This window comes from Sorex araneus, chromosome 3, assembly GCF_027595985.1.
Source record: "Sorex araneus isolate mSorAra2 chromosome 3, mSorAra2.pri, whole genome shotgun sequence".
NCBI lineage: Eukaryota > Metazoa > Chordata > Mammalia > Eulipotyphla > Soricidae > Sorex > Sorex araneus.
In genome coordinates, this window is record NC_073304.1 from 197,289,733 (window position 1) to 197,416,506 (window position 126,774).

General features: G+C 43.2%; 2 protein-coding genes across 2 annotated transcripts; one reads left to right on the forward strand and one right to left on the reverse strand.

Annotated features, from left to right (window-relative positions):
* Positions 1 to 4,344: 4,344 nt before the first annotated feature.
* On the forward strand, positions 4,345 to 74,121 carry SUZ12 (SUZ12 polycomb repressive complex 2 subunit). Its single transcript, XM_055131368.1, has 16 exons — positions 4,345 to 4,892; positions 7,063 to 7,109; positions 7,190 to 7,254; positions 14,376 to 14,444; positions 26,442 to 26,491; positions 33,607 to 33,692; positions 36,560 to 36,791; positions 40,037 to 40,130; positions 47,493 to 47,598; positions 53,606 to 53,783; positions 59,629 to 59,720; positions 59,988 to 60,131; positions 63,115 to 63,272; positions 64,764 to 64,962; positions 67,246 to 67,325; positions 71,830 to 74,121. Exons 1-16 carry the CDS (start codon positions 4,610 to 4,612, stop codon positions 72,173 to 72,175), a joined length of 2,229 nt encoding a protein of 742 aa, XP_054987343.1. The 5' UTR covers positions 4,345 to 4,609; the 3' UTR covers positions 72,176 to 74,121.
* Positions 74,122 to 77,127: 3,006 nt separating this feature from the next.
* Positions 77,128 to 118,566, reverse strand: CRLF3 (cytokine receptor like factor 3). Its single transcript, XM_055131369.1, has 8 exons — positions 118,358 to 118,566; positions 101,418 to 101,625; positions 97,299 to 97,386; positions 96,432 to 96,609; positions 92,575 to 92,797; positions 90,922 to 91,054; positions 79,863 to 79,975; positions 77,128 to 78,844 (listed from the first exon to the last, which is right to left on the reverse strand). The coding sequence occupies exons 1-8, from the start codon at positions 118,472 to 118,474 to the stop codon at positions 78,588 to 78,590; spliced, it is 1,317 nt and encodes a 438-aa protein (XP_054987344.1). The 5' UTR covers positions 118,475 to 118,566; the 3' UTR covers positions 77,128 to 78,587.
* Between the last annotated feature and the right edge of the window lie 8,208 nt (positions 118,567 to 126,774).

The following is a 126,774-nucleotide window of genomic DNA, read 5'->3' on the forward strand; positions in this document are numbered from 1 at the left end:
CTACATTTTATGAGGAAGGTTATTACTGTTTTTACTTTAAATGCCAGCCCTTATTTGTGTTCACGTTCTTAAATCCAATTTGATTATATTTTTCCCAAATATAAGAATAAGTGAATGTGGGACCAGAAAGATAGTACAGCATGTAAGGTACTAGGATGATGCAGACTCAATCCCCAGCACCTCATATGGTCCCTGAGCAATGCTGAGCAATGCCAGGAGTTATCCTTAAGCACAGAACCAGGAGTAAGCTCATGTGTGCCCTCCCCACCCCAAAGCTAAAATTACTGCATGGTATATAATAACCACTCAACCATTATCATTATTTAAATTTGTTCACAGATTTTTTTTTTTTTTTGCTTTTTGGGTCACACCCAGCAATGCACAGGGGTCACTCCTGGCTCATGCACTCAGGAATTACCCCTGGCGGTGCTCAGGGGACCATATGGGATGCTGGGATTTGAACCCGGGTCGGCAGCGTGCAAGGCAAACGCTCTACCCGCTGTGCTATTACTCCAGCCCCAATTTATTCACAGATTTTTTAACTTATTCATCAAAACTCACCAGATAAATATCTTCCTAGTTTTAGGTACAATTCTAGACATCTCAGTTATGAGCACAAATCACTCATATTCCCTGACCCCCAATGAAAAAATTGAAAAAAAAAAGATTTTGAGCTGGAACTCAGGAGTTGTTAACTTAAATCAGATTCAAGAAATTGGTGAACTTACATGAGAAAGAAAATTATACCTTTATGTTCATTTCTAACTGAAATTTAGTATTTTCCTTAAATACTAAACTACTAACAGACACGATAAGTCAAAGTAATGTTAGTGTCTACAACTTTGCTTCAAGAAACATTATGAATATTTACATATCCTTTATAGTTCTTGCAGTTATCTCAAGATTATTTGACATCAACACTGCTTGAAATTATATTTATCAAACTGCTGCTAGATCTCTTAGTACTATTATATATATTATTATATATGATAGGAATGATTACTTCATTTAAAATTTTTTAGATAATGATACTTACTAAAATTGTTTCCCTTTGTTATCCAATGAATTTTACAGCTATGAGTTTTGTTTTTTTTTTTGAGCTATATATGGGAGGTGCTTAGGGTTTACTCCTTGCTCTGTGCTTAAGGATCACTTTTAGAAGTGTTCAGGGGACCATACGTGGTGACAGAGATAGAACCCAGGCCATTTGCATGCAAGGCAAGCACCTTACCTACTATACTGTCTCTCTGGTCTCTTTGAGTTTTTACTTTTTATTTTGTGCCACACCCGGTGATCTCAGGATGGCCTTCTTGTTCTGTACTCAAGGCTCACTCCTGGTAGTGCTTGAGAGAGCCACAGATAGTTCCAGGAACTGAACCAGAGTCTGTAAGGGAAGTACCTTAAGCCCTGCACTCTCTTTGGCCCTTCATTTTAAGCTTTTAAAAGAAGGAATCCACAGGTTTTATCTGACTGCCAAAGGGCTCCCTGACACTCAGAAGGTTAAAAATCCCAGTACATAAGTCTGTGTAAGGTAAAGTGGGAGGGCATATTAAAAAACACAATAGGAAGGAATGCAAAATGATTTTTTTTGTAAGAGAAACTAGGTGGTCCTATTAAAAAATAGTTTGAGGGACTAAGGATAATTTCATTCTAATTATATAAGTACATCAGGATGAAATGTTTTAACTGGATCCAAGCCGTAGCACAGACACTAAATGAAGAAGTCACATAAATTCTCTGAACCTGTTTCCTCACCATAAAAAGAAAATAATAATGTTATAAATGAAAAAGTGAAATAATAGGAACAAAAGCATACTGACAATTGCAAAGGTTAATCTGATTTCTATTATTTCATTGTATCAAGTCCTGTTAGGAAATATAAAACAATGGACAATGCCTTGGCTTTTTAAGATTTTGCCCGTTCCACATATGGCATAAGGTAAATAACAAAATCTTTTTTTTTTTTTTTTTTTTTTGCTTTTTGGGTCACACCTGGCGATGCTCAGGGGTTACTCCTGGCTCTGCACTCAGGAATCACCCCTGGTGGTGCTCAGGGGACTGTATGGGATGCTGGTAATCGAACCCGGGTCGGCTGTGTGCAAGGCAAACATCCTACCCACTGTGCTATTGCTCCAGCCCGCGTAAATAACAAAATCTTAAAGAGCAATTCTAATTCGGGATAAGGTAGTAGATCACACATATATACAAGTCAGTGATAGATAATCAATACCAAGTTTCAAAAAGTTGCCACCCCAACTTACAAGTACATCTAGGACAGAGGTATCCACCCTCAGATGATACTTTAGTGTCCAAGATCTTATTAAAATGAAAACTGTAGTGTAACCAATATAACAACTCTTAATTCTCTCCTTGGAGGGGGCTAAGGAAGAGTAAGATTGTTTTCAGAGTTCAACATACATTATAAACAAAGGGGAATACACAAAGTAACAATATGGCCCTAAGCCTCTCCCACTCCCAAAAGTGGTTGACTGATTCTGGTGTCAAGTACTGGTCAACTACTGAACATTAAAGGCTTCTCAGAAAGCACTTCTCTGACAGTCTTAAAAAATAAGAATACACATTTTCTCTGCTATAAATGCAATTCTAGCCTTCAAAGACTGTAACTTGTGACTTAGTCTTGATTGCTTTCGGTCTTCTCTCACCCAACCAAAACAAAATAAAACAAAAACTTGTAGTGATGAAGAAAGGTCACTTTAGCAGTTACAATAAAGGTTAATTAATAAGTTAACCTGATTTCCAAGTCACTATTTTGTAATTTTCTTAGTGTGATTTAATTGTCTAGGTCCTGGTTGAATTGATGAAACTTCACTTTCCAATCCTAGAAAGCTGAAAACGAGCAGTTTCCCAAGATCTAAAATCCCACATGTCTCTGTGGGGTGGCATTACTCAGAGAAGGCTTATTTCAGTGGTTAAAAACATTTTTTTGCAAAAGGAATTTTAAGAAAAGTACAGAGTACTGACATCACATAACTAGACAGCACTGCAAACGTTTTGTCTGACTAAAAAAATTCTGTCTGCAGCCACAGGTTCATCTTATTTTTGATGTGTTCCCGCAATGCCCGATTTCTGACATGCAAACTGTGCAGACCTCACTTCCTAAAGTGGCAAAAGCTTTGATGAAACCACGACCTTTTTAGAAAAAAATAAAAAGAAACAAAACAAAACAAAAAACGATCCCAGATACTTGGAAACTTTTGTAAACAGTGTTTTTCAATTCACTTGGGGGGCGGGGGACCCAAAGCAGGCTTTTGGGAAAACTTGTTATCCAGCGTGTGAATGTGTATGGAGTGAGTTATTCAAAGATTATATTGCATTTTACGATCGCCGGGTTTGAATGGAAAAGGACATCCTTGTCGACCATCTCCCTGAAATTCAAATCTTTTATCAGCAGCACGCCAAACCAGTCTGGACCATCATCGGGCCTCTGCGTCCAGTTCAGCGACTCCCGCAAAACCCCGAATTCCTCTCAAGTTTCACAGCGCAAAAAGCCTCGGTTCGCGGGCAGCGTGCGCGGACTTGCGAGTATCCGGCGGGTCGTGGCCGCTTCGCGTGCGCGGGGCGCCTTGCGCCTCTCAGGCTCTCGCTTTTGATGCCACTGTGTTGAGAAGAGGCTCTATCCCTAATGCTCCTGGCATGCTGCCTCCCAGCACCCACAGCAGAGCTGAACTCCTGGACGTTCCTGTTAACCGACAAATCGCTCCCTTGAGGGAGCCCTGTCACACATGCCCGAGCCTCAGCCAAAACCTCTCGCTGCCCCCGGTCCTCCCCATGACTTTGCTGCGTGGGATCCGGTCCTGGGGTGGCTTTGCGGCACGTGGTGACGAGGGGACCAGGGGCGCGCGCGATCCCCGACCCACACCCCACACCAGCCCCTAGCCCCCGCAAACTGGCCGAGATCTCGGACGAGAGGCGCCCCTCAGGCCGGCCCCTGTCTGTGAAGTTAGGGACTCTAAAATCGCTCGTGAATCTCAAGTTCCCTCAGCGGGCCCCTCGCCCCCAGCTCCTCAGAGGCCCGCCTCTCTTCAGGGGTCCTGAACCCCCCTGGTGGCGATGACTGACGACGCTCAGTACGCGAGAAACGGCTCCCTAAGCCGCTCGCTGGGTCCCTCTCTCCCCACAATGCACCGGGGCCAGCAGGAAGGCCGCTCCGACCCCTAATTTTCCCGCGAATTCAGTTCAAAGAGGCGGCCGGGCCCGCGATCGGCAGCGCGCACGGGCCAACCAAGCCGCGCCTCCGCGAGAAGCGCCTCCGCGTGACTGACGGGAGAATCCGCGGACCAACGGGCTGGGCGGCCGGGCGGCGCGCGCTCCCGCCAGCCAATCAGCGCGCCGGGCGGGGGAAGGGGGCGGCGCGAGGCCAGGGTAGGGTGAGCAGCCTCCGGAGCGGAGCGGGGCTCTCAGGAGGAGACACTTTTTTTTCCTCCCTCCTTCCCTCCTCTCCTCCTCCCTTCCCTTCCCCTCTCCTCCCCTCTCTCCTCCTTCCCCCCGCGGTCGGCCCGAGGCTGCTGGGGCGAGCGTGCGGCGTCGCGGGCGCTCACTCTCCGGGGCCGCCCGGCGGGTAGCTGGCGGGGAGGAGGCAGGAACCGCGATGGCGCCTCAGAAGCACGGCGGTGGGGGAGGGGGCGGCTCGGGGCCCAGCGCGGGGTCCGGGGGAGGCGGCTTCGGGGGTTCGGCGGCAGTGGCGGCGGCGGCTGCGTCGGGCGGCAAATCGGGCGGCGGGGGCTGCGGCGGCGGCGGCGGCGGCGGCGGCGGCTACTCGGCCGCCTCCTCGTCGGCGGCGGCCGCGGCGGGGGCCGCCGTGCTGCCGGTGAAGAAGCCGAAAATGGAGCACGTCCAGGCTGACCACGAGCTCTTCCTCCAGGCCTTTGAGAGTGAGTACGCGGGGGGCGGAGAGTGCCGCACGCCCCCGCGCGCGCCGGGCGCGGGGGACGGGGCGCTCGCGGGGGCCCCCAGCTTCCCCGCCGCCGGGGGTCCGCCCGGTCCGGGCGCCGAGGGAGGACGTCGAGGGGGGCTCCGGGGCGGGTGGGCGGACGGGGTCCGTCATCTCTCGGGGGGCGGTCTGGTTGAGGGGACCCGACGCGGCGCCGCGCGCTCCCCCGCGCTCGGCGGGTCCCCACGTTCCTGTCGTCCTCGGAGGAGTTGGCCCGAGATGGCCGGCACCCCCTCCCTCCTTCGAACCCCCCCCCCCAGGTCTAGTGTTCGCTTTTCTCTCCTGCCTTCGCGGACTCCGGACGGCCGCGGGGTTCGGGGCCGGGTTGTGGGGCGCCGGGCGAGGAGTGCGGTGCCCGCCGCCCCGCTTGTCAGCCATCCCGAGGGCGCCCTGGCTCGCCGGCCCGATGCCTGCGGGCGCGGGCCCCCTCGGATGCCTCGCCCCGGTTGCCGAGCCGCAACCGTACCCATTTCCCGGAGCTGTACAACTGAGCCGGGAAGGTACGCGCGACGTCTCCGCACACCGCCCCCGGGAGGACGCTGCCCGTTCCCGGGGCCCGGCTTCCCCAAACCCCGTGTCCCGAGGGCTCGCGGTGGCGTTCAGGGCCCCGGGCAGGCCCCTCGAACTCCCGCTCACTTTGCAGAGGGGAGCAAGGTACCTGGAAACAAACAATAGAATTTATCCAAAACCTCCCGACTCGTCACCTCCACGGCTCCTGCAGGGACGTTCCTTCCTGGGGCTTTTCCTGTTGGGCTTTTGTGTGCCTGTTCCCATTCGGAGGGTCTTTGATGGCTCCGCATCTCGCAGCATCTTGAATCAAACCCGCTCTGCCATCCAATGTCTTTATTTACAATTTTACCGTGGCATATGTGAAGGGCATGGTATCAGCTGTGCTTGGAAAAATGTATTACATTGTTTGATGCCCGTCTTTCATCGACTCTCATTAATGCTTCGTGAAATTCTGGTTGAAATTCAATACGAGAAATTTTGATTTTTCTGGAAACAGATACTGAACCTGCTTGATGAAGATTCACAGCCATACTTTTGGCTAAATACACACTCAGAAGTGTGGAGAGGCATTAAATTGGAAATGCACTTGAAGAAAGGAAGGGTTCTGATGACAATAAACATACGTATATAATGAACCATACTAACATAGCTTTCATCTTTTAGTTTATTTGAAACGAAAACTCAGGGTTAACTGGAAATTTCAAAATACTTTTCTAAATGTCATGAGAAGACAAGACCTCCAAGAAAGTTATTTTGCTTTCTGATCAGTATACTCCAGAGAAGTGAAGTATTCAGAGTTGTATTTGATCTCAGTACAACTTGATCCTTCTCTAATACTGATCATAGTTTCTGAGATGTTTACATGTTTCAATATATTTACTAATACTTAGTTTATTTTTACACTGTCTTGTTTTAAGAACATGATTGTTTATCTCTGAAGGGTACAATGAAGTTTGTACGTAAAATATTTTTTATTCTATGACTTAATTCCTTTATAACAATTTAAAATCTTCCTAAGATTTTTGGGACTTCCTCTATTTAAAAAACATGGTTGTTTTAGCATGAAGTAATATTTAAGTTGTGCAAAATAAGTGAAAACTAAAAATTTTCTCTGTAAGTTGTGTCTCATTTCTTAAAATACTGATTGGCTTTCATCGTACCTCTTAGAAAACCTTGGAAACATTGTATTTTGGATGACTACTAGACAAGGTTTTTAAAACAAAAGTTAAAATTTTGTTTTACTAAATCCAGGTAACCTCATATCAGCCACTTTTGGTAGGAGATGGATTATAAGTAGTCTAAGTTATCTAAATTGAGTGATTGTAACCATTCTATATATACGCTAGTTTAAAAAATTGATGTAGAAATGCAAGGTCAAAGGACGAGTTGTCAGTAAATTTTAAGATAAATGTAAGATGAAGTTTGTCAATGTGAATCATGAGATTTGACCTCAGTCTTATTGTTAATGCTAATTTTGATGTATTTAGTACATAATTCCCATGAGTTATTGTTTTATATTTGTTATAGGGAAGGTTGGTATTTTAAAAACATAAATGATAGTATATTTCGATAATGTTTGGATTTTGTTTCCCATTATCTAGAACCAACACAGATCTATAGATTTCTTCGAACACGAAATCTTATAGCAGTAAGTAATCAATAAAATTCTGAAGACTTTTTCTTAGAATATCATTTATTTAATTGTAATACTTCTTAATTTTTTTATAGCCTATATTTTTGCACAGAACTCTTACGTACATGTCTCATCGAAATTCCAGAACAAACATCAAAAGGTACATTTTATTAATCTTTACTCATGTTAATGTTTTGTTTGAAAGTGTTATTTCAGATAAAAGATTAAATATGAAAGCCAGATGAAAGTGGTTGAATTGACTGCCATGTTTTTAATAGCATCTTTTTTGTAAATTCTAGTTTATAAGCATTATTTTTTTTTTTTTTTTTTTTTTTTGCTTTTTGGGTCACACCCGGCGATGCACAGGGGTTACTCCTGGCTCTGCACTCAGGAATTACCCCTGGCCGTGCTCAGGGGACCATATGGGATGCTGGGATTTGAACCCGGGTCGGCCGCGTGCAAGGCAAACGCCCTACCCGCTGTGCTATCTCTCCAGCCCCTATAAGCATTATTTTCTTAATGGAAGGTATTTAATAGTGAAGTGAATGAAGTGATTTTACTGACTTATGTTTTAATATACTGCTCCTAGTTATTATAAAATTTGGTTAACGTTGAGGAATATCTACCAAATCGTTTAGGAGAATTATTACTGCTACATATTTAATAGTTAAGTTTTGGTGTTATATGTTTAACAAATAATCTACCTAAGAAATGCTTATTTATTTACCTACTTCTTTTGGCTTTTGGGCCATGCCTGGCAATGCTCAGGGGTTACTCCTGGCTCTGTATTCAGGAATTATTCCTGACTGTTCTGGGAGACTATATGGGATGCCTGGGATTGAAGGGATTGAACAGGCATTGACTTGTTTGCAAGGCAAGCATCCCCCCATTGTACTATCACTCAAGCTCCAGAAATGCTTGTTTTATATCTGTGGTGGTAGTCTTATTAAAAGGGACATTTTATTAATGGGGTGGAAGATGTGGGTTTGGGCCACATCGGATCCAGGTCGGCTGCATGCAAGGCAAGCAGCCAATCCGCTGTGCTGTTTTGGCTTAAGGAACTGTTTTTCAGTGAGGGTGATGCTGGGGATCAAACCTAGCACATGCGAAATGCGCACTCTATCATTGCGTTCATCCCGTACTCTAAATGAAAGATTCTTGGAAGACAGTAGGATAACTGTTCTTACTCAGACATCTTAATCTAGTCTTAAAATGGAATCTGGTGGTGTTGGGCAGTGTTTATTTTTGCTTTATAACTTTTCATACTTCGTTTCATATAATCAAACCATGCTAGCTTTTTTTCTCCTGAGTGCAGGGTTATTTGAAAATATTAAGTGAACAGATTTTAATTGGTGTTGGTCGGGGTGGGGGTGTTGGGCCACACCTGACTCTGAGGGATCACCCCTGGCAGTGTTTTGGACTATATGGGGTGCTGGGAATTGAACTTGGGTCAGCTGCATGCAGGGCTAGTACATTCCCACTATATTATCCAGTGCCCAAAGTAAATAATTTTAAAGGAAATTTCTGTTTAAGTATTTGGTGGTATTATTACAGTCAGTGAAACTTATAAGGTGTTTGTTTTGTTTTGGTTTTGTTTTTTGGGCCAAACCTGAAGAACATACTTAAGGCCTTTTTCTGGCTTTTTACTTAGAGACCACTCCTAGCAGTTTTCGGGGACCATATGTGGTGCCACAGAATAAAACCGGGTTGGAAGCATGTAAGACGAGAGCCTTAAAACCTTGTACTATCTCTCTAGCCCAAAACCATTGTTATCTCAACAGACTCAGAGATACAAAGTATCACAGACAATTCTTTTGGACATTCCCACTGGTTATTAAGTAGGCATAGTGTTTTCTATAGCAAGATACAATTTAGTTTGGCTTTGTAGATATACCAAGGTGTATGGATTGGACAATGCAGTACAGTTTGTCTCCTCTTTGCCTCTCTACTCCCATTATGTGAAATGTGCCGAGATTTGGCAAACTTTTAATTTAGGACCAGATGGTGAATACTTAAGATTTTAAATATAAGTAGGAGGCAAAATTAAGGATTTTAGATAGGATGTGTATACGTCAGCAAAAAGAGGGGGAAAAAAGTTTACTTTTTCACAGTCTTTTTGTTCACAGATGTTTTAGTGATTAAATTCAAAATATAGTTTAGTTATGATGTTTTCTAATACAAACCTACTAGTGAGAAGTGTAGAATTCTTTTTTTTTTTTAAATAGGGGCCACCACAACTTGTACTTGGGCTACCATGACAACAGTGAAAAAGTGATGGGGTAGGTGTTATGCAGTGCCAGGGCCTAAGACATGCTGGGCGTATGCTTTATCACTTGCGCTATCTTCTGTTCCTAGAAAGTGTTTTATTTATGCAGAAGAGATAACATTTAATTTAATTGAGATTTAGAGTTATTGTTTATATTATAAAATTAGTAGTATATGTTTATCTGTAAAAGCCATTCTTGGTTGAGTTGTGGAAAAGTAGGCAGTAGACTGGATTTGGTCAATAATCCAGTTTGTTCATCCATTCATCCTCTATTTAGTCTACAAAACCAGGAGAATTTTAGCAGTGATTTTCTTTTTTTTCCCGTTTTTAAAATAATTTTATTTTTCCATGCGTCTCACTTGGCAGTGCTTGGTAACCTGGGGCCACTCCCAGCCACAGTCATGTGCTTGTGGAGTCATGAAGAGTGAACTGAATTGAACTCAGGGTTTTGCATATGTTGGGCATGTGATCTACCTCTTGTCCTGTCTGCCCAATCTTTTAGTTTTTTCTTTTTTTTTAATATGGGAGATTAGTTGAATTATCTAGTTGCTGCCTCATTATTTTCATTATTATTTTTTTGGTCACAGATCTGTGCTCAGGGTTCATTCCCATTGGTGCTTGTGGGGGAACCATATGGTACCGGGAATCAAACCCAGGCCTCCTTAATGCAAAGCATGCATTCCCACCCTTTGCACTCTCTTCCTGACCCATGGTACCTGATTTTAATTTAAGTGATTAACTGTTTTGTTTATTTTGGGGGCCACACCAGGTGGTGCTAAGAGCTTACTCTCCATTCTGTTTGCAGGGATCATTTCTGGTGGGGCCTGGGGACCATATATAGTGCTGGGGATTAAATCCAGGTTGTTCCACATATAAGACAAGTGCACTACTTGCTGTATTCTCCAGCAGCATGATTAAGTATTTTCAAAATAAATATGAATTATAACATAAGTGGATAAAAATTATATATGTTTAAGATATAAGTTCATTTTGTGTCATTTGGTTTTTAGACCTATTATGGGATATGTTGTTTTTGACAATAGGAGTCACTTAACTCTTATATGCCTGACCTATATAAGACATTAAAACTTATTTTGAACAAATCTTATCACAATTTATATCTTCAGATGAGTGCTGCCCTCTTCAAAGTAGTTGGTGACTTTGAAAAATGGAAGATGTAGGGGCCGGAGCGATAGCACAGCGGGTAGGGCATCTGCCTTGCATGCGGCCGACCAGGGTTCGATCCCCGGCATCCCGTATGGTCCCGCAAGCACTGCCAGGAGTAATTCCTGAGTGCAAAGCCAGGAGTAACCCCTGAGCATCGCTGGGTGTGACCCAAAAAGCAAAAAAAAAAAAAAAAACAAATGGAAGATGTAGCCCAGTAATTATGGTCTTTATTCAGTTGTTTTTTAGAATTCCTTTTTACTACTACAACAACTACTATTCATTGCTGGAATAAAAATAACTCCCTTTGAAGTCATGTATTTTGTTGTTATTTCTAGTATATTAGTTAAACTTTACTTGTACTTTAAGGAAAGTACTTTATAGAGGTTTAAAAATTCTGTAAGCTAACACTATACTGACACGGTGTAAATACTGGTCAGGAGGAGGGTATCTTTTGAATTCATTTTAATGGGTTTAATGTAAGCTGTTTCTAAAACCTCCCAGTAAAACTTCCTGAGTCTTCCTAAAATTTCTTGAATTTTAAAAGCTCTCTTTTTGATGACCTTTTGAATTTTTTTTTTTTTCTTTTTGGGTCACACCCGGCAGTGCACAGGGGTCACTCCTGGCTCTGCACTCAGGAATTACCCCTGGCACTGCTCAGGGGACCATATGGGATGCTGGGAATCGAACCCGGGTCGGCCGAGTGCAAGGCAAACGCCCTGCCCTACTCGCTGTGCTATCACTCCAGCCCCGACCTTTTGAAAATTTAACCTTGTTAGATACAAGCTACAGTAACAGTATTTTTTTTCTTTTTGTTTTTGTTTTCTTCATTTAAATACAGTGATTTACAAAGTTGTTATTTGTAACAACAATATAGTTGTTACTGGCATTCAATGTTCCAACACTAATTCCACTACCAGTGTGACCTTCCCTCCACCAATGTCCATAGTTGCCCCCCACCCCCAAGCTTGCCCCCTTAGCAGGCACAAAATAATTTGCTTTTTTGTGGGGGGGTGGAGTGTTTGAGTCACACTCCGCAATGCTCAGGGGTTACTCCTGACTGCACTCAGGAATTACTCCTGGCGGTGCTCAGGGGATCATGTGGGATGCCGGGGATCAACCCGGGTTGGCCATGTGCAAGGCAAACTCCCTACCTGCTGTGCTGTTGCTCCAGCTCCAGTAACAGTACCTTTTTAGAGAAATAGAAGTCCTTGGTTTAGTGGGGAGGAGCTGCTTTTGTATAGTTTCTTATGTGGTTCATTTTATTTTTCCTCATGAAGTCGGGGTTGCTGAGGATGTTTCAAATTTTTTTTTTTGTTTCAAATGGTTTTTAACATTGAATTCTCCTATATACTTCAGTGCCTGACTCCATAGTGTTGAAAGAGACTTGTCTTACCTTTTTCTTCCTACAGACAGGATTTTTTTCTCACTCATTACATAAAGGTAGCTATACCATTCTTCAAAGTTTCTTGTAACTTTCCAGTACTCCGTGGTAGAACATTTTAATCTTTATAGTGAAAAGTTCTTACTACCCTAAAAGAATCCAACGTTTTTCTTTCTTCTCTCTTATCTGTGAAGATTAAAAATGTACTACCATCCTGAAATACAATGCTTCTTACTATACTCTTTTTGATAAAACTTTTATTTCATTTTTTTATTTTTTATTTTTTTTTTGCTTTTTGGGTCACACCCAGCGATGCACAGGGGTTACTCCTGGCTTTTCACTCAGGAATTACTCCTGGTGCTTGGGGGACCATATGGGATGCCGGGGATCGAACCCGGGTCGGCCGCGTGCAAGGCAAACGCCCTACCCGCTGTGCTATCGCTCCGGCCCCTTGATAAAACTTTTAATATTAAAATATTTAATAATCTAAAGGAATGTAAAGAGTTTTTTTAAAGAAACATCTCTTTTAAATGGATGCTCTTTATTCACCTGAAGTACAGATTGTATTGACTCTTTGAGTGATACTTTATTACACTGTACTAATACTAACAGTTCTTTTTTTCCTCTTCTCTTTGTTGTACTGGGTATTGAACTCAAGGCCTCATGCAAGCAGATCATATGTGCTCTACCATTTAGCCACATTTCTGTCCAATTATATGAACATGTTTTGGTGCTGGTAGGGGTAGGAGTTGGACTACACCCAGATATGCTCAGAGTTTACTCCTGACTCTGCAAAGGGATTGAATGTGGGTTGGTCACATGCAGGGCAAGAGCCTTATATACTATACTATCTTTTTTGCTTCTACATGAATATTTGTTCACTGAAAAATTTCATAGTGGTTGGGTACAGTAGTTCCTTTTGAGGAATGAGTATGTCACTATTTCTGTTATCTGAATTTAAACTTTACATAGTAATGTAGAAATTGTTAAATTTTTCTTTTTCCTCCCCCCCTTTTTTTTTATTTTTTGGAGGGAGGGCCTCTTAAGCAGTGTTTCAGGGACCCAGAGGCCTAGAGGCCATTTCTAATAATACTTGGGCAGTGTGGCCAATGCCTTCTCATTTAGCCATTCAGTGAATCACTGAAGGAAGTATAATAGGAGAATGTGATACCACTGTGAAGGCCCTGCAATGCTAGGGACCTCCAGGGCCACACACTGCTGTAGTTGATGCAGGGGGTTCATGTGGGACTGGAAAGTAAATGCTTGCAAAACCCTGTGCTATCTCCCCAGCCCTTCAAGATTTTCAAGTTCTAAATTTGAAGACAGTGTACTAACATAAAGGGAAGTAATTTGTTATAATTAGTAAATTATATATGGGTCTAGATTAGTTTTATCTCAGTTAACATGTAGAGTAGAATATCTTAGGAATTACGATGAAGGCAGGAACAATAACTCAATGAGCTAGAGCTCATGGTTTTACATGTAGGAGACCCAAGTTTAATCCTAACACTGCATAGTCCAAATACTGTCATGGAGCAACCCCTGAATGTGGAAGCTGGATAATTTGGAATCTATTCTTTAATTGATTAAATGTGCTATTTAAATTTCTGTTTTGACTAAAGAAAATGTGAAGTTAAAAGCATACAAATTTGGGGCTGGAGCGATAGCACAGCGGGTAGGGCGTTTGCCTTGCACACAGCCGACCCGGGTTCGAATCCCAGTATCCCATATGGTCCCCTGAGCACCACCAGGGGTGATTCCTGAGTGCATGAGCCAGGAGTGACCCCTGTGCATCACCAGGTGTGACCCAAAAAGCAAAAAAAAAAAAAAAAAAAAAAAAAAGCATACAAATTTATTAGGATTTGAACTTCAGAATTGTATCACAATAGTGACAACCATCTCTTTACTAGTCACTTTAATTTAGCTATCATTCTAATGATGCTATAATAACTTTAGATATTATATACTTCAGTTTAATAGTGCTAATATTAAATATTATACTCAACTTTATAGAAATACAAATGTTTTAAAATACAGTTGGACAAATATCTGAACATTACCAAATATAAGGCATTGTGCCAAGCACTTTGCAACTTTTCTTGAGAAATAGCAATCTGCCCTGGAGGAGCTTATAATCTAGTAAAGGAAATAAAATATTTATATTTAATATTTGATGAAGGCTGTCAAAATAAATAGAAATTAAGAGCCGTAGTCAGTCTGGTTTGGGAATAGTTATAAGATCTTATGGAAAAGGTAGCATCCAAGTTCAGACTTAAAATCTTGTGTGTTGTTTTATAACATACACTTGCTTCAGTAGTATTTATTGTTATGGCTAATTTTCCATAGTTTATCTTTAAAAAATCATCAAAATCAAATTTTAGAATTGCCTATTATAGTGACAATAAAGTGTAATCTGTTTGTTTTTCCTAGTTGAGAAGTGATTATTTTGTTTATCTGTTTTTTCCAGGAAAACATTTAAAGTTGATGATATGTTGTCAAAAGTAGAGAAAATGAGAGGAGAGCAAGAATCTCATAGGTAAGATAACCTATCAGTTTATGTTAAGTGACACACTTTAAGAAAAGAGAAAAATTTACAGTGATCGTTTTCCTAGTGATTGCTACAGTATTATAAGAAATTTGAAGTGTTAGAAATTTCTTGGGTCCATGCTCATGCATAAATCAGTAATTACTTCTTCTTTTCCCTAGCAAAAAATCCTAAAGGATTGTGTTTAGTGTTTTCACTACTGGGAACTCAGTTTTGTAAAGCAGTGGTATTCATTATTATTTAAATATATTAGCAATTTGTTATATATGAGTAGAAGTTTTGTAGTTTCTGTGGTTGGTATTAGTCATGTATCTACCTCATCTAAAGAGTGATGGAGACACAGCTATTATACCCTAACTTTGTGGTAGTTGCTGTGCCAGATGTATCTTAGCATCAGAACTTTTAATTTTATTTTTATTTTTAAAATTTTTTTGCTTTTTGGTCACACCCAGCAATGCTTAAGGGTTACTCCTGGCTCTGCACTCAGGAATTACTCCTGGCGGTGCTTGGGGAACCATATGGGATGCTGGGGATCGAACCCAGGTCAGCAGCGTGCAAGGCAAACGCTGTACCCACTGTACTATTGCTCCAGCCTCAGCATCAGAAATTTTTTTTTTGCTTTTTGGGTCTCACCTGGCGATGCACAGGGGTTACTCCTGGCTCTGCACTCAGGAATTACTCCTGGCAGTGCTCAGGGGACCATATGGGATACTGGGGATCGAACCCGGGTCGGCTGCGTGCAAGGCAAACGCCCTACCCACTGTGCTATCGCTCCAGCCCCAGCATCAGAAATTTTTAAAGTAACCATCTTCAGACTTGAGAAGGGTTTCCCCCCATTTAAAATTTGTGTTGTTGACAAAATATTCCTAACTTTATATTTAAATTATGTTTAAATATATGTTTATCAAATTATATTAATATATTTAATTATATTAAATAAATATAAATATGTGTTTATCACAGGTAGTTTCAGAAAGTTGACCCTTGAGATTGTTTTCAGATTTGGTACTCAAAACTAATTCAAATTATTTTGTTTAGCCTAATATCTACATCTGGACTAGACAGTGTATGTGTGTTCTTAGATAGAATGCATTGATGTGGAAGCCAAAGGAAATTTGAATATTGTTTTAAAGATAAACATGAACTTGGGTGGTATTTGTTCTTCAGTTGACTACTTTTTGGGGGGCCACACTTGTGATGCTTGGGGGCTACTCCAGGTGCAGTGCTCAAAGACCATGTGATTGCTTTTTTTTTTGTGGGGTAGATGATGGGCCACACCTACTCGCTTTGGGGATTATTCCTGGTTCTATGGCCAGACATGATCCCTGGCCATGCTGGGGGACCATATGTGGTGCCTGGGATTGAACTGGATTCAGCAGGTAGCCCCTTTACAATCTGTTTGACCCCCTTGATTTGGGGGGTGAAGGGATGGATTTGGCGGGGGGTGGAGGGATGACCCAGCAGGTACAACTAGCAGTCATCAGGCTTTACTCCTGGCTTTGCTCAGCACTCTTCTGGGGACCATATGGGGTGCTGGGGATTGAATTGGTTTGGCTATGTGCATGGCAAGAGCCATATACCCTATCTTTTTCGCCCTGTGAATTTTTTTTCTTTTTTTTGGGTCACACCTGGCGATGCTCAGGGGTTATTCCTGGTTCTGCACTTAGGAATTACTCCTGGCAGTGCTCGGGGATATGGGATATGGGATATGGGATGCTGGGAATCAAACCTGGGTTGGCCGAGTGCAAGGCAAACACCCTACCCGCTGTGCTATCACTCCAGCCCCTGGCCCTGTGAATATTTTCAGTCTTTAAAATTTGATTAGGAACAATGACTTGGCCATTTCGTGATCTTATGAATATGTTATTGTTTCAAATTGGGAAATTGCTTCTTTATACATCTGCTCTTAAGACTCCATTATTATATTGCTTCAGTACATTTCTTTTCATTTGTATTCTTTGGCAACCCCACTCTAGTGCTTTCAGGCTGCTTCTAGCTCTCAGCTTGGTCATTCTTAACTGTGCCCAGGGTACCATGCCGGGTATTGAATCTAGGCCTCCTGCATGCACTCATCCTATAGAGATGTCTCTGTGGTCCCATCTATTTCTTAACACAATTTGGGCATAGTTTTTCTACTCTACTAAATTTGATATGTAAGATTGCTTGGAATCAGTTATAATGCTTATGATATAAACTTTGGTATCTTTGGTCTTTTGGGGCAGGAGGGACAACTGGTGATTCTCAGAGCTCTGTGCTCAGGATCACTCCTCGCAGGACTTGGGAAAACATATGGGTGTTGGGGATCGAACCAGTGTCAGCTTCATGCAAGACAAGCACCCTATCCATCGTAATACTACTCCAGACCCAGGTTAAATTTTCTTAGATGAGAACAACATCTTTGTTCCATGACATTAATTAGAAGTTAAAATATTAGGGCTAGACAAATAATATATCATGTAAGGCCTTGCATGCAGCTGTCCTGGGTTCTACTCCTGACAATGCATATGGTCTCTCAAGCCCTGCCCAGAAATAAGCCATGAGGACAATGAGTGGTCCAACACTCTGGCCCCACCCCCCCAAAAAAAAGTTAAGATCTTACATGTGAAAATAGTGTTGGGAGCTGGAAAGATAGTGTATGTGGATAATGCACTTGCCTTGAACCCTACTGACCTGGGTTCAGTCCTGGACACCCTATATAGTCTCTCGACCCTTGCTGGGAGTGATTCCTGAAAGCAGAGCCAGGAGTAAGTCCTGAGCCTAGTTTGGTGTAGCCCAAATACAAAACATTGTAAAAGATCTCTTTTCTGGCTGTATTGTTACTCTCTGCAATCTAAAACAGAGGTCTTTTTCAATTAAGAATTAAATATTTAAATTTTTTAAATTGAATTATAGTTTAGCTGTTTAGTCTGGAGTTTTTTCTTCAGTTTTTCAGCATATCCAAAGTTGTAATGTCTTTACTTCTGGACATATTGAGATACACAGAAACACCACAGTGGTTTGGAGCTATAATATAGCGAGTAGGGCGTTTACCTTGCATGCAGCTGATCTGGGTTCAGTTCCCAGGATCCCATATGGTCCCCTCAAGCACTGCCAGGAGTAATTCCTGAGCTCAAGAGCCAGGAATCACCTGAGCATCTATGGGCATGGTCCAAAAACTAAAAAACCAGTCACCACCCCCTAAACTACCATAGTGCTATAGCCCAAAAGTTTAAAATAATTCATTGCTTGACCTAGTTAAGATTTTATGTTCCTATATATATAATAATTATCAAATAAATATTGATTTCAAAGTAATGTTGAGGTTAAAGAACTATGAAGGGATGTGGAAATATCTGTAACTTCTCTTGAAAGTAGGCCTGCTAGCACTACTAGCCCTTCTAGCACTACTCTCACTCACTGTGTCAGTAGCTTTAGTATTTGAAGAAAATGCTAAATTTTACTTAGAAATTTATAGAAACAAAAATATAATTTTTTATACTCACTTAAGTTTACAGACTCTTTGAATCTGATTTAACAACCCCAGAGTTGTAGCTTCAGGTCTTTTTTTTTTTTATTAAGTGAAGCAAGGTAAGTTTGTATTGAGTGAAACTTATTTAGAAAGATGTGAATGGAGAGAAAGAGAAGAAACAGGTTCTCCAGAGTGGAAAAAACTAAGACACACACAAGCAAGTGAGACTCAGTGTGTTCAAAGGAGAATATTGGCTTGAAAATTTTTTGGTTTTGTTTTGGTATTTGAGCCACAGTTGGCTGTGTTTAGGGATAACTTCTGACTTTGCAATCCTGGCTTTGTACTCAGGAATCACTTGAAGGATCATATGGGGTGCTAGGGATCACCTTGTGTTAGCTGAGTCCAGGATAAGCCCCTACTCCCTGAACACTCTCCAGCCCTTGTCTTTGATTTTTTTTTTTTTTCTTTTTGGGTCACACCCAGCAATGCTCGCGTTACTCCTGGCTTTGCACTCAGGAATTGCTCCTGGCAGTGCTTGGGGGACCATATGGGATGCCGGGGATCGGACCGGTGTTGGCCGTGTGCGTGTGCAAGGCAAATGCCCTACCCGCTGTGCTATCGCTCGGGCCCCATTGTCTTTGATTTCTTAAAAAAGCTTTCTCTTTTGGGGGTAGGATTACAAGTGATTTGTGTAACTGAGGTTTCTATCATATGCCTGGTATACAATGGATGCTCATCTGATGGGTTTGATGAATAAATTTGGAAATCAGTGAGCAAATTTAAATAATAGTGAGTGAGTGGTTACAATTTGCCATGTAGTAATTTTAGCTTTTTGTTTGTTTGGTTTTTTTGGGCCATACCTGGCAGTGCTCAGACCTTACTCCTGGCTCTATGCTCAGGAATTACTCCTGCTGAGGCTTGGGAGACCATATGGGATGCTGGGGATGGGACCCAGGTTGGCCACATGCAAGGCAAGTGTCCTATCTGCTATACCATTACCCTTTTTTATTTTTCATTTATTTATTTAGAAGTTTGGGCCACATCTAGTGATGCTCAGGGGTTACTTCTGTCTCTTCAGTCAGGAATTAATCCTGGCGGTGGTCAAGGAACCGTATGGAATGCTGGAACTTGAGCCTGGGTCAGCTGCGAGCAAGGCAAATACACTACCCATTCTACTCCTCTGGCCCCAGTTTGATCCCTTTTTATATTGATGTATAAGCCAAATTAAGTTCAAGCATTATCTTTGCAAAATGAGTTTGGTGTTTCAGAATCATTTATCTCATACTATCTGCTATTGTCTTAATAATCAGAGATAATGGCAAAACCTTAATGAAAGTAACTGATAGGGGAAAAAAAAGACCAGACTACTTCATGGGTTTTTATTTATTTATTTTTTAAGGTGCTTGTTAAATCAGAATTGTCCTTTGTAAGATTAAAGCTTAATGTCTGCCGTTTTGAAAATTGTTTCTTTCATTGAAGAATGACTACTTGAACAATTCAAAACAGCACATTAAAAATATTCGTAGTTGTTGTACCTTCAGTATCCAGGTTATTGGGTAGGGGCATGTTTGAGATATGATGTATTATATCTTCCCTAGCTATTATTCTGGCTCTCTAGTTTATTCTGTGTTTTGCATTTACTTTGGATATTTACTAAGAACTATAGCTTTTTCACTGAATTGCTGGAGCCTGGGGTCATGGCCCAAGTAGTAGAGGCCATGGCACGTATATGATGCCATGGATTTCATCCCCAGCACCTCATCACCTGTTGGTATGATTGGGTGTGATTCTGGTAACCCTGAGCACCAGTGGGGTGGCCCCCACAGTACACTAGGGGAGGAAAAGAAAATTGATTTTCTTTGCTATCATGATATCAGAGAATCTCTTGTGGGTTTTTTTCCCTACCAGTTACGGAATTTTCTACTCATAAGTACATCTATGATTGAAGGATGGCCTGAAAAGATTTTAGAATTTGACTTGTATCCAAAAGTATTTCCCAGGAATGTGAAGCAGGCTATTCCTGACTCTGCTCAGGGAGTCATTTGTGGTACTGGAGATTCCAATCTGGGTTGATGGAATGCAAAGCTGAATCAGGCTCCCAATCAATTTTAAATAGGTGTATTTATTTATTATTTAGCTTTTTGGGTCACATCCAGCGATGCTCAGGGGTTACTCCTGACTCTGCACTCAGGAATCATCCTGGCAGTGCGGCAGTGCTCGGGGGACCATATTGGATGCTGGGAATCGAACCCGGGTTGGCCGTGTATAAGGCAAATGCCCTACCCACTGTGCTATTGCTCCAGCCCAGGTGTATTGCTTTAATGGTCTTTCTCTAGTCTTTTATAAGTTTACTTGTATTTTTAAAATTTTGGCCATAAGTTTCTCTTTATACACCTATTCATGAAGGTACCTTTTCAGTTGCCACTGAGTATATTCTTAAATTTTTAAGTGTTTTGGAACAGCTTTAGAATGTTCCCTCTATAATCTTTGGGTCTTAGAGAATTCCTTTGTTTTGTCTACAATATTTGTGGGAGACAATTATACTTAATACAGTCCGTTCAGTTTTTTCCTCTGTTTTTTAACTTCATAGTTTTCCTTTGTGTCTAAAATCTGAATTTTGAAACAACAGATTTCAGAATAATACATTGATTTAGTTATCAATTCCTCAGTTCTGTACATTAGCATTGCATGTGTAAAAAAGTTGGGTTAACATTTAACATGATAGGTGTCAAATATCAAAATTATTCTATTTGTGATATTAATTCCATGACCTTAGAAATGAAGCCTTATACCTGTCACTGTCAGATTAATATTTAGTGTAAGAAGTAGAGGTCTCTTAAGCATTAAAACCTAAAGTTTTGGGGCTGGAGCGATAGCACAGTGGGTAGGGCGTTTGCCTTGCACGCGGCCGACCCGGGTTCTAATCCCAGCATCCCATATAGTCCCCCTGAGCACCGCCAGGGGTAATTCCTAATTCCTGAGTGAAGAGCCAGGAGAAACCCCTGTGCATCGCCGGGTGTGACCCAAAACAAACAAACAAAAAAAACAAAAAACTAAAGTTTTGGGGGCCGGAGAGATAGTACGGTGAGATGCCCCATATGGTTCCCTGAGTCCACCAAGAGTGATTCTTGAGCACAAAGCCAGAAGTAATCCCTGAATACAGCTGGTATGGCCCAAAAACCTCAGGGTGTCGGGGGGCTATACATTTTTTTGTTCAACCTGGAACGAACCTCATACATGCAAAGCAAATGCTTTGCCTCTGAACTCTGTCCCCGGACCTCAACATACAAACTTTGGCTTGGGGGCTGGAGAGGCAGGATAGCTGGTAAGGCACTTGCCTGAAAGCAGCCAGCCTGGGTTCAACCCTTGGTATCTCATATGGTCCTCCTAGTCCTTCAAGAGTGACCCCAGAGTTCAGAGCTGAGTTCAGAGCTAGCATAAGCCCTGAGCTTCAGGTGTGGTTACGCTCTTACCCCCACTTGCAAAAAAAAAAAAAAAACCACTCTGGCTTTTGGGATCTTACTATATACTTAAATTTTAAGTTTCCTATTCAGTCTGATTTCAAAACATTTACTTTGTATACATTTAAATATGGACTGGATCAATAGCATAGCGGGTAGGGCATTTGCCTTGCATGTGGCTAACCCGGGTTTGATTCCTCTGTCCCTTTTCAGAGAGCCTGGCAAGCTACCCATGGCATATTCGATATGCCAAAACCAGTAACAACAGATCTCACAATGGAGCTGTTACTGGTGCCCACTTGAGAAGACAGTGCTACAGCGCTACATTTAAATATAAACCTAATTTTTTGTGCGTGCATGTGTGGAAGGCCACAACCACTGATGCTCAGGAATTACTCCTGGCAGTGCTTTTGAGACCATGTTGATTTGGCCAAATACCCACTAGGCTGTCCTCCAACGCCTAAACCTAATTTTATAGATTGCTTCAGAAATATCTAGTATTTGTACTTGGGATATTTTGATTTTGTTTTGTTTTGTTTTTCTTTATCAATAGTAGTCTTCCTTTGCGGTGCAGACTTAATGTTCAGTAACTACAAACAAGTCACGAGTCCCATACCTAGTGGTGCTTGGGATGCCATTTAGAGTTGTGGATCTAACTTAGGGGCCCATACGTATCTTCCAGTTGAACTATTTTCCCCTGTGCAGTACTTAGAATCTTCTTTTGGGGGAGGAGGGGACGTGGGGAAGCATACCAAGCAGTGCTCAGGTTACTCCTTGCTCTGCACTCAGGATTAAGGATCATCCACTCCTGGCAGTGCTCTGGAGACCATATAGATATGTGATGCCAGAAATCAAACCCTGGTCAGCCACATGCAAGGCAAGCACCATACCTACTGTACTCTTTGGCCTTGTACATAATCTTTTTGTTTGTTTGTTTGTTTCTGTTTGGGCCACACCTGACTCTGCTCAAGGGTTACTGGCTCAGTGTTCAGTGCTTTGGGATGCTAAGAATAGAACCCAGGTCAGCTGTGTGCAATGGAAGCCCTCTATTCACAATACTATCATTCCGGCTCCCCGATATTTAGAATCTTATCTCATAAGTATAATGCCTATTGCTTGTTCTTTAAAAGATAAAAAAAATGTGGCTAGAAAAAGCACATGTGCTGCTTGTGGGAGACCTGAGTTCAATTCTTGGCACCACATAGTTCCCTGAGTAATAATGATACAATCCAGCAGTGAGCTGAAAATAGCCCCCAAGCACTGTAAGGTGTATTTAAAAAATACAGCAAACCAAAACAGGAAACATATCACATAGATAAGCCAAATTCTTAGCCTGATAGCTTATTGTGATCATCTGAACTGGTTCTAATAGGCCTGAACTGTAGCACTGTCTCCAGTTCATTGATTTGCTCAAGTGGGCACCAGTAATGTCTCCATTATGAGACTTGTTGTTACTGTTTTTGGCATATCAAATACGCCATGGGTAGCTTGCCAGGCTCTGCCATGCGGGTGGGTTGCTCTCAGTAGCTTGCTAGGCTGTCCAAGAGGGACGGAGGAATCGAACCCGGGCAGGCCACGTGCAAAGCAAACACCCTACCCTCTGAATAAACCTACATAATTCTTTAACATCTGATTCAGTTTAACCAATTACCTGTGGATATGACTCAAAGAATTGGAGCTTATGCTGGTAGTCCTGGGTTTGGTCGCTGTTACAAACTATGCTCCTGAGCTCTGTGAATTTAGACCTCCCTCAAATAGCCATTCCTTAATGGAAGGCCTCCTTGTTACATTTTCCCCTCAATATCTGAGTGTTCATGTTAATGAGAAGAAGAAAGGAAATTGTGCATAGTAAATCACATTCTCAAAGTTACTTTTTTGGGGGGGTGACACCCAGCAATGCTCAGGGGTTAACTCCTGGCTCTGTAGTTAAGAATTACTTCTGGCGTTGCTTGGGGGACCATGTGGGATGCCAGGGATTGAACCCCAGTCAGCTGCCTGTAAGGCAAACACTCCCCCACCCCACCCTCGTTATCAGTCTGTGCCCCCCAAATTTTGCTTTTTAAATTGGAATTTGGAATTCTGTTTTTTTTTTTAAGAAACTTATAATATGACAACGTTTTAGCTATCTTTTATAGTATTGTAATAGTTTAAAACTCACAGCCATCTGTGAAGTCTTTTTACTTATTTTTAAATTTTCAGTCTTGTATGTATACTGATCCATGCTTGGTTGTTACGATATTGTTAAACTCTGTAAAACATTTTGTAAGTGGTCTTGTGTTTTCTGTTTTGTTTTGTTTTGGGCCATACCTGGTTATGCTCATGGGATAACTGCTGGCTCTGCACTTAGGGATAACTCCTGGTGGGCTCAGGCAGCTATAAGGGATGCCAGGGATTAAACCCAGTTTTGCCACATGAAGCACCTTACCTGCTGTACTCTCTCCAACCCTCAGTCAGTACCTTTAATGTACTGTTACTTTCCTTTCGTGTTTGTGTTTGTGTGGTGCCAGGAATTTAGCACAGGATCTCATACATGCAAACATGTTCTCTTTAGCTTCATCACCCTCACAAGGCATTTGGTCCCCCAAAGCACCATCAAGACTGATTCCTGAGTGCAGAACCAGGGATATTCCCTGAGCACTGTGAGGTGTGATGTAAAAATAAGTAAAACAATATATTTACAGAGACTGAGGAAATAATATAGTGGATAGAGTGCTTGCCTTGCATGTGGCCAAACTTAGTTTTATATCTGGCACTGCTTTTCATCCCTCAGCAATACTAGGAGTGATTCTTTTTTTTTTTTTTTTTCTTTTTGGGTCACACCTGGCGATGCACAGGGGTTACTCCTGGCTCTGCACTCAGGAATCACCCCTGGCGGTGCTCAGGGGACCATATGGGATGCTGGGAATCGAACCCGGGTCGGCTGTGTGCAAGGCAAATGCCCTACCCGCTGTGCTATTGCTCCAGCCCCCTAGGAGTGATTCTTGAGCATAGAACCGTGAGGTATCATAGGGCACTTCAAGGGTGACTTAAAACCGTTTCTGCTCCGCCCAAACTATGTATGGGCTTTTCTGATTCATATTAGAAAAGTGAGTAACATACATGAACTGTTGTATCATTTTTGTTTTCTTGATACTTGTTATAGATGTTAGTAGTTTTCTTCTCATGTTTATTCTAACTATTGCCTTGATCTGTACATTTCCCATTGTTTATCTATTATCTACTTATGCTGTCCTAGAAATACTCTTCTATAACCCCTTCTTGCAAGGTTGTTTTTTCTTTTGCTTGTTTTGGTTTGATTTTGGGGCCACAGCCAGCAGTGCTTAGGGGTCACTTTGGGTGCTCAGGGACCGTATGTGGTGCTAGGAATTGAACCTGGGTCAGCTATATGAAAAACAATCACCTTAAATATGTCCCATTTTCTGATCTTCGCTTTATTTTTTACTAATATGGGCCACCCAAGTGCTACTTGATCATATGGATCCTTCCAGTGCCCCTGGTGTGTGAACCTAGGGGTGTTAGGAGGTGTCCAGGGCCACACCCAGGTGTTTAGAGGATGGGGCACAGGCCCTGGATTCAAATTCAAGGCCTGTGCTTGCTAAGCATGAACCCTACCACTTTAATGATACACTGGCCCCATCAAGCATTACTTCCTTATCCTCTTCTTCAGTGTCTTTTTATAACTATTTTGTGTCATTTTTCTATTTATGCAAAATTTAAAAAATTTTAAATCCTTAGGTTGTGTTTTTTTAATATAAGCATGCTTCCTAATCAGATTTTTAATTTTCATTTTAGAGTAAGGGATTAGTATTCTTTCCTCACTATTTGTTACCTAGAGCTGTTACCTAGTGTCTGTTTCACATGACAGGAATTATGTTCTGCTGCTATTCAAAAGGTAGATTTCATATACAGTTTATTTTGGGGGCATCAGTGGATCCCTCTTTTGATTCTTGATCTGGTGGACTGACTGTTCCTTGTGAGAGCATGAAGCTGAAGTTGCTTGGACACTCTGGTGATAGGCACCTTCAGGGCCACTACCAGTGGTAATGGAGGACTATGCATGGCTGGGGATTAAACCAGGGTCAGCTACATAAAAAGCATGTTTTTTAAACCCTGTACCTTCTCTCTGGCCCCTTATTTTGCATTTTAAGAGTACTATAAATGCCATTTTCCTACTTTTTTATCCAATTTCAGTAGCTTTTCTATTATAGCAGGTAGGTAGTTTTCAAAACAAAAAGATGCTGTAGTTTGTGCTTCTTTCTTTACCTTTTCCATTGTTTCTAAAAATGGAATGTTCTGGGCTGGAGAGATAGTACAGAGGCAGGGGCACTTGCCTCCCCTGTAGCTGACATGGGTTCCATCCCGCATCCCCTGAACATTCTAGGGTGTGGCCCCAAAAGAAGAGGTGAAAACGTGTTGAAATAGTAGATTGAAAATCCTGATAGGTCATTTGTATTTCATTCTTAGTTGAAGTGGAAGGTAATGGTTCTGCATTATTTGTTAAGATTAAATTTCAAGGGGCTGGAGCGATAGCACAGCGGGTAGGGTGTTTGCCTTGCACATGGCCGACCCGGGTTCGATCCCCGGCATCCCATATTGTCCCCCAAGCACCACCAGGAATAATTCCTGAGTGCAGAGCCAGGAGTAATCCCTGAGCATCGCTGGGTGTGACCCAAAAAGCAAAAAATATATATAAAAAAAAAAGATTAAATTTTGATAGCTTTAGAATGTTTGATCACTTTTGTACAGATCTGTTACCTTTATTAAAATTTTATTTTGAGGGTTAAGAGAAAAAAACCTCACAATTTTTAGATAGAACAGTAAACCACAATAAATTTTATTTTGCCTCTTCCCTGTGTTTTCTTCCATTGATTCGTGTATGTATTTTTTGTTTTATTACTTAGGTTTTTTTTATATGTACAGACACGTAGTTTGGGATGTTGTTTAATAGGGAAAGCATGGAGTCATGTTAAGAATAAGAAAATCAAATATTTATAAAGTAACTGGTATCAATGTTATATTTTAAAATCTAGGCTATTATAGAACATTAAAGTGATAACATTTTTTGTTTGTATTGTTTAGCCTGTCAGCTCATCTGCAACTTACATTTACTGGTTTCTTCCACAAAAATGGTATGTACTTAAAAATCAACATTGGCATTAAATCACCAAAACACTTTTCTAAATGTAAAAAAAAAGTTTATTGTCTTGTGTTTATATAAATTCATAAATTTGTTATATTTACTGGAAAATAGTTTGACGTTAGATTTTAATTTATATTTAAATAAAATGATATTTAGGCAAATAGTGCAGTAATTGCTTTCTATGGGATATATCAACATATCATTAGATACGTTAAAAGATTATATAGTCAGGGCTAGAGAGATAGTACAACAGATAAGGCATTTGCTTTGCATGCAACTGACTTGGACTGACTTTGATTCCAACCATTTACAGTACCTCATATGGTCCCACTGTAGTCCTCCAGTAGTGATCCCTGAGAGTAGAACCAGGATTAAACCTTGAGCACAGCTGGGTGTGACTTAAACGAAAGATTACATAGTCTTATGTTACTTAATTAGAAGAGGTGAATGAACCTAAAATTTCAGTTGGTTTCAAAAATGTACACAGTGTCTTGTGGCATGACCATTTTAAATTGTCTTTTTGGGGGGAGCCATTCCCTGTGTTCTTTGACCTGTTGTTTTCATCTTAGGATTCAGTACTTGGCCTGAGTGCGAATTTGCCACCAGAGCTATACCAGTTGATGCTAGGGATTAAATTTAGACAATGGCTTATGCAAGATACGATTTCTATCCCTTTGAGCTATCTTTATGACCCCCTCTGACCATTCTAAATTGTTAACTAGCATTTGATGGAATAAAACCTTTATAAAAATCATCAAGGGGCTGGAGCAATAGTACAGGGGGTAGCATGTTTGCTTCGAACATCGACAACCTGGCTTTGATCCCCAACATCACATATTGTTTCGTGGTCCCCCAAGCACTGTAGCACTGTAGTCCCGTTGATCATCAATTTGCTCAAGCGGGCACCAGTAACGTCTCCATTGTGAGACTCGTTACTGTTTTTGGCATATCAAATATGCCACGGGTAGCTTGCTAGGAGTAATTTCTGAGTGCAGTGAAGAGTAACCCCTGAGCATTGCTAGATGAGAGCTCCCCCCCACCCCAAAAAAGTTTTTTTTTAAAGAAAAATCATCTAATTGATCATCCTTTATAATGTTTTGTGAGAAGCAAAGTTTAATAATAAATAGCCATTTATTAAAACTTTTTGAGGGAAAAATTTAATGGGCTAAGAGAATACTTTCTGTGCAGGTATACTGAGTTCAGTCCCTGGCACATTAAGTTCTACTTTGCACTCACACCCATTTCTGGGGTTTGTGGCTTAAAAAGCACAAAAAAATAACAACAGAACAATTTATCAATCAGGCTTTGTTTGGTTTGGTTTGTTTTGACTATACCTGGCGGTACTGGGATCTGTTCCTGGCTCTGTACTTAGGAACCATTTCCTGTAGGTACCTAGGAAACTATTTAATTCTGGGGATACAACCTAGGCCTCCTACATGCATAGCAAACTTTTAGCCATTTGAGCTATGTCTTTGTCAAATTAGATTTTTAATATAAAATTTGAAATCTGGGGCTGGAGCAATAGTACAGCAGGTAGGGCGTTTGCTTTGCATGTGACTGACCCAGGTTCGATTCCCAGCATCCCAGCACTGCCAGGAATAATTCCTGAGCGCAGAACCAGGAATAACCCCTGTGCATCACTGGGTATGACCCAAAAAGACAAAAAAAAGAAAACATTAAAATTTGATCTCTTTATTTTGTCTTGGGACTATACCTGGCTTTTCTCAGGGCTTACTGCTGGTCCTGTGCTTTAGGGATCACTCTTGGTGGGGCTTGGAGGATCATAAAGAAGGCTGGAACTTGCACCCACATTGACCCCTTGTAAGGCAAGTGTACTACCGCCAGCCCTGAAATCTTATTTCTGTTAGCAGATGATACAACTTCTAGTTTTGATTTAAATCTGATTTTTCAAAAGAAGAATTGACCCTTTATAGAAGTAAACATTTCTATGTTCTTATTTTCTTAAATAATTTTTTATCATTCATCACATATTCTGTGGTATGTTTTTAAATTCTGTCACTCTACCTTCATTGATGATGTGTTAACTGGGCAGTTTTTGCTGTGGTGCTTGCATACTCAGGCACAGTGCTAAGATTTGCACACCTTTAGTTGCCTTTTGCACACCTTTAGTTGCCTTGCTTTTCACCACTTACACTTTCTGCCTACAACAGAGACACCTTTTGTTTGTCTTTATTATTTTTGTTTTTGTGCCACACCTGTTTCATTTCACGAGCCTGGCAAGCTACCCGTGGTGTACTAAATATGCCAAAAAAAAGTAACAACGTTAGTCCTTATTTTCCTAACCCTGAAAGCGCCCCCAATATGCTATTGGTTACACTAGCATGTGACAGGGACAAATGGAGACATTACTGGCGCCCGCTTGAGCAAATTGAGATTTGATCTTTGACAACCATATGTACTGTCCCTATATTGTAGGGTATGACCCTAGTGTTCCCTGAGCAGTGTTAGAAATAGCCCTGATTGAGGTGGTAAAGCTCAGATTCATATGAAGGTTTTAATTTACTGAGTATATGAGAAAGAAAACTTGGATGCTACTTGTTTTTTTGCAGATTACAATAATTTTATATAATAATTGAAAATGTTGGGCTGGAATGATAGTATAGTGGGTAGGTAGGGCATTTGCTTTGCATGGAGCCAACCCAGGTTTAGTCCCTGCTATTCCATATAGTTCCCCTTTTTAAATTTAGGATTTTTTTTTTTTTTGCTTTTTGGGTCATACCCGGTGATGCTCAGGGGTTACTCCTGGCTCTGCACTCAGGAATTACTCCTGGCGGTGCTCGGGGGACCATATGGGATGCTCAGAATCGAACCCGGGTTGGCCGCATGCAAGGCAAACGCCCTACCTGCTCTGCTATTACTCCAGCCCTAAAATTTATGAATTTTAAATAAAATTAACACTCAAATTCAGGCTTGGGGATCCAACTTTGGCCTTTTATAGATAGAGGTTCCAGCCTTTGAGCTATCTCTCTGACTTCCTTTTTGGGGTTGGGGGCCAAACCTGGCTCTACTTATGGCTTAGTCCTGGCTTTACACTCAGGGATTACTTCTGGCAGACTGAGGGAACCATATGGGATACTGGTGATTGAATCTGGGTCAGCCATATATAGGGTGAGAGCTTTACACGCTGTACTCTCTCCAGCCTTATGCATCCTTTTTTTTTTGTTGTTTCATTTTACTTTTTGTTTTAAGCATAACATCTGGCATTGTTTAGGGCTTATTCCTGGCTTTGCTTAAGGATCACTCCCGGTGAGCACAGGCACAATATATATTGTTAGGACTCATATTGAGATAGGCCACGTGCAAAGCAAGTGTCCTCTACTGTACTATCGCTAGGGGCCTCTTTTTTTTTTTTTTTCTGTATTTAGTTTTTTGGTTTTGGACTTCACCTGGCTGTATTCTGTGCCTAGGTATCATTCCTAGCAGGCTTTAGGTAATCATATGGTGTGCTGGGGATGGAACCAGGTTGGCTGCATGCAAAAACCCTACCACTTTACTGTCATTTTGTGCCCCTTTCCTTTTTTCTTTTCTTTTCTTTTTTTTTTTTTTTTTCTTTCTGGGTCACACAGAGCGTTGCTCAGGGGTTACTCCTGGCTCATGCACTCAGGAATCACTCTTGGCAATACCATATGGGGACCATATGGGATGCTGGGTATTGAACCCGGGTTGGCCACATGCAAGGCAAACACCCTACCCGCTGTGCTATCACTCCAGTACCCCCATTTTGTTCTTTTAATGGAAGCTTTTTTGAGCAGTTATTTTGTGAAACTTTATATAGATTGTACACAGGTCATTTGGGTAATTTTCTGGATTTTTGTTTTGGGGCCACACCAGAGATGCTTAGGGACTTCTTGGTTATTGTGTGGATGGTTGATTCTGGTGTTTCTTGCCAGTCACATCCAGGCTCCCCAACCCTCCCGCTCCCCCTTTTGGAGGAAGTCATACTTGGTGATGCTCAGGGGTAATTCAGTACCAATCCCTCTACCAGGGTCAGTGGTTTATTTTTTACTGTATTTTCTTGAATAAATTACAAAGTGATTTGTCTAAATCACTTTGTCTAAATATATTTTGTCTAAATATATTTCATGTACACACCCTGCAAGAAAGTACAATTTTGTTGTTAATAGGTGCCACACCTGACAGTGCATGAAGGTGTTGGAAAGGAAACCCTTGCACGTAAAAGGCTTGTGCTTTAGCACTTGAGAAAATTCCCTGATCCCAGAAGAATGTTTATCTACTTGGTTTGGTTTGGTTTTTGGCCCACATTCAGTAGTATTACAGGCTACTTCAGGCTTGGTGCTTAGGGGGTTGGTGCTAAGGGACATTTTTAAGTACAAAAGCATTTTTATTCAAAATCCAGGTAAAGGGATCAGAGAGAGTGCTAGGGGTTAAGACACGTAACTTGAATATTGCCCTACCATTGTTTGATCTCCAGGACTGCATTTTCATTAGTGAGCCCTCAGAGTAGCTGAAACTGTCCCTCTATTATAGAAAAGAAAAAACCCAGGTAAAGAATAGGATTGGATTTTTAGTGGCAAGCCTATAATATGTGCAGAGAAGGATCTATAAATATCCTCGCCAGAATATTATGATGTAAATTCAGTCAAAAGTTTTTAAAAAATCAATAAAAGGGCTGAGCGATAGCACAGTGGATAGGGCGTTTGCCTTGCACTCGGCCAACCCGGGTTTGATTCCCAGTATCCCACATGGTCCCCCAAGCACCGCCAGGAGTAATTCCCGACTGCAGAGCCCGGAGTAACCCTGTGCCGGGTGTGACCCAAAAAAGAAAAAATAAATTTAATAAAAGTTATTCTGATTGTTATTTTCATTTGTTAGAGTAGCTTTGTATGTATGTGTGTAATGAGTAAATATCTTTGAGATTAATGACAAGTAAACTTTATACAAACTCTGTTAAAGTTAGCCAGGAGTAACCCTGTGCATTGCCGGGTGTGACCCAAAAAAGCCAAAAAATAATAATAAGACAAACAATCTTTACTATGTTTTGAATTATTTTTCTTCCTTTGATCACAAATCCTAATCCAAAGAACTAATTTAACATCTAAATTAAAAATGAAATGTGGGGCAGAGAGATAGTACAGGGGTTAAGGTGCTTGCCTTGTATCTGGTTGACCTTGAAATAATACTCCAGCACTGATGGGTGTAACCCCTAACCAGCATCAGGTGTGACCCAAAGCACCCACCCTCCAAATGAAATATTTGGGCTGGAAACATGTCATAAAAGGAGTCCATGTTTTGCATGAATGAACCCTGGGTTCAGAACTCGGCACAAAGTCATCTCCAGAGCTCTGACAGGTTTGATCCCGTCCCCCTTCCCACTTCCCCCAGGAAGCACTTTCAAATAGAACTGGTATAATTTAAATGTGTTATAGTTTCAGACAGTTCTATAGTACAGCAGGTAGGACACTTGTCTTGCATGTGGCCAATCCAGGTTCAATCCCTGAGCCATAGCAGGAATGATCTCTGAGAACAGTCAGGAGTAAGCCCTGAGCACAGCTGGGTGTAGTCCAAACAAACAAAGTATTTTAGTCTAATAGTATAATCCAACTTCTAATAAAAATTTTTTTCTTTCTCTTTTGGTGTTTCGTTTTGTGGTTGTCTTTTCTGAACTATTTTATCTAATTACATTAGATAAAATTACATTAAAAAATAAAATTACATTAAAAAGCTTTAACTTTGTTAAGTCAGAATGCTTTTGAGGGTTAGAGAGATAGACTGATGGACTGAGCACATACTTTGGACCTAGAAGGCCTAGGTTCAGTCCACAGCACCATGCGTTTGCTCACCACATGCTAAACGACATCATCAGCAACCCCCAAGAACAGAGCCAGGAATATCCCTGAGCACTGCCCAGTGTGGCTTCCAGACTTTAAAAAATTAATAAAACTTTTGACATATGCTGCCGGAGCCCATGTGCAGTTTGCGCCCGTGTGGCTGAGCACATGTCACCTGCATCTCCCCTCTTGAGATATGTACTTTCATGCTTTCGTGCCTAATGCTAGGGGGTGTGTAGGGGCTCTCCACCCTTGGAGAAGCCCACGTTCTCTCTTGAGCACATTAATCTCCACTCTCTCCCGCTATCTCTTCCTCCTTACCTTCAAAACCTCCAAATAAAATGTGTTTTGCTTTAAAAAAAAAAAATCCAGTAAAACTTTTGAGTTGAAAATTGCTATATTATCTTAATTAAATCTTGGTATCAGAAATTTCAGTGTGGGACCAGAATGATAATACAGCAGGTAGAGTGTTTGTTTACACATAGAAATACCAGGTTAAATTCCTAGCACCCCATATGGTTCCCCACGCCTTGCCATGATTATCTCTGAGCATAGAGGCAGGAGTATTAATCACTGCCATGTGTGGCCCCCCAAAAATCAAACAAAAATAAACCACCCCAGAAGTTTCATTAAATTTTGGCAACAGTGAAAAATAATAAAACAGTGGAGTCATCTGAGTTGAATCAAAAGAAAATAATATATAGGGGAGATAATTTTAGTTCATCTGTAATAGGTTTAATTTTAATGGTTCTACACTTCTTTCCCTCGTTTTATTTTGAGGTCCCACTAGTGGTAGGGTTATTGCTATCTTGATGCTCAGCAGTGTCTCCAAGTGATGCTGGGAATTGAATCCAGGCCTGTTACTTGCAAAGCATGTGCTCTATCCTTTGATATCTTTCTACCCTTTTTTTTTTTTTTTTTTTTGCTTTTTGGGTCACACCCAGCAATGCACAGGGGTCACTCCTGGCTCATGCACTCAGGAATCACCCCTGGCGGTGCGCAGGGGACCATATGGGATGCTGGGATTTGAACCCGGGTCGGCCGCGTGCAAGGCAAACGCCCTATCCGCTGTGCTATCACTCCAGCCCCATCTTTCTACCCTTTTATGTTAAGAGTTTGCTGCAAATTTGTAGTTGATTTAGATGCAAAAAGAATGTGTTGAATTCACTTACAAGTAGCCTTTTTCTTTGTTTTAAATTTATAAACTTTAAAACAAATTTCAAAACTTCTTAGGAAACTGAGTACTGTATATATTTCCAAAAATCATTTTAAAACTGTTGATTCTTCTATTTAGATAAGCCATCTCAAAATTCAGAAAATGAACAAAATTCTGTTACCCTGGAAGTCCTGCTTGTGAAAGTTTGCCACAAAAAAAGAAAGGTAACTAATATGTTGTAAGGGTTGAGCCTGTGTACTTATATATATATATACACACATATATATGTGTAAAAATATATTTCCCTCTAAGATTGGTTGCCTTCTACTTTAAACCCAATCAAATGTGGTGTGCTACTCTTGGAATATGAGTGGTGTGAGATATGACGTGTTTGTGGCCGCACGGTCCAGGGGTAGGTTTACTCGTGGGTGAAGCTTTGCCCTAGCGTGTAATCTCTTATAAAAGGGCTTAATGATCCCTGTGTGAAATACAACAGTCTTCACAAGCTCTCCTAAGGAAAGTTTTTGGGAGCATTTTCAGTGGTTTATTCATAGCAAACAATATAAAATAAATTATTTGATTCTGCTTTGGGGCAGTGTTTTGGGTTCAGAATGGAAAGATCCAAAATACAGTGGTTCAAAGGTATAATGTTGGTGGATTTGGTGTTCGAATATTAAATGTAACCAAATATTGTGAACTGCTTTATAAAAATAAAATAAAGGTGACATATAAATGATGTCAGTAGATTAAGTTGAGTAATTTTTTGTTTCTAAGAGATGGGTCTATCGACCCCATGTTTCATTTATTTTTTCTGTCCTTTCCCTGGATTGTGGTAGCAGGGGATTGCGCACACATTTGATTTTGTTACTCTCACACTGGACTGTGGTATTGCACATCAGCTTAATGGGTCGAGGGGAGGTGGTGGGGGTTATCTTTTTTTTTTTTTTAATTGAATCGCAGTGAGCTACACAGTAACACAGTTGTTTGGGTTTCAGTCATATAATGTTCCAACATCATCCCTTCCAAGTGTATATATATTTCCCACCACCAGTGTGAGATCACATTTTTTAATTATGGTGCTTGAACATTTTTTATTGCTGTGCTGTCAGGTGTTGCACATTTAAGTCACAGTGCACAGCATGTAGGGCGTTTGCCTTTGCCAACTTGGGTTTGATTCCTCCGTCCCTCTCAGAGAGCCCCACAAGCTACCAAAGTATCCCGCCTGCATGACAGAGCCTGGCAAGCTCCTCGTGGTGTATTTGATATGCCAAAAACAGTGACAAGTCTCACCATGGAGACGTTACTGGTGCCCACTCGAGCAAATCGATGAACAACTGGACTACAGTGCTACAGTGCTACTTGCACTTTTGACTCTGGCTCACCAGAGCTATCACAGTGCTGTGCCATGGGGGGTCCAAAATAGTAGGAATGCCTGGGCTATACACAGTGTGTGTGAGCAGCACCAAGAATTGAACTGCCCTGAGCTTGCAAGGCAGGGAGTTTTGTCCCTGAGCTATTTTTGGAATTCCCCTAGAATAATTTATTTAATTGTAAATTCATATATATTAGTTTCTAACTTTAATGCTTTGAAATATATTGATGGTTGAATTATCAAACTGATGATCTTCTTATGAGACTTCCAGGTCTTTGTTTATTCTATCAGACTAGATCACTGCATAAAACTTTCTCCTTTAGGACTTCGTCATTAGAGAATAAGCTGTCTTTCAGCATTTTAGAATAAATTTAGTCGCTTCTCTTCCACTTCATTTATTATCTTATTAATTATTTATACCCATTGGAATTTTAAATAAGAGAAATAAGAGCTAAGAGGAGATAACTTTTCCCAAAAGAACTATCTTGTTACTTATTACTAAAAGTAATAAACATACTTTCAGTAGCTTCATGTCCTTGGGTAGCTTGTATAGAAGTTCCTAATTGCTGAGGTTCTTTCCAAATCATAGTGGTACAAAGCTTTAAAACTGCTAGAGTTTAGGTATGGAGTGGATGGACTGAGATGATAGCACTATCTGCTAAATTTCTAAAGAAATAAGCCCCTCACTCCCCCACTCTATGTAATGGTAAGAGTTATATAAAAATTCTTCAAGCTGTGTTATTATTTAGGCAAAAGTGTGAGTGTAGTATATTTGATACTTTTTACATTTTAAAAACTTAATAGGCATAAACCTTTTCTTGGAAGGGGATATATAGGTTATTAATTGATTATTAATCTCCAATTATTAATACTAGTCATTTGTGGTATTTAGGGCCTAGTTGATAGAGGAAACTTTGATTTCCTTTCTTATTTTTTTTTATAGAGTGAATTTTTTATAGCTCATTAACATGTGTTCTATTTCTTTTAAAACAGAAGTTACCATAAAATTATATACTATTTCCTTTTTAAAAGATCTTGCCAGGGGCTGGAGCGATAGCACAGCGGGTAGGGCGTTTGCCTTGCACGCGGCTGACCTGGGTTCGATCCCCAGCATCCCATATGGTCCCCCAAGCCTGCCTGGAGTAATTCCTGAGTGCAAAAGCCAGGAATAACCCCTGAGCAACGCTAGGTGTGACCCAAAAAGAAAAAAAAAATCTTGCATTGGGGCTGGAGCTATAATACAGTGGGTAAGGCGTTAGTCTTGCATGTGACTTACCTGGGTTTCTTCCCTGGCATCCCATGTTGTCCACAAGCCTGTCAGAAGTGATTCTTGGGTGCAGACCTTGGAGTGACTCCTGAATACTGCTGGGTGTGCCCCTTCCCCCCAAAAAAAAGATTGTTTTTTAATTTTCTGTTCTGCTCTCTGAGCATAATTTTAATTATTTAATTATAGAACATAACTTGTAGGATGAATAATAACTGTTTCTGTTAACCATTATATTTAAATGTATAGATGTTCTGTTTACGTAACAGTGACAGTAGACCCAATAATTTTCTAATGATGCTATAATTCTGTTAAAATAGAAAATTTATTAGAAAAGATGGATTTATATAAGTAAACATCTTAAGTATAGTTTTAACTTCATATTTCTAATTTAAAATTATTTTTATAGAATTGTATATGCATAAATATGTATTTAATCATCTTTGTCTTTGCAGGATGTAAGTTGTCCAATACGACAAGTTCCTACAGGTAAAAAGCAGGTGCCTTTGAATCCTGACCTCAATCAAACAAAACCAGGAAATTTCCCGTCACTTGCAGTTTCCAGTAATGAATTTGAACCTAGTAACAGCCATATGGTGAAGTCTTACTCATTGCTATTTAGAGTGACTCGTCCAGGAAGAAGAGAGTTTAATGGAATGATTAATGGCGAAACCAATGAAAATATTGGTAATTTTAATTTTAATAACTTTACTAGTGTTTTTCATGTGAAGTTAATGTCGGTGAAAATGAACCAATACGTCTTCATATTTATAATTGCTCACAAGTTGTTTATTTTGCTGTATTCAAATCTTTCTGGGCTAGGCCAGAGCAATAGAAAAGGGGTTAAAGCTCTTGCCTTACACATGGACAACTATTGTTTGATCCCCAGCACCACATATGGTCCCCTAGCACAGTTCTTTATGGCCTAAAAACAAACACAAAAAGCTTTGCCATTCCAAGAAAGAAAATGATAAAGAACTAGAAATAGTGGGCCTGGTAATGTTGCCCAGTGGGTAAGACTTATACCTTGCACGTGAGACACTGGATTTGATCAACACCACATGGAGAAAAAGTTGCATGTATGCTAGTAGTGTAGTCTTTTACTTGTACATCATAATAGTTTCAGATCATTTTATGCTAGATTGCCTTTGCTCTTTGCTCTTACACTATTGACTCTTCTGCTAGACTAGATACTTAAAGTTGTCATTGGTGGAACTTATTTTTATGAATAAAATGATATCAAAAATTTTTGGGTTTTTTTTTTGGGCCACACCCAGCTTCAAGGCTTACTCTGACTCTATATTTGGGAATCAGTCCTGGCTGGCTCCAGTCTATGGGTATCTGATCTAAGGGATATTGGGAATTGACCCAAGGCTGACCACATTCAAGGCAAGCTCCCTGTAGCTCCAGCTGAATTGAACATTTGCTGGAATTTAAAATTAGTCTTTCAGCAATTAATTCATCCATCCTGACATCTTATGTCTTATTTATTTTTTCTTCCCAGGAGTGAACCCCACGAATGTGAAATATTTTATTATGAACATTTTCATGCATAGAGAACTGTCAGAAGAATTTTTATAGGCATAAGACAAGTTACCCACCCTCGCTACTTTTGTTCAGTATAATACTACAAATACTTGCCATAGCATTTAGGAAGGAAAAAGATATCAAGGACATCCAATAGAAAAGGAAGAAGTCAAGCTGTCATTATTTGCAGATGACATGATACTATACTTAGAAAATCCTAAAGACTAAAAAGCCTCCTAGAAGCAGTAGGTTTGTATAGTAAAGTGGCAGGTTATAAAATCAATACTCCAAAGCTTATGCCTTTCCTATATACAAATAAAGATATATTTTTAAGAAATCCCATTCACAGAAAATTGTTCCTCATAAGATCAAGTACCTTGGAATCAGCTTAATTAAAGAGGTGAAGTATCTATCCAAGGAAAATACAAAACACTACTTCAAGATTTTTTTTTTCCTTTTTGCGTCACACCCATCGATGTACAGGGGTTACTCCTGGCTCATGCACTCAGGAATTACTCCTGGCGGTGCTCAGGGGACCATATGGGATGTTGGGAATTGAAACCAGGTTGACCATGTGCAAGGCAAACGCCCTACCCACTGTGCTATCTCTCTAGCTCCTCAAGAATAATTTTTAATTTTTATTTTATTTTGGGTGTTTAGCTCACACCCATCAGTGCTCAGAGAACCATATGGGTTGCCAAGGATTGAACCTGGGTTGGCCATGTGTCAGGCAGGTGTGCTACATACTAGAGTATTTCTCTGGCCCCAAAATAGTGTTTTTTAAATAGAACGTACAACCAGAGATGTTTGGTGGCCCAGGCTGCTTCTAATAATGCTCAGACCAGTGGTGTAAAACTGACAGTTTGGGCTGTATCCAGCAGCATTGAAGGGCAAATTTGTTCCAGAGATCAGATTTGGCCTTGCATGTATTTATTCCCTAGCCTAAGTAAAAAAATTTTGTACAGAATACTTTTTTTTTCCCCTTTTTTTTGCTTTTTTGGGTCACACCTGGCGATGCACAGGGGTTACTCCTGCCTCTGCACTCAGAAATTACCCCTGGCCATGCTCAGGTAACCATATGGGATGCTGGGAATCAACCCAGGTCGGCCACGTGCAAGGCAAACACCCTACCTGCTGTGCTACTGCACCAGCCCCAGGAATACCTTTTTACCACAATCAATGTATTTTTTATGCTCGTTGATTACATTTCTGCCTTTCGTTCTTCCTAACAGTTAAGATTTTACTTTTGATATAATTATTCATCCAACATACTGGTGCTGGGGATACAAAGATGACCAAAACAAGCAGTTATATCCACTGGCTCACAGTTATGGAGCCATAGTATAGGCGATAGAGTGCTTTACTTCCATGTGGCCAACCCAGTTTTGTTTCCCAGTACCACATGGTGCCCTGAGCCCCACCATGGTTGATACCCTGAGTTTGAGGCCAGGAGTAAATCCTGAGCACTGGTGGGTGTTGCCCCAAAACCCAAAAAATATATCCTCTGGCTTACAATTTAACATGGAGATAGACTAAATAATTGGAGGTTAGGAGAGTGCTCAGTGGCCTAGAGGGCATGCTTTGCATTGTGATTCCAGCACCAAATGGTCTGTGGAACTCTGTTGGCAATAGCTGCTGAGCACTGGCAAGTGACCCAAAAACTGGGTGGGGGGAAGAATTGGAGGTGGAGAGATAGTACAGTAAAGAACAGTTTTTGCCTTGCTATCTGTGGGCCCAGATTTATTCCCCAGCACCACATACGGTTCCCTGAGTAGCAACACTGGGAGTGATCCCTGAACATAACAAGAAGTAAGCCATTGAACACCACCAATTGTGCTTCCCCATCCCATCCACCTCCTCAAAAAAAAAAAAAAAGAGAGAGAACCAAATGTAATGAAATGAATGGTATATACTGAGTGAGAAAGCATTTTGGAAAAAATAATTGTTGAGATTTAAAGTATCCTTTGAGGTTTTTGAAAGTAACTCTGAAATGAGGATTTCTTCTTTCCTACATAGCAAAGAAAACCATTCTGAACAGAAATAAGCATTTGCAAAAATAAAGGATTATTGTCAAAGAATACCAGAAAAGTAAGGACTTAATACATATGGTATAGATGCACAACAGTCTGGATAGTGGGAGTGGAGAGACAGTATAGTGGGTAAGGTATTTGCCTTGCCCATGACCAACCAGGGTTTGATCCCTGGCACCCCATCTGGTCCCCTGAGCCCTGCCAGGTATATTTCCTGAGCACCACTGGTGTGGCCCAGAAACCAAGTCTGGATATTGTTTGCAGCTTGTGTAATTTGCACCTCATTTGGGATAAGCTTAGCATGTTAAGGGATTTATTATAATTATGGTATTCTATTGGAATATATGATTCATAAGAAATGTTTGTCAAATTCAGATGTTAATGAAGAACTCCCAGCTAGAAGAAAACGAAATCGTGAAGATGGTGAAAAGACATTTGTTGCACAAATGACGGTGTTTGATAAAAACAGGTAATACTGATGGATAAGCAGTGTTTCGTAAAATTCTCGAGTTGTTTTTATTCTGAGGCAGAATATTATAGGTTTTTTTTTTCCTTTTGTTTCTCTTCATTTTTATAAATGAAAAACAGATTTGTAAATACTGACATTTTCTCTCTGTCATATAGATATCAGTAAACACAGAGGAGAAACTATTTGAGTTGCTCAGATAATTGTTTATTTTGGGCTGGAGAAATAGTACAGGAGCTAATGCACTTTCCTTGCTTGAGGCAATCTTATTTTGTATCCCTGGCACCACATACCAAGAGTGAGTACTGCCAAGAGTCACTCCTGAGTGAAGAACCAGGAATAGTTTTCTGAGTGTAGCCTAAAAAAAACAAAACCAAAAAGACAAAGAAGAAAAGATAGTTTTCGTTGTTTTTTTTTTTTTTTTTTGCTTTTTGGGTCACACCTGGCGATGCACAGGGGTTACTCCTGGCTCTGCACTCAGGAATCACTCCTGGTGGTGCTCAGGAGACCATAGAAAAGATAGTTTTTTGAGGAGCCAGGAAGATGTATAGGGATAAGGCTCTGACTATGCATGTATCCAACCCTAATTTTTGTGTCTTTTTGTATTTTGGCCATACCCATCAGTAACAGACTTATTTCTGGTTCTGAATTCAATGATCACTCCTGGTAGAACTCAGGTGACCATAATAGTGTCTGCAATGACCCCTGAAGACTGCCAGCTGTGGTCCCAAACTTTTCCCTGCAAAAAAGTAGTACAGTGGTAGGGTGTGTATCTTGCATATGGCTGACTAGGGATTAATCTTCAGTATCCTGTATTTACCCTGGAGCTTTGTCAGGAGTGAGCCCTGAGTACCACCAAGTGTGGCTCCCAAACCAAAAAGGTGAAGAAAAAAATTTGGGCAAGTACTTTTTATGTGTCTTCTCTTTATTAGATACTTCAAAGTAGTGAGAAGGCAACAAAATCCCTGCCTTAATAGAGCTTAACTTAATGGAAGAAAAAGTATACCCTCAAGGAAAATACTATATCAAGTAATGTTACAGTGGTGAGTGCTGTGAAGAAAAAGAATATATGATTATTATTTTATAGAGAATAGCCTTTGGGGAAAGCAGTCTTTGAACAGATATCTGAATAAATTGGACCTGGTGTCAATCCTTTGATGATATATTTACTAAAAGGAGGAAAATTATTTTTAACCATCATTGTTTGGCTCTGTATTTATTTGGTACAGGGTAGTATATAACAGATTTATAATCATTTTCACAGTTTTCATTTGGAAATGAAGCATCATTAATAATAAAATAAAATATAAATAGCAAATGCTTTTTTTACACTGTAAAGGATGAAATGTATATTTATGCCATAATAATTCATAATGTTTCGGGTTGCTCATTGGTGGTGAATACAGTTCATATAAAAGAGAATGTGCCTTGCAAAAGCAACCAGTATATTCCTCTGCTCTTAAAAAAAAAGTGTAGAGCCAGAGAGATAGTGTAGAGTATAAGGGATAGGTATTTGAGATGAATTATTATATTCTGACTACCATGTTTGGAATATATCACTTATTTCACTTAATACTGGCAGAAAACAGTAGTATCTTTTTAAAGTAAAAATCTGATTGTAGAACAGATTTAAGTGAGATTGATCTTTTTTTTGTCAGATTAAGGACCTGGGCCTCATCACTTTCAAAGGGCCTGGGACCGTTTTTGTGCTGCTAGAGTGTCTGTACCATGTAGGGATTGAATTCTGGAGCCCCATTCTAGCCATGTCTCACCCAATCCCAAAATTGTATTTCTCTCCTATCCCAAAAGTTTAAATCACTGGTTCTCAGACTTATTTGGCTGGTTGACTCCTTTTGAAAGGTAAAAGGAAAAATTACTCAGTGATACCTAGAAATCTACATTAAACAAATAGGATTCTCACCCTCCAGGCATTCTGGTACTTCTTAAAATGGTATCATCTAACTTCAGAAACACTTTTAATTTAAACAAATGTGCTAGGAGAGTATAGTTGTGTCTGTGGGAAAAGCAGTTGATATATGGCACATGGGGCTTCATTTATGCTGGTACTATCAGCATGAGTTATACATTTTGCCCTTTCACCTTACATATATTTTAATATATTCCTTATAAGTAGAAAATGTACAACTTTTTGTTTAATGAAAATAGTGCCAAGTGGAAAGCAGGGAGGAATGAAGGATTTCCCTAGTTTATATGGAAAAACCTACAACAGAATCAGGGATAAAGCACAGATACTACCTATAGAGCCTTCACCTAGATTCATCAGATGTTAACATTTTGCCATTTTTGCTTTATTTATGTATATCTTATTTTTTGCTGTATCACTGTAAAGTTAAAAAAAATTATGACCTTCAGCCTTATTCATCTCTCCAGAACATTTCCCTCCATAACCATAATACACCATCATACTCAGAATATTTAATACAGTGAATATAGTGCTACTTCCCCCATTTATTTCAGTAATGTTTCCCTCTCCTGCAATAATTAAGATTTTGATCTAGTGTCATATGTATGTACATTTGAATTCAGTTTGGAATAGTTCACAGTCTTGTGTTTTGCCTTCTTAAATTGTTTTTTTGAGTGCCAGGCATCAAATTAGGGCCTTATGCATGTCAGACTTATGCAGTACCATCAAGCTACATCCCCGCAGCATCGCCTTTTAATTTTTTTTTTTTAAGATTTTTTGTTTGTTTGTTTGTTTTCTGTTTTGTTTGTTTTTTGGTCTCTTTGGATGACCCAGCAATACTCAAGGGTTACTCCTGGCTCTGCATTACTCCTGGCGGTGCTCAGAAGGCCATTCTGGGATACCAAGAATCAAATGTGGGTTGGCCGCATGCAAGACAAATGCCCACCCCACTGTCACTCCGGTTCAAGTTTTTAAAAGTTTTTTTAAATAGAGTTGGTTTGAGAACCACACCTGCTGATGCTCAGAACTTATTCCTGACTCTGCTCAGGAGTGACTCTGGTAGTGCTTAGGGTTTCAAGCTGGGCTTGTCAGATGAAAGGAAAGTACCTTAACCCCTATGCACTCTCTTTGGACCTCTTTTTTTTAATTTATGTTGAAGTTTTATTTATTTACATTGGGGAGTGACTCCAGGCGGTGCTCAGGGTGCTGTGGTTTTTGGGGTCAAATTGGTGTTGGCCGCTTGTAAAACACCTTAATAACTATATTAACTCTCTGGTTCCCAACCCCCCACACATACCTTTTCCTTTTCTTTTTATTGAGTCACTTCGAGATATAGACCATTACAAAGCTGTTCATGATTTGGTTTACATCATACAGCGTTCCCAACACCCATCCTTTCACCAATGTGTACATTGCCCATCAACAACTCCCTATCTCCCCCCTATTTTTTTTTAAGTATAGGGCTGAGTAGATGGTTCAAAGTACTGGAATGCATGCTTTGCTTGAAGGAGTCCTGGATTCAGTTCCCAGCACTGCATGATCTTCAAAGTACATCAGGAATTGATCACAAAGTACCTAGTCAGAACTTATGCTTGAATATCAGTGAGTGTGGTCCAACAACAAACAAACAAACAGACTACAGATCTGTAGTTTTGCAAAATGCCAGTGCTATTGGACTGCTGTGACTTTTCCCCCATTGTTAGGTTTATTTGGGGAACATGAAACATTTCTGAAATGGTATGTATGTAAATCTTATGCCTAAGGTATAGGTTTGATCACTTGGGTTAGGTGATACTAATTTTTTTCTGGAGAAATTACACCTTCCTTTAATTGATTTAATTATGGAATCTATGGTTATACATAAAAAGGAATAATTGATCATAATTCTACCAGTAGCTTTATGCTTTTGGTTTTGTCAATACCCACAGTTACTCAGGGATCACTTTTCCAGTGCTCCTGGGCAAGTGTACTAGCACTGTAGCACTGTCGTCCTGTTCATTGATTTGCTTGAGTGGGCGCCAGTAACATCTCCATTCGTCTGAACCTTGAGATTTTAGCAGCCTCTCTTTACTCGTTTTCCCCAGTGGTGCCGAATTGGAGGCTCTTTCAGGGTAAAGGGAATGAGACCCATCTTGTTACTGTATTTGACATATCAAATACACCATTGAGATCTTGCCAGGCTTTGCCAGGCTCTGCCGTGCAGTCTAGTACCAGGGATCAAATCTGGTCCTCCTGCTTGTGAAGGTTACACTCCAGCCCATTGACCTCTCTCTCTCTAGCTCTAACTTTACTTTTCCTGCATGTGTTTAGGGTGGTTAGGGGTTACTCTTAGCAATGCTTGTTGGATCTTATGTGTTGATACAAATCACTCCAGAGTCAGCTGTTCACAGGACAGATGCCTCACCAACCCTTTATTATCTCCAGCCCTTCTCAGTTTTCTTTTTTATGGGGCTTCTTCACCCAATAGTTTTTTGGGTGTTTTTTTTTTTTTTTTTTTTTTTTTGCTTTTTGGGTCACACCTGGCAATGCACAGGGGTTACTCCTGGCTCTGCACTCAGGTATCACCCCTGGCGGTGCTCAGAGGACCATACGGGATGCTGGGAATCGAACCCGGGTCGGCCATGTGCAAGGCAAACGCCCTACCCTCTCCAGCCCCCCAATAGTGTTTTTTTGTTGTTCGTTGGTTTATTTATTTGGGTTTGTTTGGTAACCCTGGCGATGCACAGGGGTTACTCCTGGCTCTGCACTCAGGAATTACTCTTGCTGGTGCTCAGGGGGCCATATAGGATGCTGGGAATCGAACCCGAGTTGGCCGTGTTCAATCTCTCCAGCCCCACACCCAATAGTGTTGACTGGGGACCTGTTCTCATTAATACTCAAGAGTCTGAGGTATAGGCCTGATGGCTCAGTGCTGGAACCCTGCAGTGCTAGATCTCTCAGTAATCTTTTCTGGTATTTTTGTTGGGTTATGAGGGGTGGTTGGGGGGAACACTTGGAAGTGCCTAGGGATCAGTGACCCAAGTAGTGTTATGGTCACCATGTGATGCCAAGTATCAAGCATGACTCCAGTATATAAAACGTGCTCTAGTCCTTTGTTCAGTCTTCCTTGTCCTCCAAGAAACTTCAGTTTTTTGGTGATGGTGGTGGTGGACACACATGAGAGTGCTCAGGACTTAATCCTGGCTTAAAACTGAGGGATCTCTCTTGGGACACCAGGGTGTGTCAGGGATTAAATTTGGGTTGGCAGTGTGCAAGGCAAATGCCCTACTGTACTATTCTCCAGCCCTTCAGATAGCTTTTCACCCATTACTTTAGCATTGTGCGTGAATGGTGTTTGAGTAAATTACTTTTTGGCAATTGCCAAATGGTAGCTTCTTCCATGTGTATTACCTTTTTTCTGTGAAGGAGAGTGTCTCCTTCAGCATTTAACAGTATATATGAACAATTTGTATTCAGTCTTTTAATGCTTTCATCTTTTTGTTTGTGGGGGTTTTGTTTTGGGGCCACTCTGGGCAATGCTTAAGGGTTACTCCTGGCTTAGCACTCAGGAATCGCTCCTGGCAGGACTCAGGAGACCATTGTAGGATACTGGATTGACAGTGTGCAAGGCAAGTGCCCTACCTGCTGTACTCTCTCTCCGGTTCTCTGTATTTGTTATTTCCCTTATTTGATCTGGAGGAGCCCTCCAAGTCCTCCAAACAAAGAGTTTTGTGCCCTTTTGACTTTATTGTTTAATCTTTCAGCCTTATCCTCTCCTTTTCCTGTGTTTTGTAATTGGTCATTTCTCCAAGGAATCTTTGTTCCTTTTAAGAGAGGAACCATATTTGTAAGCCATCATCTAGGGTATTAGGTGTGTTAACATTCTTTTCATAGTCTGACAGGGGATCAGATTGTTTACTTAAGAATAATAAAAATTGGGGGGCCTGGAGCAATAGCATAGTGGGCAGGCTGTTTGCCTTGCACGCGGCTGACCTGGGTTCGATTTCCCAGCATCCCATGTGTCCCCTGAGCTCCGCCAGGAGTAATTCCTGAGTGCATGAGCCAGGAGCAACCCCTGAGCATCGCCAGGTGTGACCCAAAAAGAAAAAAAAGAAGAAGAAGAAGAAGAAAAATTGGGGGCTGCAGAGCATACATGCCACCTATCTATGTATATAAAATCATTCTTGGAGTATAGATTTATTGAAATTCTGGTATTCATTATTTTATGAAATGTTATATTGAGTCTCCTGTATGTGCCAGGTCCCTCCAGGATCTTGTATTTTTCAGAATGTTGACTATCGTAGTTTACTGATCTAGAATAAAGCCTTCTAGTGCTAGTATTTACAGTAGTTCAGGTATTTACAATAGTTAAAAATAGATTCTGGTCCAGAGCGCTGGTTCAGAGGGCTAGAGCACTTGTCATGCTGTAATCTCAATTTAATACTAAGCACCATTAGGGATAGCTTCAGTATTATTTGCATGTGGCTGACCCCAGTTTGATATCAGGTTCTGCGTATGGTCCACAGAGCACAGAACCAGTTGTAAGCATCTCCAGATATGACTGAAATACAACCCCCTCCGCACATATACACAATGACTTAACTGCATCCTAGTTCTTATACACATATTTATAATTAACACTTAGAACTTCTGGGCTAGTGATCTAATTCAGTGCTAAAATGTATACTTCATTTGTATGAGGCCCTTAGTATGATCCCCTCACACTGCCAAAAACAAAAAATCAATTAAAAAAATTACTAAGATTTTATACCTTAGACATTATTAACCTTAAATGTTTTAAGTTCCATTTTAGGATCTGGGGAGATAGTACGTGGATTTGGATGCTTATATCAGCATTAGTTGAATCCCAGACAGGTCTCTCGGCGCTGCATGGTAGCTCCGTGGTCCCTGGCACCACAGAGCCAGTTAGTACCTATTTCCTCAGGCCTGTGCATTGAATTGCTGGGAGTGGCCCCAAAGATTTGAACACAATTTAGGATGCTCTCCACCCCCAAATTAAAATTATAATTGGGTAGCTATAGTAATACAATATTTCTGTTGTAATAATAGCTCTAGTTATTAAAGCAATCATTGCTTTTGTCAGGTATTGAGTGTAGGTGTATATATATATATATATATATTTTTTTTTTTTTTCTTTTTGGGTCACACCCAGCAATGCTCATGGGTTACTCCTGGCTCTGCACTCAGGAATTACTCCTGGCAGTGCTCAGGGGACCATATGGGATGCTGGGAATCGAACTCAGGTCAGCCTCGTGCAAGGCAAATGCCCTACCTGCTGTGCTATCACTCCAGCCCCGAGTGTAGGTATATTTTTAAATGTGGAGTATGTAAACTAGTTTTTAAGTTTTAAGTATAATAAATGCTTGTTAATTAAAGATGTAGAATTTCTGTACGTACAATGACACACAGGTTACTTTAAAGTGTATATGTTTGTCTAACAGGCGCTTACAGCTTTTAGATGGGGAATATGAAGTAGCCATGCAGGAAATGGAAGAATGTCCAATAAGCAAGAAAAGAGCAACATGGGAGACTATTCTTGATGGGAAGGTATGAACTGCTTAGAAGATTGAGCACTTTATAGTTATGAACTCCCATTTTGTGTTTTCTCCCCTAAATGTAAATTCATGTTAAAAAAGAAAAGTTCTTAATTTTGATACTTTGAAAAACACAAGTAAAACTCTTCTAGTCAGAGTAATGAAAGCCGGAATGCCAGGTTTAAATGGCTACATGGTATCTGGCAAGAAAGTAAGGCATTTATGTTAGTTTTTCATCAATAAAATGAGACATAAAATTGATGGATTGAATAATTAATATTAAAATGACTGGAGAGCATGCATTGCATATGGGAGAGACACTTAGGTTCAGTCCCTGGCATTGCATGGTACCCCAAGCATTAGGGCTGTGGGTCTCCTGCCTTCCTGCCCAGTTAAAATGAGATAATAAAATATGCTTAGCTTGTTCCTGACATAAATTAAGTGCTCAATAACTATTAATTGCTATTTTAAACCCCATTTATATTAACAGCACGTAACAGATGATTAGTAATGAATTTATCCACAAATCTTCAAAATTAAGAAAATGAGTACACTTTAAAGGACATTTCCGAGGAGCTAGAGCAATAGTACAGCAGGTAGGGTGCTTGCGTTGCACATTCTCAACCTGGGTTCTGTTCTTAATACCCCATATGTTCTCCTGAGCCTGCTAGGATTGATCCTGTGAGCAGAGCCAGTAGTAAGCCCTGAGTAGCACTTGGTATGGCCCCAAAAAACAAAATCAAAAACAATTAATCAATGGCTGAATAAATAGCAGTACTCGTACATTAAAAAAAAGTTCTGAGGCTCAGAGCTATAGTACAGTGGTAGGGTAGGGTGCTTGCTTTGCTTGTGCACAACCTGGATTCCATCTCTGGGACCTCGTGTCGTTCCCAAACCCCAAAAGAATGATCCCTGAACATAGAGTCAGGAGTGTACCACTGGGTGTAAAACCCCCTTTTTTTTTTTTTTTTTTTTTTGCCAAAAACCAAAAAACAAGGGCAATTTCTGAGACTTATCCATAATAAAATATGGATACATTTATTTCTTGAACAGAATAATAATGGTATTTATTGTGACACCAGAAGCAAAATCATAAATAAATTTTTCTTAAGCCTTAAAATTAATATCAAATTGGGGCCAGATAGATTGTACATCAGGTAAGGCACTTGCCTTACACACAGCTGACCTGGGTTTGATCCCTGGCATCCCATATGGTCTCCTGAGCATTGCTAGGAGTAATTCCAGAATGCAGAGTCTGGAATATCCCATGAGCATTGCTGGGTATGGTCCAAAAACAAACAAAAAATACCAAGTTAAGTTTTAGTATCAGGGTTCCGGTCCCAAGATATAGTACAGCAGGTAGGGCTCTTGCCTTGCATGTAGCCAACCTGGGTTCGATCCCCAGCACCCCAGTCCCCTGAGCACTGCCAGAAATAATTCCAGAGCAGAGCCAGGAATAATGAGCATCACTGGGTGGGCCTAAACTGCTGCCCCCCAATCCCCACAAAAAAGAAAACTTCTAGTATCTAACCAGAGCGATAGTACTGTGGGTAAGGTGCTTACCTTAAATGCTGCTGACCTGGGTTCAATATCCGGGATTGCATATAGTCCCCAGAGCACACCAGGAGTAAGTCCTGAGTACTGCCAAGTATGGCTCCAAAAGCAAACAAAAAAGACTATTCAAATACATCTCAGTGATGTGTATATGTTATAAGAAATTTTTCATAGGGACTTCAATTATAGTATAGTGGGTAGAGCACTTCCTTTGCATGAAGTTGACACGGGTTTTATCCCCAGCACGGTAGATGATATCCTAAGCCCTACCAGGTGTGAACCCTGAGTGCAGAGCTAGGAGTAAACTCTGAGCACCAATGGGTGTGGCCTAAAAACAAAAAGAAGAAGAAATGCACTATGTGAATATTGTGGTTTTACACAAACTAGAATATACAATAGTATATATTATATATGAGGTGCATTTTTGACCAAAATATCATTAACACATAATACTTTGTTATAACCTTACAGGAGGGTGGACGAGTATTATGGATAAAACTTAACTTATGGGATGGGGATGTAGATCAATGATAGAGCACTTTCCTTGCATGTCTTTTTTTTCTTTTTTTCTTTTTTGGGTCACACCCGGCGATGCTCAGGGTTTACTCCTGGCTCTTCACTCAGGAATCACTCCTGGCGGTGCTCAGGGGATCATATGGGATGCTGGGATTCAAACTCGGGTTGGCCGTGTGCAAGGCAAATGCCCTACCCGCTGTGCTATTGCTCCAGCCCCATTTCCTTGCATGTCTTAGCTCTTTTAAGATCCCCAACACCACACACATAAGAATGCTATATTTGTAGTCATTAGAAATTAAATTCCACTTTTAATAATTTTTTTTACAAGGTAGAAGTTAGTCAACTAAAGAAGTGTAAATAAAGCCTCTAAATCAAAAAATTTTTAAATAGGGGTGCCAGAGAGATAGTACACTGTGTAAGATGTTTGCCTTGCAAGCTGCTGACCCAGGTTCAATCCCCATCCATTCACAAAGTTCATTGAGTACTGCCATGAGAGCAGCCCTGGAGCAGAGAGCCAGGAATAAACTTAAGCACCAGCGTGTGGCCCAAAACCTCCCACCTAGATGCTATCCTAAGCCCTACCAGGTGTGAACCCTGAGTGCAGAGTTATATTTATATACATATAAATCTGGGAACACCTTAAACTTAAGAGACTTTGATAGGATTTTCATCACTGTATCACTGTCATCCCATTGCTCATTGATTTGCTCGATCGGACACCATTGTGAGACTTGTTACTATTTTTCACATACTGAATATGCCATGGGTAGCTTGCCTGGCTCTCCGAGAGGGGCAGAGGAATCGAATCTGGGTTGGCTGTGTGCAAGGCAAACATCTCCAGCTCAGGATTTTCATAATAGTTCATTTTTACTCAGCAATATCTATACTCCCTAATTTCCTAAAATAGTAAGTTTTATTTTAGAACAAATATTTTTCTAAAATAAAATTTTATATTTTTCTAAGGTAATAATCCCTCTAGATGATGGGATATAAAATGTATTCAATTTTGGGAACGGAGCAATAGACCCCAACTGGTAGGGCATTTGCCTTGCACGTGACCGCAGCATCCCATATAAGATCCCTTGATCGATGCTAAAGCAATTTTTGAGTGCAGAACAAGGAGTATGACCTGAGCATCACAAGGTGTGACCCAAAAGGACCCCCCAAAAAAATACACATATTTAATTTTTTTATGCTTCCTGAAGTGTTTTATTTTCTGCAGGTATTCATATTTTAAATTTGTGTTTAAACTATAAGTTCATCTATATGAAATAAGGAGCATATTAGTTTATTTTATCCCAAAATTGAGACATACAAGATGGACATCCTTTTAAATTACATTCCAATTGGCTTCCTTTTAGAAGATCTTTGGTTTGGTTTGCCTTTTGTGGTTCCAAGCATCAGATCTAGGACCTCACAGTTGCAAGACTAAGTGTTCTACCCAGACTCTGTTTTTTTTTTCTTCAAGTGTTTGTTAAGTAATTTATTAAAGCACTCTCCTATAATTATATTCCTTAATAAAACTTACTGTTCAAAACAAGTTATATGGTAAATATTTTAGGTGTGAGGGAGGCACACCTGTCTGTGCTGAGGGCTTATTCCTTGCACTTTACTTGGGAATTACTCCTGCTGCTGTTGGAGGACCTGATGTGCTAGCCGTATTTATGCTGGGATTGGCTGCAAGCAGGGACACACCTTGATCCCTGTACTATTGCTGTGGCCTGCATAATAGCAGCTTTAACCTCAATCCAGTGTAAAATAACAGTTTTAAAAGGATTATTTCCAGTAAGAATGTAGATTTGGGGATTAAAGTGATATAGTATAGCAAATAGGGTGCTTGCCCTGCATGCTGCCTACCTGTGTTCAGTCCCTAGCACCTGATATGATCCTCTAAACATTAGAAGTGATCCTTAGGCAAAGAACCATGAGCAAGCCCTGAGCACTGTCGGGTGTGGCCCCAAAACGAAAAATAAATAAAACTTAAATATGTAGACCTGTATGGCAATAAAATTAATGAAACCTATTGAGATTTGGTGATGATGTGGATTTTTTTAGATTTGGTGCTGGTGATCAAACTCAAGGGCTCATTTGCAAGGCTTTTGCTATACCACTAGCTATATCACTGATTCCATTAAAACTTCATTCAAAGGAATATTAAAAAGTTTGAGATTCTTTGGATTTCTTATATATGGATTGAGAAGTAAAACTAGAAGCAAGAATTGCTAAGGTTTTATGCAATAAGGTAGTTTAAGATACATAGTTGGGGCCAGAACAACAGTATAGGGCACTTGGCTTGCAAGCAGCTGACCCGGGTTTAATCCTTGTCATCCCATATAGTTCCCAGAGCACCACCAGGAGTAATACCTGACCGCAAAGCCAGAACTAAGACCTGAGCTTAGCCAGGTGTGGCCCCAAAACAACAGCAACAACCAAAAAATTAAATAAGAATATGTGTACTGAAGCAATAGCACGGCGGGTAGGGCATTTGCCTTGCACACGGCCGACCCAGGTTCGATTCCTCCATCCCTCTCAGAGAGCACTGCAAGCTACCAAGAGTATCCCACCCGGAAGGCAGAGCCTGGCAAGCTACCCGTGGTTTACGATATGTCAAAAACAGTAACAACAAGTCTCACAATGGAGATGTTACTGGTGCCCGCTCAAGCAAATCAATGAACGACAGTGCTACAGTGCTAAGAATATGTAGTTGGTGATAACGGGACTGAGTGGTAATACAGAAGGTAGGGCATTTGCTTTGCACTCAGCCATCCTGGTTCAATCCCTGGCATCCTGTATGGTTCCCTGAGCACCATGAGAATTAATTCCTGAGTGCAGAACCAGGAGTAACCCTTGAGCACTGCCTGGTGTAACTCCCCCATAATCCCCTGAAAAATATATAGTTGGCAATAAACCAAAAAAAGAAGTTAAGTATAATTTTAGGGGCTGGAGTGATAGTGCAGCGACCTCTTATGCAACCTACCAGGGTTATATTCCCAGCATACATAATGGTCCCTCAGGATCACCAGGAGTGATCACTGAGGGTGCCCCTCTCCAATAACTTTGTGCTTGTGTATTCACAAACACACACGCACACACGCACCTAACATCAATCAAGGAAAATTGCTAATTTCCATTAAAGAAAATGATCAGTCATCTGAGAACAGGGTTGCAAACTGGAGAGGTTTGAGAGTACGTTTAAATATTTTGAAGTATTTTTTTAATTTTTTTTTCTATTTTTAGTTATTTATTTGAAGAATATGAAAGCAGACAAAAGACTTACACATCTCTACATTGACTGTAACATTATTCATAATAGCCAAAACAGGAAAGGATTCTTAATGTCTGAATAAATCATTTGAAAGAGTAATTGTGGTATATATACTAAATGAAATACTACTTAGCTATTAAAAACGATGAAATTATTTTGTATTTGGGCATGATAAAATCTATTTTGAGCTATTTTTACATTAACTATAGCTGCTCAGGCCCTCCAGCTACACTTAGGGGACTCAAGAGGACCATGCTGTGCCAGGGATGCTAGGCATGTGCCCTACCACTTAAGCAATGTTCTGCTCTATCTGTTTTTTAAGGATATTTTAATTATTTACCAATATAACAAAAATGAGAAGATTTCTGTGAGAACTTGAGTTTCTGACAAAATAGTCTCACTTCACTAGGCCATTGTTTGTGCTTGTCAAAACTTCAGCTGTTGCTGATAACTGGCTGCCACTTTCAATAGCCTGAGGCTTTCTGGTAGTGAAGTGTATAGTGCACTATGCAAATATTTTACTTGCCTGATGACCCTATACATGTTTTGGATTTTTTGAAAACTATTGATTTAAGCCAAATCCATACCGACTTAATGTGGTTTTATTTTTTTAACTCCTACAATTTCTTTCAGTTCTTTATATGAATCTTTATTTTTTTGTGTGTTTGGTTTTTTTTTTTCCCAGAGACTGCCTCCATTTGAAACATTTTCTCAGGGACCTACGTTGCAGTTTACTCTTCGATGGACAGGAGAGACCAATGATAAATCTACTGCTCCTATTGCTAAGCCTCTTGCCACTAGAAATTCAGAGAGTCTCAATCAAGAAAATAAACCTGGTTCTGTTAAACCAACTCAAACTATTGGTAAGAGATACTGCTATCTCAGCATGTTTTGTAGAATTATGTAAGAAATTTTATTTGGCTTATTAGACAAATTATTTGCCTTGGTAAATTAGGATTTTCCTTTATCAAATGTAATATTTGTCTTTTTTTTTTTTTTTTTTTTTTTTTTTGCTTTTTGGGTCACACCTGGCGATGCACAAGGGTCACTCCTGGCTCTGCACTCAGGAATTACCCCTGGCGGTGCTCAGGGGACCATATGGGATGCTGGGAATCGAACCCGGGTCGGCCGCGTGCAAGGCAAACGCCCTACCCGCTGTGCTATCACTCCAGCCCCAATATTTGTCTTGAAATACTAATCAATATTCTTTTATCCAGAACTTTTGTCCCAGATATGTTTGGGAATTTTGTTTATTTAGGCAATTTAAAAAAATAGTGTGTGTATCTTCTACACGTGCACTCTTGTGATAGTTTCATGTCCATTTTTGACGTGTATGTGTGTGTGTATGTGTGCATATGCATGCACATGTGTGCATGGTGCATGCATGCGTCTGTTTTGTCAAGAATCAACCCTAGGTTCTTTATACATTCAACATGTTTTCTACCACTAAATACCATACCTGGTGTCCTAGATCAAGTTTTTTTGCTAAACAAGTTTTCCTCTTGAGAATATAGTTGGATTTTAGAGCTGTCAAAATTCTGGAATTAATAGCTAGGGCTTTTTATCAGAGGATAGGAATGCAAAATTTTTAGAGAATTCTGAATTTGAATGTTTTTACTATTTTGGTAAAAAATAAAGCTGCACTAAGACCATCACAAATCAAGTTTAATTAGGTTAAATATTGTGGTGCATATTTAAGAAAAAAGATATTTACAGACAGGATTTGCTGTGCTGAGTGAAAGCCAAGTTGCAGTGTTGCATTATTTTGTATCTGCTAACATTGCCCTTGCCCTGAGGGCATTCATGTGCTTTTATTTAAATCCTTTTAATTCTTTAATCAATTATTTACTTGGTGCCTGAGTGATAGTACAGGCAGTAAGACCCAGGTTTGGTTCGCAGTATCCCATATGGTCTCCCAAGCACAGCCAAATATGTCACAGAATCAAAAAAATTACTTATTTGGGGATCCAGAGTCAGAGTTCAGCTGATAAGGTGCTCACCCTACATGTAGCCAACCCAGGTTTCATCTCTGGCATCTAATATGGTGCACTGCCAGGAATAACCCCTGAGCATCACCAAGTATGGCCCCAAAACCAAAATAACTTAATTAAAAACATTTTTTTGAGGTCTTTTTTCTTTCCTTTCCTTTCCTTTTCTTTTTCCTTCTTTTCTTTTCTTTTCTTTTCTTTTCTTTTCTTTTCTTTTCTTTTCTTTTCTTTACTTTACTTTTCTTGTCACACCCAGCAATATACAGTGGTCACTCCTGCCTCATGCACTCAGGAATTACTCCTGGCAGTTCTCGGGGGACCATATGGGATGCTGGGAATGGTTCGGCTGCATGCAAGGCAAACACCCTACCTGCTGTGCTATCACTCCAGCCCCCCTGAGGTTATTTTTGGAGGGTGGGGACATGCTCAGTTGTGCTTAGGGGCTACTTCTAGTCAGTGCTCAGGGCACAATGCAATTCCAGGGATCAAAATAGTACTCCCAGGTGCTTTGTATTTGATCCAGTCTTTGAGCCATAATCTCTCTTGTTCTGTCCCAGTATACTCTTAATAGTCCATGATGTTAAATAGATTTTAAAAAGTTGCACAGAAACTTGGTTTTGTACCTAATTAGATTAGAGAAAAATAGAAATATTTTAAGTCTATAAAGAAATATTCTAAAATTAGTAACATCATTGGGATATGGCAAGATGTTTCCCAAAGTGGGTTTTCCACTTTTGGAACACCTCTCCACATTCATCTCTGATGAGTGATCCCAGAGGGCAATGATAGTCAATTAAAATTGGGAAGCTACTTCAAGGGGTTAGTGTACATGGTTTGCATGCTGAAAGTTCCAGTTCAATCCCAAACACCACATGGTTCCTCAAACACCACTGGAAGAAGTCCCTGAGGACCCTCCAAATGGGGCCCCAAGAAAAAAACAAGGTACATTTTATAGGAATCATAGAATACATTTTTCCTGAGAAGAGGGTAGTGAGCCAAAAAAGTTTGAGACCCTTTAATGTGGTGTGATGCAAATAATAAATTGTGGGAGTCAGAATCCCCCCAATTGGTGTACTCACAGTGAGTTGCTCAGGTATTGTTCCTGGCATTGCTTACACTATGGAATATCAGAAATCAAACCTGAGAATCCTGCATGTAGAGCATCCGTCCACCCCTTTGGGCTATCTCACCAGCCCACGAATACATTTCTTATTTTTAACTTCCTTAAACCAACACAGCCAGATGTTTGGTCACTGCTGTGTACTGGCAATATACCCAAGATCAGTTAAATCACACTGGTCTTAGAGTGTTTAAAACATTATAGGAACTACATATTATTATGATTAACCCACTCTTATAGTGGTTTGTAACTTAAGAAGTAGGGTTTTTTTGTTTGTTTGTTTCTTTTGGGTCACGCCCAGGGTCATGCACAGGTGTGACTCCTGGCTCATACACTTAGGAATTACTCCTGGCGGTGCTTGGGGGACCATATAGGATGCTGGGAATCGAACCCGAGTGGCCGAGTGCAAGGCAAACACCCTACCCGCTGTGCTATTGCTCCAGTCCCAAGAAGTAGTTTTTAAAGGGAAAAAAATAGAGATTTTGAAAAGACAGAATAGGTAAGACACTTGCCTTACATGCAGCTGACCCAGATTCAGTCTGTAGCATATGGTATCCTAAGCTCCAGGCCATGTGTGGTTCAAAAACCAAAAGTAAACTAGAGGAATAATAAAGCAGTTACTTGCCTTGTTAGAAAATGACCAGGTTTAATCTCAAGAGTAAGCCTGAGCACAGCTGGGTTTGGCCCATAATCAAGTGGGGGAAATGGTTCATGTCAATAAAGACCCTAATATCTGAGACCCTAGTATTTGTTCATTAAGGGAATGGTTAGTTTTTGTGACCATAAGTTGAGGCTTGGAACAAAATTATGTGTGATAATAAAAGAATTCTCTGAAACCTTTTTGGTTTTGGAGCCATACACAGTAAGGGGTTACTCCTGGCTTTCCTCTCTGGAATTACTCCTGGAAGGGCTCAGGGGATCACATGGGATGCTGGGGTTGAATCCAGATTGGCCATGTGCAAGGCAAACACACTGCCTGCTGTACTATCACCCCAACCCTGAATTCTCTAAAACTTTTAGTATTTTTGTGAGAGGTAGTGTGTAAAGTGTGTTGGGGGTTCCTTGGTATAATGCACTCAGTGACCGAGAACCACTTCTCCAGCCTTCCAGCACAGGAACAGAGATGAGGGATCACAGACTGAGTCAAAATGGCTTTATTTCAGAGTTGAATAGCATACTTACAGTTCATGAAGGGTTGGGGGTAGCAGCTACACATAGGTGTGGTTGAAGAGTATCATAAAGCCTTTCCTTCAGGGGATGTTTTTCTAGGAGATTGACTCAAGAACAAAACCTCATCTAAGAAGATTCAACAGTCTAGATCCCTACTAGAAAATCCAATCTTGGGTGGAATTCCATCTAAGGTCCTATTGCTTTCTCCTTTCCTTAGCTAGCAATGCATTTAAACAGTCATCTTCATAAAATTTCTAGTCATTTTGTATGAATACAGTTAGAAGTATAATAAGCTTAAAGGGTGACTCTTCTGGGACATCTCGCTATTTATCCTAGACTACAGTCCTCAGGCCAGGTTAGTCTTTCTAAACCCCAGCTGGGCTCTTATTCAGTCACTTTTTGGGTCTTCTCAGAGTTTGGTTATGACTGTGCTCTTTTCTTTTATTATTATGGAATCACTGTGAGATACAGTTACAAAGCTTTTCTGTTTGAGTTTCAGTCACAATGATTCAACATCCAGTTTCACCAGTGCTCAGCTTTCACCACCAATGTCCCCAGTATTCCCCCCCCCCACCCCTCCCACTAAATCTGTGGCAGACAATCTCCCTCATACTCTCTTCTGTATTGCTTGTTATGTATACCATAAGCTACTGCTTGGCAGCAAGAGCAACCACACTCTCCTGGAATTCTAAAATTTTAGATAATTAGGGTATGACCATGCTCTTCACTTAATTATACTTCTTATGGCACTTAGCTCTTCCCCTTCCCTTGCCAAGGTAGCTTATGGCTTGCGCTGGGTTCATCCATATCCCTTGCTGGGATGTTCCTTACTTTAAATCAAGTAAATATGACGGATGCCCAGGAGTAAATGTTATTCTGAATAACATTTAATTACCATGTTACAAAAGTATAGCATTAACTGTCTTCCTGTGTCTATACAAAAAAGACATTGCTCTAAAGTAAACTATAAAAAGGATGTAAAGGAAAGAGAAAAGCAATATATCACATACACAAAATCCAGAGCCTTTAGAAGATTTGACCTATAGGTTACAATGTCTGATTTGGGGATATGAGTGATTAACAGTAGGAGAAGAAGAGCATGAAGAATATGTTAAAGATAAACACAGAGGGGGCCGGAGCGATAGCACAGCGGGTAGGGCGTTTGCCTTGCACGCGGCCGACCAGGGTTCGATCCCCAGCATCCCATATGGTCCCCCAAGCACTGCCAGGAGTAATTCCTGAGTGCAAAGCCAGGAGTAACCCCTGTGCATTGCTGGGTGTGACCCAAAAAGCAAAAAAAAAAAAAAAGATAAACACAGAGGATTGGGAGTGCCTAGTGGAATTGGATGTGCCTTGGGAGCACTGTGATGGGAGTAACTCAGTAAACCTAAGCTAGGGGTGGGGAGAGGCAGGGACAAACAAATGCTTAGAACTGTAATCCAACTGTATAGGGACTGCAGGTACTTGTAGGTGTGATTGATCATTTACAGAGGTAAAACGTTTTGATGGGGGCAGTTCTCTTGGGGTGATTAACTCAAGGAGATACTGTCTTCCAGGGGCTATCCTGAGAAATTCTTCAGGGCAACAAGCATGTATATTATTTTTCCCTTTGCCTTGCTGCTAGTACATATTAAACAGTTAAGTTTGCTTCTTATGAATACTTGCAGTTATTTGCATAAACACAGTAAGAGATACAGATTCCAAAACTTAAAAGTGGGAGAGGGGGAGGTGCGGAGAGCCAGCTGGGCTTTTACTATAAATCCCAGTCTTAAGTCCTCAGGACCGTTTAGCGTTTCTTACCCCATGCAGTTCTTTCTTTTTAGGTCATTATGGCTTTTATCAAGACCATGCTTTATGATTTTTAGATTTCCCATATTGATGCCAGGGTAGCTTTGCTGCTTGCACTGGGTCTATCTAGAGGTTCCTCGGTGGGACCCAGCTTTTTGGGCTTTTAGGAGCTCTGGCAACTGAAGCGTGAGTCAAGTAATTGTGACAGATGTAGATATATTTTTGAGTCAGTTAATTCCCAAATACTAGGAGCATTTGTTATGTATACCATAAGCTATTACCGGTCTTTCTATGTTTAAGCAAAGAACATTGCTCTATTGAAAAATATGACAAAATATGATATGCTCTACAGAAAAATATGCTATGTAGAAAAATAACCTATGTGAGAAAGAGAAAAGCAAATAATTCACTATAAATACAAAATCCAGAAGGTTTGACTTTATAAGTAACCAAGCCTGACTTGGGGAATTTAGTAGCTAACAGAAGGAGAGGTAAAGCACACAGGAAAGGTTAAAGGTAAACTTGGGGTTAGGGAGAAGGAGCAATTCATTGATGAAGCCTAAAACACTTAGGGTTCGTATACTAGCATCAGTATTTTTAAAGCAGTTGTTATCACTAAATGCAAAAAATACTCTATTTCAGCTGTTAAAGAATCATTGACTACAGAGCTGCAAACAAGAAAAGAAAAGGATACTTCTAATGAAAACCGACAAAAATTAAGAATATTTTACCAGGTAAACATGACTGACCTTTATTTTGTTTGTGTTTGGGACTGAGAATTGAACCCAGGACCTCACATATGCAAAGTAGATGTTCATCACAGAGTGACCCAGATCTGTTCTTTCTTGTTTTGTTTTGTTTTCTTAAGTATAGGAATCCCATGTATGTTACATCTGAATTTTGTGACATTTATATAAAGTGAATGCTTCTTTGACACTTCTTTTCTATCTTGAGACATAATATGAGATTTCCTACATTTTGGTGTGGTTTTGTTTTTCAAGTTCCTTTACAACAACAATACAAGACAACAAACTGAAGCCAGAGATGACCTTCATTGTCCTTGGTGCACACTGAACTGCCGAAAACTTTATAGTTTACTGAAGCATCTTAAACTCTGTCATAGCAGATTTATCTTCAATTATGTTGTAAGTAACTTTTTTTAAAAAACTGGAACATTTATAAGACAATGTGACTCATAAATTGTACTGTGTAAAAAATACGAAAAAAACTGGATGTGATGATTTGGTAAATGCATCAGTTACGTATATTTACCTAATGTATCTGTTTTGATTCATCCTCATGCCAGCTCTTTAGTAATTTCCTTATCCTTGACCAAGCTATTTCTTGTTCATATGAATTAATAAGTAGTACAAGTCAGGATTTTTTTTTTTTGCTTTTTGGGTCACACCCAGCGATGCTCAGGGTTCACTCCTGGCTCTGCACTCAGGAATTACCCGTGGCCATGCTCAGGGGACCATATGGGATGCTGGGACTTGAACCCGGGTCGGCCGAGTGCAAGGCAAACGCCCTACCTACTGTGCTATCACTCCAGCCCCAAGTAGCACAAGTCAGGATTTTAACACAAATGTTTTAGTTTCCAGTTTCCTGGTTTTCTGTTCACCATGCTGGTATGCCTGGCTTATTTTGCTATATTTTTTATCCTTTTTTTTCCTTTCTTCACTTTTTAAAATATTAAGTACTTTGGGGCCAGAGCCATAGTACAGCGGCTCAGGAGTTTGCCTTGCACTCTGCCAACCAGGGTTTGATCCCAGGCATCCGATATGGTCCCCCAGCACTGCCAGGAGTAATTCCTGAGTGCAGAGCCAGAAGTAACCCCTGAGAATCGCTGGTTATAACCCAAAAAGGGAAAAAAAAATTAAGTAGTTTTTGTTTGAAGGACGTATCCACTTGTGCTCAGGGTATTTACACAGGTGTCTCTACTCAGGGATCATTCTAGGTGATGCTAGGGTAATGTAGTGCCAAGGATCAAACCCAAATTGTACTTACCCACTGTACTTACTGACTTCCTTGCCTTCATAATTTTTTTTTTCTAGTTGGACCTTTTAAATTAAGCGTACTTAGAGAACCCTTATAATATATATGCATATATATATGTATTTCCTGTTTATAACTTTCTTAAAAGTGTTTCAAAAAGATATGCATAAAATCCTCTAGTCATTTTAAATTAGCTTGATTTTTATTGTCAAATTAGTTGACAATATACCCATTGTAAAATTTGGAGCCATAAGGTAGCTGAGGGCATTTGTCTTGCACTCGGCCAACCCGGCTTTGACTTTCGTCTCTCTCGGATAGCCCAGCAAACTACCGAGAGTATCTTGCCTGCACGGCAGAGCATGGCAAGATACCCATGGCATATTCGATATGCCAAAAACAGTAACAAGTCTCACAATGGAGACGTTACTGGTGCCGGCTTGAGCAAATCGATGGGCAACGGAGTGACAGTGATATAATGAAAATAGATTCCCTTTCCATCTAAGACCTAAACTCCCATATAGGCAATCTCTAATAAGCATTTCTTCTGAAAACAAGCTATGCTAGCGCCTAATGTAGTGCTTTTTTTATTATTAATTTACCGTGAGGTACAGTAAGAAAGCTTTCATATTTGAGCTTCTATCATACAGTCATCAAACACCCATTCCTTCACCAGTGCACGTTTCCACCACCTATATCCCCAGTATCCCCCCCCACACGCACAGCCATTCTACACCTTCCCCTGCCTGTGTGGCAGAGAGTTTGCACAATACTTTCTTTCTCTACTTTAGTTACCTTTGATATTTCAAGACCAGTCCCACCACCACTCATACCTACCAAAAAGGCAATGCTAGACAATGTGTTTCCTGTTGCTTGTTATGGATACAAAATATAACGTTGTAAGAGTAGCTGCATGCTCTAGGAATTCTAAAATTTTAATATTAGGGTCTGAAAAGATCGCTTCAGCAAGTTGCTTGGGTCTGAGCTTGTTTGTTTGTATGTCTGGATCATGGCTTTGTGGTAGCTTAAGATATCCGTGGCGGGGGCTGGGTGATAGCACAATGGGTAGGGCATTTGCTTTGCACACGGTCGACCGAAGTTTGATTCCCAGCATCCCATATGGTCCCCTGAGCACCGCCAGGAGTAATTCCTGAGTACAAAACCAGAAGTAACCCCTGTGCATCGCCAGTGTGACCCAAAAAGAAAAAAAAAAAAAGAAAGATATCGGTGGCCAGATGTGGCATATCTCAGATTCCCATCGAGTCAGGGGAAAGAGAAGGTCCCACTCCTCCCCTGTCCCATGAGACCTGGCGTCTGCCACCACCACCACTTGTACCTGGAGCTTGTCACTGACTTCACTGACATCTAGCCCCTGGGCTGCCGGGGCTCCTAAAGTACAGGTGGAGGGACAGCACCTGCCCCGTCTGGAGCAGCCCAGTGGAAAAGGCCTATTGCAAGGTCTCTGCAGCAGGTTGCTTGGGTCCAAGGTTTGTTTGTGTGTCCTTTTAGTTAGTTAGTTTGTTAGTTTGTTTTGGCACCATACCAGTGGAAATACTCCTGGTGTGGTGCTCTGGGGTCACGACTGGTAGTTCTTTTTTTTTGCTCTTTGGGTCACAACCCAGCGATGCTCAGGGGTTACTCCTGGCTTTTCACTCAGGAATTACTCCTGGCGGTGCTTGGGGGACCATATGGCATGCCGGGGATCGAACCCGGGTCGGCCACGTGCAAGGCAAACGCCCTACCCGCTGTGCTATTGCTCCGGCCCCACGACTGGTAGTTCTAAAGGAACTACATAATGCCCAAGATCAAACCTAGGGTTCCTTGGGCCAGAGTAATTGTACAATGTATAGGGTGTTTGATTTGCACTCAGCAGACTTGAGTTTAATCTCCCACCATCTTACATGGTCCCCTGAGCCCAAAGCTAGGAGTAAGCCTTGAGCACCACTGGTTGTAACCTAAAAACAAAAATACACAAAAAACAACCCAGACTTCCTTTCCACATGAGAGCATCGATAGTCACCCTTGGATCTGTCTTCTAAGACCCAACAAGTAGTTTTCAATAATTTAAATGATAGGTGTTTAAAATAAGATTAGTTATATTTTCTTTACCTAAACAGAGTTTCATTTTTGTTGCAGTATCATCCAAAAGGTGCTAGGATAGATGTTTCTATCAACGAGTGTTATGATGGCTCCTATGCAGGAAATCCTCAGGATATTCATCGCCAACCTGGGTTTGCTTTTAGTCGCAACGGACCAGTAAAGAGAACACCTATCACACACATTCTTGTTTGCAGGTAAGTACAAAGTTCATTTAACAAATTTTTATTTTTGCCTTTTATTGATGATGACAGAGGAGTAAAGGAGCTGTCAGGTGAGAATCATTAGTTAATACTAAGTACTAAGGTATAAAACTATTACATTTTTGTGATCATCCCAAATGCCTATTTCTACAATGGTCTTCTGACTTCTTAGAAAAAAAAGATTTTTTTTTTTTTTTTGTCACACCCCTCTCAGGGTGACTCTTGGCTTTGTACTCACAAGAGTTATTCCTGGTGGTACTAGGGGACCATATGGAATGCCATGGATTGAAACCTGGTCATCCTTGAACAAGGCAAACACCTATCCATTGTACTATCCTCCATCCCCTTCTTAGACCATTTTTGGTGTTTGTTGTAAATATTATCACTGGAGCTGGAGTGATACAGTATAGCGGGTAGGGTGTTTGCCTTGCACATGGCCCACATTTGATCCCCAGTACCCTATATGGTCCCCCAAGCCTGCCTGGAGCACCACTGGTTGTGTCCCCAAGAAAGAAAGGGATGTGAAATGCAAAGTATGTTTGAGTGATGTAAACTATAAAGAACCCTATCCTTGACACTGTCCATTTGACACTATTTTTAGATGGCATATGAACTGACTCTCTTTCCATTCTTTATAGTCCTAGTGTTGTATTCATATTAGGAGGAAGATTAAAGTAACAAGGGAAATTTTCAACTTTGTGAGACAATTTTTGGATTAATATATCTATGTACTCAGTATTACGGTTTTCTTTGAGAATATGCTTAAATGGCTTAGGATATGTAATATTGATGTTTAGGACTTTATACACATATTCTTCTTTTAGTTCCTTAACTAGTATTTCTTTCCTTTCTCCTTTTAACCATGCTTATCTTTTTTTTTTTTTAAGGCACCATGATTTACAATAATAACTATGTTTGTCTTTTAAAAAATATTTATTGGGGCCAGAGTGATAGAACAGCAGGTAGGGCATTTTGCCTTGCATGCGACTTACCTGAGTTTGATTCACGGTATCCCGTATGGTTCCCAGAGCCTACCATGATTAACCTCTGAGCAGTGCTAAGTGTGACTCCCCCCAAAAGAAACCCATGTATATGCATATGTATATATTTATTGATTTATCACTGATTTGCAGTAATGTGGAATTTCAGTTTAACTTCACACCTCCACTCTTATCACCAGAACAACCCCTCTACTATACCTTTCGTTCTCCTTTTTTCATTTCCTTCTGTTAAATATGATAGTTTTCAAAGTGCTTTTTTCCCCTGTATTTCTGACACTCACAATAAAACATCTTTACAATGCTGGGTTTTAAGTCAACAGTAGGCCTGTTACATACTATGTTCAAAGAAAATTCTTAGTTTTATAATTATCTAGAGTATCAGATACACTTGTTTTATGGTTTTATAAAAAGCACGTTATTACCTAACGTAGCTCATAATCATGTTATTGGGTGCTTTATTACATAAAACATTCCTTTTCATTAGGCCAAAACGAACAAAAGCAAGTATGTCTGAATTTCTTGAATCTGAAGATGGTGAAGTGGAACAGCAGCGAACATACAGTAGTGGACACAATCGCCTATATTTCCATAGTGACACCTGCTTACCTCTTCGTCCACAAGAAATGGAAGTAGATAGTGAAGATGAAAAAGATCCTGAATGGCTGCGAGAAAAAACGATTACAGTAATTATTATCATTGTTAATATGTGATCTTTTTTTTTTATTATTGTTGGGGGTGGCTCCCAAGCAATACTTAGTGAACCTAGATCCCTGTGGTGACTCTTGACCAACTGGGTTTATGGTTTAATATGAGGTGCCTGTGGTGCCAAAGATCTCCTAGGCTCAGTGCTGAGAGCTTCCAGAATGCCTCCTGCAGTGCTCAGGGTACCATGTGTTAACTAGGATTGAATGAATTATCCTTTCATCACCTTACATCCAACTTAACTCCTGTACCATCTCTATGGCCTCTGATAGAAAACATTCTTACTAAATTTTAATGATACTAATGACTTAATATGAACTAATTGTACAAAGATACCTTTTATAAATTAAGGACTTTAGGAATTGATAGTATTCCATTTGTGTTATTTAAAAAATTGTCAGCTAAGAGGACCAGAGTGATAGTACAACTGTAGGACATGTAGCCTTGCATGTAGATAATCTGGGTTTAATAGCGAATACCACATATGGTTTCACAAACCCACGAGAAGTGATCCCTGAGCACTGCCAGGTGGCTCCCCCGAAAGAATTACCAGCTAGGATTAGAGAGTGATCTTGGAGCACATACTTTGTACGCAAGAGTTTGGAGTTTGATTCCCAGGACCATTCCCTTGAGTACTGCCCAGAGTAATCTCAAAACCAAAAATAAAAAAAGTTATCAATTAAAGTGTCAGTATTTCCGTTCTAGGAACCATGAATGTGGTCTCAGAAGTGGAACCTATGGCTTATGTGTATGAGGCCTTAGATTCAGTCCTCAGTAATGTTTGGCCCTATGGCATCCCAGGATTGCCAGATATGGCACCAGCAACAACAATTATAGCAAAAAACTTTTCTTTGAAAGTTTGTTCATGGCTGTTTTGTTTTGATTTTTGGACCACACTTTCTAGTGCTTAAGGTTTTCCAGGCTTAATTAACACCTACGGGTGACCCCTGATGGTGCTAGGGATTGGACCCAGAGCTCAAACATGCAAAGTATTGGTGTCACCTAGTTCCCTCCCAGGCATGTGTTTTAACTTTTTTAATACGCTGTTTAATATTTAAATGTGCTGTCTTATTTTTTAAATCCCCCTTCTCTTCATTGTTGATGTTGCAGTGACTGAAGTTAGTACATATGCCTAGTTCCTGAGCACAGATTTTTAAGTGTCTGCAACCATGTGCATGTTCTCCTGCTCTTTGAGCCAACTCCCTAGCTCCAGAGCTGGTATATCACAAATTATACATGCTTACCCAATATCAAATTTCCTGTCCATGCTGCTTGTCCATCTTTATAATTGTGATGGTCATTGGATATTAGACCCATTATTGTGTTGCTTAGGCACAATTGTCTGGTGTAGCCAAAAATCACTCATGCTGGGAATTATAGATAACAGAGCCACCAGGCTTAAACAAAAGCTGCATCCTACACGTGGCAAACACCAGGGATTTACCTAACCGTGTTTGCAAGATAGGTCCTTAGGTCTCTGTGCTATTCCTTTGGACCTATTTTACACTTATTTACAGATAACTGTTTCCTTGCTTAGTTTTTCCTTTTTTGAATTACTTTTATTTAAATTATGTTGAGGAGGGGGTTGGGCCACACTTGCCTATGGAGGACTCAGTCCTGGTGGTGCTCAGGGGACTGACTGTATATAGTGCTGGGGATCCAGCTGGGATCAGCTGCATGGAAGGCAAGCACCTTAACCCCTGTTAAGGTGCTTGTACCTCTCTAGCCAGTTGTTAATTTTAAGAAATATTGCCTGCCACCTTGCTGTTTAAAGTATTCTTAGTTGCAAAAAAATCTTTTCTTAACATTGTCCTAATTTTTTCTTAGAAATGCCAATTAAAGAATTAAAACAGGGCTTGATGGTTTACAGCGTTTACCTGGCAAGTAAATGTAGAACTTTGAATTCAAACCCTGGTGCTGCCCACATGCACTGAGGCACTCCTGACTGCTGTGCTGTTTAGGATCCCTAATGAGAAATGGCCTGGAAAGTGGCTCAGTGATTTTTAAAGCACCCAGGGAAGGCATCAGACCCTAAGCTCAATACCTAGAGTCCCCATATGTACCAATACAATGCTGACAGCTGCTCTTTCTGGATATCCATGGTTAAAGAGTTTAAAATAGAATAAAATGGGGACTGGTTGATATAGCTTAGCAGTAGAGCACTTGCCTTGCATGTGTGAGACATTGTGTTTAATCTTCAGCAAAGCAAAAAAGAGAAAAAAAGAACAATTATATATGTATCCTGTTTTGTTTTTGTTTTTTAGCAAATTGAAGAATTTTCTGATGTTAATGAAGGAGAAAAAGAAGTGATGAAACTATGGAATCTCCATGTCATGAAGCATGGGTAGGGTATTTCTAAATTTATGTTTCCTCTGCTTCACAGTATATAGATTTACTTAGAATCTTGTTGAAAAATATGTTAATCTAGATATATTGTGTCCTCATTCTCAGACTAATGCAACTATCATGAGAAATGGTTGTTACAAGTTGAATGACTGGGTTTACTCCCTCAACACTGCAAAAAAACAAGGGCCAGAGAGATTTGCCTTGCAAACAAACAACTGACCCCACTTTGATCCCCAACACTGCACATGGTTCCTTGAGTATTGCCAGGAGTAATCCATGAGCATAAAGCCAGCATGAAACAAGCCTTGGGTATTGCCAGGACCAAATGAAACCGACAAAGAAATCTCGGGGCTGGAGCAGTACAGCTGGTGGACTCTTACCTTGCACGAGGCCAATCTGATTCTAATCCCCGGTACTGCATATTGTTTCCCAATCCCCTCCAGGAGTGATCCCTGACTGCAGAGCTCTGACCATCTATGTGTGTGGCCCAAAAACAAAACACAGAAAAGAATCTACACACATATACACATACACACTTTTAACTCTAACCCAGTAAGTTTTTACTTTTCTTGCTTTCAAACCCTTTTTCATTTCCTTTATTGCCAAGGTATACAAAAGTAATATGCTTTGTGCTACATGCCCAGAAATACATAAAATTGTTACAGCACCACAATTTATTTACTTTTGATTTTGGACCACACCCAAAGCTGCTCAGGGCTGACTTTTGGCACAGGGATCACTCCTGGCAGTGCTCAGGGGACCATATGTAGTGCCTGGGATGATACAGGGGTTTGGCACATGCATAGGAACTACCAACCTCCTATACTATCTCTCTGGCCCAACACCACAATTTTGGGGATAGCTTGGTTAATTGGAATTAGCTTTTCTGAATTCTTGGGGGCGGCAGTTTGTGGGTGTGACTGCAAAGCTACTGGAAAACTTGGGAGCTGCTCTGGGAGAGGCCCAGTCCTGCGCCAATTTAGCTTGGAGATTTGTCATGGGTCCCACATACCTGGGTTCTTCTGCAGGTCCTTTTGTGGGTGAGGCTCGTCCGAGCTTGTGGAGAGTGGCCTTGAGCGTGGCTGCGATTGAGTTATGGAGGTTTTCAGCTCTGGGGTTCTGTTGGGCCTGGGAAGGAAACTCAACCTGCCCTGTTCCGAGTAGCCCCGTGAAGACAGCCTGGCTCGGGGTCAGGAGGTTCTATGTCTCTCTCTTCCGGGAGTTTTATCCAGTGTTTATGTATTTCTTCAGTCCATTATTATTAGATTTCGCTTAAGACTTTATTCTATAACACAAATGCCCAAGATTTTATTTTCCTTCTAGATTAAGTGGGAAAAATGGAAGGCATTATTCTTTAGAAGTGAATATGAATTATGTTTGGGTTACAATTAGATACCTGGATTACATGGCTTTTGTAGCCACTCTTTTGTGGTGAGGGCTATATATTTTTTTCTTTTAATTTTTTTTTAAATTTTTATTTTATTGAATCACCGTGAAAAAAATACAAAGCTTTCAGGTTTAAGTCTCAGTCATATAATGATTAAACCCCCATCCCTTCACCAGTGCACATGTTTCACCACCAAGAACCCCAATTAACCCCCCTCCCACCCGCCCCCACCTAAATAGCTAATGATCTTCACTTTATTCTCTCTATACTTTGAATATATTCAGTATTTCAATAGAGAAGTCACTATTAGTGTTTGGAATTTTCCCCAACAATCAGGCCTGCTGAAAAGGCATCATTTATTAATTTAATTTCATTGCTAAGAATGAAGACTCTATGAGCTCGTGTGGCGGTTTTGGATTTCTGATATTTTAGCTCCATTCACAGTCTAAATGCATTTCTGTAAGAAGCCACTCTGGGTGCCAAAATGGGTTAGAAGACCTTTTGGATCATAGTCTTTAGGAGCAGAAGGTCCGTTTCCACGCGGCAGCTCCAGATCTTACCTGGGCAGAGGGCGTGCCGGTAATACCCCCCCATCCCATGATGGCCTACAAGCCACGTCACTGCTAACTCAAACCTCTGGGTTGGGAGTCTTAGGAGGTGGCTCTCACCACATGGGTGTTGCCGCTGTCTTCCGCGCAGAAAAACAGGGTAGAGAGGGAAAATCAGGAGGAGTATATTTTGCTAAGAAAAAAATCACACTTTTTACTAGGTAACATTAAAGAAAAAAGAGGAAGATAGCAGAGCACATTTAGTTTGCAAAGCCTAAAATACTTTTTTTGTTTTGTTTTGTTTTTGGGTCACACCTGGCGGTGCTCAGGGGACCATATGAGATGCTGGGATTTGAACCCGGGTCGGCCGCGTGCAAGGCAAACGCCCTACCCGCTATGCTATCACTCCAGCCCCTAAAATACTTTCTAACGTTTTATAAAGAAAATATTTACCAGATCTAGCTATTAACACTTTTTTTTTGTGCTCGCTTCGGCATCACATATATTAAAATATACTAAAACTTTTTTTTTTTTTTTTGCTTTTTGGGTCACACCGGCGATGCACAGGAGTTACTCCTGGCTCATGCACTTGGCAATTATTTTTGGCAGTGCTTGGGGGGGGACCATGTGGGATGCTGAGAATGGAACCCGGGTCTGCCACCCGCATGCAAAGCAAAAGCCCTACCCACTGTGTTATCACTCTAGCCCCACTATTAAAAATTATGAGTGAAGTATGTACTTACAGACTTGGATTAGTCTGTTTTTTTCTTTTGTTCTTACATGTTACTTTTTTAGTTTATGTTTTATTTTGAGACTATACTCAGCTGTGGTCAGGACTTACTCCTGATTCTATGCTCGGGGATCAGTCAGGGGTACCATCTGTGTTGCTGGCAATTGAACCATAGTTGGCTGCTTGCAGAGCAATTGCTTTACCTGTATACTGACTTTCCAGCCACTATTACATGCTACTTTTTTTGGTTTTGGGTTCTTGGGCCATACCCAGTGGTACTCAGGACTTACTCCTGGCTCTGTGTCAGGAATTACTACTATCAGGTTCAGGGAACCATAAGGGGTGCCAGGTATTACCCTAATTTACAACAAGCACCTTACCTCCTTTCCTGTCTCGCCAGCCCCTCATATGCTACTTTTTTTTGTTCTTTGTTTTTTGTTTCTCTGCCACATCTAGTAGTGCTCAGTGCATACTCCTGGTTCTGTGCTCATGAGTTACTCCTGGCGGTGTTCAGGGAACCATTTGGGTGCTAAGGATTGAATCTGGGTCAGTCATGTGTAAGGCAGACCCCCTACTCACTGTACTATCACTCCAGCCCCTGACATGCTACTTTTAAGAAATAATTTCAGATCCCAGAGTGATAGTACAGTACAGATAGTCAACCTGGGTTTGGGCCCCAGCATCCCACGTGGTTCCCCAAGCACCGACAAGAATGATTCCTGAGCGCAGGGCCAGGAATAAGCCCTAAACATCTCAGAGAGTGACCCCAGAACCAGATAAGTAAAATTTTTTAAATAATAATATCATTTGGTTCAAGTTACTGAATTGAAAATTAGTTGTTGGGATTGGAGTACAGGGTAGGATGCTAGCATCCCAATTGGTCTTTTTGAGTCGCACCAGAAGTTATTCCTGAATGCAGAGCCAGGAGTAGCCCTGAGAAAAGCCAGATATGACCAAAAAAACAAAATAGTAAAAAGAAAACAGATACTACATTTTAGTACCATTTTAATTCCTTGGTCCAGGAATTGTTGGAGTTCGTTATATGCTGGCACTGTAAAGTGCCGGGTATTGTTGAGTCAGGTATTTTGATTTGGGGTTGGGGTCGGGTTTGTACTATATCCAACTGTTCATAGAGCTTACTCTTGGCTCTCTGTTCAGGGGACTACATACCATTTTATGGTGCCACAGATTGAACTGGGGTTGGTTGCATGCAAGCACCTTACTTCCTGTACATATCTCTCTGCCCTAAAATAGATTTTTTAAAATAATTTTTAAAATTTTGATGGTCGGACTCAGTTTTATTGAGTTCTGAGCAGCCATTTTCTTAATTCAGTTTTTTGGGGGTTGGTGGTTTTTGGAGGTCAGGTTTTATTTACTCTGTATATTCCACTTAATTTTCTCCAACACAGCTTCACAGTAATGTTTGTGTTATCTTCTTCAGAGATCTACTATGAACTGAAAATGTAGAGAAATACTGTTTCAAAATAGGAAAGCATGCTAAGATCAAGAGAAAAAATAATGAGGAGAGTGGTTGGGAGACATAGTACAGGTTAAGGTTAATGTGTGCTTGGATTGCACATAGCTGACTCATCTTCAATCCCCTGCACCATACATGCTACCCCAAGCACCACCAGGAATGACCACTAGAGCACAGAGGCAAGAGTAAAACCCTGAGCTAGGAGTTAGCACACACAGCTCGATGTACCTCCCCCCCCACACACAAATTGGTTTTCAAAGAAAAAAATTTTATGTATGTGTGTATAATGTCTTACTGTTCAGTAATGATTACAGAAAAAATTCTATATTGCTGCTGACATTTTATATTTTTATTAAATAGGTTTATTGCTGACAATCAAATGAATCATGCCTGTATGCTGTTTGTAGAAAACTATGGACAGAAAATAATTAAGAAGAATTTATGTCGAAACTTCATGCTTCATCTAGTCAGCATGCATGACTTTAATCTTATTAGCATAATGTCAATAGATAAAGCTGTTACAAAGCTCCGTGAAATGCAGCAAAAATTAGAAAAAGGAGAATCAACTTCCCCTCCAAATGAAGAAATCACTGAAGAACAAAATGGGACAGCAAACGGATTTAGTGAAATTAACTTAAAGGAGAAAGCTTTGGAAACAGATGGTGTCTCAGGGGTTTCAAAACAGACCAAGAAACAAAAACTCTGAAAAGGCCTAACCCCTGTTATGGACAAACACTGAAATTGCATTCTAGGGAATTCAGCCTCTAGGAAGAATTTTATTTTGTTTTATTTTTTAATCATAGTTTCCAAACAGGTACTGTCAGATGAAGTAAATGATTTCAACAAGGATGTTCTTATCAGGGTTCTACACACTTCATTATGCGGCATTACATCTACATGTAATAACATTCTTTAATTTGAGCATGAAAAGCAATATTTCAGAGTATTTTTAACTTTTCAGCTGTCTTATGAAATATATTGAATTGAAAATTTAGGAATTTCATATATTCGAAAATGGTTTTGCATTTGTGACTGGCTGTTTTTCTACTTGTAAATTGTGAGAAATTTCATTGAGGAGGGGAAATTGGAATGTAATTTCCTTTTTTTTAAATGGAAAATATTTGTGAAGTTATAATTGCATTACTATTTCCAATGAAACCTTGATCCTTGAGTTAGAAATCATCAATTGGGAATGAAGAATTTCAAGATATTTTACATTGCATAAATTCATTCTGCATTTTAAAAAATAGCACTTCTTCATCTTCTGCCTGTTTGATAATTGACTTTTCACCTTGTTGACAGTGAAATGTTATGCTGATTTAAATAATTACTGACCATTTGTTTTTATCTGGATAATTTTAGTGCATTGCTCACCCAGTATATTTTTTTTAAACTTGAACAATTTGTTGGTTTTAGGTTTTGTTTTATTTTTCCAATTAGGTAATCATGTGAAAAATTCAGCTGTCCGCATCTTTTTTAGGATTATAAACCAAGAGAAAAACAAGTTAGATTTTTAGATACCACTTTCAAGGGAGGAAATGTTTATTTTTCTTTACAAGGATGTCTTTGTAATGTATTTCATGATTAGAATATCCAATACAGATAAGCTGACTTGAATTGTTTTAAGCAGTTTTGTCCTGTGTTGTATGTGTTTTATGCACATATTTGCAGTTGGATTTTCTCCAACAGAAAGTGGTTTCACTACTGGCACATTAACAAGCACCAATAGCTTTTTATTCCAACTCTAAGCACTGTGGTTGAGTAACATCACCTCAATTTTTTATTATCCTTAAAGATAATTGCATTTTCATATTCTTTATTTATAAAGGATCAATGCTGCTGTAAATACAGGTATTTTTAATTTTTTATTTCATTCCACCACCGTCAGATGCAGTTCCCTATTTTGTTTAATGAAGGGATGTATAAGCTTTCTAATGGTGTCTTCAGAAATTTATAAAATGTAAATACTGATTTGGTCTTTAAGATGTGTTAAACTGTGAGGCTATTTAACTAATAGTGTGGATGTGATTTGTCATCCAGTATTAAGTTTTTAGTCACTGATTTTGTGTTTTAAAAAAAATAGGAAAGAGGGAAACTGCAGCTTTCATTACAGACTCCTTGATTGGTAAGTTATCCAAATGCTGAGTTACAGTAAACTCTGATCATGCCTCTGGATAGTGGATCTCGAGCATTTCTCTCGGGCTTTAATTTGCTAAAGCTGTGCACATATGTAAAAAAAAACAAAAAACAAAAAAAAAACATAGATTATTTTAGGGGAGATGTAGGTGTAGAATTATTGCTTATGTCATTTCTTAAGCAGTCATGCTCTTAATGCTTAAAAGAAGGCTAGCATTGTTTGCACAAAAAGTTGGTGATACCCTCCCCCAAATAGTAATGAAATTACTTCTGTTGAGTAAACTTTTTATGTCATCTTATAATAAAAGCTGAAAAAATCCCTTTGTTTCTATTTATAAAAAAATGCTTTTCTATATGTACCCTTGATAAGAGATTTTGAAGAAATCATGTAAGATGATAAAGCATTTGAATGGTACAATAGATGTAAAAAAAATCAGTTTAAAAGAATGTTTGTTTTTACATTAAATGTTTATTTGAAATCAAATGATTTTGTACATAAAGTTCAATAATATAAAAGTTTTATTGATTTTGTTTTTATTATTATGCATTATCAGAACAAGTACTAAAATTTTGACTTTTCTAGAATAGTATCCAGAAAATATATACCCATCCATCAGAACTAATAAGAAATTAAGAAAAATTTAATGTGAAATCCTGCTTAAATTTCTTGTAATACCCAGGCCGGAGGGCTAGTACAGCAGATAGGATCTTGCTATATGCAGTCTACCTGGGTTCGCTCCTCAGCATCCCATATTCCCAGAACACCGCTAGGAGTAATTCCTGAGTGCAGAGCCAGGAGTAGCACCTGAGCATCTTCGGGTGTGACCCAAAAAGAAAAAAGGGGAAACTTTTCTAGTAATACCAATTATAACTAGTTGTACAAAAGAGCTTTGTTTGGGGGGAAGCGATAGTACTAGTACAGCTGGCAGGGCACTCTCCAGCTGAACCACATAGGGTTCCCCACCAGGAGTGATTCCTTCCGTGCAGAACCCTGAGTGCGCCCTATTTTTAAAATAGATTAAATTTAGAGTTACCAGAAACCACCCTAGGGGGACTGGGGAGATGTTTAAAGGACTGGATCACATGCCCTGAAAGCAGAAGCTCCAGATCCCTGAAACCACATGGGCCCAACACTGATGAGCTGACCCAAAATCCATCCAAAGAAAAGAATGCTGTGGGCACCAATGGTTGATACTTTGCAACAGTTACCCCCAAATCTGCCTTTTGGGCCAAACACGTGGCGGCGATCAGGGCTTATTCCTGGTGGGCTTGGGAACACATGGGGTCCTGGGGATAGAACCTGGTCGACTGCAGGCAAGGCAGCTGTGCCCACTGTATTATCATTTCACCAACCCAAATAAAATAATTTTACTTTTAAAAAAAAAGCCTGAGGGGGCTGGAGCAATAGCACAGCGGATAGGGCGTTTGCCTTGCACGTGGTCGACCCAGGTTCGATTCCCAGCATCCCATATGGTCCCCTGAGCACCGCCAGGAGTGATTCCTGAGTGAAGAGCCAGGAGTAATCCCTGTGCATCGCCAGGTGTGACCCAAAAAGCAAAAAAATAATAATAAAAAAAATTTAAAAAGCCTGGGTCTTTGGGCTGGAGCTACAGTACAGCGGGTAGGGCGTTTGCCTTGCACACAGCCGACCTGGGTTCAATTCCCAGCATCCCATATGGTCCCCCGAGCACCACCTGGAGTAACCCCTGAGTATTGCTGGGTGTGACCCAAAAAGCAAAAAAAAAAAAAAAGCCTGGGTCAGAGAAACAGTACAGCCAATGGGTAAGGCACTTAACCTTTCATACAGCCCACTAAGTTTGATCCTTGGTACCACACATCGTCCCTCGAACACAGCAGGGTGGCCCAAAGTTTTAAAGAAAAGGCTTGTGTGCTACTGATAAATCAGATTTTTGCTGTTTTAGTGTTTTTCCCAGGAAATTATAATGCACAGTCAACACTGAGAAGTCCTATTATTCCAGAGAGGGTGGAGTATTTTTCCTATTCCTCTGCAAATTAATTAAAAGCCATGGGAACTGAAACAGTGAAAAAGGTTCAGCTGGTAGGAACCCAAGAAGGAACAGGAGTTGGGGGTTCTTTTTGTTTTCTGCATCATGGACTCAGGGCTGCAGGAACCAGCAACCTGAAAATAGGAACAGCACAGACCAAAAATAAAAACTGCAGCCCAAAAGCCCTCTCTAGCCACAGCACCAGGAAAGGGGCAGCCTCGTAAGACAAATTTAGCTCAGCTCCAGCCAAAGATCACCGGACCAGGTTGTGAAGAAATCAATAAAACCAGGTCTACTGAGTGGGGTGACGTGGTAGTAGAGTCAGTAGGGCATTTGTCTTGCACCTGGCCTATTCTCTGGTTTGATCCCCAGTACCCCATATGGTCCTCTTGAGCCCACCAGGAATGATGATCCCTGAGCACAGCCTGGTGTGGCCCAAAACCACCCAGCAAAAAAACAAAAAAGGTCTGTTGGGCTGGGCATATATAATACAAGGATTAAGGCTTGTGCGTGTAGTTGATCCTGGTTTGATCCATCACCACGAGTAGCACTAGGAGTCCTGAGCACTTGCCAGAGATGGCCCCCAAATGAAACAACTTCAGGGATCTTTAGGGCCACATGAAAACTGTAAATTTGGGGGGCCTCATAGATTGAAACTAAGTACTGAGCTACTTCCCTGACCCTTAAGGAGAAATTTTAACATAGAACTATTAAAGCTATACAAAGACTCCAAAACACTAGGATGCTAGAGAAAGTACAGTGGGAAGGGTACTTCCTTTGCACATGCAACCAACCCGGGTTTGATCCCTGGCACCACTCTGGAGTAATCCCTCAGCACCGAGCCAGGAGAAAAACCCTGAGCATCACCAGTTTTACTACCAAAACAAAACTAAACAACCAAAATAGAACTCTAAAATATATAAGGTTGGGCTAGAGAGAGTACAGTGGGCAAGGCTCTTTGCAGTGGCCGACTCCCACACGTGCCAGCAGCCAATGTGGGAACCGTGGGCAACTTCCATCACTAATCTCAGCAACACATATAATGAAGGCAAGGGAAAGGGGTAAAATAAGCAATGAAATAAGTTAATAGAAACAGAAATTTTGTCTATTGGGAAAATAACACCCAAAAAAGTAAACAGATAAATTTAAGCCCTTGGCTTATCAATAATTACTTAAGTGTAAGTACCTACAGTAAGGATCAGGAAGAGAGCTCAGAGGTTGGAGTACTGCCTGACTGTCAATGAGTGCATGAGATACTGTTTGGTCCTGGCACTGCAGACCCCTGAGGACCCCTGCAGGTGTGGCCCTGGGGGCTTCAGCATTTCTGGTCCCAGCAGCCCCCGTCATGGAGCCCAAGCACTCTTCTGTCCAATCTGTTTTGGTTTCATGGGCCAGGGAAATGGCTCAAAGGGCTGGACACAGGCCTAAGTTCAATTCCCAGCACCTATGATCCCTAGCAGGGAGTGACCCATGCCCTGGGTTTCATTTAATCTCACAAAATAAAAAATTACACATATAGAACTCATATTTTTATTTCATTTCAGACAGTTGGACAAGGCATCTACATTCTAGCACATCTTAACATCACCTAAACAAGTGAAAGACAACATATATTTATATATATATATATGTATATATATATATAAGGCAAGGGGAAAGGTCATGATTGTCTAACAGGGACTCTGAGTCCCTAAATAAATTATCTTACAAAAATATCAAACTTGCTTTTCTACTTTTCTCGGTAAAAATGAAAAAAAAATTCACATTTAAAAAAATCTAATGGTGGCTATAGCAGTTAAAATCACCTTTTATAAGCTATGTCCTTTGAATAAATATTTTAAACAAATTTAAACTTTAAAGAAATAGGTCAAGTAATCACCCTATATTTGTTTGGTCCACTAAAGACCACCGGAAAAAACTGACATTAAGCTGGACTCAGCACTGCCCGTGAAGAATGACCTGTGCCCGCCGAGGCTGGCTGTGTGCGTGGGAACCACCAACACTTCGTGCAGCAGCCTTTGCCAAGTAGCTGTACCCCGTGGAGCCCCACTAGCCTGTCATGAATCACTGTAAAAACAAAAGAAAACACTTTACCCCCTTCGACATTTGTTCGGTCAATTTTAAACAACTGCTGGAGCTGGAGAGGTAATACAGTGGGTAAGGCACTTGCCTTAATGCAGCCGACCCAAGTTTGATCCCTGGCACCCCACATGGTCCCCGAGCCCCAGGAGGGGTAATCCCTGAGCACCGCTAGGTGTGGCTACCAAGCTAAACCAAAACTATAAAAATCATGTGTTCAAGACTTCAGAATTACTGAACATGTGATAAAGTCCAACACTGCTTACAAATGCCTAGACACAGCAAACGCAATACTCTGGCTTCTTGCTAGTCTACTCCTGTTTTCTTCTGAAGTCTTACATGGCCCTGGCTCCTTATAAAAATGGAGATTTTTTTTTTTTTTTAAATGCTACATCAAATTTTTCTATTCTAAAATCCAATTTTAAAAAGAAGTGCCCGGGAAGGGTATAGGCTTCTCTGCATCTCTTCACACTCTGTGTGTCAAATTAATTATTATTAAATTGCAATGACCACTGCAAAAAAACGAATAGGACAGTATGATGGTTCTGTCTACAATAACCAAAATAGGGCCAGAGCGACAGTACAGCTGGTAAGGCATTTGCCTTGCACGTGGCCGACCCAGGCTCAATCCCAGGCATCCCATATGGTCCCCTGAGCCCTGCCAAGAGTCACTCCTGAGTGCAGAGCCAGGAAGAACCCCTGAGCATTGCTAAGTGTGACCCCAAGAAAATAAAAAAAGATAACCAAAATATATCCAGTAAACACTTTCCATTTCCATGGCTTAACTGAGAGATGAATCCAAAATCCATTTTAAAATCAATTATCATAGAATTGGGCCGAGGGCAGCTATGGTGAAACCCTGTAAGTCAAAAGTCATCCACTCAAAAATCCAAAAATCTAGAACACCAACACCTTCCATCCAGGATAGAAAAACGAGCATCCAAAGTAAAGTGAACCGCAAGTTTGATCAAGTAACCAATCAAAAACTACTTCTCTGTTATTTGAGCTAATAGTTACTCGAAGTTTGAAGTTTCCACCTTCACTATTATTGATGGACCCTAGAGTCACAGCTTCAATGTCAAATGTGACAGTGGATCCAGAAGTAACTGCAGGCAACTGATTAGTCATCTCTTTTCCGTTTACAAAAACTGCACCTGAAAGGTTAAGGGAAAGAATCATTTACACACGAGCAGTAACTAAGAATGGAAACATTACTTAGGTAACAGCCATTTCCTAATGCAAGATACAGAAACGCTCTGGTGTGGCAACTGAGCAAAGGTAGTATGTTTTCATGTCTTTTTGAATGAGGGGGCCCTCTCTGGCTGTGCACAGAGCATATGTCCTGGCTCCACGCTCAGGGATCACTTCCGGTTGGGCTTGGGGGAGCATATGTGGTGCCGTGGTTGGCTGCGTGCAAGGCAAGCATCCTGCCCATTGTACTAACTTTCCAGCTCCCTTTCAAATTTTTTTTGCTACTTAGTCACAGGAGGCCCAATATTTTAAATAAAGCTAATTAATGATCCCAATCTCAAGTAAGAGGGCTGGAGCGATAAAACAGCAGGGAGGGCATTTGCCTTGCATGCAACTGACCCGGTTTCAATCCTTGGCATTCCATATGGTCCTGAGCACTGCCAGGACTAATTCCCAAATGCAGAGTCAGGAATAATCCCCGAGCACACCCCTGAGCCATTGCCAGTGTGATCCAAAAAGGGGAAAAAAAATTTCTCAAGAAAAAAAAACTTTAATTTTTTTTTTTGGAGAGCAGAGGTATACTTAACGGTGCTGGGAGCTGCTTCTACTGGTGCTCAGGGAACTATGGCATGGCAGGGATCACATGCCAAGTCACACCAAAAGGAAGCAGACATTGTGCCACAGAGCCACATCCCTGGCCCCCAGAACTCTCTTTTTTTCAGAACAGACTATCAGGGCTGGAGCATGAGAACAGCAGGTAGGGTGCTTGCCTTGCACATGATCAACCAGGTTTCAATCTCGGGCATCCCAAAGAGTTTCCAAGCCCCACCAGGAGGGATCTCTTAAGCACAGAGCCAGGAATAAGCACCTCCATGTGCGCCTGCACCCCACCCCACCCCCACAAGGATAAAGGTCGCAACTCCACTGCCTGCCGAAGATGTTGCTACTGGGACAGATTCGAACCCTGCTGTGGAATCTCACCGTTGGTGCTAATGCACACCGCCTGGTCCCGCTGAAGAGACTCATGGCCGTTCCTCTTTTCTGCACACACTCCAATACTGTCTCTTCTGTCTGGCTGCCCGACAGTCTCCACTCTTAAAATCAAGAAGAAAGAGCATTTCATTCTTTCTGTCATTACGAACATGACATCCAACAATTACGAAGCTTAAAAAGAATCATCTCATCAAAACTGCCTTTTCTAAACTGTGGAAGCTCAAAGTGATCAAGCATTTATTATCTAGTGGCACTATTCTCAAAATTAAGTCATTATTTTTCCATGTGTAAGTCATCTCAGTTTGGGCTCGGGATGTAGCGTAGCAGAACGCTGCCTGTGTGAGGCCCTGGGTTCAATCCATAACATCTCGAGAAAGTTAATCCCATTCAACTCATAGAACCCACAAAGCAGGTGGTATTATTATCAAATTAATTTTATATATGAGAAACAGGAACAAAAGAAAAATAGATTGTGTGTGTGTGTGTGTGTGTGTTTGTGTGTGTGTGTGTTGGTGGTGGTGGTGGTGGTAGGCGGGGGGAGGAGGGGCAGGGTTAGATGTCTGGCAATGCTTAGGGGTCATTTCTGGCTCCACTCAGGAATCATTCCTGGCAGGGCTCAGGAGATGCTGGGGATTGAACTCAGTTCAGCTGCCTGCAAAGGAGGTATCTTATTCTCTGGACTATCGCTCCAGCCCCCAAAGCAAGATTGTTTTCAAAGGTGAGTTAGATGACTTGGCACTCAGGGACATGGACTCAGACATTCTAACTCGAGACTACTAGCAATGCTGTGATGGCACATTTCTACTTCTGACTTGAGACAGAAAAAACCAATTAGGCTTGCCACTAAAGTATGACTGCCGGGGCTGGAGCGATAGCACAGCGGGTAGGGTGTTTGCCTTGCACACGGTCGACCCGGGTTCGATTCCCAGCATCCCATATGGTCCCCTGAGTACCGCCAGGAGGGATTGCTGAGTGCAGAGCCAGGAGTAACCCCTGTGCATCGCCAGGTGTGACCCAAAAAGCAAAAAATAAAAATAAATAAAAAATAAAGTATGACTGCCATCACCTACACCTTCAATGTGAGAGTCTGGGCCATGTTTGACTGCTATTAATAAAGAATTGAAAGGCTTTAAGAGATTATTATAGGGGCCAGAGAGATAGTACAGCAGACAGGGCACCGTGTATGGTCACCTGAGCCTGCCTGGAGTAATTCTTGAGTGCACAGAAAAAAAACAAAAATAAAAACAGAAGAATGGAGGCCGGAGCGATAGCACACCGGGTAGGGTGTTTGCCATGCATGCAACTGACCCAGGTTTGATTCCCAGTATCCCATGTGGTCCCCCAAGCACTTCCAGGAGTAATTCCTGAGTGCAGAGCTAGGAGTAACCCCTGAGCATCGCTGGGTGTAACTCAAAAAGAAATAAAAAGATATCTAAGCATTAGTTATGTGGGGATTTTAAAGGGGCTCTTTTTTTTGGGGGGGGGGTCACACCTAGGTGAGCTCAAGGATCACTCCTTGTGGAGCTTGGAACCCTATGGGGTACTGGGGATCAAACCCCATTTGGATGCTCGCAAGGCAATCGCCCTTCCTGCTGTACTTTCTCTCCGGCCTCTAGTTGTATGTTTCAGTCCCAACTTACATACTACGACGTACTCTCAAAATAGGAGCAGATAAATAGGTCAACCCAAATCCCGATTACCAAGCTCCAACTCCTCTGCACCACAGGCCTCTCTGGAGGGAAGAAAGAGTGGATGAGGCGTCTGGTGCTCCCACTTCTGGTGCACATCACTGCTTGACAGCTCGAGGGACAGCATCTGGCGCCCCGAGGGGAGGGACCAGCGGATTCTGGATGCCTGGTGGCCACTGAGTACACAGGGCCACTGAGGGAGTGAGTACAGCGGATAGGAACTTGCTTTGCACACAACCAACACAGGTTTGATCCCCAGCACCCCATAAGGTTTCCCAAGCCCTCCAGGAATGATCCCTGAGCACAGAGCCAGAAGCCCTGAGCACTGCCAGGTGTGGCCCCAAAACCAAAAATAAAAAAATATATTAGGGGCTGGAGTGATAGCACAGCGGGTAGGGCGTTTGCCTTGCACGCGGCCGACCCGGGTTCGAATCCCAGCATCCCATATGGTCCCCTGAGCACCGCCAGGGGTGATTCCTGAGTGCATGAGCCAGGAGTGACCCCTGTGCATCGCCGGGTGTGACCCAAAAAGCAATATATATATATATATATTTTTAAAAAAAAGGGCGGGGGGAATCAGTGGGCTCTGTAGAGAACATGCAGTATCGAGAGAAGACACAAGAGGGAGCCAGGCAGCACAACCTCCTGAAAACCAGCCAGGTTTTCTGACAGAAATCACAGCACACAGGCCTGTGGGAAGTCACCACTGCCCTACAAAGGTTCCAGAGGGGCAGGGGGCCTATGGCTGGGCTCCTCTGTAAGGGCATTCTGCTTATGAAGCCAGGCTCTCAGAGTGGAAGGGAGACCAATTTCTCAAAAGTATAGATCCCAGCACAAGACTACAGGAAAGGGAGAGGGGCCAGAGCGACAGCACAGTGAAAGGAGCAGGCCTTGCACTCGGCTGATCTAGGTTCGATCCCTGGCATCCCACAGGGTCCCCCAAGCACTGCCAGGAGTGACTCCTGAGTGCAGAGCCAGTAGTAATACCTGAGCACTGCTGGGTGTGACCCAAAATAGAACAAAACAAAAACAGGAGAACATACCCGCAACCCTAACAAAACAGGTCTCCTGAAATTATTTTACCTTTGGGGCCACACCTGGAAATGCTCAGGGCTTACTCCTGGCTCTGCACTCAACAATTATTCCCTGGGCGGGGGAGCCCAGCCGGCCTGGAGCCAGGGTGCAGGGGGCACGGCTGGCAGACCTGGGACCTGACTGTCGTGCGGGGCGCAGGAGAGCTGTGGCTGAGGGGCAGCGGCCTTGGCCAGCCCGCAGTGATCCTCGTACTGGCCAGTCACTCATCCTAACAGACCACGTGGAGTCAGACACCACACAGTCAATGACAATCTTGTGGGTCTTTTCATCGGGGGCCTCGCCAACACCTCTTGGGAGAACAGCGCAGGGACCACTGCCCCATCTTGCAGCAGAGAACATCTAAGGCTCAGAGTCCAGAAAGGTTTTGCCTAAGGACAGGCAGGTGGGGATGGCCACTTGGTCCCAGATCCCAATGCATCAAAAGCAGGCTCGGCCTGGCTATCAGAGGAGCGGCCCAGTCAGGGGAGGGGGGCCAGGGACCGGCCTTGGCTCTGGCCTGCTGGGCATGCTTTCGCTGTGCTCTGCTTGGAAAGATCAGCCCCTTCCTGTACCCGTCCAGTTCAGAGCTACAAGTATTCTGAAGCCACGTCATGGATATACTTGCACGTAAGGAAAACCCAAAGTCAAAGCACCTGTTGGCCGAGTGGAGAAGGCCAAGCAGAAAACAGCCCAACAGATTAACGGCCATGATCTAGAGACACAAATAAAGCTCGGAAGAAAGCAACAATCTGCAGAGACAACTCTGGACACCATCCAGGCTGAACCTCATATCCGGGATAGCTTGGAGGGGGTGAGTGGAGGGACTCACCCACCCCAACAGCACCCCAGCAGCCCAAAACCCCAGGACTCCATAGCCTCCATGCTTGCGGCCTGTCTCCACAGGCTCAGCCGAGCCTCCTCCATGAATCTGCTGAGAAACTCAGGTCTGTGGGTTTTGTGACCAAAATATCCAGACTCGCATGGCGTGGGAAATGGGCAACCTGCCCCCACCTCCCACCTCCCTGTTCTTCCTTCCTGGAGCCTGGCAGTCACGCCCACCCGCTGCCACAGGCGCCATGTAAGCTCACTAACAGCCATGATCCAGAGACTCACAAATAAATCTTGGAAGAGAAAGAGTGTGACATGCTGCAGAGATGCCTCCGTACCCCTAAGTCACCATCCAGTTAAAAACTTAACTCCAGCTATATCAAACCATTTAAAATTTTAGAATTTCTGGAGCACGCGGCTGCATTCATGCTACACCACTGCCATACCAGGAATAGCACACCACACTGGATGGGTGTAAAGTAGAAGGTAACTGAGCTCAATTAAAAAAATAGATATAGGGGCTGGAGTGATAGCACAGCGGGTAGGGCGTTTGCCTTGCACGCGGCCGACCCGGGTTCGAATCCCAGCATCCCATATGGTCCTCTGAGCACCGCCAGGGGTGATTCCTGAGTGCATGAGCCAAAAGTGACCCCTGTGCATTGCTGGGTGTGACCCAAAAAGCAAAATAAAAAAAAAGATATATATTAACAGACATATGTGTGTATATATATACATATATATGTATGTGTGCTTACATAAAAATATATGTAAATATTATATATATGGGCTGGAGCGATAGCACAGCGGTAGGGCGTTCACCTTTCACGCGGCCGACCTGTGTTCGATTCCTCTGCCCCTCTCAGAGAGCCCAGCAAGCTACCAAGAGTATCGTGCCTGCACGGCAGAGCCTGGCAAGCTACCCGTGTGTATTGGATATGCCAAAAACAGTAACAATAAGTCTCTCAATGAGAGACGTTACTGGTGCCCGCTCGAGCAAATCGATGAGCAACGAGATGACAGTGACACTGATTATCTATATAAATATGTAAAGATTTATATATATAAGCACACGAGGCTCAACTTGTAACAGCATGTTCGTAATCTCTTATATAAGGGCTTAACGGCTCTGGGCTGAGATAGAACAATCTTCACACACTTTCTTATAAGCAAACTTTGATCATCTTTAGTGGATTAGTCATAACAAGCAATACAAAATAAATTATTTAGTTCCTGCTTTTGGGGTAGGCTTGGGTAGTGGTGGGGAAAATGCAAAATATTGGTGGTGGGAAGATGGTGCTGGAATGTTAAATGCAATCAATTATTGTGAACACTTTTATAAAAATAAAATTAAAATTAAAAGAAAGAACAAAGACAGCCCAACAGGAGCTGAAGCACAAAGAGCGGAGATCTGGGCCCTCAGCAGTGCTGAGGGAGCAGAGGCAGCAGCTGAGGCCTGTAAGGGATGGAGCCTCGATGAACTAGACGTGGAGAAATTGACATTACTCCCAAAACTGGATCGGTCTTAGCTTGTTTGTCGCTTCTGCTATAGTGATATCTCCAAATTGGCCAAGTGCCTGCAGAAAAGGATGGTCTTATTCTAAGAGAGTAGGGTTGTTTTTTTTTTTTTTTTCCTTTTTGGGTCACTCCTGGCTCTGCACTCAGGAATTACCCCTGGCGGCACTCATATGGGATATGGGATGCTGGGAATCGAACCCGGGTCAGCCGAGTGCAAGGCAAACAAATGCCCTACCCGCTGTGCTATTGCTCGAGCCCTGAGCAGATTTTTTAAAAAAACATTTTCATGTTACCTGAGGCGGGGAAAACTGGTGTTTCTTGTGAAATTAAATCTCTGAAAATACAAAGTTAGTGAAAATGAGGAAGTAAGAAAGGGAGGGAGGGAGGGAAGGAGGGAGAGAGGGCGGGAGGGAGGGAGGGAGGGAGGGAGGGAGGGAGGGAGGGAGGAAGGAAGGAAGGAAGGAAGGAAGGAAGGAAGGAAGGAAGGAAGGAAGGAAGGAAGGAAGGAAGGAAGGAAGGAAGGAAGGAAGGAAGGAAGGATTCCCAGCAGTGCTGGGGGGACCATATGGGATGGTGGCAATGAAACCTGGGTGAGCTGAGTGCAAGGGCAGTGCCCTACCTGCTGTCTTCTCTCCAGCCCCTCAATACTTTGCTTTTCTTAAAAATTAAAAAGACATGGGGCTGGAGCAATAGCATAGCGGGTAGGGCATTTGCCTTGCATGCGGCTGACCCGGGTTCGATTCACAGCATCCCATATCGTCCCCTGAGCACCACCAGGGATGGTTCCTGAGTGCAGAGCCAGGAGTAACCCCTGAGCATCACCAGGTGTGACCCAAAAAGAAAAAAAAAATTAAAAAGACATGCTAATATTACTCATTCCAAGTAGCAGATATTATCGTATTGAACAATGAAGAATCTTAAGCTGGCTTTGATCCCAGAAATGAACCTCGAAACCACTGACGTTCCCTGGGTAATCAGGGCATCCTGGCGATTCTCAGGGCCTCGGGGCCCCTCCTGACAGCTTGTGCTAATGAGATGACTCAGGGAGCCCCTCCCTAGAAGGTTTCTGATAACAAGGTGACTCAGGAGGGGTGCACCCTGAGAGAGCAATCATGTCATTAAAGGGCTGGGGCTTGGAGTCTAACACTCACAGCCACCCTTTCCGGGGAGTATGTGGAGTGAGTCCATCAACCCCAAGTCCAGGAAGCACCCTGGGCCGTAACGATCACAGGGGCAGCTCAAGTCAGATCTGTGTCCTGAGAACAAGGCTGTCTTCCTGGCTGGGATGTCCAGGCCTCTGCCCTCTGTACCTCTCCTCTGGGGTGGGCATGGGGGCGGGGGTGTCCCTGCACTGTAAAGAAACCAGACTTGGGGCTGGAGCGATAGCACAGCAGGTAGGGTGTTTGCCTTGCACGCGGCCAGACCAGGTTCAATTCCCAGCATCTCATATGGTCCTCCGGGCACCGCCAGGAGTAATTCCTGAGTGCATGAGCCAGGAGTAACCCCTGTGCATTGCTGGGTGTGACCCAAAAAGAAAAAAAAAAGGAAAAGAAAAAAGAAACCAGATTTTCTAGTGTGGCCAACTTCCCTAGGTTCCGTGAGCTAATCAAAGAGATCAGAGAAGCTGAGGCTGGCGGCTGGAGGGCCCCGATGGACGGCCACTGTGGGGAGAGCAAGTGAGTGACCCGCAGATCCCTGGAGACAGCACAGGAGGCGGTGGCCCTCTGGGAGAGCATTGTGCTTCAGCTGGACACGCTGCGCTTTCCCAGCAATTAAACTTTCAGTTCGCATAACTCACCCAAATATAATTTCTCTTTTATTCTGGGTGGGGGGACCCAAGCAGAGCTCAGGGGGGCCCAAAGGTCACTCCTGGCGGGCCCAGAGCTTAGGGCTGATTGGGCACAGCAGTGCTGGGAGATATTGGCTTGAGGGTGCTGCGGCGGGGGGAGAGGAACACCATGCAGCGCCAGGAATCGCACCTAGGACCCCACACACACTAAGCGCTGAGCTGCATCCCCAGCTTTCGGTGCCTGATTAATCACTCAATCTCCACCGACTTTCTCTGTGTGGACTCCTCTGCTGCTGCTGCTGTCATTATCAGCCCGCCCGAGAAGCAATCCGAGGGGTAAGGAATTTCTCAGCGCCTGGACACTGTCCTCTGAGCAGGGCAACAAAGGAAGGGGACCCCAGAGGCTGGCTGCCAAGTCACTTTGTCTCTCTCTAGACTTTTGTTTCGTATCTGCAGAGAAAGACAGTAACCTCCTAAACGACAGGGACCAAGAAAGGCTGCTGAAAGGAAGCACGCCGGAAGAAAGGAAGCACTAGAGAAGGAAAAGACAAGAAAAGGGTTTGAAAAAAACAAACAACAACAATGAGGTCAGGAAGTGTGGGGAGCAGGAGAGCTGGCGGGTTGCACAGGAAATGGGGGGGGAGGTACAGGCCTGGGAGGAGAGGCCTGGGCAGACCAGGGCACTAGGGCCAGCCAGGAGCAGCTCTGGGGGGCTTCAGCAGCCCAACACTGACACTCCCACAGGCCCAGGGCGCAGAGTGAAGCCCACCTATGGGCGGGCCTTCAAAGCTGGATTCTGTCTTACAGGGGGGCCTCACAGCTGGATCCCATCTACTGTTGGGGGCTCACAATTGGATCCAGTCTATGTGGGCCCTCTCAGCTAGAACCGGTCTACGTGGGCCTTTGGAGCTGAATTCTGTCTATGTGGGCGCTCACAGCTGGATCCCATCTCTGTGGGCCCTCACAGCTGGATCTGGTCTATGCAGGGGCCCTCAGAGCTGTGTCTCCTTCACCCCCTCCCTCTTCCTGGGAGAGTCCCCTGCTGCTCACATCTCCTGACTTTGGTCCTGATGCCTGAAATTCCTTAAACAAGGAGAGAAAACATCTCATTCCACAGTCAAATGGGAAATAAACAACGAAACTGCCAAGGGTCCGTCTATTTTGATAACACCTAGCTTAGGGCGAGGGCGGTAGTTCAAAGAGATGAAGTGCATGCATGTATGAGGGAGTCCAGGGTTCAAAACCCGGCAACACACGGTCCTGAACATTGCCAGGAGGAAGTCTAGGACTGCTGGGTACAGCCCTCCCAAAATGGACAAAGACAATAACAACAATTAGCCTAAGGTTCACTTTTAATCAGCTGGCTAAGCGGAGGCTGGGGCCCACCTGGACATTTCCAGAGAGGGGGAAGTTGGCAATTTGTTACGGCCATAAGTGTCAGGCTACACATAACACATGGACAGTAAGTAAATTTAATTTAATCCAGACAAATAGCACATGGGTAAGGCACCTGTCTTACACACAGCCAACCTGAGCTCGATCTCGCACCTCATATGGTCCCCTGAGCCCAACAGGTGTGATTCCCTGAGCGCAGAGCCAGGAGTAAGTCCCAAGAACCAACGCATAGGTGCCCCCCACAGAAAAAAAAAATTCCAAAAAAATGTTCAAACTGGGGCTGGAGTGATAGCACAGTGGGTAGGGCGTTTGTCTTGCACGCAGCCAACCCGGGTTCGATTCCCGGTATCCCATATGGCCCCTGAGCACCGCCAGGGGTGATTCCTGAGTGCATGAGCCAGGAGAAACCCCTGTGCATTGCCGGTATGACTCAAAAAAAAAAAAAAAAAAGAATGTTTAAACTATTTTTATACTTCCCAATGTCTTAATAAGTTCTTATTGAGTCGTTTAGAAGAGAAGCCTAACTAGGCAGTGCATCCCGGTCAACGGCCTTCGTGGGGTCGGGAACACATTAGGGCACCATTATGGGACAAAAGTTACCGAGGAGGGGGGCCGGAGCGATAGCACAGCGGGTAGGGCGTTTGCCTTGCACGCGGCCGACCCAGGTTCGATCCTCGGCATCCCATATGGTCCCCCAAGCACCGCCAGGAGTAATTCCTGAGTGTAAAGCCAGGAGTAACCCCTGAGCATCGCTGGGTTGTGACCCAAAAAGCAAAAAAAAAAAAAAAAAAGTTACCGAGGAGGGAAAAGTAAAAGAGCCAAAGAGAGGAGCAGAGATAGCAGCTCCGACGTTGATCAGAATAATGGTTACACTCTCTCAAAACAAAAGGCACCGCCAGGTGGGAGAGGGCTCGAAGCACTGGCCTTGCACGCAGCCGACCTCCGCTCAACCCCCAGCAAGGCCAGGAATGAGCTCCGGAGTAGCCCTGAGCAGCGCCAGGGGCGGCTGGAGGGTAAGGTCACAGACTGGACTCAGAGCGCTGGGATTCCGGGCTAAGTTCACTTGGAATCTGCATTCCTCACACGGGTACCCGGAGCCCCGGGAGAGCGCTCTCAGGGCTGGGGTGCATGCTCTGCATATGGCGCCTGACACGGAATCACTGAGCACAAAGCCGGTGTAAACGGATCACCACCAGCCAGAGCCTCAAGACAAAGCCAAAATACAGCGGGCAACGATACCTCGTCCACTGAAATGTTCTGAGAACCCATAAGTTAAGAGGAGTGGACTGCTTAGAACACTACCTGGCACATGGTTAAATGCATGGTTAAATTCTATCTAAGTACTCATAGTGATTATCATTACTGAGATTACTTTTTTTTTTTTTTTTTTTGATGGGGAGATGGGGTTTGGAGCTCCTGGAGCTGTTCAGGGCCTACGCTGGGCTCTGCGCTCAGAGATCACGTCCAACAGTGGTCAGGGGGCCGGGTGGCACTGAGCACCTCCTGCATGCTAAGCAAACACTCCAGTCCTTTATGTCTCTCATGGGACCGGAGCAATAGTACAGTAGGCATTCGCCTTGCATGTGGCTGATCAGGGTTCGACCCCCAACATCCCATAGGATCCCCAGAGCACTGACAGGAATAATTTCTGATTTGCACAGCCAGGAGTAACCCCTGAGCATCACCGGGTGTGACCCCAAAAGCAAAAATAAATAAAACTGTCTCTCAGGCCCCTGGTGATTATTCTTAAGGTCTGAAGTACCTGAAATCGGCCCCCAGCACAGAGGGCGCCATTCTCGGAGGCTTCCAGGGAGCACATTTGTGAGTGAGGGGCAAAGGCAGAGAAGTCCCACTACCATTCAGGGAATAACTCGCGTCAGTGCTACTTCTCTGGCTGGCTGGTATTTTTCTCTTGGCATATTACAAAGGATGAGACGATGTAAAAGATGAGGGAAAGCATAAGCTGGTGCACTCGGGGGGCGGGTGGGGACCACGGCAACACTGACTTGCTGAAGCTTTCTGGGAACGCTGACACAACAAGAACCTAAGAAAAGAATCCAGAGAAACCCATGATCTGAGCAGGAGAGGCAGCACAGTGGGAAGGGCGCTGGCCTTGGATTCAGCCCACCCGAGTCTGAGCCCTGATACCCCACATGGTCCCCCAAGCTCCGCCAGGAGACATCCCTGAGTACAGAACCAAGAGTCAGCCCTGAACACAGCCAGTTGTGGTCCAAAAGTGGAAAGAGAAAGACCAACTAATGAGCACTCCGTATTGTGTACTGCACAATCAAGACGTTCTGTACACAATATCTCAGTTCAATCTTCATAACAGGCCTGTTAGTACAGAGGATAAAACTGAAGCAAAGGAAAAAAATATCAAGAAATCACCACATGCTGACCATTGGTAATAGAATAAATTCAGAATTTTTTATTTTAATGTCAGAAATTGAACCCGGGGCCTGTGCTGTGCCATAAAGTCACATTCCTGACCCTTTGGACTATTTTTATTGGACATTTGTATTTTAGGCTCACACTCAGCGGTGCTCAGGGGTCACTGCTGGTGGGCTTAGAGGGACCACAGGGGATGGCAGGGGTCGAGCCCAGGTGAGCCGTGTGCAAGGCAAGTGCCATCCCCGCCTTGCTATTGCTCCGGCCCCTGGACTACCTTTAATTCACCGCTCACCTAAGCATGCTTACTGCACTCTATGCACTTCATTAGAATAGGAGAGGCTCAACGGACACTTTAGCATTGACTTGCCTGAAAGTTAAGGTCTGCCCGCAGAAGTAAGTCGGAGCGCTGGAGTAGAGAACCCCTGACGATTCCGAGTCGTTCCGGAGGGCTATGTTTCTTCGGCTGCTCAGACTGTAGCCCTCAAAGCCAGTGGTCCACTCTTTTTTAGAAAGCAAAGACATGTAAAGTTGTTGTAATCGTCAATAGAGATATGTCAAGCACAACTTGGTCCCTGTGGTCAGATGCATCCCTTGTATGTGAAGGGACCCAAGTCCAAATGCCAGGGTGCCCTGTAGCCCCCGTAAGTCCTGCAGGCTGTCGCCCTAAAGGCTGCTAAACTGTCCTTGGGGCCCCCAGCTGTCCAGACTGCAGCCAACACCGCACCCCTCTGCCTGAGCAAGGAGCCAGCTGGCAGGTACCCCCCACCAAGAGCCGTCCAGAGTGGGCCCAGGCTCCCTGAGCACTGCCTGAAAGGCTCCGCAAAAAGGACAAAGAACAAAAACTTTAAAATAGAATAGATATGCTGAGGGGCCACGGGCAAGGAAGTAGCCAGTGACAGGGCGTTATGGCTAATCCCACAAATAAGCAAGACTTGTCGATTTCTGCAGAATTTTGTTTCTGGGCAGCAGTAGGAAGACACACCCATTAGTGCTGGCTTGGGGGACCTGGGCTCCCTCATGCAAACAAGGGCTCCAACCCTTTGAGCCCATCTCCCTGGCCCTCTGCACAGTTGTGAATGTGTGACCCAGTGCTACCTGGGTATCTGACAAAATCAAGATAAAAACATAGGGCTGGAGCAACAGTACAGTGGGTAGGGCGTTTGCCTTGCATGTGGCTGACCTGAGTTCAATCCCTGGCATCCCATATGGTCCCCCAGGCACTACCTGAGTGCAGAGCCAGGAGTAACCCCTGAGCATCACTGGGTATGATCCTCCCCGCAAAAAAAGCATAATTGGTTAAGCGTATTACAACCTAATTATGTGCACTGGTGAAGGGACGGGTGTTTGAGCATTATGTAACTGAGACTTAAGTCTGAAAGCTTTGTAACTTTCCACATGGTGATTCAATTAAAAAATAAAAGCACAAATCTCTCAGTAGAGTAATACAGAAGAATCAATTCCAAATCATAACTCTTTCAAGGATAAAGGCCTCTCAAAGCCAGCATGTGCCTCAAACAGAAGAGCATGGGAGAGACAGCATAGTAGGGAGGGCATTGCCTTGTACATGGCTGACCAACATTCAATCCCTGACATCCCATAAGTTCTCCCAAGCCTGCCAGGAGTGATCCCTGAGCACAGAGCCAGGAGTCAGCCCTGCCCAGTGCCGGGTGTGGCTCAAAAACAAAAACAGGGGGGCTGGAGCGATAATACAGTGGGTAGGGCGTTTGCCTGCGGTTTGATTCTCAGCCTCCCATATGGTCCCCTGAACACCGCCAGGAGTGATTCCTGAGGGCAAAGCCAGGAGTAACCCCTGAGCATCTCTGGGTGTGACCCAAAAAGAAAAAAAATTAATTAAAAAAAAAACATAAACAGAAGTAAAGGCACATTCCCTGATGCTTCCATCCATATGGTGCTTTTCCCTGATGGATGAGGTTGTGGGGACACAGCCAGGGACACAGAGTGCAGGTGCTGAAACGCACTGCCACAGTGGCGCTTCTCGGCTGAGGGGGCATCTGCATACCATGCGGCACCAGGGTGGAGTGGCCCGTCTGGGGGACACTCCAGGGACTCCACTCCTGCCGACCGTCTCCCCGGGCACACACTCGGAACTGGTAGTCCACGTTGGGGTCTATGTGCAGCACGATGAACTCTGTCTCCGAGCCGACGTACACGTCCTCGAAGTGACTGGCCGTGCCCTTGCGGAACTGGAGCCTGTAGTCCTGGGCTGTGAAGTCATCGTCCACCTGAAAGGAGAAACGCTTCATGAGACGGAAATCACAACTGAACCTCTGCCAGTGTCCCGGCTTCACACTACCGGCTGGGGAGGCCAGAGTGACAGCAGGCTGGGGAGGTGTGTGCCTTCCACACCCGCAAGCTGGGTTTGATCGCAATCATTCCCTACGGTCCCCCGAGCACCACTAGGAGTAGTTCCTGAGTGCAGAGCCAGGAGTAAGCCTTAAGCATTGCCAGTATAGCTCCAAAACAAAAAAAAAAATTTTTTTTTAAAAAAGGAAAGAACAATGAATGGGACCATTGTGGGTCCAGCACAGAGGGACATGCTGACGTGGCTGCTCCCAGAAGGGCGTAGGAAACACACTCTCCACACTTTCCTTTCCTCCTCTCTTCTCTGCAAGTGCCCCAGAGAGAGGAAAGAGCCTCCTGAGGTGAGAGAAAGAATTCACACACCCCAGCTTGGGATGCAGGCAAGTCCAGAGCAGACCGCCTACTTTCCTTTTCTTTAAACCACATGCTTTATAAACACTTCCCCATTTGTTACAAGAAAAATCTAGTTCCTCTGAAAACTGACATACAGGGGCTAAAGCGATAACACAGCGGGTAGGACGTTTGCCTTGCACGCAGCAAACTGAGGTTCAATCCCCGGCATCCCATATGGTCCCCCAAGCATCGCCAGGAGTAATTCCTAAATGCAGAGTCAGGAGTAATCCCTGAGCACTGCTGGGTGTGATGCAAAAAGAAAAAAAAAAGACATAGATTACATATATTTTCAGAGACCATAGCTGGACCGAGGTGCCAAGGATGAGGAAGATGAGGAAGAAGAGGAGGAGCAGGTGGTTCTTGTGGAATTGTCAGGGACTAGAGATTTTGATTTTCTTTCAAAAATGTGAAAATAAATGCAAAATTCTGGTGTGTCTTCTATTTGAAGATAGGTGCAGAATTTAATGTAAGAATAAATGGGGCAGGGGCTAGAGCAATAGCACAGTGGGTAGGGCATTTGCCTTGCACACAGCTGATCTGGGTTCAATTCCCAGCATCCCATATGGTCTCCTGAGCACCACCAGGAGTAATTCCTGAGTGCAGAGCCAGGAACAACCCTCGAGCACCTCTGGGTGTGACCCAAAAAGAATAAACAGGGCACTTTTGGCACCATTTAAGCTCCATCATTGGCCATGACCCAGAGACTCTAAAACAAATTTCAAAAGAGATCTATAAGAGGTAGAATTTCTTCTGGATCCTGCACAAAGCTGTGTTAACCTGGGACAATCCAGTGGAGGGGTGGGTGAGCCTAGCACCCAACCAAACAGAGCCCTGGCAGTCGAAAAACTCCATGCTCCACAACTGCTACCATGCTCCCGGCCAGACCACATGGCTCAGATAAGTCTCATCCAGAAATTAATTTGTTGAAAAACTCAGGTATGTGGGTTTTATGGCTGAAATCTCCAGCTCTCATGATTTGGGGGTGGGCTACCTCCCCCCACCTCCCTGTACCTCTGGAAGCCCGGCAATCATGCACCTATCCCAAAGCGGCCAACAGAATTTGACTCCAGCTGTATCACCCTGTTAGAAATTTTGGACACCTGAGTGTGTGGCCACAATTTTGGCCTTGCGACATCTCAAACTCTACAACACTGATAAACCAGGAGTAGCACACCAGATTGGGTGGGATGTAACAGAGAAGGCAACCGAGCTCAATGTTTTTTTTAGTTTGTTTACGAAATGTAAACAAAGGCTTAACCTGTAACAACATCTTAGTGATCTCCTATACAAGGGCTTAAGGGATCCATGGTGAGATACAGCCATCTTCACTAACTTTCTTCTAAGGGAACATTTTTTAATCATCCTTTTAGCAAATTATTTATAACAAGCAATGTAAAATAATTATTGAGGACCTACCATGGGGGCAGACTCAAGGGTGGTTGGGAAAACTGGAAATAATGGTGCAAAGATACAATGGTGGTGGGATTGGTATTCAAATATTGAATGTCTGTGACTAAACTAATGACTTTAAATAAAGTTATTAAAAAAGAAGAGAAAAGAAAAATGGTCTGGTCTTGATGTAATACTATTGAAGACATATTAAAAATGCAAAGTTAAGTACCTCACAATACACCATTCATATAACCAGGAGAATTAACACATCACATAAGGCACAAGAATGAGAGCTCAACAGGCTGAACCTGTCCAGCACTGCCCAGAGCAGCCCGTGAGCACCGAGGCCCTGAGGAACACTGTATGGGGGCCAAACTCCTGGCTTACTCCTGGCTCTACGAAGACTCAGGGATCACTCCTGGCTGAGCTCAGGGAACCACACGGGACAGGACGGCGGGGGCTGGACCAGGGTCGATCCTGTGCAAGGCAAGCTCCCTGCCCATCACATAACCTCTCTAGCTCTGAATCCTTTTTATAACAAATGAAAAAGTATGTGTGCGTATATATTTTAATTTTAACTTAATTTATTTTTATTTTAGTATTTGCAGAGCCAGGATTTGATCGCAGAACTTCACATGCCAAGGTAAGTGCTCTGTTGCCGAGCTATAACTCCAGACCCCAAGACTTCATTTCTCATTTTTGTTTTGTTTTCTGGCCACATACTATGGTGCTCGGAATATTCTCAGCTCTGTGTTGAGGAGTGACCCATGGATAAGCTCCAGGGACCAAATGCAATGCCAAGAACTAAACTGGGGGTTGCCCAGATGCAAGACAAGTGCTTGATTCCCCTGTCCTACGGCTCTGGCCCTAGGCTTTACTTTTTAACATTACATTTAAGAAAAGAGTCCACAGAGGACGGAAGGCAGCTCAAAGGGCTAAATTGCATCCCTTGCATGTACGAGCTCCCGGTTTGATCCCAGCCCCCAGCAGCACTTGGAACAACCCTAATCACCAAGCCAGGGGTAACCCCAAATACAAGTGGTGTGGCCCAACATCCAAGCACATAAGTTTTTGGCAGTGTGCCGCCACTCTGAGCTGATGTGTCCGTGAACCACAGCCAAGACACTGTGACTCATCTGGATCTGGTGTCGATCTAAAATATGGCAATTCAGATGCCAAATAGGATCTAAGACACAAAACTCTTGGCAATGTTTAGAGTATGAAGAAACCATGCTTCAGTCATTTTATTTCAGAGTGTTATTATTAGTTCTACACAGAACAGAAAAATAGCCCACACCCATCGTTACATCTTTTGACTTTCATGATAAACAAATGGAGGCAAGCCCTAGCTCGCAAAGAGTTAAGTTTAAGAGAGAATACTGCTATGAAGATTTTTAAAAGGATATTCAAGGCTGGGACTGCAGATAAGTAGCAGAGCACTTGTCCAGCATGCAGTGGATTTAATTCCTGGTATTTAATTTACTGATTAAATAATTTAAAAAGAAAATAAAAGGATCTTTAAGAGTGCTGGAGAGAGTATCGCATAGTGGGTAAGGTGCCTGCCTTGTACAAGACCAACCCATGTTCGATCCCCAGCATCCTGTATGGTCCCTTGAACCCAGCCAGTAGCAACCCCTGAGTGCAGAGCCAGGAGTAAGCCCTGAGCACTGCCAGGTGTGGCACAAAAGCAAACAAACCCAAAAAAGTAAAAGGTCCCCAAATCTCATATCCATAAAGTGGAAGTCCCGTGTACAGTTCTGAATCACATACCTTACACCATCGGACTATGATACCTCCAGGTTTCTCTATCAGTTCTTCTATCTGTACTGGTGGGCGAGATGCTACGGTTCCATGCTTAAAAATGTGGTCTTTTACTATGTTAAGAATCGAGTCATCCAGCTGAGCCGATAAACAGGGCACGTCAACCAGTAAAGGCACCTCTGGTAAGCTAAGAAAAACAAACTCATATGTTTATGTGACTCTTGACTGGGAGTTAAAAAATATAAGGAATGTTTGAGATCAATCATAAACTCTAAGGATGCTGTAGACATAAATAAAGCTAATGCAGAGGAGGTTTGCAAGATAGTGTAAGAATTTTCTTTCCTCGGGGCTGGAAAGATATAGTACAGTGGGTAAGGTATTTGCTTTGCACGTGGCTGACCTGGGTTTGATCCAAGCAGCACCAAGAATAACTCCTGAGTATAGAGCCAAGAGTAAACTGTTAGCACCACCAGGTGTAGCCCAAAACCAAGAACTAAACAAAGTCCATCCAAAGGGGCCACGGAGTGGGTAGGGTGCTTGCCTCGCACACGGGAGACCCAGTTTTGATTCCCAATATCCCATGGGGTCCCATGATCCCTGAGTACTGCAGGAGTGATTCCTGAGTGCAGAACCAGGAATAATCCCTGAGCATCATTGGGTATAGGTCCACCTCCACCCCCACAAAAAAAAAAATATATATATATATGAGGAAGGGGCCAAGGAGATGACTCCTTGCAGTGAGCCTGGGTTCAATCTTCAACACTGCCTGGTTTCCAAAGGACTACCAGCACTGAGGCAGGAGTAGCCCCCAGAACTGCCATCTATAGCCTCAAACCCAAAGTAAATTAACTCAGGCCGAAGGCATAACTTTCTTACCTATCCAATTGAATGTGTGAAGCCTTTTTGGTAAAGCTCCAGAGTTTTTCATTGTGTTCTCCGACGCCACCAAGGAGGGCGATCTCTCCTATAAATAGCAGTGAAAGAACACAGTGGTAAGTGGTCATGTCACACAACAGTCGACACAGTCATGGTAAGGTGTGCAGACGAGTCTCCAGTCCACCATCAAATTTCCAAAACTGTGGGTAAGACCGACAGGAAAAAGGGGTGGGCACGCAATGCCACCAGTTTACCAGACATGAAAGTTAAACTCAAGGAAATCTGGTTTAGCAACTAAATTTATACAGAGGTTCAGAGAATAAGGGCATGGGGTTGTAGGAAAGCCAAAAGAGCTGACTCCAGGAAAGAGTAAAAAAATACCTAATATGATTAATAGAAGATATCTGACTAGAAATGACACGGCAGGGGCCGGAGCAATAGTACAGTGAGGAGGGTGCATGCCTCACACGCAGCTGATGGAGCCCCAGCACCGTACATCGTCCCTCGAGCCCCACCAGGAATGATCCAAGCGCAGCACTGGGAGTAAGCCCTGAATACTGCTGGGTGTGACAAGACAAAAAAAAGAAAAGGAAAGAAGAGGAGGGGAGGGAAGGGGAAGGGAGGGGAGGGGAGGGGAGGGGAGGAAGAAAAAAGAAAAGAAAGAAAAGAAAAAAAAGAAAAGAAAAGAGAAAAGAAGAGAAAAGGAGAGGAAAGGAAAGGAAAGGAAAGGAAAGGAAAGGAAAGGAAAGGAAAGGAAAGGAAAGGAGAGGAGAGGAGAGGAGAGGAGAGGGAAGAAAGAAAAAAAGAAAAGAGGAAAGAAAAGAAAAGAAGAGAAAAGAAAAGAAAAAAGAAAAGAAAAGAAAAGAAAAGAAAAGAAAAGAAAAGAAAAGAAAAGAAAAGAAAAGAAAAGAAAAAATCCAGCAGAACGATGAAAGAGAAATGCTGCTGTGTGATGACTTCAAAAGACAACCATCTTGGCTGGAGCAATAGCACAGTGGGTAGGGCGTTTGCCTTGCACACAGCTGACCCAGGTTCAATTCCCAGCATCCCATACGGTCCCCTGAGCACCGCCAGGAGTAATTCCTGAGTGTAGAGCCAGGAGTGGCCCCTGTGCATCGCTGGGACCCAAAAAGCAAAAAAAAAAAAACAAAAGACAACCATCTGCCGAGGCCTTCCACAGCTCGAAAGGGCACACTACCAGCCCCTGTTCCATTTGAATGTGCCCCGAAGCTCCTCAAGGGTTTGGAGGTTACTTGATTTTCTCTCACCAAAAGAAAAACAGAGACACTGAACATGGCCTCAAAAATCTCCAAATTCCGTAAAATATATTTTATCGCTGGAGAGGGAAAGAAAGGGGAGTATGCATTCTAAAATATTAGTGGAAAAAAAAAACAAACACCCAAAAAGTATCAGATGCAATAGTATCTATCTCAAAATAAAGCAAAGGATTGTTTTCTAAAGTCAACTGCCTCAGTTCTCAGGGTGACGGGAACATCATCCTGACCTGTGCTGACCTGCTTCTGAGTTTGTTTCCAAATACAGTCTCCAGGGAAAGACATTCTGTGTTTTGCCTAAAAGAATTTTTTTCAGGGGCCAGAGCAATAGTACAGTGGGTAGAGCACTTGCCTTGCATGCAAGCACTTGACCCAGGTTCAAAGCCCGGCATTCCATCAAGTCCCCTGAGCCTGCCAGGAGTGTTCCCTGAGCATAGAGCTAGTAGGACCACTAAGCATCACCCGTGTTGCCCAAAAACCAAAACAAAAAAATTTTTTTTTTAATTTTAGAAGCAATGCTGAACAGCAAGTAAACACTGCCTATTGCCGGTATGACAAAAGTGTAGGGGGCCGCAGAGATAGTGCAGTGGGCAGGGCGCTTGCCTTGCATGCAAACAACCTGGGTTGGATCCCCTGCACCCAATATGGTCTCCTGAGCACTGCTAGGAGTAATTTCTGAGTGCAGAGCCAGGAGTAATATAATAACTCCCGAGCTTCACTAGATGATGCTTTTTGCTCCCCCACCCTCAAAAAAAGAAGACAAACATGTAGTAAATAACGATAGAGAAATAGTACAGCAAGTAGGGAGCTAGTCTTGCACACAGCCAATCGCATTCGATCCTCAGCATCCATCTGGTCCCCCAAGTACTGCCAGGAAATTTCTGAGTGCAGAATAAAGAGAAAGAACATTACCAGGTGAGGCCCCAAAAACACAAAAGTGTAGCCTGTCAAGAGGCTACACTACATTACAGTATGTAATCCGGGACCAAAACCAGGATTTATTTCTAGTTGGAATGACAGACTTCTGAGAGACAAATCCTCTTCTCCCCCTTCGTATTTAGATACGGAAGGGTGGGGGGCACACCTGTCCATTCTCAGGGCTTACTCCTGGCTCAGTGCTCAAGGATCATTCCTGGTGGTGCTTGGAAAATCATATTCAGTATCAGGGACTGAACTGAACTGAGATCAGGCAATTGCAAGACAATACCCAATGACTCCTGTTCTATCTTTCCGGCCAGTTTTTCTTTTTTTCTGTAATCAGACAATCACTGATAGTTAACATTTATTGACCATCAATTCTAAGAAAATCTTAAAAACAGCTTTACTAGGGCCAGAAAGATAGCACAGTGGGTGAGCCTTGCACATGGTCTCCCTGGGTTCGATTCCCAGCACTGCCCCTAGTCCCCCAAGCCAGCTAGGAGCGATCCCTGGGCACAGAACCAGGAGTCAGCCCTGAGCAAACCAAAACAGCAGCTTTGCACCTCATCTCAGCCGTCACTTCTCCATTTCTTTCCCACACCACTGCTGCAAGTTTCCTTTTCATTTTGAGAGAGAGGCCGGCTACACGGGGCAATGCTCTGGGGACCGTGTGATGCAAAACACGCCCAGTAGCCCTGAGAGGCCTCTCCCTGATGACTTCCACTGCTGCAACTTTCTAATCGGTTCCGGGCACCTCCCGTCTCTTGATTGGTAGAACATCTTCAAATGACAGACACTGTATAGAGTCGGAGCAACAGCACAGCATGGAGGGTATTCACTTTGATTCCCCCATCCCAGACGATCCCCCAAGCACCATGGGGATCAAGCCCTGAGCATTACTGGGTACGAATCCCCCCACCCAAAAAGATTAATAAAATACAAGTTTTTAAATGGAAATATTATTGAATTCTGCTCCCAAAAGTACTTCAATAGTCAATAATACTTCATTTACTACACGCATGATGTTACTTCTGCTTTTCATCATGCTGCTCCTCACCTTCTTCCTTTGTCTGCTTGGTGAGTTTCTCCACGCCCCGTGGAACTCCTTCCACAGAGAGCTCTCCTACACATTCCAGACTGAGCCCAGCACTGCCCTGACAGGGCGCCCCAAAAGGCCTTGGGGTCCCTCAGCCTGGGTGTCCTGCTCATTGTGCTGTGAGCAGGGGGAAACTATCACCTTTTAGTGTAATGTACCTGACAAGACTGTGAAGAAAAGTACGTCGGTAAGATGGAAGAAAGGTATGGACACGGTTTAACCATTACTGGGCCACAGAAACAAGACAGAGGTGAAGGTGGTTGCCCTGAATGGGGCTGAGCCCACTGCTAGTGGCTGTTTGATCCCCGGCACCACACATGATCCCGGAGCACCACAGGAATGATCCCTGAGCACAGAGCCAGGGGTACGCCCCCAGCACTGCTGGGTCTGGCCCCAAACTCCCCACCCCTCCAAAAAAGAAAAAAAGTCTACGTTATGAAGGTGCGCATAATTGACACTCAACTGCACCTGCCCTGGGAAACCTGACTGTGAGGCTCTCATGCCATGAGCACACTGAGCACCCACAAATCACCAGGACGCTGCCGACAGCCTGGAAGTGCCGATAGGAAATATTCCACAGTTTTCCCTTTCTGGAGCGTCCGTCTCAGTGATGCTCGGGACCCGGCAGCTACAGGACTCAAACCTGGGTCTCCCACACGCAAAGTCTGCAGTCCGGCCCCCTGAGTCACGTCCTGAGAGACAGAACAGTGGGAAAGGTGCTTGCCTTGCACACAGCTGACCTGAGTGCACACAGCTGGTCGTGGTCCCCAAACAAACAACAAAGAAACAAAACCAGGCCAGTGCCACGCTGGGCTGCTCCTGGAGGCCCACCTTCGTGCACCAAGTCCTCTGCGGTGTTGACTCCGTGCTCTATGAGCTTCTGGCAGTCATCGAGGGGCTTGATGGTCTCCTGTTCGATGCTGTCCACCTCCTGCAAGAGGCTCACCAATCTCTCATCCAGAAGCTTCCCTAGGGTTCCCTTTAAGTCATTAAAATGCTGTTTGAGGACATCTCTTGTCTGTGATGCACTCTCTTTGATCTGAAAAGAAACAGCACAGAAATTCAGTCGGAATCTCCAGAAAATACTAATCCCCAGGTAGCACCCATAAAAAAATCGCAAGGCAATACACATTCACTGATCAGTCAGGTGAATGTCCTAAAACTGACTTCGGGTGAAATAAAACAGGGATTCCTGGAGGAGCCCGGGGATCATATGGAGTGTGGGGGAGGGAACCCAGGTCTGCCACGTGCCAGGCAAGCACCCTGCCTGCCACATTATCTCTCCAGCCCCTTTTCTTGTCTTGTGCCAGGGATGGAAACCAGGTTCTCACACACAGGACGCATGTGTTCTACCACTGAGCCATACCCAAGCTCTCACTGTTGTTCGTAATTTTTCATAATTTTTTTTAAAAGACAAAATTGTTATATTGTTATTATCTGCACAGAATAGTTCTTGGCAATTGTTCCAGTAAAAATTTCTAGTTTTTGTTTTGTTCTGTTTTTGCCAAGAGATCAAACCCAGAGCCTCACAGATACACCGGCACCACTGTATGTGACTAAAACGATAGAATAAACATAAAATCCAGGGCTAGGTTCATAGTAGCACTGTAGCACTGTCGTCCCGTTGTTCATTGATTTGCCAAGTGGGCACCAGACTTGTTGTTAGTATTTTTTTTTTTTTTTTTTGCTTTTTGGGTCACACCTGGTGATGCACAGGGGTTACTCCTGGCTCATGCACTCAGGAATTACTCCTGGCAGTGCTCAGGGGACCATATGGGATGCTGGGAATCGAACCTGGGTCAGCCTCGTGCAAGGCAAATGCCCTACCAGCTGTGCTATCGCTCCAGCCCCACCATACTTGTTGTTACTGTTTTTGGCATACCGAATACGCCACGGGTAGCTTGCCAGGCTCTGCCATGCGGGCAGGATACTCTCGGTAGCTTGCCTGGTTCTCCGAGAGGGACAGAGGAGTCAAACCCGGGTGTTAATTACTGTGCATGTGTCCCAAAGGGCCAAAAGACCAGTGTAAATGCTTTGCATGCGGGAGGCCCTGGGTTCAATCCCTAATACTGAACATTCCCCAAGCAATCCACTAGGACCTCCAAGGATTCACCAAGTATGGCCCAAAAGTTACACATAACTCTCTTTTTCACTAAAGAGGGAGATTCTAACTATAAGTCAGTTGAATTATATAAAATGCATATTTAGCAGATACTTATTATACTCATATGGCATGTTGTTATTGCCCTATGCTGATTTTACCTTTATTGAGGACACTTGAAGTCTAAAATAAACCCAGAAAGAAGTATCAGGATCATGGGCTGGAAGGATAGTACAGCAGATGAGGCATTTGTCTTGCACAAAGCCAACCCGGTTTTGATCCCCAGCATCCCATATGATCCCCAAAGCCCATCAGGAGTGATCCCTGAGCACAGAGTCGGAGTAAACCCTAAGTACTGCTGGGTGTGCCCCCCCAAAAAAAAAACTAATAAAATTTATACATTTTATTTATTTTTATACTACATTTTAAAAGCAGAATAGCAAAACTATTTCCTAGATGTTTATAATTATGTAAAAACAAAAGAATGCCCTTGTCCAAAGACAGCTGAGAATGAGAGAAAGAGCATCTTATGATTTTGATATAGCATATGGAATACTGCTGGAAATGCAGATTCTCAGGGATGGAGAAATAATCCAGTGAGTAAAGAGCTTGTCTTGCATGTGGCCGACCCAGGTTCAATCCCCAGCACCCAATATGGTCCCCAGAGCACAACCAGGAGTAATTCCTGAGTGCCAAGTAAGGAGTAAACTCTTAGCATCACTGAGTGTGCTCCTTCCCCCCCACCAAAAAAAAGAAAAAAAAAAATTCAGATTCTCAGACCCCACCATACGTGTACTGAATCAGAATTTGCATTTTTATCAAGATCCCAGGTGATTCACAGGCCTTACAGATACCGAAACAAATGAAGACAGTTGAAGACAGTGTTTCTGACATCGGAGAGGAAATTCTGCAGTTGGGCACTGCCAACGAGGCCCCCAGCTACTCTTTAACGGATACAGGAAGTGCACTGGTTAGGTAAAGTCAATTTCCTCTTTAGAAAGAATTCAAAACCCCCTTCAGCTGTGAAGGAGCCTGACAACCCGATTTCTGTTTTTGTTTCAGAACCCCCGCAAAAAGGAAGTTTATGAACTCAGAAGAAAGAATCCACGTCCAAATACACTTTCACTGTGAATTTGGTGTCCGCTTTCCCAAACAATCGATGTTCTAAACTTGACAACAGGTCCAGCATCATTTTCTTCTCCTGGGAGGAGTTGTATAATTTAAGTTTTTATAGTTCATCCAATCTAGTAACTAACCAAGCTCATCTGCTCAGCTTTATGAAACTAATTTTAAATTGCTGACTTCATTGTTGAGTGAATGTCTCCATATCTGACATGGTATCGTGGTTAGCGTGTCAGCTGAACTCTTCATGGCACAGACATGAGACTTTTTTCTGGTAGTTGGGTTGAAGGAAGTCAAATTACAGTGTTGGAACCTGTCTGACTCCAAGCACCGTGCTCTTCCCGCTTTACTCAGCAGTTCAGGACATTAAAATCTCTTTTCAGGGATATGGGGAAGTGTCTGGGCCACAGGACAGGTCAGCGGCTACTCCCAACAGTGTTCAGGGGACTGTGTTCTGCTGGGAATCAGATCAGGGTTGGATGTCTTAACACATGAACTATCTCTCAGGCGAGTCTTGTTTTGTTTTGTTTTGTTTTGGGGTCATAGCCAGTGATGCTCTCAGGGGTCACTTTTGGCTCTGAACTCAGGAATCTAAAGTGGCAGTGCTCAGGGGATCATGTACAGAGCAATGGGGATCAAACTCAAGTCGGCAGCCTGCAAGGCAAGCACTTTCCTATCCCTCCAGCTGCCTCTCTCTGGCAAGTCTTAATTCCTGTATTACCTCTCCGGACCACAGATCCCATTTTATTTTATTTTATTGGTTTGGGGGCCATACCTGGCTGTGCTCAGGGCTTATACCGGGCTCTGCATTCAGGGATCACCCCTGGCAGGCTTGGGGGATTGTATATAGTGCCAGGTATCAAACTTGGATCAGCCATGAGCAAAGTAAGCACCCTAACCACTGTACTATCTCTCTGGCCCTGCAGATCTCATTTAAATGTGTTCCCTGGAAACCTGAGAGATCACTCAGTGGGCAGAACATATACTCCACATATGAGAGGGAGGCTAGGTACCAACATGGTACCACATCCAGTCCCCTGAGCACTGCCAGGAGTGATCACCAGCACAGAGCTGGGAGTGGTCCCTGAGCACTATCAAATGTAACCCCCAAATCAATCACTAAAGAATTCCCAGGCAAACCAATCAATTATGTGTTGACTGAAGACCTTAAAATATTTTCCTGGGGCTGGAGCAATAGCACAGCAGCTAGGGTGTTTGCCTTGCACACGGCCGACCCCGGTTCGATTCCCAGTATCCCATATGGTCCCCTGAGCACCGCCAGGAGTGATTCCCAAGTGCAGAGCCAGGAGTAACCCCTGTGCATCGCCAGGTATGACCAAAAAAACAAAAACAAAACAAAAAAATATTTTTTTCCTTGCACCAAGACTTGTGTAAGGGGCTAGGGCAGAGAATAGGGCTCTTGCCTTGTATGTGGCCAACCCAGCTTCAGTCCCTAGGGCTGGGGAGATAGAACAATGGGTAGGGCACTTGCCTTGCAAGTGGTTGAACCAGATTCAATCCACAGCACCCCAGATGGTCTCCCGAGCCCCACTAGGAGTGATCCCTGAGCGCAGAGCCAGAAATAAGCTCTCAGCACTGCCAGTTGTATCCCCCAAACTCCTTCAAAAAAAAAAAAAAAACAGAATGTGTGATCAGGGGCCTGGGACATAGTTCAAAGAGACGGAGGAACTGGGAGCTCCAGATTCAATTGCATGGGATCTGTGTACTAAAAGATAGGTACACCCGCAATTACTTCTCCACTCTACCAAAGGAAAAAAAAAAAGCAGAGAGAACTTGGGGACCAGAGAGATAGTAAGATTATACAGTGTACAGTGGGTAGGGTACTTGCCTTGCACGTGACCAACCAACTTGAGGTCAACCCCCAGCACCCCTTAGTGGTCACCCGATCCTGCCAGGAGCGATTCCTGAACACTGCCAGACAATATGACACACACACACACACACACACACACACGAGAGAGAGAAAGAGAGAGAGAGAGAGAGAGAGAGAGAGAGAGACAGACAGACAGACAGACAGACAGACAGAGACAGAGAGAAAGACAGAGAGAGAGACAGAGAGAGAATTTTAATAACTAATCATGCTATTTAGCTTTTCTAAAGGGAAGAAAGGCCATGGCTTTAAGGATACAAACTATCTAAAATTCAAGGTCTCAGAAAAGAAACTGCAACAGACATAGTTTATATTGGTTCACAGTATGCTGAGCCAAGTTTTTTCACTAAACTCTACTGTAATGGATAGTTAAGACTTACAAAGTTTCTACCGCAGTTGAATCTAATTCCAAAGCAACTATGTTTCTAAAGTTCAGGCTTAAAAGCCTGAAAGTTCCCAACTCTATGATTCAAGACTAAGTCACACAATATAAAATACACAAACAGTGACTGCCACTTTCCTCCAGAGTTTAGTTACCCTGAAGGTCATAAAACCTGGGGGCCGGGGAGATGGCTCAAAGAGCTGGAGCGCATGCTCTACAGGCAGGACCCTGGACCTCACCTGATAGTCTACCCAACACAGCCAGAACACCCGGCTCATTGGGCGTAGCTCCGGAGCGATCATAAAACCTACCTGAAGGACCAGTAGTCTACAAATCTGGCCGGGGGAAGTAGCTCAACAGTTCAACATCCACCTTGCAGGTGTGAGTTCTTAGGTTCAACCCCCAGCACAGCAAAATTCAAAAAGTAAAAAAACAAATACAAAAGGCACCTGCAGGTGACATGTAACTGTAACACTCGAGAAGAGCTTACCCACACCACAAAGTGAGGACAGTCACTGAGAATCTGAATGCAGTCTGACTCGCACTGAACTCAGTCAGCACTCAGCAATGCCACTCTATTTCCTTCTCTCTTGCAGTTAGGTGTTTTATTTGTAATGCTTATTTGAAACCTTTCATTTATTATTATATTATTAATGGGAGGGTGGGGAAACACACTTGTGATGCACAGGTCTTACTCCGGCTCTGCAATCAGGGATCACTTCTGGTGGGGTCTGAAGGGATCGCATGGGGTGTCAGGGACTAAACCCAGGTTAGCCGTGTGCAACCAGGCTAGCAAGACCTCAGTGTATTCTCTGTACTCACTGTACTCTCTCTGGCCGCATTTGAAACATTTTGAAAGAAAACATTTATGATATGATTTGGCAGTCACCAGTGTCCTCCATAAATGACCCTGGTCCTCATACCCTTGGTACTCCAATCTAAGGAGTCCACTCCACCGAAGACAGGCCGTGTATGTGTCCAGGACACAGGAATATCCAGAGACGCGGAGGCCCGGGCCTCTGCCCTGAGGAGACCTGGCAGCTTCTGCTTTTGCAGCTGTGGGGACTAGAGCCACCAGAGAAGCAGCCTGCCTGGCTATCTAGAAAGAACACACTGAAGGGAGATAAGAGAGAAGGTCCCGCCAAGTCAGCATTCCAAACAAGTCCTGCTAACACCAAGGCCCACACAGGTAAGGGCACATTCTATCCAGAACATTCCAGACAGCGCAGCCATGGGACTGCAACTGCAGTGAGTGTGGCTGCAAAATCTGAACTGCAGATCCCCAGAAGAGTAAGCAAAGAAAACAACGGCGCTTGCAGATTATTTTGCAGCAACAAAGAATCAAATCACATCATAAAGAAATACGCCAGCTACCTGCATTAATGAACAGGGTGAATATAAACAAGGCCATATTAAAAAAAAAAAAAGTCTGCAAAATTACACCCAAGGCTTCCAGAAAGGTATTCAAAGTTTTTTGAGGTCTAGTATGTGCTAGGCTTATAAAGAGGAATAAAACAAGGTCTTAATCTCACAGAAACTGTTGTTCTGGAAACGGAGATAACCACTGTATATAAAACCATAATAAAAATGTATTAAACTCTTACACAGCACAAACTGGCATCAAAGCTAAAAAGAGGGGCTGGAGAGATAGCACAGCGGGTAGGGCATTTGCCTTGCACGCGGCCGACCCGGGTTCAAATCCCAGCATCCCATATGGTCCCCTGAGCACGGCCAGGGGTAATTCCTGAGTGCAGAGCCAGGAGTAACCCCTGTGCATTGCCAGGTGTGACCCAAAAAGAAAAAAAAAAAAAAAAAAAAGCTAAAAAGAAGTGTGTTTTGCTGGGAAAGATTGTAACTGCCAGGTGGATAAATAGAGGATGTCACCTTGATTAATAATATTTAGGGGCTGGAACGATAGCATAGCGGGTAGAGTGTTGGCCTTGCACATGGCCGACCTGGGTTCAATTTCCAGCATCCCATATGGTCCCCTGAGCACCGCCAGGAGTAACTTCTGAGTGTATGAGCCAGGAGTACCTGTGCATCGCCAGGTGTAACCCAAAAAGCAAAAACAACAATATTTAATGTGCGTTATTATTACTATGGGCTGGGGCGATAGCTCAGCGGGTACGCAGTTGACCTGGGTTCGATTCCTCCACCCCTCTCGGAGAGCCTGGCAAGCTACTGAGAGTATCTCACCTGCACAGCAGAGCCTGGCAAGCTACTCATGGCATGTTCGATATGCCAAAAACAGTAACAACAAATCTCACAATGGAGATGTTACTGGTGCCCGCTCGAGCAAATCGATGAGCAATGGGATGATAGTGATACAGTGAATACTATGGCAAATATTTCCTCAACATTTCATGTGTCTTAAGCACTGAGCTAAGCTTTTATCTTTGTGATGCCAGAGATAAAACCCCAAATTGGGGGCTGGAGAGATAGCAAATCGGGTAGGGTTCTTGCCTTGTACACAGCTAACCCAGGTTCGATTCCCAGCATCCCATATGGTCCCCTGAGCACCACTAGGAGTAATTACTGAGTGCAGAGCCAGGAGTAACCCCTGTGCATCACCGAATGTGACCCAAAAAGGAAAAAAAAAACATACATGAAAGTCATGTACTATCCCTGGCTGTCATGCTAAGCATTTTAAACTCTCTTTCTCTCTCTCCCTCCCTGCCCCTTCCCCCTTCTCCGCACCTCCCAGCCCCACTCTCACCTCTCCTGGCATGGTCTTGCAGGTCATTACTAATATTGCTAAAGGGCATGTGCTGCCAGGGATCACACCCAGGCCTCCTGTGTGAGAAACGTGATTTCTAGTCCACTGAGCTACCTCTTGGGCCCACATTTTCTGGTTTCAATTTCCTCACTGGTAACAGGAAAGTTGTAAACATCCTTATCTTAATTATACAGATAAAGGCAAGAAAGGATGAAAATAGTGTTTTTCAAGATCTCATAGCTAATAATGGATGGCAAGTGCTAACAAAGTGAAGTAACTGCAAACATTTTTTGTTTGCGTTTTTGAATCATACCCAGTGATCCTCAGTCTTACTCCTGGCTCTGCACTCAGGAATTACTCCTGGTGGAGCTCAGGGAACCACAAGGGATGTCAGGGATAGTAAACAGTAAAAAGAATAATATTTGTCTATCAAAGTTATACATACATTACAATCGAAATGTATGCAAGCATTATGTTGAAAAAAAGGCATATGGAGATAGTACAGTGGGTATGGCACTTATCTTGCATGCAGATGACCCAATTTGATCTCTCGCATCCCATATGGTCCCCTGAGCCCACAAGGAGTTATCCCTGAGCATAGAACCAGGAGTAAGTCCTGAGCATAGCCAGATGTGGCCCCAAATCAAAAACAAAAACAAAAAGTCATCTGGAGAAAACAACAGGTACTTCTGTGACAGTCACAGACTTTTAATTAACTATTGATTGTGATATTTGATTCTTATCTATGTCCTTCTATATCTCACTTGAGTTTTGGATTTAATTCAGTGTCATGTTTAAAGATTGGCTTGAGGGGATCAAAGAAATAGTACAGCTTGCCTTGAACATGGCAGACCTGGGTTCAATCCCTGGCACCCCATATGATCCCCCAATCCCTGCCAAAGTGATTAGGCCCTGGGCATGCTAGGTGTGACCCAAAACAAACAAACAACAACCAAAAAAAAACCCAAATGTAAAAGAAAATAAAGATGACTTGTGAAAATTTGACTTTTTCCCATTTGTGGATTTTTTAGTCGTGTTTCCAGTATTTTGGCATATCTGAATCTATACATTTCAGTCCACCACTACCAAGTCATATATTCTAACCTGTGTGATACTCTTATGAACCTTGGCCTTGAAACTTAGGCAGCTAGATAAAGAAACAGACATGAAAACCTCTCAGTACCTATACTGCAAACCATAATGCCCAAAAGGACGGAGAGTGAGAGAATGAGAAAGGGAGGGAGGGGGAAGGAGGGGAGGGAGAAAGAGAGAGAGAGAGGAAGAGAGAGAAGTGCCTGACATAGAGGCAGGCTGGAGGGTGGAGGGGTGACGGGAGGGATACTAAGGACATTGGTAGTAGGAAATGTACACTGGTGGAGGGATGGGTAATAGAATGTTGTATGATTGAAACCCAATCATGAACAGCTTTATAACTGTGTATCTCACAGTGATTCAATTAAAAAAAACAGGCAGCTCATGAGAAAATTTTCATGACAACTGCTGATGTGGCTAAAGAAGGACACAAAAATGCATGTACACAGTAATCTCAATTTTTGAAAAATATGTGCTCAAATGCTAATAGTGGGTGCTAATAAGTAATATCTTATGGTTATTCTTAAATTACTTCTCCTGTTCCAGGGTTTCCCTAGGTCTGTAGGCTACTGAAAAGTGATATTTTAAGTGCTATTCTGTAACAAGTTGCATACAAACAGATTTCTGCACTGTTTTGAAAATGGGTAGCAGAAGGGGAAGTGGGATAAAAGCAGCACTAATAGCCTTCTTTTCTTTGCTGAGCTACCAAGACTTCCTGCCCTGGTTTTCTGAAATAGCCTAACTTTTTTTTCCCCCTGCTGCTTTCTGTCCCAGTGTTTAGCTATGTTTACAAACCCTGCGGTCTAATGTTGTATAGGAGATTTGGCAGTACACACTAGGAACAGCAAGGCTGCTAGTTAAGGAACCAAAAGATGATTCGAAACTAGAAAACAGGGCCCAGCATCAGCACACTCGCCTGGCATGTGTGAAGGCCTGAGTTCATCCCGGGCGCCACCAAAAAAAAAAAAAAACACCCTAAAGACAGAATCATATTAGAGATGTTGAAACATGCTAGGACTAGCACTGCTTTAGAACGGCCAATTATTCACCTGTCTATCATTGTCTAGCTACAAATGTTTGATAGATCAAACAACATTTTAATCTTGTGGATGAGCCACAGGAATTCATGACGATACGCCCTATGTTTTAGAAGAACAGTGCTTCCCGCAGGCCGTAGACAGGGTTCAGCAGTAAAGAGTTGCCTTACATATGTGAGACCCTGGATTCAGTTCCTGGCATGGCCGGGGGGGGGGGGGGGGGAGGAAATTTTTTTTAAAAAAACTGACAAATCAATACTAGTTCTTACAGGGGCCAGAAGGACAGCATAGCCGTAGGGCATTTGCCTTCCATGCAGCTGACCTGGGTTTGGTCACTGGTACCTCATATGGTCCCCCAAGAACCATCAGGAGCGGTCTCTGAGCACAGCGCTAGGAGTAAGCCCTGAGCACCGCCGGGTGTGATCCAAAAACAAAATACTGATCTTATTAGCATCGGGACAGATATGAAAAAATAGATCAGCAATTCCCACACCAGTCCAGGAGCCAACACCAGTCCAGGATCAGATCTGCTGCTGTTGGGGCCTGAGCAATAGCACAGCAGGTAGGGCATTTGCCTTGCACACGGCCAACCCGGGTTCGATTCCCAGCATCCCATATGATCCCCTGAGCACCGCCAGGGCTAATTCCTGAGTGCAGAGCCAGGAGTGACCCCTGTGCATCACCGGTATCCCAAAAAGCAAAAGAAACAAAAATAAAAACAGAGCTGCTGCTGAGGGCCCTCCCTCGGACAACCCAAACGTGTGAGTACCCTTGGGAGCACTCCGGGGGTGGTTTCAGCTAGGTTAAGGAAAGAAGGCAAATTTCCTGAAGGCACAAAATGATTTTTTTTTTCCTGAAAAAGGAGCAGTAGGTCAAGAAAGTTTGGGATGCTGTAGCTTAGATCAACTACAGCGAGACCTACACCTAGCAACTTGTGCTTCGGAGGTGGTGTACAACTGACCGGTGTACAACTAGCTAGCAGGGAAATACGCTAAGGCAGTGTGCTTCAACTGTGTTTGTGTCTTTGGATGCTGAGAATCAAACCCTAGAAACCAGCATCATGTACATCACAGACCCTGAGCCATAGCCCTGGTCCTGTGTGTCTGAGTTTTTAAGGTGCACGCGCATTACACTGGTGATCATGTCGAAGGACAGACTGGGATTCAGCAGTTCTGTTGTATTCCCCCACAAGCTCCTGATGACACCTCGGCTATGTTCATGGATTATACCAGTACTAGCAGAGATCATTGGACATCACTGGAAAGAGCTGGGTCAGGTCCTCACCAAACAGTATCTCACTTAGGTTACAGAAACTGGCCATTTACACCGAAAGGGCAGAGACATGCTGTGGGCGAGGTCCTAGACACAGTGACTCATGCTAACTAGAAGGAGGAGAGAGAGAGAGAGAGAGAGAGAGAGAGAGAGAGAGAGAGAGAGAGAGAGAGAGAGAGAGAGAGAGAGAGAGAGAGAGAGAGAGAGAGAGAGAGAGAGAAAGAGAGAGAGAGAGAAAGCGAGGGGGAGAGAGAGAGAGGCACACAAAGGCCACACATTCATTGGGTTTTTTCACAGGGACCATACCTAGTGGTGCTCAGGTGACATGGGGCCACTCCTGGCAATGCCTAGCCTGCTGGTGCAGGGCTGCTCATGCTGTTCTTGGGGCCCACCAGGGCTATGCCCTGCGGTGGTGGGCAGTGAAGGGTGTTAGCTGGGGGCAGAACTCAGGGCCTCTCACATGCTAGGTTTATGTTCTACCACTTCAACTTCCTGACCCCCAACACAGCCATCAGACTAATGGTTTTTCTCACTGCAGGAAGTTCTTGTTCCTCAAACCAATTCACCTTTGATGGTGTACATAGTTGGAGTTTCTGAAAAAGGAGTGGCTTTTGGAGCAGGGCGCTAGACCGCCCAAGTCCTCAAGGTTGGTTTGGCTGGTGTCTGGGCTGTACCAGTAGGTTTACTCCTGGCGGTGCTCAGGGATCACTCCTGGAGGTGCACAGGGGACTGGGGATGTGGGATGTGGTGCGCGGGATCAAATTGAAGCCTGCCACATGCTGAACTAGTTCTCCAGCCCCCCAAAGCCATCAAGGTAATACCACTTCGGGACATGTCTGACTGGCCGGCCAACATCATGATGGGATGCCTTAATCAGCTACCTCTATTTGACAGGCAAGCCAACCTTACAGGAAGAAAGAAGCAATCAAGAACAACATGGGCGTGAACCCTAATTTTTTAATACAGAGCTCCTAGGTTCCTCCAGTCTGTTTTATTTTTAGGGGGTAATCAGCCACCAACAGGAAAGAACAAGTCTACATGAGGACACAGTGTTTCAAGGACACAGAAGTACCTCTCACCTGCAGCAGGCAGGCAGTAAATGTTGAGTGAGTGAATTACCAAATAAGGAGACTGAGAGTTCATTTCTTTGGTATTTACATCTTAGTACCGAGGACTCCAGAGAGCTATAGAAAACTATAATTCTTAAGAACTTCAGCACCAGTTAGTTCATGCTGGCTGTAACTATTATCTGATTTTCTAAAGACAATAAGCAGCTCTCTAGCCTTTGACTTATTTAAGCAGTAAGAGTTATAGAATACCCCTGCATTTCCTACACAGAACTTCCTTTTCTCTGAAGACAGAGGGGGAGGGCCTAAACTTAACCACAAGGAGAAACTGCTACATGCTAGAAGTTGTTTTGAACAAAATGGTTTGAAAGATTTTTTTTCTTCTTCCTTCTATATTTTCATATATAATTTATTGACATGAGACAAATTTCACAAGAGATATTTATCAGGAAGAGATAAAAGCAGAGATAAGAAACTTGCCAAGGGCCTGAGTGACAGTACAGTAGGTAGGGCACCTGCCTTGTACACGGCTGAACCGGGTTTTATCACTGTCACCCCATATGGTCCTGAGCCCTGCCAAGAGTAATCCTTGCACACAGAGCCAGGAAAAAGCCGAGTACCTCTGGGTGTATTGGAAAAAAAAAAAAGCATGCCAAAGGGAGCTTGAGAAATAGTACAACATATGAATATCCCAACATATTTGTAGCTTCAGGGATTGGGGGCAGGGGGTCTAGAGCGCAACTGTCACTGGGGATGAGATATCGTTTTGTGGTATTAAAAATGTTCTGGAACTACAAAGTAGTGATGGCTTAGTACGTTTACAACACTGCCAGTGAAACGTGCACATTAAAATCGTCAAAATGGGCCAGTGAGAAAATATGGAAGTTAATGCACTTGCCCGCACACAGCTGACTGGGTTCAATCATGGGTCCCATATATGGTCCCCTAAGCCCTGCCAGGGTGGTCCCTAATCTCAGCAGGATGGGGTTGGAGCAATAGCACAGAGGGTAGGGCGTTTGCCTTGCACGCAGCCGACCCGGGTTCGATTCCCAGCATCCCATATGGTCCCCTGAGCACCGCCAGGAGTAATTTCTGAGTGCAGAGCCAGGAGTAACCCCTGTGCATCGCCAGGTGTGACCCAAAAAGCAAAAAATAACAACAACAACAACAAAAAAAAAAGCAAGCAGGAAATTTGTGCCACAGGAGGGCTAAGGGATAATGCATAGGGCTTTAGTACATGCTTTGTCAACTCTGTGGAGCTCCCCAAATCAAACTTTGGGGACCCCTGGTTTGATCCCCCAAACTGCACAGGGGGGCCGCCCAAAGCACCACAGGGAGGGTCCCCCAAGCACAGAGCCAGAAGTAGTCCTCCTTCCAGCATCACTTGGTGATCCATACTCAAACCCCTCGTCCCCCCAAAAAAGAGCATCGAGAATTGTGAAAAGGTTAAAGAACCATACCATACCCAACAATTCCTAAGTATATACTGCCACTGGAAACATGCCCGCAAGTAGCATGTACATGTACATGAACAACGGTGAACGCAAACGTTCATAGCAATGTTACTCATAATAACCAAAAAGCAAAAATGACCCAAATACGTTGCAACGGACAAATTTATAAAGAAATCCTGACATGTCAGACAGCAGATATTCACTGATAAAGAAGGAAGAAAGCATACAGATCCACGCCACCACACGGAAAAACCTTGAAAAATTAAGGTAAGCCCAAGAAGTCAGTCACAGCCACAAAATGTATGATTCATTTCATACAAAATGTCTAGAGTGAGCAAACCAAAATAGAAAGCAGCTTAAAAGTAGCCAAGGGTTGGAAAAGTGACAGTTAAAAGAAACATGAGGGGGCCAGGGGGTGTGTGCTTGTTATAAAAATGTTTTGAAATTAGACAGTGGTGAGGATTGCACAACATTGTCACTATACTAAAAACTGCTCAAGTGCACACTTGATTTTATTTTTTGCCTTTTCGGGCCACACCCGGTGGTGCTCAGGAATTACTCCTGGCTGTGCTCAGGGGACCATATGGGATGTCGGAGATAGAACCCGGATAAGCCGTGCGCAAAACCTACCTGTCATACTATATTACTGCTCCGGCACCAAAATTGCACACCTTAAAGCATAAATTTTAAATTATGCAAATATCTGAATAAGAAAAAAATTATAGGCCAATAAGGAAATAAAATCAGAGTGAAGAAATTTAAAAATAAAAATCTGAGTGAAAAATACATGAAGGATGGGAGGGGGGCAGCCCTTCCTCTCTGCTCCTCTCATCTTTCACCCCATGAAAAAAAATCTTTGACTAAAAAGCCATGTATTTTTCATGCAGTTACTCTGAAAATGACTGCAAGCCTAAAAATATCCTAACCACCAAACAAAAGCAGCTGCTTATTTTGATAACATTTTTGTAACACAAACCTTCCTTCCAAGACAAGTTTGTTTTTTTTTTAAACCAAGTTGACAGAGAACTCATTTTACAAACCCACATGTGTACCAGCCACTTGAACTAGCTTTGAGAAAAGATGCCCCTGGAACTGGCATTGGCATCAAGGACATTCTGGTTCACAAGAGAGTACTCTCTGTCTACTTAGAAAGTCATGTCATCAGAAATCTAACTGTGATGGATGGTCTTGCGGTGTTTTCCACCTCAGGCCAGAGACAAAAGGTCTCCAAAGTAGAACCACACAGAAAACCCTACTAAACAAAATGAAATGATAGGAAAGTGGGTCCTGTATTTAAATTGTTGGATACAAAGCTTTAAATATTCAATCATTCCGGATGACATCATACTGAATTTCTTAACGCAGTCAAATCACTCAAATCACTCAAGAAACTAACTATGGGCTAGGGGGATAGTACAGTGGGGGGCAAAGAGATAGTACAAACGTAGGGTTCTTGCCTTATACATGGCCAATCCGGGTTTGATCCCTGGCACCTTAACCACTCAGGAGTGATCCCTGAGTACAGAGCCAGGAAGTCCGGAATATGCCCTGAGCACTGCCAAGTATCACTCAAAAACCAAAAAGAAATTAAATTAAATCCTAGTCCTTGATGCTACTAAGGTCATCAGTTCAGTGTCCACTCTATTGTTTTTCATTTTATTTGGGGGAGGGGGCGTTGCCCCAGTGGTGCTGGGGGAATCCAGGGCTACCCCTGGTGAGGATCTAGAGTGCCAGGACCCACCAGGCAGGGCTTGCCTGCCAGTGCTTGCAGCAGTCTCTTCACAACACGCTACTACTTTCTAATTCCTGATGCAGTAAAACAGCACTCACAAGATATCCTAACTGGCTAAAATGTTAAGTCATATCACAGGAAACTTTTTTTTTGTAATATTTTAAACTCTTAAAACAATGTCCTAGATTTAAAAACCTCTGTTTAAAATAGAACAATGAAGATTTTTTTCAAAGAGAACCCAATAGGAATGAGTTGAAAGGTGTTGAAATGTGTTAACCTGGGGTCAGAGAGATAGTACAGGAGTTAAGGCGTTTGCCTTGCACTTGGCTGGGTTCAATCACGGTACTACATACCAACCCCCAGCACGGAGCCAAAACTAAGCTCTGAGTCCTGCTGGGTGTGATCCCAAAACAAAAACACACTGGAAAACACACTGGAAAAGTATTGATTAAATCAGAGTACCAAAATTTAGATTTCCAGGCCTGGAGGGAAACCAAAAGCCAAAAAGCAAAAAAACAAAATCTAGACTGTACTCCTCATTTTGCACTTAACTATAAATGATTTCTGGCTTACATCAGGTCTCCAAGGAATTTTTTTTTTTAAAAGAATTTTAAACGATGTCAAGCCTAAAGCATGATGAGTATCCTTAATAATGAAAATAGCCAAGGGCAGCCAGAGGAGACTACGCACAGGGTGTGAAGGCGCAAACCTTGCGTGCTGCCTATGGAGTTTCATCACAGCCCCTCCAATAACATATGGATCCCAAAGCGGCGGCACCGGGGGTGATTCCAGAGAACTGAGCCAGCCGATAGGTAGCAAGGCTTCCCTGACACACACCCCCAAAATAAAACACACACACACACACACACACACACACACACACACACACGAGGCTGCCACAGCACTATGGTACCAGCTGTCTATTTTCAGATCCCAGGCAGCATGGGGAATTACAAGGGCCATTTGTAAGAGCACAGTGGAGAAATCCCACTCCCGCAAATGCCCGCTCAGCTGGAATCCCAGTCCCTCGCAGTTCACCGTGGCCCTACGCCGCACTAGGAGTGGCTGATATCTGTTCTGGTCCAGACTCCGGGATGGCCTTCCAGTATCTCCAACAACAGGTCCCCAGGAGGCCAGATAACTGCTCTGCGCCTGCGAAGTATATTTAGCTTCTCCTTTCAGCACTCGCCCTCTTTCCACGTTCTTCCGTTTCCTTACACCTTGGCGCCCCATCCCTCCGTTTACCTTCTTTGTCCTTCCAACCTCGCCTTCCTTCATCATCTTAAAATTCGAGAATGGGGCTTCCCACCAAGCGGCTTCCCCCTTCTACCTAATTCTGCAGCGCGTGGCTTGGATCCCATTCATTTAGTTGGCCCCGGCCCCTCCCGCTCGGCAGTTGTCCCCCTCCAAAACCCGCCTGGCGGCCTCCGCCTCCCGCTCTCCCCCCAATCACTGCCCGCACATTCGGCTCCGGCTCTAAAGCGCATCTGCATCCCCAGGAGGCTCCAAGAACCTCCACGTCCCCCCAACTCGCGGTCCGCTCTTTCCCGGACGTCCTCGTCTGGGCTCTGGTTCTTTCGCTCTCGTCCAAGTCCTCGGACCTAAGTCCTCGCCGCCCCCCTTCCCCGCCCACCTCCCCCAAACACTCTAGGGAATGCGCGCACAGCCCCCGAGACCCCCCCAAACTCGTCTCTGGCCCCAGAAAGCGCCCCCCAGACCCCAGCTCCCCCCATCCCAGACCCCACCAGGACTCCGCGCACTTTCAGGGTGTCCCCCCTTACTCCCTCCGGGAGTTTCCGACACCCGCAGCCCTCCGAGCCCTCCCGGTCCTCGCCCACCCGCCGGACCCCCCCACCCCCGGCCCTCCCCGGGGACCCAGGGCGCCCGCGGGCGCGGCCCTCCGACCTGCCTCCGCGCCTCCCGCAGCCCCAGCAGGCGCTGGCCCAGCTCCCGCCGGTAACTCTGCGCCGCCTCCACGTTCTCGCGGGCCTCCCGCAGCAGCAGTTCGGGCTCCAGATCCATGACCCCCCTCGCCCGGCCGCGCGGCCCGCCAGTGCGGACGCGGTTCCCGACTGTCCCGGGCGCCGCCGCCGAGCGGCCCAGCGCAGGCGGAAGCGCCGCCCCGCCCCGCCCCGCCGCGGCCTTGATGGACAGCCGCACCCCGGCGCCGCGCGCAGCCGGCCAGAGGGGCTTGGCGCTGCCCGCGGTGTTAGGGTCCAGTGCGCCCGCTCTCCCGCGGAGCCCCTGCGGTGCCTAGTGTTCGCTGGGTTCCGCGGGCCATGCTCGGAGGCAAGGAAAGATGAATAGCTACCATCTGGAAGTGCTTCCGCATCTTTATCTCATTCTAGCCTATTGCCTTTCCTCCTTTCTCCTTTTCCCGGAGCTGGAAACTTGGACTGCGAGGCGCATCGGCGGTCTCAAGCCCTTGGGATTTTAATCCCGAGAATTCTTCATTCGCCTTAGGCCTAGTAAACAGATGTCCTAGCAAAGGCAGGACGGTGAGCCAGGCACCACCTCCGAGTCCTGCCACCCGGTCCCGCCACCCAGATGCTACAGTCTAATAACAATGAACACCAAGACCAAGGACTAAAGTAATAATCAGCCCGCCCAGTGGTAGGTACAACCATCCTGGGAGAAGTTCAGCTTAGCAAGCTTTTTCTGGAAGGTGCCGGTAGTAAAACTTGGAACTTGACAGACAAGGTCTCTGTTGCAACATAATAAATGGGCGTGACCATGTGCAAATTAAATTTACAGGCACAGATTTGAATTATACATAATTTTCACGAAATACTCCTTGTATCTTTTCCCAGGTACTTAAAGATCAGATCCATTCTTTCTTCAATCTCTGCCCCCAAAAATGTAAGCAGTGGGCCGGTTTAGACCCTGACCATCCTATGCTGACCCCTGGCCAAGGATACTAGAGCTGGAGGTTGCCTCAGCCAGGAAACATCCAGAATATGATTTGCTCAAGGTTACACAATGAATCTGTACTAAGGGTAGGCCCTAGTTTTCCTGGGCCTCACTAAGGAACACTGTTTTCGGTCACATGTTTTACACTAAGTAAATGACCCTTAGAGAAATTGTAAAAGGGGAAGTCCTGGGCACCACAGGAAATTAACTTTATCCTGAAGAAATGGTAGCTGAGCAGGTACTAGATCCTTAATAAGTAAACTCCTTTTTAAACAAAAAAAAAGGAGGGGACGACCAGAGCAACAGTATAGTAGGTAGGGTGCTTGTCTGCACATGGCCAAACTGGGTTCCATCCCTGGCATTCCATATGCCTCCTCAACCCCGCTCCCATTGTACCACCAGGAGTGTCCCGAAGTGCAGAGTCAGGAGTAACCCCTGAGCATCTGGTGGGACCCCAAAAACAAAACAAAAAAATGGAGTGGAGAAAGACACCTCAGACAGGAAAAAGCTAAGTAGGGGAGGGTATGAGGACTTGAAGGAATAGGAATGTAAATGGTTTGTTTACCATAGGAGTAAACCGCTTTGACTGATGAGGTAGGAATGAATAATATAGTGGGAGATGAAACTAAGAGTAAGAAAGGGCTAGGCCAGAGGTAGTACATGGGTAGAGCACTTGCTTTGCGCCTGACTGACTAGGGTTCAAACCTGGGCACCACATATCTCCTAAGCTTCAACCAGGAGCCAGGAGTAAGACCAGTATAGCACAAAAACCAAGTAAGTACATAAAATTTGTAGTTTTGTAAGTATCTCTGAATTACAGTTTCTACTACAGTTTCGGCTTCTATAAATCCACCATAACGTGAATGTCTTCTTTACAAGGTTGTACAAAGACTGAATCAGATGCCCATGCAGGGAGCTCATGTTATGCATGCAAGAGGCCCAAGTTTGATCCTTGACTCCACAGGGTCCCCTAAAAACCACCCAGAGCATCATCAAACACTAAGTCTGGAGTAGCCTCTGAGCACTGCTACTACCTCTACCCCAACCCCCCAAATTAAGATAACCTTGTAAAACCACACATTTATTTATGCACTACTTAAAGAATACAAGATATGGATCCAGGGGCTAGAATGAGAGTACAACGGGTAAGGCATTTGCCTTGCATGTAGTTGACCAGGGCTTGAGCCCCAGTACCCCATATGGTCCCCTGAGCCTGCTAGGAGTGGGCAAAGAACTGGAAGTTTGCCTGAAGGACTGCTGAAGTGGTCAAAGGAAAGATAGGAAAAAAAAGACGGAAGGAAGGGAGGAAGGGAGGAAGGGAGGAAGGGAGGAAGGAAGGAAGGAAGGAAGGAAGGAAGGAAGGAAGGAAGGAAGGAAGGAAGGAAGGAAGGAAGGAAGGAAGGAAGGAAAGAAGGAAGGAAGGATCCTAATCCGAGTTTCTCAGGAGTCTTCAGGGAGAAAAGGCTAATTCTGAGTATCTTCCTTAATAAGCTGCAGTTTAGTTTGTTTTGTTTCTTTTTTTGAGGGGGTGGCAGGGGTGGGCACACCTGGTGGAGTACAGAGGCTATTCCTGGCTTTGTGCTTAGGAGTGAGCCCTGGCACTGCCCAGGGAACCAAATGTGGTGCCAGGAATTTGAACGGGAGTCTGTGGTAACTGCCCTAACCCTCTACTGTCTTTCTGGTCCCCACACTGCAGTTTAGTCATAACTTCTGCCAATTGGCTTGGACATGTATTACTCCAACCAATTTCTTTCTTCTAACATTGTGTGGAATTCTCTAGCACTTTTCTGTTCCTGGTGGGGCTTAGGGGACCATATGGGGTACTTGGGCTCGAACTGGTGTTGGTTGTATGCAAGATAAGCGCCTTACCCACTATACTATCTATCCAGCTCCCCCACCCCCCACTTTTTGAGTAGAATAAGTTTATTTGAGAAATAAAGGGAGGGAAGGAGAAAGTCAGATAAAGATATGTGCACAAGGGAGAACATGGACTTCTCCAAAGTGGAAAAAGCAACATACACATCCCAAACAGGGAGATGTGGGCCATTTTCCAGAATGGGGAAAGGTACCCTAGAGTAAAAAAGTCTACATCTCAGGCAGATGCAGGCAAGGCAAAGCTAAGAAAGTATACATCTCAAGAGACAGGATGCAGGCATGTGCACCTTAGTCCTACACTTATTTTCGTGGGCTAGAGAGAAAGGAAAGGGGAGGAAAGAAAAGGAAAGTTCAAGTGTTCAAGCCAAGAAAAGCCTCAAGTCTCATCTCAGGTTCACTTTCTCCAAGAAACATTCCCTGATAATTTCTTCCTTCCGTATACTTTTAGCTGCAGGTGACAGCAGATGATGTGTCTCTCTGTGCTTCCTTTCTGCACGCAATTATAAAGTACAAAGGCTGGGAGATGGCTGAAAGGGCTGGAGGGCATGTTTTGAATGCTTTGAACACAGGTCCTATTGCTGGCACACCTGGTCCCTGAGCAGCACCCTCAGAATTACGTTATAAATTCCTCATGTGTGTGTCTGTATATGTGTGTGTCTGTGTTTCTGTGACTGTGTGTATCTGTGTGTTTCCTGTGCCAGACTCTATGAAAGCAAGCCCTAACTCTCATTTCTGATTCCCAGAACCTAGCATACAAACAAACACATATCTCGTACTCTTTAATATAATTTAGTCTTTTAAGCTTTTGATTTTGGGGCCAAATCCTGGTAGTGCTATCTCTCCAGCTCACCTTAAAAAAAAAAAAAAGAAAAGAAACTCAAAGAATAATTGCTAGTAGTATTTGTAAACCACAAAATGTAAATAAAAAATTTAAAAAATAATAAAAATAATAAAACAATGCGCCAGAGCAATATAGTACAGTGAGTAGGGCATTTATTTTGCACATGGCCAACCCGATTTCAATACCTGGCATCCCTGAGCACTGAGCCAGGTGTAAGCCATGAGCACTGCTGGGTGTGACCCCAAAACAAAACAATAAAAAAATAAAAGTTTTTGGGGCCAGAGCGATAGCACAGCGGGTAGGGCGTTTGCCTTGCACGCGACCGACCCGGGTTCGATCCCCGGCATCACATATGGTCCCCCAAGCACCGCCAGGAGTAATTCCTGAGTGCAAAGCCAGGAGTAACCCCTGAGCATCGCTGGGTGTGACCCAAAAAGCAAAAATTAAATTAAATTAAATTAAAAAAATAAATAAATTTTTAAAAAATAAAAGTTTGGGGTCAGGGAAATACTACTAATACTAGGGTTGGGCATTTACTGTGCATACAGTCAACCTGGATTTGTCCCTGGCACTCACATGGTTCCCTAAGTCCCACCAGGAGTGATCCCTGAGTACAGAGCCAGGACTAGGCCCTGAACACTGTTAGATATGGCCCCAAATCCAAAATAAATAAGTGATTAAAAGAAGATTATTTTGGGGCCTTCCTTCATAGGCTTCCATCTGCCTGAGATGTGGACTTTCTTACTCAGGCACATTTCCCCATTCTGGGGAAACAGCCAACACAGCCCTATTTGAGATTTGTGCCTGCACTTTTCCACTCAGGAGATGACCATTTTCACTCCTGAGCACATATTTCTCTCTTTTTCTTCCTTTATTTCCCAAACAAACTTGTTTTATTTCACACACACATATACAGAATTGTCTTGGCCAGACAGATTATTCAAAGGACTCCATTGCACACTTTATATGGGGGAGCCTCAGTTTCTTTTTTCTTTTTTTTTTCTTTTTGGATCACATCTGTCAATGCACAGGGGTCACTCCTGGCTCTGCACTCAGGAATTACCCCTGGCAGTGCTCAGGGGATCATATGGGATGCTAGGAATCGAACCGGAGTTGGCGGCTTACAAGGCAAACGCCCTACCTGCCATTTTATCGATCCAGCCCTGGGGGTGGAGGGGAGCCTAAGTTTCTATCCAGGCACTGCATAATCCCTTAAGTACACTCCTCCTCCCCGCAATAAAAGCCCTTACATACTCTAACTCAGCAATTCCACTTTTAGGTGTGCATTTTAGGGAAATATTACAGGTGTCCAAAGAGACATGAACAGGAATGTTCATCAACTGTGTCGTTTGAATAACAGGAAACTGGGGATAGCTTAAATATTCATCTCTAAGGAAATGAATAAATAAAGTGTGCATAAGTGGATAGAATTTCAGGAATGAAAGGCAATACATCAAACTATGTAACATGGAAAAATTCTTGATAACAATGCATGAGAAGGCAAATAACTGAATCATGGTTATAGGGTTACCTTTTATGTAAATAAAGGCAAAACAAAGTTTTCTTTGTAAATATACAGACATATGTATATATGTGTATATACGTAAATATGTTATATATATACATATATATATACACACACACACACACACACACCATTACAATGCTCTCCACCAAATAGGTAATATTTACTACCACTGAGGTAAAGGAGAAAAGACTTGCATTTGGAGAGACTAAAGTCAGAAACTCTGTTTTGTAACTTTTGCTTTTGTAACTTTTTCCTTCTACTTCCTTCTCCCCTTTCTTCTAGAAAAAAATTTGATACTGGGCCGGAGTGATAGTACAGCGGATAGGATATTTGTCTTACATGCAGCTGACATGGGTTCAATCCCTGGCATCCCATATGGTCCCCCAAGTACTGCCAGGAGTAACTGCAGAGTGCAGAGCCAGGAGTAACCCCTGAGTATTGCTGGATGTGATCCAAAAAGAAAAAAAAATCTGATACTATGTGACTCAGTAAATTTCCTATCTCATACCACAAGTCAGAGGTCCTGGGTTTGATCCTAACACCTCTGGAAAAAAGAGTGAATTGATCTCAAAAATTCTCCAAAAAAACCAAAACAAAACAAAACAAAAATTCCCCCAAAACCCCAAACAGGGGCCCAGGAAAATTGCTCAGTGGCTTAAGTAAAAATTCTTTTTTATTTGCTTTGGTTTTGATTTTGGGGCCATCTGGTCATGAAACAGGGTTATTCCCAGCTCTGCACTCAGGAATCACTCCTGGTGGGTTAGGGGACTATATGGGATACCTGGGATTGGACCCAGATGGGCCCCATGCAAGGTAAGTGCCTTATCTGCTTTACTATCACTCTGGCTCCTTGGGAGAGATGGTACGGGGTAGGGCACTCACTGCATTATATGCAGTTAACCATGCTTCAATCACCATATTAGGTCTCCTGAGCACCAACAGAAGTGATCCCTGAGCACAGAGCCAAGAGTAAGCTCTGAGCACAGTCAGATCCCCACTTCACACCCTCCCCATACAGAAAAGGCAAAATCAAAGACCAAAACCAAGTGCTGGGGCTTGATAGTACAAAGGGTAGGATGCTTCCCCTCCCCTCCTTCCAGCCCTTCAGGTACTCCTTGGGAACTATCCCACCAACACACACCTAAAACAAACAAACAAACAACCCAAAACCAAGACTCTTTTTTTTTTTTTCTTTTTGGGTCACACCTGGCGATGCACAGGGGTCACCCTGGCTCCACACTCAGGAATTACTGCTGGCGGTGCTCGGCCGCGTGCAAAGCAAATGCCCTCCCTGCTGTGCTATCACTCCAGCCCCTCAAAACCAAGACTTTTGATTAGCACTGCCAAGCACCTGTGAGAGCATTGCAGTACCCCTTGCAGTACTACAACACAGTATGGATGAATGCCACCAAAGAGTGGGCCAGGCAAGAAGATAATGCAGCAGGTAGAGCTCTTTCACAGGGAATACCGGTTCAATCCCCAGCCTTCATATGGTCTTCTGAGCACAGAGTCAGGAGTAAGCCCTTGAGCACCACTAGATGTGCCACCCCTCCCATACCCTAATATAAAGCAAAACAAATCAGAACAATGCACTCCTGGCTGGAGGAATAGAAGTGCAGCTGCAGCACGGCTCTCAGCCTTTTTGATTTTGTGCCACACCCAACAATGCTTAGGGGTTACTCCTGGCTCTGTGCTCAGGAATCACTCCTGGTGTATTCCAAAGACCATATGGGGTGCCCAGGATCAAAGCTGGGTCAGCCACATGCAAGGTAACCACCCACACTGAACTATCTCTCTAGTCCCAGAGTGCTAGCCTTGCACATTCCAGCCGGTTAGATCCCAGGCTCCCCTTTTGGTCCCTGAGCACTGCCAGGAGTGACCCTTGAGCTCAGAGCCAGGAGTAAGCCTTTAGCATAGCCTGGTGAGTTCCAAACCAAACAAAACTCCTATAAAACAAAACCAACCTACCAAACAAAAATGCTTTACACTCAGGAGACCATAGCTCCATTCCTGCACCACATATAGTCCCAGAGCACCAGGTGCCCGAGGAAGACTGGAGCACACCCAACCTGTTGAGAGTATTGCTTTGAGCAATTTAGCTATTGAAGAAGAAACTCATCAGAAGAAATACCTCCTGGGGGGCTGGAGAGATAGCACAGCGGGTAGGGCGTTTGCCTTGCACGCGGCCCATCCGGGTTCAAATCCCAGCATCCCATATAGTCCCCTGAGCACGGCCAGGGGTAATTCCTGAGTGCAGAGCCAGGAGTAACCCCTGTGCATCGCCAGGTGTGACCCAAAAAGAAAAAAAAAAAAAAATTAAAAAAAAAAAAGAAATACCTCCTGGGCTGGAGCGATAGCACAGCGGGTAGGGCGTTTGCCTTGCACACGGCCGGCCCAGGTTCGAATCCCAGCATCCCATATGGTCCCCTGAGCACCGCCAGGGGTAATTCCTGAGTGAAGAGCCAGGAATAACCCCTGTGCATCGCCGGGTGTGACCCAAAAACAAAAACAAAAAAAAAAAAAAGAAGAAGAAATACCTCCTTGGGATTGGGAGAAGTAGTAGAGGCCACGAGGCTCTTACTCTGCACATGGCCCATCCAGGTTTGATTCCCGGAAACTTATATGGTCCCCTAAACACTGAGAGGAATAATTCCTGAGCACGAGCCAGGAGTAACTCCTGAGTATTTCATTTTTTTTTTTTTTTTTTTTTTTGCTTTTTTGGGTCACACCCAGCGATGCTCAGGGGTTACTCCTGGCTTTGCATTCAGGAATTACTCCTGGCGGTGCTTGGGGGACCATATGAGATGCTGGGGATCAAACCCGGGTCGGCCGCGTGCAAGGCAAACACCCTACCCGCTGCTACCCCCTATACTATCTATCACTCCAGCCCCCTGAGTATTTCTGAGTGTGGCCAAAACCCAAAACCAAACTAAACCCACACCAAAAGAAACACCCCCCACACCCCCTCCCCCGCAAAGAAAAGAAAGAATAGAGAAAAATGCCCCTTTAAGTCAAAAAAAAGTTTTGAACTAATCTAGGACCCTGAACGGATGTATCTCGGGCTTGTCTAGATTCTAACATTTTATTCTGGGCGAGAGGAATGGCATCAATTCTTTCCTTTTTTTGTACTTTTTCAAATCTCCACTTCTTTTTTTTTCCAAAACCTTT

Coding starts and splice junctions, on each gene's coding strand:
- SUZ12 (XM_055131368.1), top strand. CDS start 4,610: ATGGCGCCTCAGAAGCACGGCGGTGGGGGAGGGGGCGGCTCGGGGCCC. Junction 26,492..33,606: donor TGGTTTCTTCCACAAAAATG/GTATGTACTTAA, acceptor TCTTCTATTTAG/ATAAGCCATCTCAAAATTCA. Junction 67,326..71,829: donor CTCCATGTCATGAAGCATGG/GTAGGGTATTTC, acceptor TTTATTAAATAG/GTTTATTGCTGACAATCAAA.
- CRLF3 (XM_055131369.1), bottom strand. CDS start 118,474: ATGGATCTGGAGCCCGAACTGCTGCTGCGGGAGGCCCGCGAGAACGTG. Junction 101,626..118,357: donor TGCGGGAGGCGCGGAGGCAG/GTCGGAGGGCCG, acceptor GTTTCTTTTCAG/ATCAAAGAGAGTGCATCACA. Junction 92,798..96,431: donor TCATAGTCCGATGGTGTAAG/GTATGTGATTCA, acceptor TTCTCCTTTCAG/GTGGACGATGACTTCACAGC.